Source organism: Carcharhinus amblyrhynchos, chromosome 4 (assembly GCF_965287045.1).
Source record: "Carcharhinus amblyrhynchos chromosome 4, sCarAmb.v2.hapA, whole genome shotgun sequence".
Taxonomy (NCBI): domain Eukaryota; kingdom Metazoa; phylum Chordata; class Chondrichthyes; order Carcharhiniformes; family Carcharhinidae; genus Carcharhinus; species Carcharhinus amblyrhynchos.
Genome location: NC_137327.1, coordinates 114,922,605 through 115,066,783, shown reverse-complemented (window position 1 = coordinate 115,066,783; position 144,179 = coordinate 114,922,605). Strand labels below are relative to the sequence as shown.

The window sequence follows — 144,179 nt, the reverse complement described above, 5'->3', positions numbered from 1 at the left end:
CCACTTCCACTTCAGGCAGTCTTGAGCCAGGGATTCCCAGGTGCCGGTGGGGATGTTGTACGTTTTCAAGTATGATTTGAGGATGTCCTTGAAGCATTTCCTCTGCCAACCCGTCAAAGCTCTGAGTGGAGCATTTGTTTCAGGAGTCTAATGTCAGGCATTTAGCCAGGATGGCTCACGCAGCAGAGCTGACCGATCATGGCCAATGTTTCGATGCTGGGGATGTTGGCTTGAGCAAGAACACTGACATTGGTACATCTATGCTGCCAATGGATTTGCAGGGTCTTATGGAGGCAGTGCTGCTGGCATTTCACCAGGCTTGTGAGGTGCCTGTTGCATATAGTCCACATCTCTATAGGATGGTAGGTTTCTCTATTGCTCTGTAGACCATGAGCTTGGTGCTGGTTCTAAGGCATTGGTCTTCAAACATTCACTTCTGTGGTGACTGAAGACTGTACTGACACACTGAAGGCAGTATTGAACCTCATTGTCAATGTCTGCCCTTGTTGACACTAAGCTCCCAAGGTATGGAAAGTCATCCATGGTGGAGACAGTGCTGTGTGGTGGGGGAAGGCTAGTAGAGTACCTTAGCCTTATGGATATTTAGTGTAAGGCCCATGCCTTCATACACCTCGGTAAAGGAGTTGACAATGGCTTGGAGCTCGGCCTCTGAGTGTGTGCAGATGCAAGCACCATCTGCATACTGTAGTTCAATGACAGAGGATGGGACAACCTTGGATCTGGTCTGCAGGTGGCATAGGTTGAACAGGTCCTGTATATTCTGTACTTTAGTTTTGTTGCAGTGGGGAGCTTGCTGAGGATGGGACGGAGCATTGCAGCATGAAAAATCAAGAAGATGCGATGATACAGTTTTACTTGATGTCAGTCCAAACGTGAACTGGATTGGTGATGGACATATTGGTCAGGATCTCGGCTTGCGTATTATTGTGGAACAAGTGAAGGAGAATGGTAACGAATTTTAGGGACAGCCAAAATGGTAGAGGATGCTCCATAATCGCTGGTGGTCAACAGTATCAAAGGCCTTTGTGAGGTCAAAGAAGGTCATGTACAAGGGTTGGTGCTGTTCCCTGCATTTCTCTTACAGTTGCCATGTGGTGAAGACCATGTTTGCTGTGCCCCTGAGTGGGGGCAACCTGCATTATGACTCTGTGAGAAGCTCTTCAGCTAGAGGAGAAGGCAATTAAGGAGGATCTTTGCGAAGACCTTCCCTGTGGATCACAGGACGGAAATCCCTCTGTAGTTAATACAGTTGGACTTGTCACCTTTCTTGAAGATGGTCATGATTGCAGTGTCTCTGAGATTTCCTGGAATGTTCCCCTCCTTCCAGATAAGAGCAATTAGTTCATATACCCACATCAATAGAGCTTCTCCACTATGATTGAGTGCTTTGGCAGGGATTCTATCTGCTCCAGATGCCTTGTTGTTCTTCAGTTGTTCCATGACTTTTTCTACTCTGTGCTGGGTTGGGGTTGGGCGGAGATGATAATGGGTAATGTGATGTGGTATAGAGTCAAGGACACTTGCATGGAGACCGGAGTATTTGAAATGCTCTTTCCTGAGACAGCATGGTAATACAGTGATTAGTACTGCTGCCTCACAGCACCAGGGACCCAGGTTCAATTTCTGGCTTGGGTCACTGTCTGTGCATGTTCTTCCTGTGTCAGAGTGGGTTTCCTCCCACAGTCTGAAAGACGTGCTGGTTAAGTGGTTAGGTGAATTGGCCGAAACAGGTGCTAGGCTGTGGTGACTAGGGGAATTTTACAGTAACTTCATTGCAGTGTTAATGTAAGCCTTATTTGTGATTAATAAATAAAGTTTAAATACTTTAAAGATGCTGACTGCCTCTGTGTTCTTGATTAGCACTTCTCCATTTTTGGCCAGGAGTGGGGTGGGGCCTTGGATGCTTGGGCTGTAGATGGCCTTGACTGAGCTGTAGAAACCTCACATCTCATGGTTGTTGACTAGTTGCTGGGTCTCCTGTGCTTTCTCCACCCACTATCTGTTCTCTGGCTCAGAATTTTTTGACTGGATCTCAGTCTCCAGCTGTCTGTAGACTTGCTTTCTTGCTCTTGAGTTGGGTTGCAGTTCCAGGTTCAGAAAAGTCTTGCGCTTGCGGCTTTTCCATTTTCCAGTAGATTCACAAGTACAGAATTATTTCTAAACTGACAGCCTTGCTGAGAATCATAGCTGGGAGCAATGGACAAGCCCAGACTGCTGATATTGGGATATGTTACAGAGTAGAATGGTTAACACTTTGTACAGACAGAATAAAGGGAGTTCTCAGTTGCTTCTGACCTATGTGCTTGGTCCTAAGACCGGATGCCTAAAACGGAAAAATGTTCCCTATAAGTATTGACACAACTCAGCTGAAGAAGCAGACATATTGTCAAAACTACAAATGGGATGCAAGGGTTTTAGATGAAAATTGTTAATGGCGTTCCTGGAAAAGAACTCAACTGATTAAATTCCTAAATTATAGAATGCAGGAAGCAGCTAGAATCAGTAAGATCAGATGAAACACATCTGTTTCAGTTATGCTGCACTGAAGGAATGAGACAGATATTAAGCAACCCTAAATTGAACTGAAGAACTATGCTGTCTTCCCTGGGATCTAATTATACTGGTGACCTGCATTTTCAGTAGAACTTGTTGTATTAACTTAGTTTTTTAAGGTCACGCTAGCTTCTAGTTTTGCACAAGCAGTTTCTTGGATGGAAGCAATGCTTCATGGGCAACGTGAATGGCACTCAGCCATGAAGAACTGCCCCATCAGTGAAGCAGCATCAATGGGGTATTTGCTGTGCTAAGCAAATATAACCTGAACTGAATGCAGTAAAGTGCTCTTGATTTGATTTGATTTAATTTATTATTGTCACAAGTATTAGGATACAGTGAAAAGTATTGTTTCTTGCGTGCTATACAAAGCATACCATTCATAGAAAAGGAAACAAGAGAGTGCAGAATGTAGTGTTATAGTCATAGCTAGGGTGTAGAGAAAAATCAACATAATGCAAGGTAGGTCAATTTAAAAGTCTGATGGCAGCAGAGAAGAAGCTGTTCTTGAGTCGGTTGGTATGTGATCTCAGATTTTTGTATCTTTTACCCAACAGAAGAAGGTGGAAGAGAAAATATCCAGAGTGCATGGAGCCCTTAATTGTGCTGGCTGCTTTTCTGAGGCAGTGGGAAGTGTAGACAGAGTCAATGGATGGGAGGCTGGTTTGTGTGATGGATTGGACTACATTCACAAACTTTTGTAGTTACTTGTGGTCTTGGGCAGAGCAGGTACCATACCAAGCTATGATACAACCAGAAAGAATGCTTTCTATGGTGCATCTGTAAAATTTGGTGAGAATCGTAACAGACGTGCCAAATTTGGTGGACATAATATAAGCCAAATGCTGGTTAATTTTGATCTGATGGTATAGTCACGGGTGATTCACCCAGTGCCAAAGCTGAACAAAATGATCAGTTCTGAAGGAATGCGGTTAGATAAAGCTGCATGTACCCACTCTGGGGTTAACCTCCCCTTCGCTGGTCTCAGTCCTGCATTTCAATCCCAATCTCAAACACTTCCCATTCTAGGATTGACCTGGAGTATCCAGGAATTGCACACTACAATGTGCAAACATAGACATTAAAAACAATTGCTTTTTCTTTGTCATTTTATTTGAACGTTTCCTTCTCTCCATCAGGTATAAAAACATTGGAAATCGGGTGGGGGGGGAAGCTATTTTGCTGTCAGATAAACATTATCAATCTGGTAATAAACCTTTTTGCGTTCGAATTGGAGCGAAGTGGCAGTGTGTCACAAGGATGGATATGTTGGCTGACTAATGGCTGGAATGTGGGAGCAAGTAACGCGATGAGATCTCCATCTTCTGTTTTATCATAGAATCCCTACAGTGCAGAAGGAGGCCATTCAGCCCATCGAACCTGCACCGACCACAATCCCATCCAGGTCCTAGCCCTGTAACATCACATACTTACCCTGCTAATCCCCCTGATATTAGGGTCAATTTAGCATAACCAGTCCACTAACCCACACATCTTTGAACTGTGGGAGGAAAAAGGAGCACCCGAAAGAAACCCACGCAGACATGGGGAGAACATGCAAACTCCACACAGACAGTGACCCGAAGCCGGAATTGAACCTGGGTCCCTGGCACTGTGAGGTAGCAGTGCTAACAACTGTGCCTCCGTGCCACCCACAGTTATTGAAGTTACTATCCCAATGTTGTCCTCATTCTCTCTTACTGTCTCTAAAAGACAATACATCATTAGTGATTAGTAGGTTAATAATGTTAAAACTATCATGTCCACTGAAAGGGTGGAAATGTATCTTGTGCTAAGAACTTTAGTTCTTTTGAAAAGTTACTTCAACTACCAATGCTATTTTATTCTGTTAACTGCTCAAAATGTTTTATCTCATGACTGGAACAAAGTTGTTGTACTAATGCTTTTTAATCCATCCATTTCATGGTCCTCCTCATCTATCTAATTTTAACACAAGCTAACTATGGGTAAAGGCAGCCATTGGGCTGATCTTAAACACATTCAGGAAGACACGAAAGGCTCCACTCAATGAATCCAGTGATGACTCCTAGGTTTGTGCGGAGGGTGTGGAGAGTCTGCAGAAGGATCTAGATAGGCTGGCCGAATGGGCCAGGAACTGGCAAATGGAATTTAATGTTGGCAAGTGCGAGGTGGTCCACTTTGGTAGGAATAATGGTAGGAAGGATTATTACTTACGTGGAGAAAAACTGCAGCAGGCGACGGTGCAGAGGGACCTCGGGGTCCTTGTGCATGAGTCGCAAAAACCCAGCTTGCAGGTGCAGCAGGTGGTCAGGAAGGCGAATGGGATGCTGGCCTTCATAGCGAGGGGGATTGAATATAAAAGTAGGGAGGTCTTGCTGCAGCTGTATAGGGCATTGGTGAGGCCGCAGCTGGAGTACTGTGTGCAGTTTTGGGCGCCGTACTTACGCAAGGATATTTTGGCCTTGGAGGGAGTGCAGAGGAGGTTTACTAGGCTGATGCCGGAGATGACGGGGTTGAGCTATGAGGAGAGGCTGAATAAACTAGGCTTGTACTCGTTAGAGTTTAGAAGAATGAGGGGAGATCTCATTGAGACGTATAAGATGATGAATGGGATGGATAGGATAGAGGTGGAGAGACTCTTCCTGCTCAGAAAGGACAATAGGACTAGGGGGCACAGCCTCAAGATAAAGGGGGGGCGGTTTAGAACGGAGTTGAGGAAGAACTTCTTCACTCAAAGGGTGGTGAATCTCTGGAATTCTCTGCCCGTTGAAGTGGTGGAGGCTACCTCGCTAAATATTTTTAAGACGCGGGTTGATGGGTTTTTGATAAGAGAGGGGATTAAGGGTTATGGGGAGAGGGCGGGAATGTGGAACTGAGCCACGACAGATCAGCCATGATCTCATTGAATGGCGGGGCAGGCTTGAAGGGCTGGATGGCCTACTCCTGCTCCTATTTCTTATGTGCTTATGTTCTTATGTTCTTATGTTTTAATTTCCAATACCCTAACCAACATCCATTCCAATTGATTATATTGGTCTGAAGAACATCCTGACATCAATCCTGAATTTATCTTCCGACAGTTTGAATTAGGGCCCTCAAGTTCTATTCTTGTAATTTGGCTCAAAGATAGGTTCCAGATTTACCTTTCGTTAAACCATTTACTATCCTGTATTATGCCTTGTAAAGATATCATATTCCTAAACTTCAAAATTAGGAATTCAGTTAACGTAGACAATTTAAAAAGTGGTCGAAATGCTGTCCAAGATGGTCGCTGAGGGCCCCTACATGACCTTTTGTATTTTCTTGGTGGATAAAAGTTTAACTCAAGCCCAAACATGCTTCTGGAAAGTTCTTAAAATGTAAGTAACTGTGGATGGAATGGTCTCTCCTACAGGCATTCACAACATGAAACTGCTTGTGAATTTACGCCTCCTATTGAACTGAATTCAAATCCCGATTTCATGGGCTGGATTGACACTAAGTTTGGATTACTTTTAAAAATGTCAGATGGGTCCCTGTTCTGGGATTCCAAACTGCATTCCTGGGCTGCCTGATTTTTTTGGAGGGCCTTTGAAGGGAGTGGGATGGTTCAGGTCAAAGGACCTCACTTGGCATTCCCGACCTCGCTGGTTCCATTGCGAGGATAAGCATGTTCTGCTCCTCCGCAATGTTAATGCAGATGGAACAAATTTTAAAAAGTTGTGGTTCACAGCCTTTAAGAGAAATCATTATCCCTAGTGTGCATTAGGGGCCCTTTTAAATGTGAATTCAAATGGTCCCCTTTATATCCCTCGCCCATGCCAATATAAGGCTCCCAACACAACTCCCATGGCTTTTCATACACTATGCTAAATTACAGCATTCCAGCCACCCCAAATGATCTCTCATGTCTCCTATGCCAAACTATACTCCACCTATCCTATATGGCAATATATGCCCCACATGCCAAGCTTGGGCACTCCATCCATGCTCCCATGGCCTTTTATGTCCCTGTGCAAAACTATGACACTGACGGCCTCGCTATGGCTCTCATGATCCAATGATTCCTGAAGCCAAGCTACAGCACTCCACCCAACTCCCCATGACCCCATGTGCTTAGCAGAACCGGAAGAATTTACCCCTCAGCAAAGAGAGTTGTGCAGAAACCAGTTAATCAGAAGCAAACTGCCCATCAAGTAGCCATAGCTTATAACTTTTAATCAGTTCATAGAATCATAGAATCCTACAGTGCAGAAGGAGGCCATTTGTCCCATCAAGTCTGCACTGACTATAATCCCACCCACGCTCTATCCCCATAACACCATGCATTTACCCTAGTTAGTCCCCCTGACACTAAGCAGCAATTTGGACTGTGACATGTGTGGACCACAGAGGTAAACCTGACCAAAACTGTCTTCAGCTAACCAATCTTAGCTACTCCAAGCACCAATAAGAAACATATTTACTCCTGGGAAAAACAAGTTCAGCTTGGAAACCATCAGGTCAAGAGACACAATTCTTCCAACAATTAGAACAATCAGTCAACTCAAACAATTAAATTCACTTTCATCTAGGAAGATCCGCCTCTATGGAAAGTCCATCACAACCTCATCTGGAAATCCCTAAACTTTCAACTTCCATTCATCTCCAAAGAACCGCATGAGAGAACACCTCTGGGTCTGCACCTTAAAGAACTCAATCTGAATTAGATCTGCTTCTAGTGTTCTGTTAATAATCTAGCTGCCTGCTTCATTCTCTAGAATCCATCTCTACTTATGTGTGTTTGTCTGTATGCAAGAGGAAATATGTGTACTTCATTGTGTTTGCATTCAGAATTCAGCGTGAATATGCTTCCCTGATTTAAACTTACCTGAAATCCTGTTTCGTATCTAAGACTAAAAGTCACAACACTAAAGAGGCATAACACTCTCCCTGAACACACATCTTGTTGCAGGTAGGCCTTGTGGGGAGGTAGTGGTGTAACGGTATAGTCACTGAGCTAGTAATCCAGAGACCCAGGGTAAAGCTCTGGAACCCGGGTTTGAATCCTGCCATAGCAGATGTTGAATTTTGAATTTCACATCTCTCTCCCTGTCCACAACACTGGGAGAACAGGATGATAGTAAACTTGTGGAGTGAAGGAAGGCAGGCTGAAATGGAGGTTAGAATCACCAAGGATAAGAAGCCACTGTGAAGAAGCTGAAGGAGGTCACACGGAGAATAATGTGGTGAGAAACTTACTTTGACACTTGGTTGGCTCGTGAAAGATTTTAAGGTAGAGGCAAGAGACAAAAAAGGGTGGCATGGCGGCACTGTGGTTAACGTTGCAACCCAACCTCACAGCTCCACAGACCCGGATTCGACTCCCAGCTTGGGTCACTATTTTGTGCGGAGTTTGCACATTCTCTCTGTGTCTGCATGGCTTTCCTCCAGGTGCTCCAGTTTCCTCCTACAGTGCAAAGGTGTGCGGATTAGTTGCATTGGCCATGCTAAATTACCCCTTAGTGTCCCAGGATGCATAGGTTAGAGGGATTAGCGGGATAAAATATATGGGGTTAGTGGGATCGGGTCCAGATGGGACTGTTGTCAGTGCAGATGGGCCAAATGGCCTCCGTCTGCACTGTAGGATTTCTATGATTCTATGATTTTCTTTGTCTCCCCCCTGACGAGGCTGAAATGTCCAAGTTTCTCCAGTTCTAGCTTAAAAAACAGACAATGAAACTTGTGACCACTCTCTGCTGCGAAAACCTCTGGGATGTCAGTATAACGGTGGAGATAGCAGATCAAAGTGTTAAAAGTACATAGGGAAGGGAGGGAAAGATAAATACTTCATGCTGTTGTCTGCTTTTGAGCAGATGTGTACAAGTACCTGACAAACTGTAGATTAATCTCACTGAATAGTAATCATTCCTGGGGTATGAAAACCTAACGATTCTGCTGCCAGAGTAAAAATCCAGACGATGTGAGCTCACAGGCCACCAGGACTGTTTAAGAATTTGAACCCCTTCCTTCTGAAAAATTATGGGAATGAAAATCATGTACCAGGGAAAGTGACCATGAACCTATCAGTTTCTTGTAAGGCACAACCGGTTCGTAATGTCCTTTTAAGATGAGCAAACCTCATGTGGTCTGAGCTGTCTGAGACTACTGTACCTAAGATGGGAGCTGAGAGTTAATTGGACTCGTTGGCATCCATTTTGTAGGTACTGTGACCCTCCCACCCCCGCTTTGGGTTCCAAAATGGCTTCCGTACAGGATATCAGGACTTGTAGTTGGAGTGGGTGGCAGGGGTTGTGGGGGGGGGGGGGGGGGGGCGGTGGGTGCGGCGGTGTTGGGGGGTGAGTGAGTGGGGGGAGGTGGGGGGTGGGGAGCGAGATTGCTGGGGTTGAGGGGGATGGTGGTGGAGATCGAGGAGGGCCGAGGGTGGTGGGGGTGGGGGTGAGTGGCGGTGGTGGGGTGGGTGTGGGGTGGGGCATGTTGAGACTGGTCCAGACATGTCTGGGGTCAGCGATTGGGCCATGCGGGGGGGAAATCAATGAGTCGGCGATGCAGGGGTCATGGGACTGGCCAGTGATTGAGCGGGGGGCTGTTGTGGGACATGCCAAGTACCACAAAATGGGGGCGATTCTCCCAAACAAATTCTAAGTGTTGAATTTGCGTAAAAACTGGAGTAAATCCCATTGGAGCTTTTCAGTAGGAGTTTCAAAATGAATCTCCCACACTCTGCACTGCAGAGGGCACTCGCATGATTCACACGAAAACCTGTGCTCGGGGCCTATTCCTGCTGGTGAGGCCATTGGCAGCAGAGCGCCGAGCGGGCCACTGCCCACGCACCAATCTGCCAGCGCTGAGATCGACGCACGCGCAGTGGCCTGCATTGCCGGCCTCCCGATCGCAGGTCAGCCCGACAGCTGGCCAGCCCCAGAACACTTGCATCACTGCCTCACTGACCGCCTCCCTTGCGGCCCAGTCACTGACCCCCCCCTCAGATGTGTCTGGGCCAGTCTCAACACACCTCCCACCCTCAGCCTCCCTCGATCTCCACCACTCCGCTCCCCCCACCACGGCAACCTCGATCCCCAATCCCGAGCCGCTCCAACCGCAGTCCCGACATCTTGTATAGCTGTACGTTAAGCAGCATAAAGAACTCCTCCCCTCCCCCATTGCACCCTATTTGAAGGGATCATCAACTACTTAACTGTTTAGTTGTCATTTTATTTTTTCTGGCTATGATTCTACAACTGTTGCTGCAACCTTGCATGTTTATTTTCTGCTTTGCATAGTTGTTGCAAGTTTTAAATATCTGCAGCGAATGGTGTGGCAGATAGTGACGGACAACTTGCTGATTCCAAGGCTTCTGTACCAATTGCTACCAGAAATAGGTGCACGTGTGAGCATTCTCCTTAGAACCAAAGATGACTGAGAAAATGAATGGTGGCGGTACCATGAAGGACAAGACTGTAACCTCAATTCCTCAGTCACCAAGAACTCCACACTCCCTATCTTCCCTCTGTCACTGGCCACCAGTGTCCAATCACCACAATGCAAAATTGCTGCAGAAGGCTATGGAGGCCAGGTCATTGAGCGTGTTTAAGACAGCGGTTCTTGATTAATTGGGGGTTCAGGGTTTATGGGGAAAAGGCAGGAGAAGGGGGATGAGAAAAATATCAGCCATGATTAAATGGCGGAGTGGCCTAATCCTGCTCCTATGTCTTATGGTCTAAAACGAAAAGCCAACACATAATACACATCTTTAATCAAATCTACAAATTAAATCAAGCACAAAATCAAAGCTATCGGCCTTGTCCATTCCTTCAGTGCTTTCTCCCATGCACCTTTGCCAGTCAGAATACCCTTATAGAGTGTCGTATAGTTTGAAGCAGGCCTGGCGGAAGGCTACTGACTGCACATGCTATTCCAGGATGACCTCCAATAGCTCGGAGGTCACCCTCAGGCTTGGAGAGCCCAGTTTCAGACTGCACGGTCATGGCTTCAATGCAGCAATGTTGGCTGGCTGGCATTGTCAGAGTTATGAGGGGGGGGTGCATGAATGCTATTAATCTGTTAGAGGACACCAGGTTCATTCTGTGGCTCTGCCTCAACACATGCAGCAACTGAATGGAGGACAGATTGAAGGACTGCTTTGACACCTTGGAAGCTCCTCTGTATATTGATACCCAGAGCTGGTGGGAGCAGACCTGACTTCCACTCCAGCATTCAGACACTGAGTGGCTGCTGCCTGTGTTGTGATTGAAGTTGAGATGCTTTGTTGTGGTTGAGTGGGTAAGTGTGTAAATGGAGCTGACCACCCAGTTTCAGGCTGGAGAGATTGGGCTCCAAGTTCTCTGTGAAGTTCGGTTTCAAATTGGTGCTGGCACTTTGACATTGAATCCTGGTTGTCTAGTAGGATTCCCATTGCACCAAACATTTTGATGTGTATATCTATCAGCCTTTTTCTCTAACCTGGTCTATCAAAGTCCTCATCAAAGCTGTCTGCAGGGATAGCGTGTATCCTCACCATTGGGTTATCTGTAAATCCTTTCCTGGATGCAGCACACTTGTGCCTAAAGTCTCACCACGTGCAGAGGCCGCCACCTCCATGCTAAACTCCAAGGTATTTACAGTGTCAGTGTCTGAGTGGCTGCACGTGTGAAATCAAGTCATCGTGTGTTCATCATCAAGCTCTTCTTGCTCTTCCTTTGCTTTAAAAAGTATCTGGATGAGCACTTGGAATATCATAACATTCAGGGCTATGGGCCCTGGCAGATGGGATTAGTTGGAGTTCAGGTGTTTCTAATCATACAAACCCTACAGTGGAGAAATGGGCCGTTCGGCCCATCGAGTCTGCACCGACAACAATCGCACAAAGGCCCTCCCCCTTATCCCTACATATTTACTTACACATCCCAAGACACTAAGGGGTGATCTAGTTTGGCCAATCAACCTAACCCGTACATTTTTGGACTGTGGGAGGAAGCCAGAGCAGCCGGAGGAAACTCAGGCAGTCACGGGGAGAATGTTCAAACTCCACTCAGACAGTGAGCCAAGCTGGGAATCAAACCTAGGTCCCTGGAGCTGTGAAGCAGTAGTGCTAACCACCGTGCTACCGTGCCATCCGTGTTGCTGCTGACTCAATGAGCCAAAGGGCCTCTTCTGCACTGTATGATTCTACATCTGAAAGGCAGTGCTTGTTGGTGAGAGGAGAATCCATGAGGTGCACTGTCAGGCTCTCTGAGGTTTTCCAGTTGGAAGAGAATGTGGGATGAGGGAGAAAGGAATATGAGAAGGAGGATTAAGGGAAGCTGGTGACCTCATAGTATTTTCACTAGACTATTAATCTAAAAACTCAGCTAATGTTCTGGGGGCCCAGATACAAATCCCACCACAGCAGATGGTGGAATTTAAATTCAATAAGAAGTATCTGGAATTAAGAATCTACTGATGACCATGACGCCATTGACGATTGTCGGAAAAATCCATCTTATTCACTAATGGCCTTTAGGGATAGAAGTCTGCCATCCTTACTTGGTCTGGTCTATGTGTGACTACAGAGCCACAGAATTGTGATTGACCGAATTGCACTTGGGCAACAAGGGATGCTGGCCTGCCAGCGTTGCCCATGTCCCACGAATGAATTAAAAGTATACCATCACCTCCAACAGCTTCAGCCATGCTTTTTACCAATGACTGTTTCAGCATTATGTCCTCCACTGGGGTTTAAAATATGGGTACAGCTGTCTCCTCACAGCGTGGTGTAATATGCTCGGGTGATGTGGCTGCCATGAACGTATGGCTGTTCATGCTTGCAAGCTATGAAATTGGGTTTGAGGTTTGCAAATGTGCGAGAATGAAGTGATGCATGTGAATGCCAGGTGCGAGAACTAGTTGATAGACTTTGTTAGTAGATGAGAACCGGGGGCTGTGGTGAATATGTGAGATTAGTAGTGCAGTTGGCCTGACCTTTATCATTCATGTAAGAGCACTGAACTTTTGATGAGACTGTAAACCCTCGGAACGTAATTCTGGCCACGCCTATCTGATCCCACACACATTTATTATAGCATCATGATTCTCACACCCATTCTCAGTGACTGTCCAATCCAAAACCTGTTGGATCTCAACTACTCTCCCTCACAGTATGTCAGCAGGAAAGAGGCGATTACAGGATGGGACAGATTGCCTTTTTGTCCACATACAATGCCTTAATTAAAGATTTTACTTCCCTCAAAAGCTTTGGCTTTGGTGTCTTTTTGTAGACAGCGTCAGGGCTTTACCATTTTTAACTGAATTTGGAGTCTGAAGGAGTGAACTCCATTTTAGCCAGTGATGGAAAATGGGCAATAATGAATGACTGGCTGATTTCCATGGCAAACAATATAATTTGGAGGAACAGAGGGGACCAAGAAATGAGAGAGTGGATTAGAGTGGATGCCAAGTTCAGCATTAGGTAAGTGAGTAGAGAGAGGTGGGGAAGGATGCAAGGATTAAATGGTTTGTACTGATAGGGGTAGAGATGAGGTTAAACCAGTGATAAGAAGGAAAGGAAATAGATGACTGGGTAAGAAGGTAATTGTGATAGAGTTGAGAAAGGTGTTGCTGAGACTAAGGGCCTGGGAGAGGACAGTGTACACGCTGCTAATCATCAGGATCAGAGTTCTAGGGTCATTAGCCAAGAAGTCTGTCAATCTGGATGGTCAGTGTCCAAAGCAGCCAGTCTGCTGTGTAGGCCATCCCAATTGACAGGCTACTGTTGAGAACAACAGCAATCATTGACTGGATGGGATGAACTGGATTTCCCCAGGCCCACCTTCCCTGCTTACCTTATGGACTGTCCTATTTCTGTTGGGCATGCCAAGTTTCCTCACTCTTCACTTCACAACTGTCTGGAGGACAAGGTAAGCACACAGTGAGCTTAATGCCATGTGTAGTTTATCCCCCAAAAGTTCCTTCTCACCTTCCTGCCTGTGATGATGTGTGGTCCTAGGCTAGGCCCTATCCAACCTGACCACCTGGGTGAATACTGACTTAAAGTTAATTTTAAAGTTTATTTATTAGTCACAAGTAAGACTTACATTAAAATTGCAATGAAGTTACTGTGAAATTCCCCTAGTCGCCACAGTCTGGAACACCATCCACCAGGTACACGGTATATATTCTTGCAACTTGGCCAACTTTGTCTACATGATACGCTGTAGGAAAGGATGTTGCGAGGCATGGTACACTGGGGAGACCACGCAGACGCTACGACAATGGATGAATGAACACCGCTCAACAATCACCAGGCATGAATGTTCCCTTCCAGTCGGGAAATACTTCAGCAGTCACGAGCATTCAGCCTCTGATCTTTGGGTAAGCGTTCTCCAAGGCGGCCTTCACGTCACACAACAACGCAGAATCCTTGAGCAGAAACTGATAGCCAAGTTTCACACACATGAGGACCGGTGCAACCAGGATCTGGGGTTCATGTCACACTATCTGTAACCCCCACAACTTAAGACATGATTACTTGTAAGACTCGCATTCCAACCATTATCTTGTAAATTGAGTTCGTATCTGTATATGCCCTGTTTGTGAACACAAGTTCTCACTCATCTGATGAAGGAGCAGTGCTCTGAAATCTTGTGCTGCCAAATAAACCTGTTGGACTTTGGTGTTGTGAGACTTCTTACTGTGCTTACACCAATCCAATGATGGCATCTCCATATCAAGTGGAATGCAGCCACCTTTCCAATGCAAATGTATTCCAAATCTCAAACACGGTGGCCAGCCTGGTTACAGAGTATTGTTTTTAAAGGGCACCCCAATCTCTGCATTCAGAGACAAACCACGCCCCCCCCCCCCATTCCTCCTACCCATTAATTGGCCAACCCACACAAAATCGCAGTCGGGGTGGGGGGGGGCGGTGGTGGATGGCAGCAACTGGAAGCACGTATAATATACATTCCTGGGCCCACTAGTCACGCACACCCAGCAAGAACAAGATTCAAGGCAAGGTGTTTTACTACAATTTACACAGAACATACTACCTGAATTAAATACAGTAGTAATCTTACTTTTAAACACAGGCTGTGATTAAACTAACTGCCTCCGAAAGATATGGGCTAGAATTCCACTATGTCCCACACCAACCCTTACCAGCGAGGATGGAGAATTTGACGCTCAGCCAAAACTTCATTCACTACAGCAGGACTGGAGAATCCCAGCCACGGGCGAGGTCGGAGAATTCCACCCATGATTTATTTTCATTTTACGAAGTTCACCTATTTTAGGGGGAGGGTTCAGTGTGTTTAAGGGGATGTGTTTAAATGTACATGATAAAATAGAAATAAATTTTATTGATCTATTTTTGATTTATAATTGGTCAGAAATATAAACAGAGCAAGTGCTCACTATCGAGGTTCTAAGAAGGTCTCAAAGATTCCATATTATAACTGTCCAATTATGATTAAGTTGCTTGCACAACCTTTCATTCCACTGTTATTAAATTTAGGAATATAGAGACAGGAGTAGGTTAATAAAGCCCTCAAGCTGACTGTGCCATTCAATTAGATCATGCCTGATCTCTATCTTAGATCAATTTATTTGTGTTGTTTCTGTAGCTCTTACCTAACAATAAGCTATCAATCACAGCTTTGAAATTTTCCATATCTCAGTAGTTCATTAGTGACAGAGAGTTCCAAATTTCCACTACTCTTTACATGAAGCACAATTTTCTGATGTCACCCCTGAATGCCCCGGCCCTAATTTTAAGTTAATGCCTTGTTGCTCTGGCTTCCCGCACAAGAGAAAATAGTATGCTATTTACCCAATCATCTCCTTTGACCATTGAAACCACCTCAATCAGTTTAGCCCAGCTCCTGCTCAAACACATTTTACAGCAAAATAAGAAAATTTTGTGGAAAGTTACAGTCAAAGAGAGTTGATTAAATAGAGAAAGTGGAAGCAAGCACCAAAGCAAGGACATGTCCGAAAACTCTGATTCAGCAATATAGGAACTGACTTGATTTAAGGTTTGCGGAAGGAACTAATGAATTGTTAAAGGATGGGGGTAGGTTTTAAATGTGTTCTTCTATCGGATTAATCTTGTATACATTTCCTACTTCCTCTCCTTTTCTCCTGTCGTGAGATCACAGTGACAAGCTGTGATATTGGTCTGGTGCTGGTTGCTGTTTTGGGTTGAAAGTGGCCCAGACGTTTTAGGTGATGGGGACCGTGGTGGTCAGCTCCCTGCCATTGGGACGGGAATTAATCCTACTGTGCCTATGCATGAGTATCCCAACCTCTGGAAATTTGCCAAGGAAGGAAAGATAAGAACATGATGTCAGTTGAATTAATCTTGTCGAAATAGTGCAATAAATGCTCAGAACTCAGCTGCTTTCTTATTTATCAATGGGAAAGGGTTTCTTCACAGTAGGTTACTGGAGGTTTCTTGAATCATAGTAGGCTGGCAGGCACTTATCTACCTATAGACTGGATCTTGTTAATCAGATTCACAGTGGTTTGCGAAGTTAAACCTAAGAGATAGCTGCTTTCTTTGCTGGGGAGAGTTTGTTGACTTAGTTCACAGTCAATCCTACTCCAACACCCCCAGAGTCCCAGCTATCCCCATTCACACAGATGTAGTAAACCTTAACAATGTAATTAACAAGACATTGAGAGATCTCACATCAGGACCAATGTACAAAGAACAAAGAACACAACAGCACAGGAACGGGCCCTTCAGCCCACCGAGCTTGCACCAATACGTGGTTTCTATCCCTCAGTTCACCTCCCTTTCACATGTCTATCAAGATACATCTTGAACATTACTAACATGCCACAACTTCTACTGGCAGTGCACCCACTACCCTCTGTGTAAAAAACTTTCCCTGCACGTCTCCCCTAAACTTACTACCTCTCACCTTAAACCTGTGCCCTCTTGGAGTCGACCCTCCCACTCTGAGGAAAAACCTTTGGCGAGTCGCCCTATCTGTGTCTCTCACAACCTTGTAGACTTCCTTCAGGTCACCCCTCAGTCTCCGCCTTTCCTGTGAAAACAGTCTGAGTATATCCAACCTCCCCTCACACCCAAAACCCTCCAGACCAGGCAACCTCCTGGCAAACCTTCTTCTCCAAAGAATCCACATCCTTTTGGTGGTGAGGTGACCAAAACTGCACACAATATTCCCAATGTGGCCTAACTGAGGTTATTTACAACTGTAATATAACTTGATAAAAGCAAATTACTGCAGATACTGGAATCTGAAACAAAATGAGAAAACACTGAAAAATCTCAGCAGGTCTGGCAGCATCTGTAAGGAGACAAAAGAGCTGATGTTTTAAGTCCAGATGGCCCTTTGTCAAAGCTGATAGCTAAAATCTTCCAGCACTGACAGCTTTGACAAGGGGTCATCTGGACTCAAATTGTCAGCTCTTTCCTGTTCTTGCAGATGCTGTGGACATGATGTGGAGATGCCAGCGTTGGACTGGGGTAAACACAGTAAAAAGTCTCACAACACCAGTTTAAAGTCCAACCAATTTATTTGATAGTAAACCCACAAACTTTCAGAAACACTTCCTTCATCAGGTGTGTGGAAGGTTCTGATCAGAGAAGGGCATGTAGAGGCACACATAGTTGACAGAATACTGATTAGAATGCGAGTCTTTACAGCTAACCTGCTATTCAAGTCTTAAAGATGCAGACAATGTGAGTGGAGATAGCATTAGACATAGGTTAAAGGGATGTGTATTGTCTCCAGACAGGACGGTAAGTGAGATGTTGCAATTTCAGGCAAGTCATGGGGGTTACAAATAATGTGACATGAACCCAAGATGCTGGTTGACGCTGTCCTCATGTGTGCGGAACTTGACTATCAGTCTCTGCTCAGTAACTTTGCGCTGTCGTGTGTCATTTAATTGGATAGTTACAGATGTTGCCAGACCTGCTGAAGTTTTCCAGCGTTTTCTCTTTTGGTGTGTTATAACTTGCCAATTTTTATACTTGATGCCCTGTCCGATGAAGATGTGCATGCTGTATGCCTTCCGGACCACTTTATCCATCCGTGGTGCCACTTTCAGGGATCCGTGGACCTGCATGCCCAATTTAATGCCTGTACTTAAGAAACCTGAAGAGAAATGAATTAACCAAAGGGAGAGCAGCAGAGGGAGTGCAACTTGAAGGAAGCACTATTAATGCCACATGGTCTATAGCCAGAGGCTGGCTTCCCTTAACATGTCAGGGCAGCAGTGTTTCAGAGACTCAGGTTGCTACGTTGAGTGTTGGCTGACATCTGCAGCCTCCTAGAAAAAGATTGCTCCCTGCTGGACCTCACGTCTGTGTGCTACCAATGGCTGTCAAAGTCACCACCATCTTCAATGTTTAAGCTTCAGGATTCTTCCAGAGCTCTGCCAGAGATGTATCAATGTTTTTCCAGTCAGAAAATGGCATTTAACAGCTTTTGAATAATCTGTTTGGTAAGGCCAGCCATAATTTCACCATCATCTGCCATGGTGACAATCAGAATCAGTGGCCAACTCAGGTTTGTGCCTGAGGCTAGCTGGCAAATGGAGGATGTCATCAACTGGACTTGTGAAAACTAAAATATTCTCTGATCACCCAGGAATTCTCATCAACAACCAGGGCTTCCACACCATCACTATGAAGCTGGTGTGCAGCCACAAACAAGGCTTTTCTTCACGTTGTGCAAGATTCCCAGGGAGCTGACTTGAGGTGATTATCCTGAGACAGTCCGAGCTCTCTCACATCCTCAGATCCACAAGCAAGCTGAACAGATATCCATTTCAAACCTGGATGATGACACATCCAAAACCTGACCAACTCATTAGCAGTGAATGTCAAATAACTATCAAATGTGTGATTGAGCAAGACATTGGCATATCGGAACTATGCCTGGATATTTCTGAAGCATCCTTCAATACATACCGAGACAGCCTGCCCAGAATGCTCATGTTGTGCTGTGCTCTGCATTGTGAGTCAGCAAGAGGAACAAAGTGTGGAACCTTCTCAAAGGAATCCAATGGAGAGGAGGAGCAGGAAAATGAGGAGGAAGTGCTCAGTCACTGTGAATGTTCTTTTCAATGCATGTTCACTTAGGTTGTGAAAGTTCACTGATATCAGAAGCATTTTAACTGGTTACTCTTCTATCTGAGAAGGTTTTGCTGGGGGAGATGGTGGCATTGCTGTAATGTCACTGGGTTAGTATTCCATCAGCCCAGGCTAATGCTCTGGGAGTGACAGCTGGTGGAATTTGCATTCAATTAATAAATCTGGAATTAAAAGCAATAGTGACCATGAAATTACACTGATTGCTGTGAAAACCCATCCGTTTAGGGAAGGATATCTGCCATCTTTACCTAGTCTGGCTGACACGTGACTCCAGATCCACAGCAATGTGGTTGACTCTTAACTATCCTCTGCAATGTGGTTGACTCTTAACTATCCTCTGCAATGTGGTTGACTCTTAACTATCCTCTGCAATGGCCTGGCAAGTTGTTCAGTTCAAGGTCAATTAGGCCTTGCCAGTGAAGTCCAAATCCCATGAAAAAAACAAATAACAACCACCCCTTTTATATCCCACACTGCTCACGGTCAATTTGCCTGTTCCCATCAAGTGAAAAAGTGGCATGTCACCAAGCAACCAAAAATACCAAAGAATAACATTTATGGACTTTAAATACAAACAACAGAAGTATAACAACATTGCATTTACTCTCACACCCATTCTTTCCTCTTTCTTTTCTTTCCACTCCTACACAGTGCATGGCTTATGCAGAGATGGAAATGGAGGCAAAGATAAATCACAGCTTTGATTGCTGAGATATTCTTATTCAGGAATCCGTTGGATTTTGGAGCTGGTGAGGCTCCAGTAATAGCTGCCCAACATTCCCCAGTATAGGGATGCACTCAGTCATTGAGAGGCAAGGCAGCATGTCAGGTATTGACTGAGAAAAGGGCTGTGGGTGAAAAGTGGAAGCACTCTGAATCGAGTTGCCACTTCCAGTTCCCTTTTCCCCTCATCTCATTGTTCATTTGTACTTCCCAGCTACCATTGCACTGAAGAATGATTGCTGCAGGTCAGTGGATTGCTACAAAACCAAGGTTAGCATATCATTCTTCTCGCTGAAGGTTTGTCATCCAGAATCTGAATGAACATGACCAAGATGTGCATGGTTTCCTCGCTCTTCTCAAGACCAATTAGGATGGGCAGTATATGTTGGGTTTATAAGTGATGGCCACATGCCATGAATGAATATTGTGTTTGATATTCAATTAAGCTGGTCACTTTGTTCACGTACAAAGGTGCCACCTCTTACGTCCAGCAAAACTGACGCATTCATGCTTGAGGCAGATTAATTCTTTGTCTCTGCATTCATGATCAGTGTGTTGGAAGGTCAATGTAGAGCACATTCTCTACTGATGGTTGTCCTCTTTATTGACATCCCTGTCAGCCAGAGCAGAGCTTGAGGAATGCTACGACTTTTGATGTGGATTCTCCACATGTACCCAAACTGGCATCTGCTCATGCTCACATGTGAAGTGTGAATCACCAGTACAGCATCTGTCTAACTGCTCTGACTGCTGTGTGAGTATTTGAGCTGGTAGATAATATGGCTAGTGCAGCATTAGAAACAATTCCTTTCAGGAATCGTCAACCACCAGGTCCATCGGCTTCTGCTCCACATATAAAGAACCTGTGGGGGAATAAAAACACAAATTAGCACTGGCAAACTAAAAGTGTTGCAACTTATCATTATTGAAATTGATTGCACACTGTAACCAGTCCAGTCTGGAATGCTTGGGACCAGGCCATTTCTGGATTCTGGAATCTTTTGGACTATAGAAACCATTAAGTATGTGATCTCAGAAAATACTGTATGCCTGAAGCATAAAGCAATGATAAAATTTTATGAAGCACTAATTAAAATTGTTCTACTTGTTCAAATACTGTTTCTTCCATGTTCCTGCTCCAATAGTACTGTACTAAAATGATGCCATGAGTTGATTGGGTTCACTCAAAGAATTTCCAGACAACTGGTATTTCTGAACAAAAGATTTCTGGACTAGAGAGGTTACAGTGTATTTTTATCATCATTGACATCAAATGACATAAGACACACAGCTCACTGATATTTAAATGTGTCACCAGGTAGCTGGGAACTTTCTATCTCCTCATTGATAATAGTTTAGCACGTTAATACTTTACTGACCTCAAGCATCTCCTCTTCTGCATTTGTGAGTTGTGAGATCCATGGAGGCCAACCTCTGGTTCTCTCCTTCATTTTTGTGATCTGTGCTCTCTGTGTGAAAAAGATCACACTGATGAATGATTGCAGTGCATGTATTGGCTCGATGAATGGGGTCCACTTTACTGCTTGAGGTATCTACACGTTAATTTTCAGTGATTCACATACCAGCACATCCAGATATCTCTGAATACCAACATTTCCCAATCTTTCTCTGTCTATAATAAACTTTACTTTTCAATTTTTCTGGAAAACTTCATAGTTCTCCACATTGTATTCCATCTGTGTTCTTGCCCACTTGTCAGTTAATTGATCTCAATCCTTTGCAGCCTTTTTGCACTCTCACTTTCCAACTAAATTTTGAATCATGAGCAAACTTGCATATGGTTGGAGTGGCCTTATCGTTCATGCCACACTTCTGCTGCAGCAATGCCAGCGAATTTGGTATCCAGCTAAATCTCCATTCACAACAGCGGGATGGGAAAATCCTAGCGGCAGTAACATTCTGACCATTACATTTGGACCCCTCATCGAAGTCACTATATTGTAAATAGTTGAGGCCCAAGCACTAATCCCTGCAGTACCCAACTAATTACAGCCTGCCCAAGGCAAAAATGACTCTTTTTTCTTACTTTCTGTTTCCTGTACATTAAACAATCCTCAATCCATGCCAATAAATATTACCCCTAAATTGCATGAGCCTTAATTTTCTGTAATAAATTGTTGCATGGTATCTTATCAAATGACTCTTGAAAATCTACTGTTTGCCCTTCCTATCCATCTTATTAGTTACATCCTTAAAAAAATCTCCGACAGATCATTCAGATATGATTTCCCTTTCTCTGTTGATTCATATTATGATGTTCTAAGTGCTCTGATATTGTTTCCTCAGAATGGATTCTAGCATTTTCGATATGACTGATATCAGGCTATAACTGGTCTTTGGTTCCTCATTCTTTTGCCATCCTTTCTTGAATAGTAGTGTTACGCTTATATCATCCAATTCACGGAGACAGTTCTAGAATTTAGAGGATCCTGGAAATCAAAACCAATACATCTATAATCTCTACAGCTACCTCTTTGTAAAGTTTCGGATGTCAGCTATCTGGGGATTTCTTGGCTTTTGGTCCACCTATTTCTAGAATTTTGGATCATCTGCCATGACAGATACAAAGATTTTATTTTACTATCTCTAATTTTCTGATTTCCTATTACATATTCTCCCATCTCTGCCTCCGAGGAACTTCACCTTCACTCTCTCTAATCTCTTCAGTGTTAGATACTCATAAAAGTTTTGGAATCCGTTTCTGAGAATTGCTGCGGGCAGGGGGTGGACCATACATATGTTCATTGACCTTGGGCAGGATTTTCTGGTTTTGGAGTGAGCATTGCTGGAAAATTCCACCCTTGGGGCCCTATTTTACCATTTTGCTTCAGTGCTGGGTGAGCTTGAAACTACAAATGTCGGTGGACCCCCCCTTCCTCACCACCGATCTCAGGCAGAGTGGCAGCTGACTCCCTCTCACCCCCACTGATCTCAGGCACAGTGGCAGCAGACCCCCCTTCCCCTCCAGTGATCTCAAGCAGAGTGGCAGTGGACCCCCTTTCCCTCCACTGATCTCAGACGGAGTGGCAGTGGACACCCCCCCTCCCCCTGCCAATCTCAAGCAGAGTGGCAGCGCACTCCCCTTCCCCTGTACTGATCTCGGGTATAGTGGCAGCAGACCCTCCTTCCCCCCTCCCACACACTCGCAGAGCCCCCGCTGACCCAAAAAAGAAAATGGCCATAATGAAAGGACCCCCGTAAGCAGCAGAGAGATGTTGGAAGTTAGGCATTTACCCCCTCACTGCTAAAGCACCGGAGCTGGATTTATATGGAGCATGCCTGTTTTGTGCTGATTCTGGATGGGTGAATGTGGTGGTAAAGGGTGAAGTTGAGCGTGCAGGCCATTAAGTCAATTCAAACGCATGCAAATACAGTTAAGTGGCTGTCGTGTCCATTTCAGGTGCGGTCCCAATCGGGGCCATTTTCGGGCCCTGGTAAAGTGGGAACCAGCGCGGAGGCAGGTGGACATGGATCGTTCTACTCGTCTCACGTCTGAACTTATTAAGTTTTCAATCCTTAAAACGGACACATGCAGTAGTAAAATCGGGGCCTAAGTGTCTGATATTTCTTGGGCTTGTTATATACCAGGGTTACACAGAAAATGGTAAAGAAATTCAGCTGCCATCATTCTTCTTCCATTATATCCTGACAAAATCAGAGCACATAATCAGCCCACTCAAGTTCAAAGGTCAGCGCAGGATTATAAATCTAAATATAAGAATGCATGAGCAAGGATCTTTAGCGCATCTTACGCTGACTCTTGGCACCACTGACCCAAGAAAGAAAATGGTCGTAATGAAAGGACCCCCGTAAGCAGCAGAGAGATGTGGGAAGTTAGGTTTTTATGGCCTTACTGATGGTACACGTTGGTCGGATTTATATGGAGCATGTCTTTTTTGCGCCGATCCTGGATGAGCGAATGTGGTGGTAAAGGGTGAAGTGCCAGTTAAGTTGGGCGCGCAGCCCAAATATCCTAAATTTTCCCTCATTTCAACACCGATTGTAGGTTATGTTATCTCTGTGATAACCCAACATGAATGATACTGCATCATTCGACACTGACTTTACTGGAAGGGAAAGACGGTAAATGGGAGAGTGAACCCATATTACTTGTATAATGCTGTTTTCAAATTTTGGTACTACTACAATGATTTTACAGTTTATTCTAACGCTCTTCCAATTTGTCCATTCAAAAGTTCCACCTAATAAAAGGATAAAGAAGTACTGGTGAAGGGACAAAAAAGATTTATAAGCTTGGCACCGTAACTGAAAATTTATAACTATCAGGAAATATTAAAAAGGCTGGGACTATACTCTCAGAAAAGAGAATGTTCAAGTGGTGATCTGATAGCGGTCTTTAAGATTATCAAGGGGTTCAGTAGGGTAGACATAAAAAACATGTTTCCAACTTTGGTGAATTGCCAAATCAGGGCCATAACTATAAATAAATTCAATAAGGAGTTCAGAAAAAACTTCTTTACCCAGAGAGAGGTTAGAATGTGGAATTCAATTCCACAAGAAATAGTTGAAGCAAATAGTATAGATGCCTTCAAGAAAACCTTCAAAGATATGAGGGAGAAAGAAACAGAACAAAATACTGATAGGGTGAGATGAAGTAGGGAGGAAGGTATTGTGTGTGCCTGCATGTCACCATATTGCAAAGGTACTTGACAGAGCTAAGTTTAACATGGGTCCGGAGAATAGCATCCAACACGGTATGATAAATCGAGTCACACGGTAATTGACTCAGAAAGAATACTCTGGAAATGAGCTGCACGAGAGAAGCAACAACAGGCATGGGATCTGTACATAGCTAAAGATTAACAATAAATTGTTTATGTTTAAACATGCAAGTCTCAACAAGACATCAAACAAACTCATGACATAATATGGTATTCAGTGGTGGTACCGTAATACAACAGGAGGAGGCATGGTGATGCACAAAGAAACCATAAAGTGTAAGGGCAAGCTGGAACTCACAGGGAGCTGTGTTGGATTGGATTTCTGGCCTGGTCCTATGGTCATGGAATTTTTCCATTGACGGGGTTAAGTGGCCCCTCTGATAGGGCCAGCAGCTCTAGGGGGAGTCCCACCATCCTTAGTGGAACGTCAGCCTGTGGCAGCCACTGAATCAGTCACCTTCTTGCAAGCTGTGCCCAGCATACCTTCAAATTCTACCTTTTACTCTCGTCCTATGCTTCTCAAACTTCATTCTGACTCTTATGACTGCAACACTACATTCTACACTCTCTTGTTTCCTTCTCTGTTAATGGTATGCTCTGTCTGCTCACAAGAAACAATACTTTTCACTGTATGCTAATACATGTGACAATAATAAATCAAATCAAATCATCCCCCATAAAATTCAAGGGGGAGACCCGCTGCCCACCGGGACATGCTGGCTGCACACTTTTCCCAGGACCTTCAACCTTTCAGGGCAGCCACTTTTGAAGATAACTTTTTTAAGACTTGCTGACCGAAAACATTAAGTCTGATTCCCTTTCCACAGACAGGGCGAGGCCTACTGAATATTTCCAGCATTTTCTGATTGTCATTTCAGGCATTCAGGGCTGTTAGGCCAATTTAACTTTCATAAAATTAAGTGCAACTGATCGACAGTCCTCCCCTGCCGCCCAGCAGCACTGTTCATGTGAGTGGCTGGAGGCCAGTCACTTCCCCCTGGCCTGGAAGAAATGTCTCCTTAAAATTACAGAGAAGGGTTTGCACTTGTGTCATTACTTCAGGACCTCAGTTTGCCCCACTTCCTTTTACAGCCAATGAATTAATACTGAAATGAAATCACTGTTGTAATGCAGGAAATGTGGCAGTCAATTTGTGCACAGCAAGCTCCCACAAACAGCAATGACCAGATAATCTGTTTTAGCAAATCTGCTTTAAGGGATAGGAGAACAGAGAGAACTCCTCAACTCTTAACTGCTTTTAACCAGCTGAAGGTGATAAAATTGGGTTAAAGCAGGGAATTTAAACTCCATCACCTCCTCCCATCATCCTGACACATTGCAGGGGCTGCACGCTGGCACAGTGGTTAGCACTGCTGCCTCACAGTGCCAGGGGCACGGGTTTGATTCTCAGCTTGGGTCACTGTCTGCATGGAGTTTGCACATTCTCCCAGTGTCTGTGTGGGTTTCCTTTGGTTTTGTTCCATAGTTCGAAAGACTTGCTGGTTAGGTGCAGTGGCAATGCTAAATTCTCCCTCAGTGTACCCAAACAGGTGCTGGAATGTGGTAACCAGGGGATTTTCACAGTAATTTCATTGCAGGGTTAATTCAAGCCTACTTGTGACACTAATAAATAAGCTTATTAAAAAAACTTTGACTTTACAAAACTGAAGGGTGGTTACAATTCCCAAGAGTCACTGACCAAAACTTTAACCTGAACTGAATGTGGAAAAATCCATCCCAGCCAATGGCCTGAAGTGTTTTAGGTCTGGGTACGGAGAAGGGCAGGCATGGAATTTTACTCACCCAACTTCATCCCTCTCCGAGCTTTTTCCCCAGACTCCCAAATGGTGAGGAGTGTTGGTGGGAGGGCAATCCACCTTCAAGTGGTGGATATCCAATTGATCTGATAAATGGCCACCTAATGCCGATAGGAATAGGCCAACTGGAACTTTCCAGCTCTTCGCAGAGTGTGGGGTACAGGGTAGCTGACTGGAGGTGGCACCTCAGTGCCAAGCTGGGATGGTCATGGGGGCAGCTGTCCAGACAGTTCTAGAGATCCTCTCAGCCCACCTGGCTTCAGTGACAGCCGCAAGCTGACAATGGAAGGGTTCCTACACACCCGCTGCCACCTCTCCCCCTATCCCCTACCACACCTCCTCCCCTGCACTCCCTCCCACCCCACCACACACCCAGCCCACCACCACAATGATGGCCTGGTAGGTCAGTTCAGGTTTTCCTTTAGATTTAAGATTAAAAACAGTTAACAAGGGAGAGCGTCACCAACTTGGGGTGCCCTCCTCCCTCCACCTGCCTTGGCTGGAGGACCTCCCGATGACCCTTCGAGCGCCCAATCACCATCTTTAATTGGGCAGTGAACCTGCCATCTGGCCACAAATTGGGAAGAATGGCAGACGAGTGTCTGTTTAGGCTTCTGACCCCCATTTGACCCAGACAGTGAGGTTCTGAAGCCCGTAGGCAAACGTTTACCCAATCAGCCTGGTGGCTAAATCTTCCAGAGGAAATTTCAGCCTTTAACGCAAAGTGACATCACTTTGTTAAGCAGCACACCCAGCGACATTTCACCCTGTGTGCTGGGGTTCAAAATTCACCATGTCCTGGTGGGTTGAGTTTCTGCTCTGACTCTCTCTCTTTCTCGCTCACTCTCTGTTAGTTGAAAAGCTTGTGTGAAACTCTGGTGACCACCATCTGCAGATCGGGAAGATATTTATTCCCCACCAGGCTGAGGTGAAGTTGAACCAGAGTCCTGGGAATAGGAGTGTAGCGTGTTTTTCTGTCTGCATTAAAGCTAGATACGTAAATCTGAGATCTCTCACTTAAACATGTTTCCCATTTAAATAAACAAAGAATTATGGTCTTATGGTTGAGCATTTCTGAGTTTAAAACGCAAGATCACGAGTTGCAGTTATTCAAACAATGAGTCAGTATTTACAGCAAAATAATTGCAGTGCCAGACTTCCGACAGCTGACAATCTACCACGTCTATCAGTGTTGCATTAAAATGTCAACATTTTCAATTAGATCTATATTTCTGTGGATAATAAAGCTAATGTTCCCAGCAAGTCTTGCGGTTCTTTCCTGTGGTGATGGTAAAAGGCTGGAGAGTCCGCCTGAGGGATAATTTGGAATATATAAGCTTAGTTCTATCCAGGACAAAGCAAATCACTTGTCTGACAGCGCATCCATCATCTTAATTACCCAGTCCCTCTGTCAAGGGTGTGTGCTGCCCACAGGATGCATTGAAGCAGCCTACCAATATCTCAACTTCCTGACCTCGACCACCCAGAAGGACAAGGGCAGCAGACAGATAGGAGCGCAGCTGCCTGTAAGTTCCCCTCCCGGTCACACTCCACCCTGATTTGGAAGAGTCATCCAGCCTCGAAACATTGGCTCTATTCTATCTCCGCAGAAGCTGTCGGAACTGCTGAGATTTTCCAGCCCTTTCTGTTTTTGCTTCAGGTTCCAGCATCCACGATAATTTACTTTTATCTGTGGAAATATATTGGGGGCGATTCTCCCAGTACGCTGCACTGCTCGAGGAACTCAGCCGGCCGGGAGACATCAGTGGCGGCCATTTTGTGGGTTTTCCGCTGGGCATCACGTCCTCCGCACATCTCCCAGGCAAAGATTTCTGATGCAATTAGCTCCGTGCCAGAAATCGGCGCAGAGCTGATTATCTTGTGGAAATGTCATGGTAATTCACATAAGCTGGTCTGGGACTGAAGTCTCCGGGCTTGCTAACGTCACACCACCCACTACCTCCCCCCCCCCCACCGCCGCCCCCCCACCCCCACCGACCCCCACCACCACCTCCCCCCCTCCGGCCCCCACCCCGCACCCCCACCAGAAGTGATTCCATTCAACAGGGACAGTACTGCTCCCCACTAACGGGGAACAGTTCATCTGACCCTGCTCGAGGGAAGAGAAGCCATTAAGCCCCCCCAGGGGGCTGGGGAGGGTCAGGGGTGAATGGGGGCAGTGCCCCTTGGTACCCTGTCACTGCCAAGGAGCAAACTGGCATTGCCCAAGGGGCACATCAGAGCCACCCAGCATGCATTGGGCAGTGCCCAGGGCCAGAAAGTGGTGGGACCTAATGGGGGCAGGGCCTATTGGGGGGGGGGGTCAAGGGTCAATCAGTGGAGGACAGGGACCCGCTGCCACTCTTTAATTGGGATCTGTGAGGGAGGAAGGGAGTGAGGGAGATCGGGGCTGCCAACTGGGCAGCGGCGACTGGGGGAGATATCGGGGCTGGCCATTGGAATCGGGGCAGGGAGGGGTTGGGTTGGACTGTTGGAGGGAGACCAGGGAGATTGAGGCTGGCCTGGGGGGTACATAGGGGCTGGCTCGGGGAAGTCCAGGAGGCCAGTGATCAGGAGTAGGGGGGTGTGGGGTCGTAAGGCCAGTGATGGGGGATAGTGGGTATGGCCAGCAATCAGGCTGGCCAGTCATCTGGAGATTGGCAGTGGGATTGGGGTTGGGGGGGCACTGCGCACGCACTGATCCCTGCTCTGATAGAGAATAGGTCCCGCCCCATACTTTTTAGAGGAAATCATGCTAGGGCTCTCTGTGATGCACAGACTGTCGGAGATTCATTCTGGAAATCATGCTGAAAAAATCAATGGGATTTACTCCCATTTTCCCACACACTGAGAACTTAGAATTTTTTGGGGAGAATCTGATACTTTGTTTTTGGTTCAAAATCCTGGAACTCCTTCCCTGACAGCATTGCTGGTATACGTATACAACATTGAACGCTTCAAGATGGTGACTTGCCACTACTTTCTCTTAAGGGCAATGGACAGAAAATGGTGTGTGAGTGTGCGTGTGTGTGTGTGCGCGCGTGTGTGTGCGTTTGTGTATGTGTGAGTGTGTATGCGTGTGTGTGTGCGTGTGTGTGTGTGCGTGCGCGCGCGTGTGTGTGCGTTTGTGTATGTGTGTGTGTGAGTGTGTGTGCGTGTGCGTGTGAGTGTGTGTGTGCGTTTGTGTGTATGTGTGTGTGTGCGTTTGTGTATGTGTGACTGTGTGTGCGTGTGTGTGTGCGTGAGTGTGTGCGTTTGTGTGTATGTGTGTGTGTGTGCGTTTGTGTATGTGTGAGTGTGTGTGCGTGTGTGTATGTGTGTGAGTGTGTGTGTGTGCGTTTGTGTATGTGTGAGTGTGTGTGCGTGTGTGTGTGCGTGAGTGTGTGCGTTTGTGTGTATGTGTGTGTGTGTGTGTGTGCGTTTGTGTATGTGTGAGTGTGTGTGTGTGTGTGTGTGCGTTTGTGTATGTGTGAGTGTGTGTGCGTGTGTGTGTGCGTGAGTGTGTGCGTTTGTGTGTATGTGTGTGTGTGTGTGTGCGTTTGTGTATGTGTGAGTGTGTGTGTGTGTGTGTGTGCGTTTGTGTATGTGTGAGTGTGTGTGTGTGTGTGTGTGCGTTTGTGTATGTGTGAGTGTGTGTGCGTGTGTGTGTGCGTGAGTGTGTGCGTTTGTGTGTATGTGTGTGTGTGTGTGTGCGTTTGTGTATGTGTGAGTGTGTGTGCGTGTGTGTGAGTGTGTGTGCGTGTGTGTGTGCGTGAGTGTGTGCGTTTGTGTGTATGTGTGTGAGTGTGTGTGTGCGTTTGTGTGTGTGTGCGTGTGTGTGTGTGCGTGTGCATGTGTGTGTGAGTGTGTGTGTGCATTTGTGTGTGTGTGCATGTGCATGGTGTGTGAGTGCGCGTGTGTGTGTGAGTGTGTGTGTGTGAGTGCGTGTGTGCATGTGTGTGTGTGTGCGTGTGTGCATGTGAGTGTGTGTGCGTGTGTGCGTGTGTGTGTGTGTGCATGTGTGCATGTGTGTGTGTGTGCGTGTGTGCATGTGGGTGCGCACGCGCATGTGTGTGTGTGTGTGTGTGTGTGTGTATGTGCGTGTGTGTCTGTGTCAGTGAATACCATTCACATGCAGCGCCAGGACAATGAAAACCCCACAAGTGAACATGTAGCTGACCTTACTGGTTTGTAAATGAATGTGTTGGTCTTTGTGGAATCTGTGATATATTTCTGAGTTAATAGATGTTGGAATTCAGATGGTATTTAGAGAGATTTCAAATCTGGAGCTGGAGCTAAGCTGCGAGACACAGTGTGACACTTGTGCTGTACACCATGAACCGACTCATGAGAAACACCACTCTGGAACATTATTCGATGCAATCTATTAAGTTAATTCACAGACTACATCTGATAGACATCAACAAATCTCTGGGAAAGAATCAGCTTTGATTTGGTTCAGTAAGTAACAGTCAGAATCTTAGCATGCATGGATATCTGCGTATTGACTTTTTAAAAACTTTCTCACTCACTGTTAGTGAAATAATTTCCTCACCCTCTCCACAATGCCTGCCAACACAACCACCACATACTAATTTTACAGCTCCCCCGTCAACCAAATACATTAAGAATGACAATCACAAGAGCTTGTTTACCTATTAGTTCCAGCAGACAATTGGATGGTAATTCTGTCCAAACGATGGATGAAATTCTCACAACATACTAGGTCGTCAGGAAAAATGGGCGCAAGGACTCTGAGATTCTTTGTACATGAAAAAGTCGTTGTTGTCTATGGTGTGAATGAAGTAATTTGGTCCCCATTTCCCATGTCCCTCTGGGAAATAGGGTCATTGACACCATCAGCTCAAGTCAGATATAATAATATTATATTTGCCAGATATAAATAATCTTGTTTATTTATGAGATAAGAGTCGCATAATCTGTTTCCAATAAGTTTGGAGCCAAGGAAAGATCTTTGTAGAGCTGGGAAAAATAAACTGGATTAAAGAGAAGCTGGACTGATTTATGCATGGACTGTCTATGGGGTCTAATTCATGCTGCTATCCTTCACTTCGTGGCAACCTCAAGCACAGGCTTGCTCCCCGGCAAGACCTTACCAGATTTCCCAGAAGGGAATTGCTTTGAAGAGCTAACTCGATGTGCTGGTTTCATATTTCTCTCCCAGTTCTGCCTCCAACCCTGCCAACGCTGCGTTGTTGAGATTCTGCCCAACATCTTACCATCGTTAGCACTACTGCTTCACAGTGCCAGGGAGCCAGGGTTCGATTCTAGGCTCGGGTCACTGTCTGTGTGGAGTTTGCATGTTCTCCCCGTGTCTGTGTGGGTTTCCTCCGGGTGCTCTGGTTTCCTCCCACATTCTGAAAGAAGTGCTAGTTAGGTGCATTGATCCGAACAGGTGCCAGACTGTGGCGACTGGGGGATTTTCACAGTAACTTCATTGCAGTGTTAATGTAAGCTTTACTTGTAACTAATAAATAAAGTTTAACTTTTCAAAAAAAAACTTTATGTTGAGAGCCAACAAGTGAAGAAAGATATGAAAGAACAAGAACTGATGTCATTGCATGATCAGTCCCTACATCCAAAAAGATTCATTTTGGCCAGAGCACAACATTCCCTCTATCACAGAACTGTCTTCTTGGCTTTGCTGCATTCAAGAAAACATTACTTGCAAGGCCTAAAGATGAAACAATTAACTAATGTAGATTTCAATCTCTAAACACTACGAAACCTTGATGGTTTAAGAACACAGGAATAAAAGCACGAGTAGGCCATTCAGCCCCTCAAGTCTGCTCCACCATTCAGTGATATTGTGGTTGAGCTAATTCTGAGCCTTTGTCACCCCAGCGAATGGGGGGCGGGGAATGTCCAACCGAGGGAAAGATCCTGCCTGCATCTACCCTGTCAAACATTGTAAAAATTTTGCATGCTTATGTGAGATCACTTCTTATTCTTAACTCCAGAGAGCAAAGGCCCAGTCTATTTAACCTTTCCTCATAGGACAATTCCAGGAATTAATTTAATGAACCTTTGTTGTACTGTCTCTATGACAAGTGTTACAACCGCAGCAGATAGTTGCTGAACAAGCCAAATCCTCGAGGGAAACCTGTCTTACAGATCATAACCTGTACTCTGTATTTTGAAAATGAGGAGAAAGAACTACGGAAGCATAGAACACCACAAGGAAAAAAAACTACAGCACACGAAATTAAAGTTACACAGTTAAGCAGTCTTACAAAATTTCCCAAAATTAACTGTTTGGTTAGAACATACAATTCTTGGCAACAATGCCCTTATAGGTTTTTAATTATTAAAAGTCAAGTAATATTCCCCAAGGCAAGGTATACTACATGATTTCTCAAATACTTCCACTCTACTGTGGAAGTTCAGAAAACAAACTGCTTTCTGAAACAAAGACTTTAGTCTGACTGGATGGCTATTTCAGATTTTGCATTTTCTCGCAACACAAAGGATGGCACGATGGCACAGTGGTTATCACTGCTGCCTCACAGCTCCAGGGTCCCAGGTTCAATCCTGACCTTGGGTTACCGTCTGTGTGGAATTTGCACATTCTCCCCGTGCCTGTGTGGGTTTCCTTTGGGTCCTCCAGTTTCCTCCCCAGTCCAAAGATGTGTGGGTTAGGTGGATTGGCTATGATAAATTGACCCTAGTGTCAGGGGTACTAGCAGGGTACATGTGTGGGGTTGTGGAAATAGGGCCTAGGTGGAATTGTGGTCAGTACAGACTCGATGGGCTGAATGGCCCATCATATTGTGGGGATTCTATGATTCTGAAGCTGGTCTCAGGACATTTCCTCACATAGGCACCACAGCTCAATGTTTCTCTTGTTGGGGCAGGGGATCCGTTTAACTTTAACACAGATTGGGAAAATCAGTGAAGCAGCTGTCAGAAACATAGTGAATTTCAGGAGTGTTTCTGAGAAATTTCCCATAGCAATATATCCTGGAAACAACAATGGGACATGCAATATTGGATTTAGTAATGTGTTATGAGCTGCATTTAATTAGTAACCTAATTGTGCAAGAACTTTTAACAAATGAATAAATAGAGAGATATGGTCCCAGGAAGGGTGGGGGGGGTTTCAGTTAAATCGGGCAGAAGGGTCAGTGCAGGCTTGGAGGGCTGAAGGCCCTGTTCCTGTACTGTAATTTCCTTTGTTCAAATAGTGATCATAACATGTTCAATGTAGAATTTGAAAGCAAAAGCATGAATCAGCTACTAGTATTTTAGATTTAGGTAAGGATGACTTTAATGAGATGAGACAGAGACTGCCCACAGTAAAGTGGGAAAATCTGCTGATGGTTAAAGCAACTGAAGAACAATGGAGGATATTTAAAGAGCCATTTAACGCAATACAGAATTAATTTATACTACTAAGGAGGAAAAGCCCCACTTCACAGAACAACAACTTAAGACAATGAAAGAAATAAGGGACAACATTAAACTAGGAGAAAGGACTTACAAAAATGCAGAAGCGAGCACAGATGTTACGAAATGGGAAAGATATGTAGTTAGACAAACAAAGTGCCACAAAGCAGCTTATAAGAGCTTTTCAAAGGGATTATGAAAAGAGACTTGCAAGGGTCATCATGATCAATCTTTCAGAGTTCCCTAGAGACAGCTGTTATTCCCCGGATTGGAACATTGCTCATGTCATTCCGTTTTTTAAGAAAGAGAATAGCCAGGAATTACCAGCCAACTAGCTTAACATCTGTGGTGGGGAATTTGTGGACTCTTTAATCGAGGACAGAGTAACTGAACACCTCAGAAATGTTCAGTTATTCAGGGAGAGCCAGCGTGGATTCATGACAGGTAGGTCATGCCTGACAAACCTCTCTGAACTTTTTGAAGAGGTGACTAAGGTAGCAGAGACAGGGGAATGTCTATGAATGTTTTTTTATCTGGACTTCCGGAAGGCATTTGATAAAGTCGCACGTAAGAGATCATTAACTAAGGTAGAAGCCCAGGGAAATGAGGGCAAATTACTGGCATGCCTGGGAAATTGGCTGAGTGGCAGATGACAGAAAGTAGGGATAATGGGTAGGTACTCAAATTGTCAGGGCATGACTAATGGGTCTCACAAGGATCTGTGTTGACGTTTCAATTGTTTACATTCATTAATGACTTTGATAACGGCATAGAAAGTCATATATTTAAATTTGCTGATGACACAAGTTAGGCAGCATTATGGACAGTGTAGACGATAGCATAACATTACAAAGGGTCATTTATAAACTAGGTGAATGGGCAAAACTGTGACGGATGGATTTCAATCTAAGCCAGTGTGAGGTTATCCATTTTGGACTGAAATAGGATAGATCAGAGTACTTTCTAGATGGAATGAAGTTAAATATAGTAGATGTCCAAAGAGACTTGGGAGTTCAGGTGAATAGATCTTTAAAATGCCACGAACAGGTGCAGAAAATAATCAAGAAGGCTAATGAAATGCTGGCCTTTATATCTAGAGGACTGGAGTACAAGGGTACAGAAGTTATTCTGCAGTTACACAAAACCCTCGTTGGATCCCACTTAGAGTACTGTGAGCAAATCTAGGGACGGCACCTTAAGAAGGATAAATGGGTTTCAGAGGGAGTACAACATAGGTTTACAAGAACGATACTTGGACTTCAAGATTTAATTATGAGGAGAGATTATACAAATTAGACCTGTTTTTTCTATAATTTAGAAAGTTATAGGCATCGTGATTGAAGTCTTCAAGATGCTAACAGGAAAAGATGTGTTAGATAAAGATAAACTAATTCCACTGGTTGGAGATTCTAGAACTAGAGGGCATAGTCTAAAAGTTAGGGCCAGACGATTCAGGAGAGATGTTCGGAAGCACTTCTGCACCCAAAGGGTAGTAGAACTTTGGAACTCTCTTCCACAAATGGCAGTTGATGCTAGATCAGATTTATCTAAATAGATTTTTTTTGTTAAGCAAAGGCATTAAGGGGTATTGACCAAAGGCAGATATGTGGAGGTAGGCCACAGATCAGCCATAATCTCACTAAACAGGCGCAATGGGCTGAATGGCCTACTCCTGTTCCCATGCTCTCTGTTTCTCTAGCATCACTTTGAACTCAACTTTTCTAAAATATAAAGATCTTTCATCTTTTCCTTGCTTCAACTTACAGACCAAATGAAATATTTCCTTTTTAACTTATTAAACTGTTGCAAGTGGTAAAAGTTCCTTAAATCTCCCTTTGAAATTTAACAACTGAAAGGCCAAGTCCCTATTTATCTCCATAAGTAACGTTTAAAACCTAACTTATTTACTTATAAATCCACTTCACCAGAGCTTCTCCTAACAAATGCATGTCTCCAACACTTTTGCCATTTTATCTCTCAACTCTTTCAGACAAGTTATCTCCAAAAACCATCCCCCAGCTTAATTAAATCAGGTACACACAGTAGCAGACACACAACCTTTTCTATAGGACACCTCTATATTCTCAAAAAAATTTGATAAAATAACACTAAACTTCACACAACAATGTATTTCCTTAGGTAAGGAGACCAAAAGTGTACACAAAACTCCAGGTGCAGTCTCACAAATGCTCTATATAATTGCAGTAAGGCATCTTTATTCCCATACTTAAACCTTCTTGTAATAAAGGCCAACAAAGCATTTGCTTTCATAATTGTTTGCTGTATTTACATGTTGGTTTTCAGTGAAACACAAACAAGGACACACAGGTTTCTTTCTGATTTTCCTAAATGTTGTGCCATTCTTTCAATACCCTCAATTATGCAAAATTCAACTGCAATAAAGCAGCAATTAGGAAATTTAAAGTAAAGCTCATTTATTAGTCGCAGGGTAAGGCTTACATTAACACTGTAATGAAGTAACTGTGAAATTCCCCTATTCGTCACACTTCGGGGCAATGCAGCTATCCAGCACATCTTTCAGACAGTGGGAGGAAACCCATGCATATACGGGGAGAACATGCAAAGTCCACACAGACAGTGACCCAAGCCGGGAATCAAACCCAGGTCCCTGATGCTGTGAAGCAGCAGTGCTAACCACTGTGCTATCATGAGCAACAAGTAGGTCTAGTGATGGGCTGTATTGTCAAGATCATTGCTTGGGCATTCATATCACACTTGGGATTGTACAGACCAATATCAAAGGGAACTATTGAGATTCCATTTGCATTTGATAAGTCAGTGGGTCTGCTAAGATAATGACTTCCCCAGTGACAGGTTCTCAACATAGATGGCATCTCTTTCAACAACTAATAGCTCAGGAATTATTTCTCCTGAAACCAAAGTCAATTCCAGATGATGGATAAACATCCCTTTTGAAACCATTGTGGAAAAGGAACTACATAACTCAAGCCTCTGATCTTTTTGGACAGTTTCACATTACAGCTTTGGCCTTCACAGCCAGACTGTTATTTCAGGATCAACTGGGCAGGACACCAATAGCTAGGCTGGGCAAGCAAACACAACACCACAAAGACTGCATGTTTCTAAAGGTCTCTGGTCAAGGGCTAAACACAGAAAAGCCCCTTGTGTAGCAGCATCATTGATTTCATGGATTTTCATGTTGTTTAGCCAGCCAGAAACATATTGGAACAGAATCCCACCTCAGGGGAAACATTTTTTAGACTCTGAATTTGGGCTGTGGACCTCACGTGAACGTGAACTAATATTTCTGTTTCTATGATCTCTATACTGTAAAACTCCCTTTCTCTATCCACTTTTACTCTGTGAGTGTGGACAATGTGAAGTAGAGGAAGTCCTTTTTTTCTGGGTTTTGAAATAAAATAACCCTCTGAGTTAGTCCTGACTCAGGTTTGCTATGGATTATTAGTAACAGGATCACAAAATATAAGGGGGTATTGGGAAAACATGCCATTTTTAAAAAATATTAAATCAAGACACTACCAGCTCAGGGACGGGTGGGAAGAGGAGATCAGTACAGTTTGAACTGTTCCTCTCCTGTCCATAATAATTAAATTGCACAAAATTCTTCAGTTGTAACTTTTGTCTCTCTGGACCAGTTTTAAGTGGTAAATATGAATCAAGTACATGGAGTCTACAGCCAAATTGCACTCATATTTTCTTTGAACAGGGAAAACCTGACTACTCCTGATCTATCCCAGTAGCATTATCCAGTGTAACAATATTTACAGCTTTATAGAACCTTAGTTAGGCCGCACTTGGAATATAGTGTTCAATTCTGGTTGTCATTCTACCAGAAGGATGTGGAGGCTTTGGAGAGGGTACAGAAAAGATTTACCAGGATGTTGCCTGGTATGGAGAGCATTAGCTATGAGGAGAGGTTGGGGAAACTTGGTTTGTACTCACTGGAGTGACAGAGGTTGAGGGGAGACCTGATAGAAGTCTGCAAGATTATGGGAGGCATGGACAGAGTGGATAGTCAGAAGCTTTTTCCCAGGGTGGAAGAGTTAATTACTAGGGGGCATAGGTTTAAGGCGCAAGGGGCAAAGTTTCAAGGAAATGTACGAGGCAGATTTTTTGCACAGAGAGTAGTGGGTGCCTGGAACTTGTTGCTGGGAGAGGTAGTGGAAGCAGATACAGTAGTGACTTTTTAAGGGGTGTCTTGACAAGTACATGAATAAGATAGGAATAGAGGGATATGGTCACCGGAAGGGTAGGGGGTTTTAGTTAAGTCAGGCAGCATGGTTGGTGCAGGCTTGGAGGGCCGAAGGGTCCTGTGCTGTAATTTTCTTTGTTCTTTGTTCCCCCCATGTACACACAGGTGGAAAAGTTCAAGGAATCTCTAATTACAAAACAAACAATGATAAAATGTACTTGAAGTGTTTTGCTCAAATAAACCACTTCAAAATGCTTCACTGAATCATTATCCCTGGAAAGATTCCAGGGATAAGGAGAGACTTGAGGGAATGAACCCACTGAAATGATGTGAGAGGTTTGATATTTTAAAATGACAAATGATTTTATTAGGGTGAGCAGATCAGGGGAGTTGGACATCAGGTCTGGAGTGGTCTGATGTCAGGTCTGGGGTGGTCAGACGTTAGGTCAGGAGTGATCAAGTCAGGAAGAGGTGGTCAGATATCAGGTCTGGGATGGTCAAATATCAGGTCCAGGGTAGTCAGATACCAGGTTCAGTGTGGTCAGATACCAGGTCTAGCGTGGTCAGATACCAGGCCCAGGGTGGTCAGATACCTGGTCCAGGGTGGTCAGAAACCAGGTTCAGTGTGGTCAGATACCAGGCCCAGGGTGGTCAGATACCAGGCCCAGGGTGGTCAGAAACCAGGCCCAGGGTGGTCAGAAACCAGGCCCAGGGCGGTCAGAAACCAGGTCTAGCGTGGTCAGATACCAGGCCCAGTGTGGTCAGAAACCAGGCCCAGGGCGGTCAGAAACCAGGCCCAGTGTGGTCAGATACCTGGTCCAGGGTGGTCAAATGTCAGGTCTAAGATGGTCAAGTATCAGGTCTGGGGAGGTCAGAAACCAGGTCCAGGGTGGTCAAATACCAGGTCCAGGGTGGTCAAATGTCAGGTCTGGGATGGTCAGATCTGGGGTGGTCCAGGCGTCAGGTCCAAGGTGGCTAGCCGCCTGTTTTGGAGTTATCTGCGATATCTCCACTAGTTGGGAAAGGATCACAGATTCAAATTGTCAGTAAGCAAGTGAGGAGATAGTATAGCAGGAACGACCTGATCTTTCGAGAGATTGTTAGCGTGTATGGAACAGTTTAGCAAAAGGAGAGATTTAGGCAGACAGCCTAAAGGGAAGAATTGAAGTAAAAGAAGACAAGGGTCCTGGATTGATAGAATGGCACTGGGATTGGTTTGTGATTGCTTGATTAAGAAGCTGAGTCAAAAATACACTTAGTGCTGCTGACTTTTCACAGATTCTAAATCGCAATTGGGCAAGGAAAAGCCACCAAAAATAGCAAAGGGAAAGTGCCATGAGAACAAATGGCCAGCAGAGGACAGAAGTGAGCTCTGCTTTTCAAATAGAACAAGAAATAATCCAAAGCCTGAGATTGAACGTGAGTTTGAGCAATGTATAATGTTACAGTATAGAAATAAGAACACTCAGTTACAGAGTAAAAAATTTATGGGAAGGTAACAGAGCCCCTGAAATATTAACACTGATGAACGATAAACTGCGCATCAAAAGAAATCACTGAAAATCAGATGTGTACACAGCCACAAATCTTCCAGGGTGATAGATGTAAAATGATTTTTTTTCATTTTTAACAAGGGGTTTTTACCTGAACTTTGAACATTTACATCTTTGTCAAATTACACTCCTAAGTTCTGCTGAATTGATTTCAGGAGCTTTGTCCTCACACTATCCTGTCTGAGTAATGCCTTTCAGCCATGCTAACACTAACCTGCTGACTCCTCTCTCTCTCTCCACCAATGGTGATCAATCCATCAGCCATTAAAGTTTATTTATTTATTAGTCACAAGTAAGGCTCACATTAACACTACAATGAAGTGACTGTGAAATTCCCCTAGTCGCCACACTCCAGCACCTGTTCAGGTCAATGCACCTAACCAGCACATCTGTCAGACTGTGGGAGGAAACCAGAGTACCCGGAGGAAATCCACACAAACACAGGGAGAATGTGCAAACTCCACACAGACAGTGTTCCAAGCTGGGAATCGAACCCGGGTCCCTGGTGCTGTGAGACAGCAGTGCTCACCACCGTGCCACTGTGCCACCCTCAAGCCTGTCTCTGGAACTCCCTCCCAGCCATACACACCTTTAGCAACCTGTGAAAAATAAGATCTTTAACCTGTGCATCTTTCCCCAAAGTTTCCCCACATGGAATTTTCACTCTGGTGGGAGTTGGTGGTGGGAGATGGGTTGCATGCTGAAATTGGGTCTGCCGCCCCCAAACACAGATCGGTGGAAGTCTCTCGCACCAGGCTGCCAAGTGCTGAAGCAGGCTGCTTAAAAGACCCACATCAATTCTCTGGAACTTTGTCTCTGTTTTGTTGTTCAATATTAGCCCTCTGTGCCTCATCCTCATCTCCTGACCCTCCCCCCCCCATAGTTCCCATGCCCGATCTATATCAACCTATGTACTCCACTGACCGCCAATGGCCCCCAGAGCCTCCATGTCTACCAATGTCCCCCCTCACTCAACCCTCATGACCAGTCTCATAGCCTCCATTCAACTCATGCCCTGTCATTCAGACAAATGTAAATGCTTGTAAAGGACACTTAATCTCTGTGGAGTCTGTTCAGCTGTCAGATTTTTAAATGTCCAGCCCTTTAAATTTAAAAAAACACAGCCTGCCTATGTCAGGAAGTTGTATAAAAACTGTGCTTGCAATTTCAGACCATGGCATCTTATAACCACTCTGCAAAATTAATGTCAATTTAGGCTCCCTCACTTACCATCCTTTGCCCTTATACCATCCATGCCAACTTAACTGGTATCCGCTATGTGTAGACCTCAGGAGCCAGGCTGAGATTAAATAATATAAAGTTTCAAGAATCTACTTAAAACTTCACTATCTCAAAAAAGCACTTTTATTCATATAAAGCCCATTTAATGAACTTAAATCTCCTCTAGTGTTCAATCCCTTATAAAAACAAATTTTCATAATCATCAAAGACAGCTAACCTTTAATAACCTCTTGGAACTGCCAATGAAACTGTAAATTTACATTCCCATACCATGACAATGCCAGGCTGTAGAGGAAGTTAAGCTGTATGACAACAAACATCTATTGAAATTGCAAGCACAGATTTTTTTATTAACTCTCCAACACAGACAGGCTTTTTGTTTTCTAAATTTAAAGGGCTGGCCATTTAAAAATTTGACAGCTTGACAGGTTACACACACTTAGCTGTCCTGTACAAGCATTCATATTTTGTCTAAAAAAAACCCCATAAAGTGGGATAATTCCATTCCAGTAAAATTGGAGTCTGTTTGAAATCAGCAATGAGTTCAAATGAACCTTCTGAGCTTAGGCTTCTCCTATGCGTGAATCACATGTTGCCTCATTCCTCCAACAGCGAAAATAGAATCTGTCAGAAATGAGGTTGGGACTTGTAGATCCAGGTCCCTTCTGTATTTTAGATAAGCTGTGGAATCTCCCTCACTCCATGAAAATCTGGGCCCTGAAATACCCAACTCCAGTTCAAAGCTTTTCTGAGGCTTAACCACATGATCATATGGCATTTGATCATATTATTGGATTGTAGAGTTTACGTCTCTGCAGTTGAACAACTTTTCTTGTAGTTTTGAACAGAGGAGAAACCAAAAAATGGTCAAAATTGAAATTAGATAATAGTAATATTGATGAACCTATCCTCTTAATCAGCAGGAATACATTGACCCTTGATTGTCTATGTGGAACAGGTAATCAAAGGTATAAAACTCCAATATTCTGCCTGTACCTGGTGATAATCATATATTTATATGGTATTTACCCTCACCTTTAACCTGGAACTGTAGCCCCAAATCCTCTCAGCTACATAAAGGACAGTTAGGCTCCTCACTCAATGCTATTATTAATAGGCCAAATCTCTCCTTAGCTCCTTTGACTCTAGCTTCTGTGAAAGTGAGAGCTCTGAATTGAGAGTCACCGCCAGACGGAACTGATCTTGGGTTTCACTGTCCACAAACCAAACCAAATCAAGCTGAGAATTTGGTCAAAGGACAGGGGGCTTGTGCCTCATGCATTTCTCATGAGGAACATTAACTTCAAATCATTTAAGATCAGGATCACTGATACTGACACTGCAATGTTTCTCTCTTCATGATGTGGAGATGCCGGCGTTAGACTGGGATAGGAACAGTAAGAAGTCTACAACACCAGGTTAAAATCCAACACGGTTATTTGATAGCATGAGCTTTCGGAGCGCTGCCCCTTCATCGGGGGAATGGAGAATTGGTTTCACAAACAGGGTATATATAGACACAGACTCAATTACAAGATAATGGTTGGAATGTGAGTCTTAAAAGGTAATCAGATCTTTACAAGTGCAGACAATGTGAGTAAAGAGAGGGTTAAGCACAGGTTAAAGAGGTATGAATTGCAAGACGGTAAGATTTTGCAAGCACAGTCAAATCATGGAGATTACAGATAGTGTGACATGAACCCAGGATCCAGGCTGAGGCCGTCCTTATGCGTGCAGAACTTGGCTATCAGTTTCTGCTTGGCAATTCTGCGTTATCGTGTGTCTTGAAGGCCACCCTGAAGAATGCTTACCCGAAGATCAGAGGCTGAATGCCCGTGACCGCTGAAGTATTCCCCGACAGGAAGAGAACAGTCTTGCCTGGGGATTGTCGAGCGGTGTCCGTTCATCCACTGTTGTAGCATCTGCACGGTCTCCCCAGTGTGCCATGCCTCGGAACATCCTTTCCTGCAGCGTATCAGGTAGATAATGTTGGTCGGGTCGCAAGAGTTTGTACCGAGTGCCTGCTGGATGGTGTTCTCATGTGTGATGATGGCATCGTGTTGATGATCCGGTATGTCTTGTAGAGGTTGCTGTGGCAGGGCTGTGTGATGTCGTGGTCACTTTCCCCTGAAGGCTGGATAGTTAGAGCTTGCCCATTCATTGTTAATCTTAGCTAAATGGCTTGCAGAATCTCATCAAAGGGCAATTAAAAGTCAATCAAGTTGATGTGAGACTGGAGTCAGTTGGAAGCCAGCCCACATAAGGGAAGCAGGTTTCCTTCCTTAAAGGACACAGTTGTTTTCTTTGCAAGAATCCAACAATTCTGCAGTAACTTCCATTGCTCCCAGCTTTTTATTTCCAAGTTCTTATGCTGCCATATTGAGATTTGAGCTTTCACCTTCTACATCATTATAATAACAAACCCTATGGCTGGGCCAGTCCTTGTCCGGACAAAGATTGTATCACCCAGACAGAAAGTGTGTTAACAAATAACAGTTAATTCACGTACACTTATCAGCTACGCAGTGGTGGGGCGGGTAGGGGGTGGGGGATGAGTTTGGATATAGCGGGTGCAAAATGGGTTGCCTCTTTGAAAACTTGACCAAGTTAAGACATATTGTCACCTACACCATCTCTCCCTTTGAACAGAAGGCTTTTGCAAATTGTTTCTCCAAAGGCATTCCCAATACATGGAGGCAACTCAAGGTTTCAGCACTCTGAGTTGTTCCACCATTTATGGTACCATACCTTATTTATACCTGGGCCAACCAGGAACATGGATTGTCACTGAGGAAGACCCAGCTGACTGTGTGAATGATAAATGAATGGTGCCTTATGGAGGATATAATTTCTGATGATGTACCAAGGGTATTCTTGGTCAACTCTTGGCTTTCACTGAAAGCATTGGGTCAGATTCTCCAACTCGCCTGCAGCTGGGATTCTCCAGTCCAGGGCTAAGCAACAAATTCTCCCTTCTCTCTGGAGGTGGCGGCAGGATGTGAATGTCTGGAGAATTCCAGCTATTGCCTTGCTCAGAAATAAAGTATTTATAATACAGATAGAAATGTTTTTGCCCTTCGATGCCCTCTACTTTCCTTTGTTCTTTTGCCACATGTAGGGAATTACATTGTAGGAGATGGAGTCAGGGAGGCTCCAGTCACGATTCTGCAGCCATCATGAGTATGGGGCTGACTTGATTTGCCAGCACGCTAACCGTCATTTTGGCTTTTCCACATAACCAATGAGCTACTGAAATCTGTAGTGTTTGGTTGCTTGCAGCAGCAACAACAGGAAGTGGAGGATCAAAGAATCTGAAGTGCAAGTTACGCTCAGCACAAATCGAGTTTCCATGCTCTGTTTTGCATTTATTTATCAAGCATCCCATGCAAATCTGGGCCATTTCTCAGATTGAATTAATCACCATTGCAGGTTTTCACTGATTCCAACAACTTACAGTCCTTTAAGCAAATTCAGGGAATTAAACTAGTCTTATTCTTAATTGTGAAGAGTTCTTAAAAACATATATATCTTTAATTGATTAATAAGCTGGCTAACATGTACCGATGAAATGAATAAATTGTTCCATGAAGATTTTGTAATGTTATTTTAAATTAAAATGAGGTTGCTCGCCAGTGAAGTAACCACAGATCAAAAATGCTAATTTGTAATAAACCCACATTCGGATGTAATAATTAAACTGCAATAGATTACCGTCTTCGATACATTTCTTCATGCAAAAGGGAAAAACCATTAGTGTTCTAAAATGCTGTGTGATTGCAAGCTTCATGGAAGTCTTAAGTTTGTGACTTGAGTTTCATATGGCAATTTCAGTCACAACTGACATAAGAACAGCATCACTAAATATCACAATATGCCAAGTGTGAATTGTAGCTTATCAAAAATACACCAAAATAAAGTCCAATTAAATTTCTACCTTTTACTGAATCTTGTTCACAATTGCCACATGATTGGCCAGAAGGAGCGGCAAATCAGTGAAATTAGTTGAAATGCATCCAAATAAAAAGTGGGAAAAAAGATATTCATGTTTGTGATTATCTGTAATTTCTTCTCTTGACATTCACCGGCATTACCATTGCTGGTGAACATCCTAGGTGTTACCATTGACCAGAAACTGTACTGGGCTAGCCTTATAATTATTGTGGCTACAAGAACAGGTCATAGGCTAGGACACCTGTGTTGTGAAACTCACTTCTTGACTCACCAAAGCTTCTTTACCACCTACAAGGCACAAGTCAGGAGTGTGATGGAATACTCTCCACTTACCTGGATAAGCGCATCTCCAACAATACCCAAGAAGCTAGAACAAAGCAGCCCACTTGATTGGCAGCATTTCCACCACCTTAAACATTGACTCCCTCCATCACCAACACATAGTATCATCATTATGTACCATCGACAAGATACACTGCAGCAACTCACTAAGGTTCCTTAGACGACATGTTCCAAACCCACAGCCTCTACTATCTAGAAAGACAAAGGCAGCAGATATCTGGGAACACCGCCACCTGGAAGCTCCGGTCCAAACCACACACCATCCTGATTTGGAAATATAGCACCGTTCCTTCACTTTTGCAAGATCAAAATCCTGGAACTCTCTCCCTAACAGCACTGTGGGTGTACTTACACCACATGGACTGCAGCGATTCAAGTGGGCAGCTTACTATCACCAAGGGTAATTAGGGATGGGCAATAAATGTTGATCTACTCAGTAATGCACACATTCTGTAAACGGATGAATGCATGACTGAATGAATGAATAAGAGAAAAACTTTTCTTTCAGTCTCTCTTACAGGCAGATTAGTTTGTTGTCTAATTGGTTCCTTGGTTGTTCTCTCCTTTTAACTTCTCTTGTCCCTTACTCCCACTATTATACTTATTCTTTTATAGTTTGTGTTGATCAAGGAGAGGAATATTCATGTTGGGAAATAGAGTATGTTCTTTTCTGGGCATCCACTGCTAGGTTAGGCAATGGGCTCAGGTCCATCAAACAATTTAGATCCAATTTTGAAAAAGCAACCCATATTCAATAACTATCCAGGCATAGCCCACATTTTCCATACTCGGGTTGCTTTATTTAGCAACATTGTAAAGTAACTGTAGAAAATAAGCTAATTGTGCTTTATTTCAGTGTATTTTTGGCAAGTTACTATGCATACTTGGCATATTGTGATGTTTAGTTCTGACATTATTTCATGATGTGTTGGACTGCTGGGAGGAAGGCCTTTGACCACTAATTGCATATCCATTTTCCCAAAGAACAATATGGACCATTTGCTTGTCATGGTCCTGGATGGTACAAGGAAGATCTAGCAAATCTCTACTGGGGTAGAGGTTTACATGCATTAGTTTTCCCAATAGCACAATTTCAGACAAAACCATGTTCTTGCTCCCAGCCAATCACAATCCAGTCATTGGAACTGAGAGCTGACTTTGCAGTACATGGAAGCAAAATAATTCTTGAGAGATCACCTTGTGTGGACCCAGTCAAGGCTCTTTAAATTCTAATAAGAGTTGTGCAAACCAAGACCCCTCTTCTCCCAAACAACTCTCTCCCTTTCTGTCTATTTCCCCGTCTGGCCTGATTTCTTTGCAAAGCCTTCACTCTCATTTCCGGTCTCAGCTCTCCCCACTTCTGTTTCCCAGCATGTGTCCAACAAAAATTTGTTTAGTGCACTTTATCACCAAAATTCACATGTATTTCATTTGGTCTTTCTTAAAGGTCAATGTGTGGGAGTGTGTGTGTGTGGATGGGCTCAGCTGTGTGCAAATCTATTTTCTGATGTAGCAATTGTTTTTGTATCTCAGGATAGGGGTGCGGTTGCTGAGACCGAATGCTGCAAGTGTATAGACCTTTTTTCATGTTATGGGTTTAATTTGTATTTATATTAGTGGTCTTACATGAGACATAGCTGAATGGATTGCAATGGTGGACATTGGTTTTCCATTGTCTATACTAGGCAGTCTGGCAAGCAAACCCCAATTCCTCTTTTCACAAACAGTTCTCTCCCTTTATGGTGCCATCTCTTCTCCATCGGGTGGTGAGGTGAGCTGGATGCCAATCACTCTACATGTGATAAATAACACAGTGGTTTTAGGTGATGTTGTCAAGTGATAACACAAAGGTGATAGATTGGATGGGCAAATGATAGACTCCTGGAGGGCACCAAAATTAATGGTATTGGAGTAGGAAGTGAAGCTGTTGCAAATGATACTCTTAAAGACAGATAGGAACAGAACCAGGTGACAGCAGCCCCAGCTAGTTGGACAACAATGAAGGGGTATTGGAGGAGGTTAGTGTGGTCAACCATGTGAATTACGTCAAGAAGAATAAAGAGAGACAGTTTATCTTTGCCACTGTCACACAGGATGTCATTTTGTGTCTTTGATTTACTTTCCAGCATTGTGACAAGGATATTAGAAATATCCATCATTGTGTTCTAGAAAAGGCAGGAATGGATTTGGGAAGTGCTAACGTGGCCAAGGACATTGAAGAGGTTGGACTTTGACTGATGCTTTGCAAGGATAGCAGGGTCAAGGGTTTTTTTTGAGGAAAGGGATGATGATGGCAGACTTGGAAGAGTGGAATGGTGGCTAAGGGGAGACAGAAGTGTTAGCAATTGCCTAACATGGGATCCAGGAGGCGAGGTTGGGTGATCCAACACTTTGATGGGAATAGAATCGAAGGAGCAGAGACTGGCTGTCATAGACAAGATGAGCTCAGAGAAGGAATAATGGAAAGAGAAGAAAAGCTGGGGAGAAAGTTCAGGGCTTGGCAGAGGAGAGCTGTATGAGGAAGTTTCTCCTGGTGGGCTAGTGGAAGGGAGATAAGGAGCTGAAACATCCAAAATGTCTTAACCTTTGTGAAATAAGTCAATGACCTCCTCCTTATTGTTAGGAGTGAGGGTGGAGGAGACAGGAAGAGGAATTTTAAAAAATGGTTGCCAGGGGTTACCTTTGCATTCCAGGATGATAAATGAAGAGCTTTAGCAGACAAGAGTAGGGTCCAACAGTGATCCAACCAGATTTAACAGTGATTTATTTTTTACTCTTTCATGGGAATATGAGCGCCTCAGCCAAGGCCAGCATTTGTTGCTTATCCCTAAATGCCCTTGAACTAAATGACTTACTCAACCATTTCCAAAGGCAGTTAAGAAACAAGCAGATTGCTGTGGGCCTGGAGTCAAAGAGGTACCATGAATTGTAAAGATATCTTGGGCAGTGCCAGGGAGCACAGACAGACACTATCAGGGTGGGAGATGCTATCGGGCCCAGAGAATTCCATACCAGGCTCATTAATTACATCAAATTACATGAAAAATAGATTAAAATCACTAACCTTGTCTTCCTGCCGGTTTTCAGCGCGGTTACAACTGTGCCTGCTCTCTGGCAGTGGGAGACGCGTATGCATCAGGAATGCATGCACAAATCCTACAAAATAGCCGATACCTGCATCTCCCAACCTGACCACATATCGCGATGGAGGAATCAGGCCCTTAGTGTTCCGAGGAGTTTTGATGAAATAGATGGGACAAACCTGTTTCTACTTATAGAAGAGTTGGTGTCAAAGAGCATGGATTTAATTGGCAAATAAAAGGAGAGAAATAAGGAAAATTTCTTTGACATGTTTATGATTTGGAATGCATGGTCTGAAAGGACGGTAGAAGCAGATTCAGTGAGGGAATTGGATAAATACTTATAAAGGAAGAAGTGCTGGGCTATGGGGAACGAGCAATGCCATGGGGCCACAGTATTCATTCATTCAAAGGGCAGTACAGACACAGCGGGCTGAGTGGCCTCCTCCTGTGCTGTAAGATTCAACATTCTCAGGCTTGATGCTATCCTGAATGTCTCCATACAGATATCCACTTCAGCAATGTTCCATATGTAATAAGGAGCTGGGTAGTGGCAATGCATTATCAAATACTGCAACTAGCTCATCGTAGCATTGGTGGAGAAAGCAGAGCGGAACAGAAACAAAAGTTATTTTAACTTTGTGCTTAGTTCCTTTTTTATTAACCAAAATGGAACAGTGTGTTCACAATCTTTGCTAAAATTGGACATACATGGCTGGAATTTTACCGTCCCACCCGCCATGGGAATTGGAGCGGGCAAGGGGAAGACCATGGGAAGGTCCGTTGACCTTGGGCAATTGCAATTTTGGGGTGTGCAGGGTCATAAAATCCCACCTATCTAACCATGGGGCATTGATTCTCCCATCCCGACGCGCACTTTTTTTGGCATGTCGGGTTGGGAGATGCGCATGTCAGCCATTTTGCGGGACTCGCGCACACGTTCCTGACGCATGTGTGTCTCAAAAAGCCGGAGAGCAGGCTGGACCACACTGGAAACCAGCAGGAAGGCAGGTAAGTGATTTAACAGACGCTTTGACATCTGGACTCAAAACATCGGCTCTTTTCTCAGGCCCACTGAGATTTTCCAGCGTTTTCTCTTTTGGTTTAAATGATTTAAATCTGTTTTTAATCTTATTTAAATGCCATTATCAGGCCCAGCACAAAGTTCTCTGGGCCCATTGAGCACAAGGCCTAGGAGACAATTGGTGGGGGCTCCCGCTGCCACTCTACAGATAGGATAGATGGGACTTGGAGGGCTGTCAGTAATCGGGGCGGGCTAGGGCGTGGTCTGCCGGGAGGGCTCTGCCTCCAGTAGGGGGCCCTGCCTGCCTCTGGAAGAGGAGGTCAGCGGAGGGAGGGGTGGGGAATTGTCACTGCTGGGAGGGGTAGTGGAGGGGGCTGGAGATTGCAGTGCTTCAGGATGGGAGGACTGTGGCTCACATAGGAATGCTTATGCAGTATGCGGGCCACAATTGGGCCATGGGGGGATGGCGAGGGCGGGTGGGTGCGTTAGAGGGGCAGCACTGTGGCGGTCCCAGGCTGGCCTTGATCGAGCTGGCCAGCAAACTGTAGTCTGGCAGTTCAGGGACATTGCGCATGGGCAGATTCTGGTGTTGTCAGCTTCTGGTGTGAATAGGCCCCGCACCCCCGAGCTTTTAATGGTATTCGCAATCACGACCTCTGCAGTGCACAGAATGTGGAAGATTCGAGTCTGAACTCCCACTAAAAAAAAAATCGTGAATTACACCATTTTTCTCAACAATTCAACACTCAGGATATTTTGGGAGAATCAAGCCTGATGTCTAAACCAAATTATTATTCCTGGTAATGTAACACATTAGTGTAGAAGGGTTTCTGCTATTTTGCTGGAGACATTTTAAATCAACCGGCACCACTATTAAAATTGTGTGGCAGGGAATTTTGGAATGACGTTAAAATTTCAGATAATAGCATGACTCATTTCAGCAGTCCAACATTGGCAAAATAAATCAACTGAAGAGTTGTTTGTGCACACTAAGAAGAATCAGCATTTATTAAAGCAATCAGCATTCACAAAGCACCGATACAGACAGATTTTCCCACTGAACAGTTACATGTCAGCTTCTCTTTGTACCAGTCCACATAATTAATTTTAAAACCATTAGCTTATTTTAAATAGAGTCAAGGAACTGTGCAACAGCATCGCTACATTGTTACTTTATAGACACTTGACATTGCTGAGTATCTACAACAAGAATATTACCCTCCCGAGTTTTGTCATTGAGAGTTGGCTGTTGTTCTGAGATCTGAGTCAGAAGTTTGCAGATTTAATTCACACTCCAGAGACTGGAGAACAGAAGCTAAATTGATATTTCCATTGTACGTGCCATTTTTTGGATGGGATGTGAATCCTAGGGCCTGTCTGCCCTCTCTGGTGGATGTTAAAGATCCCACTGCAGAAGAGCAGTGAAGTTCTCTTGGTCAATATTCAGTCTTCAACCAATACCATTACATCAAGTTATCTGTTTGCCATTACGTCGCTGTCTATGGGACAATTCAACTGCAGAATAGGCTTTTTAAAGTTAAAAGTTTATTTATTTATGTCACAAGTAGGCTTACATTAACACTGCAATGAAGTTACTGTGAAAATCCCCTCGAAGCCACACTCCAGCACCTGTTCACATACACTAAGGGAGAATTTAGCACGGCCAATGCATCTAACCTGCACATCTTTCAGACTGTGGGAGGAAACCGGAGCACCCAGAGGAATCCCACGTAGACATGTGGAGAACATGCAAACTCCACACAGACAGAGACCCAAGCCAGGAATCGAACCTGGGCCCCAAGTGCTGTGAGGCAGCAGTGCTAAGTACTGTGCCACCCTGCCACCCATAAGGGGCATTCCAATATCAGTATCCTCTATAGGGTCAACATCCCCTATCCCCAATATCAAGGCACAGGTTATGGTTAATCAGCTATATTGGGTGGGCTACACCACCCGCATGCCTCACACAAGACTCCCAATACAAGATCTCTATTCTGAGCTTGGTACTAGCAAGTGGTTACCGGGGGGGGGCCGAGGAAACGTTTCAAGGAATGTTCTCAAAGTTTGCCCTGAAAAATGCAACATCTCCACCGATCTATGCAAATCTCTTGCTTGAGATTGCCCAAACTGGGGAAGAAGCAGCTGCAAAGCTGCCAACCATCTCAACAGGCCCAGGTAGAAGCCAAGCGCAAACAGCTGAAAGGAGCGGATCAAAATCCGAACAGCCCACCCGCCCGCCTCATCAAACACTACCTACCCCACCTGCAGCAGAGTGTGAGGATCCAGCATGGGATTTCTCAGTCACCTGAAGACCCACAACCCCAGAGTGGAAGACATTCTCAGCCCTGAGGGACTGCCTAAGAAGCACGTAGGAGCTTGGCGCGTGAATATGGCTGCTGTGTTTTCTATTACACTTCAAGAGTATTTGATTGACTGAAAATAACATTGGGATGTCCCGAGCTCATAAAAGGTGCTATCTAAATGCATTCCAGAGAAACATTCCTCCTGATGGTTGGTTTGCTTAACAAAGTTTTAAATTTATTTATTAGTATCACATTAAAACTGCAATGAAGTTGCTGCAAAAAATCCCTGAGCCACCACACTCTGGTGCCTGTTCGGGTACACTGAGGGACAATTTAGCACGGCCAATGCACCTAACCAGCACATCTTTCAGATTGTGGGAGGAAATTGGAGCATCCGGAGGAAGTGCACACAGACACCAGGAGAATGTACAGACTCTACACAGACAGTGACTCAAACCGGGAATCGAACCCGGGTCCCTGGCACTGTGAGGCAGCAGTGCTAAGCACTGTGCTGCCCTTGGCAGTACAGGTTTAAAGTCATTGAGGAAATAACTAGAAAACAGATGATGGGAAATTATTTTATGCAGCATGTTGTTTGGTTCTGCAATGCTCGGAAGGGTGGCACACCAGAAGCTTTTGAAAGGGAATTAGGTGCATACTGAAAAAGAAAAACATCCAGGTATATCGGGGGCAGGAGACGGGAAGTAGCTGGGAAACAGCTCTTTCAAAGAGTTGGCACAAGCACAGTGGACTTTGTTGTTCAGATCTGTGGAAGAAATACCTCTATGCATATCACACTAATCAGGGCTTCACGTTGTCTCAATGTGTTTTGCAGACAGTTATTTTTGAAGTGTAATTGCTAATGCAGCAGCTAGCTTGCACTTAGCAAATCATGCTCGACATTGTGACAATGACCAGATTATCTGCTTTTATGGTGTGGTGAGAGGAGTAGATAGGATATTGGGGATAACTCCCCTGTTCTGTTTTGAAGAGTGCGAGCAGTACCATCGGCCTAATTTTCCCAGCAAATAAATCATGGTCCCCTATCTGCCCATTTCCACATCTGGATTCGCTGCAGCAGTGCCCTCAGCACTAACCACACATCTGCAGCAGTGTCCTCATCACACACCTGCATTGGTGTCCTTGGCCTTCACCACACACCTGCATTGGTATCCTTGGCCTTCACCACACACCTGCATTGGTGTCCTTGGCCCTCACCACACACCTGCACTGGTGTCCTTGGCCCTCACCACACACCTGCATTGGTGTCCTTGGCCCTCACCACACACCTGCATTGGTGTCCTTGGCCCTCACCACACACCTGCATTGATGTCCTTGGCCTTCACCACACACCTGCATTGGTGTCCTTGGCCCTCACCACACACCTGCACTGGTGTCCTTGGCCTTCACCACACACCTGCATTGATGTCCTTGGCCTTCACCACACACCTGCATTGGTGTCCTTGGCCTTCACCACACACCTGCATTGGTGTCCTTGGCCTTCACCACACACCTGCATTGGTGTCCTTGGCCTTCACCACACACCTGCACTGGTGTCCTTGGCCTTCACCACACACCTGCATTGATGTCCTTGGCCTTCACCACACACCTGCATTGGTGTCCTTGGCCCTCACCACACACCTGCACTGGTGTCCTTGGCCCTCACCACACACCTGCATTGGTGTCCTTGGCCCTCACCACACACCTGCATTGGTGTCCTTGGCCCTCACCACACACCTGCACTGATGTCCTTGGCCTTCACCACACACCTGCATTGGTGTCCTCAGTACTAACCATACACCTACATTAGTGCTCTCAGCACTAAGCACACACCTGCATTGGTTTCCTCAGCACTAACCATACACCTGCATTGGTGCACTCGGCCCTCGCCACAAGCCTGCAGCAGTGCCCTTGACACTCAATTGACTTGTATCCAAACCTGACATAAACGGGGGGCATGGTGGCACAGTGGTTAGCATTGTTGCTTCACATCGCCAGAGAACCAGGATCAATTCCCGGCTTGGGTCACTGTCTGTGTGGAGTCTGCATGTCCTTCCCGTGTGTGTGTGGGTTTCCTCTGGGTGCTCTGCTTTCCTCCCAAAGCCTGAAAGACGTGCTGGTTTGGTGCATTGACCCAAACAGGCTCTGGAATGTGGCAACTAGGGGAATTTCACAGTAACTTCATTGCAGTGTTAATGTAAGCCTTATTGTAACTAACAAATAAACCTTGACTTTATTTGGTCATCTACTGATGCCATTTCTTTGTACAGTTATTGTTTGCAGAATTTATGCATTGCAGCAGAAACCACAAAGTGTAAACAAGCGCTATCTTGATTTTCTGGTTCTGATCCCCGCCTTGGCAAATGTTTGCTTAAAGTTTGGTTGCTGGCCCTTTTCAATCCTGGAATACTGATCTCCACTGTTAAAACTCAAGGCTGTTTTATCGACGAATATCAAGATATTTCTTATTTTCACGCAGCTTCTACCACTTTCACCTCCAGTGATCCAGCCATTGAGACACCAGCAGGGGGCAAGCCTGAAATCTAACACTGGTCTTGCAATCATTGCACAGGCAGTTTCATTGCAGAGAACTGTAATGCACAGAATCAGTTGCATAGACACACTGCTAATATAGATCAGTAAAAATATCTCTCCTTACTGAAATAGTATCAAGACTCCAATGAAGCAAAGAAACAAACTAGAAGAAACAATAGGCCATTTGGCCCTTCGAGCCTGGTCCGCCCATTCATTATAATCATGGCTGATCATCAAATTCGATATCCTGACCCCTCCCCCCACTCACCTCCCCCCCCCACCAACTCACCTCCACCTCCCCCACCCCCGCCCCACCCCCCACTCCCCAAGCCGCAAAAATCAATTATCAGCCAAACCGCAGAAATCAATATTTAGGATCACAATGCAATAGAGCTGGATTGAAATAGCTTCTAGTTATTGCTACAGCTAGTCCACCCACAACTGTCTGGATTAAGGGTATCATCCCATTGATTGTACATCCAATTTATTACTGGCAGTTGTAGCTCTCCTTGAACATTTAGATGGAACTGCTTCTCCTGAAATGGCCATGAATTTGTTTCATTAATTTTCTCTGAATGTTTATTGGGCTAGTAATACAACAGGGGTGAATATTTGTTGCTATTCACAGAAGATTTATAAGGGTTGGAGCTGACCATTTAACATTTTGCCATGGCTATTCTGTGGTTATGTTGACAAGTACCTGTGAAATGGCAGGATACTGAGGTCAATCAGAAAATCATTTCTCTTGGAGAGGCTTCTTTCTAAACTGGAAGACTGCTTGTGAATCCCCAATTCCTTCCAAAGGTTAGAGTAAATCAGTAGGATATAAGGGGTGTCTTCTATTATTTTGAAGGTGGGACTGAAATTTGCAAATGTGTGTGTGTGAGACACCTGAAAGCTGATACCTGAACAGTGGAGGATGCAGACTAAATGTTGAACATTTTGAAGATAAATAACTCATAAAGAAACAAGAACTGAATCGCAAAGAGAAATGCAACTAGTATTTATTCTCCAGGGTTATGCTTTGTCAAAGGAAAAGTGTTTTATGGAATCCCATAGTGCTGAAGGAGGCCATGTGGCCCATTGAGTCTGCACCAACCACAATTCGACCCAGGCCCTAGCCCCATAACCCCAATGCCTTTACCCTACCTAGCCTCCTGATGCTAAGGAGCAACTTAGCATCGCCAATCCGCTGAACCCACACATCTTTGGACTGTGGGAGGAAACCCACACAGACACAGGGAGAATGTACAAATTCCACACAGTGACCCAAAGCCAGGAATCGAACCCTGGTCCTTAGTGCTATGAGACCACAGTGCTAACCACTGTGCCACCGTGCCACCCCAAGTGTGGTTCCTTGCAGAGGTCAGAGTGAAAGAATAGAATTTACCTGCCCTTCTCACATACCAAACCTCTGGAAAAGTCACTCTCAATAAGAAACTATGGGGCATTTAACTGGCACAATCAGTGTGAAGAAATTTGGCTGGGATCAGTGCCTGGATCCAGCAGCCTCTATAGTCCATACTGATTGTATTATATTGATTCAAGGAAGGGGGTTGTTTTTTCATAATCAGTCCTTTAATACTTTTGCCTCTTTCTTAATTTAAATAGTGCATCCAAAAATTACTCTAAATGTGGTGCAGAGATTTCTGCATGTTTAAAAGTCTGTTCTAATGAGCAAATTGTAAGGCCGTCTACCCAAGGCTGAATTTTTCAGCCCTCCCTGATGGCTGGATCTTCTGTACGTCCCTTCCAGCCTACCGCACCCCCATGGCGGGATCTCCTGGGCCTCTGCAGTGGGATGTTCAGCAGCCCACCACCTGCCCCCCTCCCCCCAACAAACTCACGGTGGGATCTTCTGGAGGGCAGTGTAGTTGGTGAACAATTCAAAATGATGTTGACAGCGGCGAGACTGGAAGATCCCACCACCGGCCACTGAGAAGTTGTCTCTGCCACTGGCAAACACGCTGTGGGTGGGGGCTAGGTTGGGGGGTCTGAAAATCCCACCCCTGGTCTAAAGATTATTTCATCTTTATTTTGGATATCATGGAAACCAAAGTTTCACCAAAGATGATTAATTCCCTCGGCAAAAGTATAATCTCATAATAATAACAGTTGCTTCATTTCCCTGCAAGCTGGAATCTGAATCATATCATATAATCCCATTTGGCCCATCAAGTCTGTGCTGACCACAATTCCACTCAGGCCCTATCCCCATAACCCCATGTATTTATACTAACTAGTCTCCGTGACATTAAGGAGCAATTGCAAATGGCCAATCCATCTAAACTGCATATCTTTGGATCGTGGGAGGAAACCGGAGCACCCGGAGGAAACCCACGCAGAAATGGGGCACAGTGGCACAGTGATTAGCACTGCTGCCCCACAGTGCCAGGTACTCGAGTTCAATTCCCGACTTGAGTCACTGTCTGTGTGGAGTTTGCACATTCTCCCTGCATCCGCATGGGTTTCCTCCAGGCGATCTGGTTCCTCCCACAGTCCAAAGATGTGCTGGTTAGATGCATTGGCCATGCTAAATTCTTCCTCAGTGTACCTGAACAGGTGCCAGAGTGTTGCGACTAGAGGATTTTCACAGTAACTTCATTGCAGTGTGAATGTAAGCCTACTTGTGACTAACAAACTTTAAAATTGCTTCAATAGCCCTGTCTGTGAACGGCCTGACAACATCCAGAGTGATTTGTCAGAGAATTGAATACAGATAGCTGAAACAGCAGACTAGATGTGAACTGCTAACAGTGAAGCAAATTCATTCGGTCCCACCCTGTCACTGCTGGACTATAACTTGCAGCTGCAGTCAAACCTTTTCCTTTCAAAGCACCAGGTCTCACCAATGTAAATTCTCAATTGGAGTGCAGTTATTTTTCACTAGATTAGCATCAGTAGGAAACACGTGTGGCTTTCCTTTCCAAAGTAAAAATGTATCATGTGCAATGCCCAAAACATAGCCGAATTAAACCTTTCTCTAATGAATAAAACATCAATGTTTATAATGTGACAAAACTCACAGCAAATCAGAAACTTGTCGTTTTATATTATTCAGCTGGAACATTACATCATTAGGTGCAATGCATTACTCTGCCGCTAAAGTCCATTTTAAGGCTGCCAGCCGTAATTATTCTGGATTCTTGAAATTATTGGTGGAGTCAATTTCTAATCATATTCTTAAGCAAACACAAGTCTTTTGCAGTTTATTGAATCGGGGGGGGGGCACAATTAGAACCATGTCACGTGTTCGTTCAAGCTGGAGGTGAGAGAGATGCATTATGGGTCAATTAAGGTAGAGTCAATGATCAGGCACTTCGATCTCCCCAGGCTAGGGGAGAGTCAATGATCAGGCACTTCCATCTCCCCAGGCTAGGGTAGAGTCAATGATCAGGCACTTCCATCTCCCCAGGCTAGGGTAGAGTCAATGATCAGGCACTTCCATCTCCCCAGGCTAGGGGAGAGTCAATGATCAGGGTAGCCGATGAGGTTCAGCAGAGGCTTTGCCTTATGAAATTTGGCCTTTGAGCTGAGATGAAGATGAGATCAAGCCCAGGATGGGGTACAGCGCCTCACCTTGTCAGCTTGGATTTTGTTTGTCCCTTTCGTGGGGACCATGAATTAGATTCAATTTGAATTTGTTTCTTTGGATGGAATAAAATTTTTAAAAAACATTACCAGGACAGTGATCGACAGATTTTTATCAGGTAAAAAATATCAAGGGAGATGGAGCAAAGTTCGAGAAATTGAAAGGAATGTTGGAACATGTCTGAGTGGCCTATTCTTATTAGTTCATGTTTATTTGTGGAATAACTGTCGCGTTTTGCAATGTAAATGGAGGAGCAGCTAGGGATGACCCCTTCTTTGTTTGTCAGCTTCTTGTCGATGAAACTCAACTGGAATCTTTCTACCTAAGTTTCGAAATAGCGTAAGCCAGTTTAATTGGTCAGACATCTTGGAGCTTATCTGCTCGGTGCAAAATGGCAATAGCAAGATAAGGCAGCAAACCAGAAATCTTTCCGTCAGCTTCAACAATTCACAATTACACAAACATTTACATTTCCGCAACTACGTGCCCTCAAGTTGGAGGGAAATTCCTTATGACTGCAGAGACACATTTAACCCCGAACACACGTGCATCGTGGGTGGAGCTCCAAGAAAGGAGAAAAACTCTCAATTTTTCAGGTTCTGATTTTCTGATTAGCATCCACAATTGTTTTGCTCTTGGAGTGAAACATACGACACTGCTTCAAGCATCAGAAAACTGGCTTGCAGCGGGTGTCACTATCACTGAATCAGTTCCAAGTTCTTATCAATGTCAGCCTGCACACTGCACATTGATATCCGGTTAAAATGACCAGTTTATTTGTTTTCCTGTAGAAATTATTCCCATTACTTACTATTATTTCAATCAAATACCAACCAGAATGAATGACTCCCTGTTCACTGACCTCGGTATGGGTAGTAGGCAGTAATATGTTGTTGAGAAAAGCATTGGTAATCCACTATTTTGCATCTGAATAACTGAGTACAATCGCTGTCCAGGTGTCTGATTGAAAGATACAATGCAAACGTTTGTCCTTGTGGGTAAATGTGGTAGAAAATGCATATTGAATCTGTACTGATCAGGCAGGTAGTACATAAAATACACAACTGCAGGAAAGTTTAAGAAATCATTCAAACACTACTAGCAACTTATACTGGTCTCTGGTTTTGCTGTTGCTCCCATATCTGATAGCTTGGAAGGAATGGATTAACAATTGTTGCGAGATGAATGATGCTCCAAACATCACTGGCCATTAGATGCACATTACACTGATTTCTGATCCAATGTCTAGAACACCCACCGGTGAGCAGTTGCAAGACAGATCAGTGGACAGAATAAATCCCAAACCATTCATCTGATACTATCTGAACTGTGTGGAGATTATCGACTTGTGGTGCTTTCTCTGCTCAAGTGGCGGCTCCGTACGAGGAAGCTGCTTGTCCGTGAAAGCTGCTCTCTGAACTCAGAGGTGACAAAGTAGTAGATGACAGGGTCCAAACAGGCATTCATGCTGGCTATGCATAATGATACTGAATGCAGGATATGGATATTCTTCCGCATGGTGCAGTCCGTAATGACATCTAACCACGTCAGCTGGTTCAATAGGAAGAATATGTGGTAGGGGGCGAAGCAGATCAGGAACACAATGGCACACATTAACACCAGCTTTAAGGCTCTCCTTCCACTTAGGTTGTTGGGCAGCGAGCTGTTCTCCCTTAATGACTGCGCAGTCTTCCAGGTACAAGTAAAAATGATGATGATGGGCCCCACAAAGCCCAGGAGCTCTGCTGCTGTGAGCATTACAATGGAAGACCCCAGCCTGACTTGTTTCACAGGAAGAGATGCAAAACAAAGTGAGCTGTTGAATGAGTCTGTGTTCCGCATGATGGGGAATGGAAGGCACATGAGGATGACCACCACCCAGCCAATAAAGCACAAGCCCACGTCGTACCTGCGTCTCCAGCTACTGTATTTGAAAGGGTGGATCAGGAATACACAGCGCTGGATGCTGATGCAGACCAAAAACAAGATGCTCGCATACATGTTGAGAAATTTAAGGTAGAAACAGAACAAGCACATGAATTTTCCAAAAGGCCAGCTGTTGGTTATGTAGTAAAAGATCCTCAGGGGCAAGGACAACATGTGTGCCAAGTCAGCAATGGCTAGGTTTGTCATGAAAATCACCGCCTTCTTCTCCCTTTTGATGTTTCCAAATAAAACCCACAGGGCCACGCTGTTGCCCAACAAGCCAGGAATAACGATTATTCCATAGACAATCGCGTACAGGTTCACCTCTTTCTCCCAATGTTTCTGTGGGCACAGACTGGATCCATTGGATGCATTCATGAGCATCTTTCCCTGGCGTCAGGCTTCTGTTCACTGAGGAGAAGGTCTTACCAACTGTACGAGCTGCTGAGAGAAAAAGAGAAAGCCTGTGAGGTAATCATTATTTCCCGCCTTCAGATAAATAACACTCATACACGATAACTGTTATATTTCTATCCACCAGCTTAGTACCGGCAATGTGAACAAAGAGAGATCTGGCCGGAATTCTCCAAACTCGCCCGCGGCTGGGATTTTCCAGTCCCGTTGCTCTGAATAGAGATTGGGCTGAGCGGAAAATACTATGTTCTCGCTGGCAGTGGGAGTGGGGCGTGCGAGGCCAGAGAATGCCAGCCTTTATCAATTGCTGTCGACTCTTAATCAACCTGATCACATCAGTCACCTTAATCTCTTTTATGATAAGTCACTTGGCATTTCTAAGGCTTGCTCTGTCTTTCTCAACTTCCTGTCCTTCGTCCCTCCATGTGCAGGGCCATGAACAATGCTTCCATTCTTGGGACGTGGCCTAACCATTGCACCTCCACTTATATAGAATCAAGGAGTGGTTCCGATATAGAAAAAAACCTTTCAGCCTTTGTGTCAATGCTGGCTCTCTGCAAAAACAGCTCCCCTACTCCCACGCCTCTTCCCTGTGGTCAAGCAAGTTATTTCTCACCGGGTAAAGCTCAATTATTTGTCAAAAGCATCGACTCGATCTGTTTGTATCCCAATCTCAGACAGTGCATTCCGGATCCTAACCGCTCACACATCCAACACGGCCCTGTCTGAAGGTGGCAATGAGCCCATTCCTTGCTTTCTGCCTTCTGTGGCTTATCACCCCTGAGTCAGTTTAATTTCTAACATCTCACTGCTGAAAAGTCCCTGACGTGATGCATGAACCTTCCCTTTCTTCCTCCACTTCCTGCATTTCCAACATCTGCTGAAGTTTACCTCCAGTTAATTAGAAGAACCTGTTGCTATTGTGGTTAGAAATAACTGCCAATAACACTTCTGTGACACGGGTTAGGACATTTTATGGTGTTAATGTCATCTGTTTATGGTGCAGTGCAAAGAGTCACAGCAATGGTGGCAAAAACTGGGCTTGGAAAAAGAAAATTACACAATTTACAAAGGTAGAACAGGGGGGTGAGACTGACTGCTCCACTGAAAGCTGACATGGATGTAACTGACTGAATGGCCTCTTTCTGTGTTGAGATGACTCTGTGACTCTATTGGACAGGAAGTCAGAGAGAAGGTTTGGTGGTACAGTGGTTAGCACTGCTGCCTCTCAGTGCCAGGGATCCAGGTTTGATTCCCGGCTTGAGTCACTGTCTGTGTGAAGTTTACACATTCTCCCCATGTCTCCATGGGTTTTCTTCCAGGTGCTCCGGTTTCCTCCCACGTTCTGAAAGACATGCTGGTTAGGTAAGTTGACCCAAACAGGTGCCGGACTGTGGTGACTAGGGGACTTTCATAGCAATTTCATTGCAGTGTTAATGTAAGCCTTTCTTGTGACTAATAAATAAACTTTAAAACTTAATAAAAAAAAGTTTGCTCAGGGAGGGTTTCAGGGGAATTCTGATTCAATTTCAATTTCAGAGGAAGGGAGGGTGGAACACAGTCACGGAGTGGGTACGATGACAAAAGGGGGGATTTGGAAACATAAAAACTAGAAGTAGGAGCAGTCATTTGGCCCTTTGAGCAGACTCTACCATTCATTTTGATCATGGCTGATCATCAAATTCAATATCATGATCCACCCTCCCCCATGCCCCCAACATTCCTTGATCCATTGATCCCTTTAGCTCCAAGAGCTATATCTAATTTTTTCTTGAAATCAGACAACGTTTTGCCTCAACCACGTTCTGTGGTACTGAATTCCACACATTCACCACTCTCTGGGTAAAGAAATTTCTCCTGTTTGAATTTTATAAGTTACAAGACATCCCCTCTCACTCTTCTAAATTCCAATGAATACAATCCTAACTGACTTAGACTCTCCTCATATGGCAACCATGCTATCCCACAAATCCGCCTGATAAACTTTTGCTGCACTCCCTCTATAGCAAGAACACCCTTCATTAGATAAGGACAACAGATCTGTACACAATACTTCAGGTGTGGCCTCACCAATACCCTATATAACTGCAGTAAAACGTCCCTATTCCTATACTCAAATCCTCTCGTGATGAAGGCCAACATACCATTTGCCTTCTTTATTGCCCGCTGTACCTGCATGCTAAGTTCAGCGACTGATCCATGAGGACACCACCTCTCTCAATTTAGACCCATTCAAGTAATAATCTGCCTTCCTACTATTGCTACCAAATGACACCATCACATTTAGCCACATTATGTCACATCTGTGATGCTTATGCCCACTCACTCAGCCTGTCCAAATTGTGCTGAAGCATCTTTGTATCCTCCTCCCTGCTCACCCTCCCACTCGACTTTGTATCACCTGCAAATGTGGAGATAATATATTTAGTTTCCTCTTCCAAATCATTAATATATAATGTGAACATCTGGGGTCCTAGCACATATCCCCCTTAATTGTCTCCTTATTCTGGTTTCCAATGGGGATACCATAAGCATAGACATGGGTCAAGGGTGGAGGACGAAAAGTACATTGTTAAAATGGCGGCATGGGCTCATTGGGCCGAAGGGACAGTTTCCCGTGCTGTGTTGTTCTTTGTTCTTTATCCCAGCAGAACCTCATTAGCCACTGCCTACCAATTGGAAAAATACCCATTTAGGCCAATTCTTTGCTTCCTATCTGATAATCAACTTTCTATCCATCTCAAAACATTTGGAATCAATGGGTGCTATTCTGGTTGGCGGTTGGTGACTAGTGGAGTGCCGCAGGGATCGGTGCTGGGGCCTCAACTGTTTACCATTTACATGGATGATCTGGAGGAGGGGGCTGACTGTAGGGTGACGAAATTTGCTGATGACATGAAGATGAGTGGAAAAGCAAATTGCGTGGAGGGTGTGGAAAGTCTGCAGAGAGATCTGGATAGGCTGAGCGAGTGGGCGAGGACCTGGCAGATGGAGTATAATGTTAGCAAATGTGAGGTTATCCACTTTGGTAGAAATAATAGTAGGAGGGATTATTATTTAAAAGGCGAAAAGCTGCAGCATGCTACGGTGCAGAGGGACCTGGGGGTCCTTGTGCACGAATCGCAAAAGCCCAGTCTGCAGATGCAGCAGGTGATCAAGAAGACGAATGGAATGCTGGCCTTTATAGCGAGGGGGATAGAATATAAAAGCAGGGAGGTCTTGCTGCAACTGTACAGGGTACTGGTGAGGCCGCAGCTGGAGTACTGTGTGCAGTTTTGGTTGCCGCACTTGTGGAAGGATATATTGGCCTTGGAGGGAGTGCAGAGGAGGTTCACTAGGCTGATACCGGAGATGAGGGGGTTAGCCTATGAAGAGAGACTGAATAGACTGTGTCTGTACTGGTTGGAGTTTAGAAGGCTAAGGGGGGATCTTATAGAGACGTATAAGATAATGAAAGGGATAGATAGGGTAGAGGTAGAGAGATTCTTCCCGCTTAGAAAGGATAGCAGGACTAGAGGGCACAGCCTCAAGATAAGGGGGGAGCTGTTTAGATCAAAGTTGAGGAGGAACTTCTTCACTCAAAGGGTGGTGAATCTTTGGAATTCTCTGCCCGTTGATGTGGTGGAGGCTACCTCGCTAAATATATTTAAGTCATGGGTGGATAGGTTTCTGATAGACAGGGGAATTAAGAGTTATGGGGAGAAAGCGGGAAAGTGGAACTGATCCACTTCAGATCAGCCATGATCTTATTGAATAGCAGGGCAGGCTCGAAGGGCTAGATGGCCTACTCCTGCTCCTACTTCTTATGTTCTTAAAACACACCTGCAGTCCCATGGGATCGTGTCAGGCTGGAAGTCAAGGTGGATTTCTGGATGGGCTGGGATTTAGGTGGAGGTGAGGAGCATCCAAAACAATCAAACCTGGAAGTGATGGAAAGGTAAATGAAGGCGCTTGTGAATTAGGGATTAAGGAAGGATCCCAAGCCCTCAGAATTTAATGGATAAGGTTTGGAATCTGAACCAATGGTTAACCCATGAACGGGGATGGTGCCTTTTTGGCTGAGCAAGCTGCCAGAGTATGTGATGGACAGAAAGAGAAACTTCAATGTGAAGTTTGAAATGGAAGCAGGACTGAACTGGATGCTTTCAGCTTTAATGCTGTAATATTCAGCTGGAGAATGTTCTGGCTTGCCCAGCGCTCCAACTGAAACAGAGATGTCATGGAGGTAATGGAACAAAAGCTGGAGCTAATGAGGTTGAATTCATGTCATCACGCAGAGAAATAAATTGATCATCAGGCCAGGGATGAAATGGAGGCATCCCCAACCATGTGTGCCTGATGCCCTTAGTATATATTAGTATATAGAGCTTATATTTTCAGCTTGCACACAATGGAAGTAAAAGTCCAATGAAAACTGTACAATACATTATAGACATTCCTGTCATGCAACTCGAGGATTTGAGCTATGTTCTAGTTTCTAAGCTCCAATGTGGAATGGGCTTTATTTTCCTCTTCTCCCATGTTTCCTGATGATATTAAATTTGGAGCAAAATAACTATTATGTATGAAAAATAAATTCTGACATTTGCCACCAACTAGTTTGCGTTAATTTAAGTGATTGTATTTACAAATTTTGTATTAATCCGCTAGAGTTTAATTCCTAAACACCATTCATAACCCAGAACTCGTTATTAGTTTTAAGAATACAAGGCAGACTGAGTTGGATTTTGTAACAGGATTTATTACTTTGTCCAAGTATTGAGAAAATTGGCATGGTTAGCACATGCTAACACATACTATGATGACTTGTGGATGAGTTAATGAAAAGGACAATTGATTATCCAAGGAAATGTTTTGAGATAATTGGGAATTGGAAGAAAGGGAGAAATCAACAGTTTCTTATCGGAGGACTGCTGGTGGATTGGGAAGATGACGTGAGTGTCCCAGGGATGTGTGCTAGGTTCACTGATTGGAAATCACTCGCATTTTGAATGGCAATATGAGCTGGTGATGATACTAACCTAGGAGGACAGCAGGGCATGAAGGTCTGGCACATCAGTAAAACTGTGGCACAAGTTCAATGGCATATTTAATGAATGGCATTAAATTAGATGGTGTAGAGGCTGAAAGAGATCTGGCAGTGATAGCAAACCAAGCAGTGCCACAATGGAACAACACTAAACAAACCACACGGAGTGCTGAGCTATATCGTCCAATCAATAGGATGTCATCTGCCCTTTTCAGGCCACGTCTTGAATACCAGATGCAGTCACAATCATTCATGTGAAACATAAAAGCCTTGAAACTTGATAGTGCATCAACCATATTTATCTCTGTGTAATGCTTCCAACATCTGGTTAGCAGCAGTTACCATTAGGTTTTTTTTCTTATCGACTCAGCTAAACAAATTTCAAAGTGTACACTTCCAATGAGGAGTTTGATGACTTGATATAATGACTCCATTTACACTGGCATCCCCCACATTTCACATTATGAGAAATATTCTATCTACTGATCAGTGAGAACCGATTCAAGGAAATCCAACTGAGTGACCCTGCAGTCCTGAAGTCAGGAGTGGCATTTATGTTTCATCCATTTACTGTGTTTCAGTCACTTGCAGAGAGTTGTATTAATTGGCAATAAAACAATCTGGGATAGAAATTGGTATGGTGCCCTTTTTCTGTGTGTGAAATAGGAGTGACGAATTCGGCAGAGGATTTAAATGGCAGTTGTCAGTCCTAAGCTAAAGTCATGGGCACTATTTTTAGCTATTCTTAGAGCTCTAATGCTGGTCGAAGGACCCCAGTGTAAGATTTTTTTCCTGATCAGCATGGGCCTGTTTTGGCAACCCCCAGCAGCCAGAGCACTCTTCCTGATTTCCCAGTCCTTGTAATGGCTGCTTCACATCGCATCACCCCACCTCTCCTCCCGCACCCTCCCTACCCTGCTTCTCCCCCCAGTCAAGGACACAAGTCCCCTTGCCAGAACTTACCAGAGAGCTGGAGTTCATTCTCTTCATGGGGAGTGTTACCTGGGCTATTCACTCAAAAGATGTTGACGAAGCTTGAATGAGGCCCAATTCCAGGCTAGACGTGACCTCTTTGGGCCTAAAAACGTGACCCAGATTAATTTCTATCCCTCTGAATATTTTCTACAAAGCAATAGGTGGATATCATTTACCTTGTTTCTGTCAGTTATAACCCTGACTCTGTAGGCACACTCACAGATTTGAGAAAACAACAATAGAATGAGCTATTTCTCCTTTTTTTCAACAGGAAAGCCCCTCTGTTTCCTTATATATAGGAATACCAAAACTGAAGTTGTGGTAAGAAGCTTAGCCAATGAACCTGGCCTAATTTTGATGCTGTTGGTGGTTTATCTGTGCTAAAGGGTGCAAGAGTTTGTCTGCTTTGCTTCCCAATTTGTTGAATTTTAACCAAGACAGAATTTGTGCTGAAGCAGAATTCCAACTGAAACGAGGACGACAAAAATCAAGTGATTGACCACACGTGCTGTGTTGTTCATCACGTGAAACAATTGAGTGGAAAAAGATAAACAGGGGATTTTTGATTTGGTGAAAAAACTGTGAGATTACATTGCCAGATTAGAGCACTAAAAACCTAACTTGATCACAACAGCATGATGCGTGGGACCTGCCTACTTAATTTACATGTGTTTAAAGATATGACAGGGAAAGTTGGTAATGTAGGTGGCTGCTGCGCCCTGCTTTTCCCATGTGAGTTGACACAACCAAAAAGTGAGAAAATTCTGCTCTCCGTTTGTCAGTCTCCTGTCTTATCTCTTTTGCCAAAGTCTTGCTGTCGTTTACGCCAATGGGATCCTACGGTCCTGTCAACAGCACATCCATGCCACAGGTTTCCCAGCGGTGAAGGGTGCATTCAACAGAAAACCGCGGGACCGTAAAATCCTGCCGTCAGCGAGCAGTGCACCACCTCCTGCCATCGTGAAGCAGGCCATGGAACAATCCCACCCATTATCTTTCTGGTTACTCTCTGTGTTCTTCTCTTTAACCCGATTTTCTGTTATTCGCAATTCTCTTTCCATTTCTGTGTTTTCCTTGGCCGGAATTTTCTGGCTGTTCTCGCTGGCCGGATCTCCTGGTCCCACTGAGGGTGCACCCCCGTCATGGTTTCTCTGGCAGCGTTCAACGGAAAACCCGTGATGACTGGCGGGGTTACATGGAAAATCCTGCCCTCTATCTAATGTAGGTCTGATTTTAACTCGGTACACTCGGTTTCAATTGAAGTAGAATCTCTGTTTTCTCTCTTTTCTCAGTCTTGTTGGTTAATGTTCCTTTCCTACCTCACCCTCGCAATTTTGTTATACGTTAGAATTTGCAATGCATTGTCTGATTATGTGGGTGTTACAGACAGAATAGCTTTCAAATAAGAATTAGATAAAGACCTCACAGAATCACAGAACTGTTACAGTGCAGAAGGAGGCCATTCGACCCACTGTGTCTACACCAGCTCTCCAACTCAGCACCATGACTTAAAGCCATTCTCCTATCTTTACTCAAACTCCTACGTTGTTTCCATTCAAATAAGCGTCTAATGGCCTCCTGAATGCCTCGAATGAACCTGCTTCCACCACACTTCCAGGCTGTGCATTCAGACCCAAACCACTCATTGTGTGAAAAAGTTTTTTTTTTCACATCACACTTACTTCTTTTGCAAATCACTTTAATCTGTGCCCTCTCATTCTTGGTTCTTTAAAGAGTGGGTACAGCTTCTCCCTATCTACTCTGTCCAGCTCCCTCACGATTTGAGCATCTCTATTAAATCAAATTGCTTCTTTGCCTTCTTCTCTCCAAGGAGAATAGATCCAACCTCTCTAATCTACCCTCATAAATGAAGTGTCTAATCCTGGAACTATTATTTTAAGCCTTTTTTGCACTTTCCCCCATGCATTTACATCCTTCCTATATAGTGCCCAGAACTGTACACAAAACTGAGGTCTAACTAGTGTCTTGTATAAATTCATTATAATCTTGCTCTATACTCCAGTCAATAAAGCCCAAGATATTATGCACTTTATTAACTGCTCTCTCCACTTGCCCTGCCACCTTCAATGATCTGCACCCCCCTCAGAATTTTACCCTTTACTTTATATTGTCTCTCCATGTTCTTTCTACCAAAATGCATCGCCTCACATTTCTCCACATTGAACTTCATCTGCCACCTACCTGCCCACTCCACCAACTTGTCTGTATCCTTTTGAAGTTCTATACCGTCCTCCTCAGTTTACAAAACTTCCAAGTCTGTACCATCTGCAAACTTTGAAATTGTCCCCACTACTCCAAGATTTAGATCATAAATATACATCAGGAAAAGCATGGGTCACAATACCGACCCCTGGGGAATACCACCACAAACCTTCCTCCAGCCGAAAAAATATCCCTTAAGCATTACTTTCTGATTTGTATTATTGATCCAATTTTGTCCTCGTGTCCCTTTTACTTCATGTAAATATAACTTTTCTGACAAGCCCGATATGTATTAAAGACTTCCTGAAAGTCCACGTACACCACATCAACAGCACTACCCAAATTGACACTATCTGTTACCACTTCAAAAGACTGCAACAAGTTAGTTAAATGCAGTTTTTCCCTTTAGAAATTTATTCTGGCTCTTCCTAATCCACCCACATTTTTCTAAGCGACTATCTAATTCCATCCCGATAACTTCTTCTAGAAACTTGCCCACCATTGATGTTAAACTTCCTGATCTGTAATTGCTCGGGCTATCATTACAACCTTTTCTGAACAGGGGTGTAATATATATAATTCTCCAGTCTTCTGGCACCTCTCCTGAGTGTAAAGACGGCTGGAACATTATGGCCATGCCATTCTCACTTCCTTCAATATCCTTGGACGCATCTCATCCAGTCCCAGTGCTTTGTCAACTTTCAATACTGACAGTCTATCAACACTTCTTCCTTATCAATTCTGAACCCTTCTCGGGGCACAATTTCTTCATCTGCCACCACGGCTTGTGTAGCGTCTACCTCCCTGGTAAAAACAGATGCAAAGTATTAATTTAACGCTTCAACTGTGCCCCCTGCCTCCATATATAAATTCCTTTTAGGTCCAAATCAGCCCTACTCCTCCTTTTACCTCCCTTTTACTATTTATATTCCTACAGAACACTTTAGGAAACACCATTATGTTGACTGCCAGTTATTTTCTCATAATCCTTCTTCATTTCTGGAATATGATTCTTCAATTCCCCTCTGAACCTTCTGTATTCCTCTTGGTTCTCAACTGTATTTTCTATCTGAAACCTATCAGAAGCACATTTTCTTTCTTATCTTAATTACTATTTCCTTTTTCATCCAGGGAGCTCTGGATTTGTTTGCTCTAACTTTCACTTATAAGGGAATGGGCAGCAGTGGTTAGCACTGCTGTTCCACAGCGCCAGGGGTCCAGGTTCAATTCCATCCTTGGATGACTGTCTGTGTGGAGTTTGCATGTTCTCCCAGTGTTTGCGTGAGTTTCCATGATGCTCCGGTTTCCTCCCACAAGTCCAAAGATGCGCAGATTACTTTGAATGGCCAGGCTAAAATTGCTCCTTAGTGTCAGGGAATTAGCAAGATAAATGCGTGGGGTTACGGAGATAGGGCCTGGTTGGAATTGTTGTCGGCGAGGGCTCGATGGGCCAAATGGCACTGTAGGGTTACTTTGACTGCATCTGGACCATTTCTGTTTTGAAGAAACCCACTGTTCAGCTACATTTTTCCAATCAACCTTTCCTTCCAGTCTAACCAGCCCAAGAAAGTGTGGGGGGAGGAGGGAGGTGGAATGCAGGGCATGAGTGAAGAGGTGGGGCAAGTTAGATTCCTCTTCAAAAAAGCTCGCGTAGAGTTGATGAGGGCAGAATGGCTTCATTTTGATTTGTAATCTTTTGTGATTCTAATATAGCTGTGTCAGCAGGAGCATGAAGAGGGAGGGTGAATCAGAGGTTTGTTGTGGCGGGGGGTGCATTCCTTCTAATTTGGAGGTTGTTTTGGAGAAGGGGGAATTTGTTCCCTGAGCATGTTGGGGCTTACAGGGGGAGGGAGGATAAATGGGTTTTTGATTGTGCACAGTGGTGGAGGGGGGTGCGGTTGGGATGGCAAAGGAAGATGGCAAACTCGGTGAGCTGAGAGAAACAGTCTTATCCTTTCCCGACCTCCAAGCAGTGCTGTGAAGGCACCCACCCGTCCTTCCATCCCCCTAACCCCCAACAATATAAGCCCTCACCCCAAAACACCCGCATCCTAAACTATTGGGTTTCCTGAGACCAGGGAGGCCCAGCCAGCCTGGGAAATAAGTTCAATGTGAGGCACGCAGTCTCATTATGATAGTTCTGATAGTTAAATGGCCAACCTTCCCCCAAGGTTGACTGCCTGCCTTCTTTTCAAACTCTGCTAACCCCAGAACCAGGTGGATTGGGGCCTAGTAAAAGACTTCTAAAGTTTTTACATCTCACTTGACCCGAACTGACTTATATTTTAGGAGTGACCCCCTATGATTCTATACTGACTCCCAGGTTAAAGTTTTTTTATTAGTCACAAGTAAGGCTTACATTAACACCGCAATGAAGTTACTGTGAAATTCCCCTCATCGCCACATTCCGGCGCCTGTTCAGGTCAATGCACCTAACCAGCGTATCTTTCAGACTGTGGGAGGAAACCAGAGTACCTGGAGGAAATCCACATAGACACGGGGAGAATGTGCAAACTCCGCACACACAGTGACCCAAGCCCGGGTCCCTGGCGCTGTGAGGCAGCAGTGCTAACCACAGTGCCACCATGCCGCCTAAACACCTCCTACTACACACCTCCTTCGAGCCTGAAGCGTATCTGTTCGTCAAGACTCCCTGCCTCCTATCCCAAATATGTATCCAAGATGTCATTGCCCCTTGAATATCAGGGGCTGCTATTTTCTGTATAAGTCTGTTGTGTGGCACTTTGTCAAGTATCTTTCGAAAGTCCATATATATATGGCATCTTCCAAAATCACCCCTTTAAACCACAAAACTAGAAGTCCATTTGGCCTCTCAATGAGATGTAAATGATTTCAAGGTGCTATTCGCGAGTCAGCAGGGATAATCCATCCCCCCGCACCCCCACCACCCAGCTCCCCAGTGTTCTGGGAAATATTTATCTCCCAACCAGCCACTTAAATACAATCTCACTGCTGAATCAATCACAATATTTCCATCATTACCACAATGACTATGCTTCAAGTGTCTGCTAGGTCAGCTGCAACATAGTTTGAGATGCCCTGAGGTCATGAGTGGCACAACATGATGCAGGTTATTTCTTTCACATTGGCAGGAGGAAATGATAAGGAGATTTTTAAGATATCTGGATAATGAGTCTCGACCTGGTTAGATCTATGCTTTCAGGATGAGTTTAAACAGGGTTGTGACAAAACATGGAGGATCCCATTTGCTCAGAAGTGCTTGAAAGGAGCCAATGTGGACAGGTTCTGGAGTGTACCAAAGCCGAGGTACGTTCACTGTTGGACTATATCAGTAAAAAGTCTGACAACACCAGGTTTTAGTCCAACCGATATTCTAATCAGTAATCTCTAAACTGTCTGTGCTTTATATGCTCTGTCTGAGGCCAGAACTCTCCATTCACCTGACGAAGGGACTAACCCCGAAAGCTTGTGAGTCTATTATCAAATAAATCGGTTGGACTAAAACCTGGTGTTGTCAGACTTTTTACTGTGTTTAAGCCAGTCCAACGCCGGCATACCCACATCAGGACTCTATCAGGTCAGGCACTGAGGGTCTCTTGATAGTCAACTAATCATCAGTCACTGTGATCTTGCCTTCAATGCCAGACTAAAGAAAACCCCAAAACACAGGGTGTTGCTGACGTGAACAGACTCTAAAGCTGTGGCCATCGTGGTTAAGATTGAAGATGAAACAGGTCTGCCTCAGACTCGACCACAGGCAAGAGCAGCAGCATGCAATCAACAGCAGGAACTGCAACTCCCAACAAATGTTGGGAGGAAGCAATCTCATGTTATAAATAGTTTGTTACATTTCCTTCTTCTCCTCAGCTCAGCACAGCTATGTGAAACATAGTGAAACTATAAATCCAATCGGCTTTATTCAGATTGATTGGCAGATATATGCCCAGGAATGTGGAGAGGGCAAAAACCCCTGGTGAATGCAGTGAACACAGTAAGACATCTCACAACACCAGGTTAAAGTTCAACACAAGCCGTGGATAACGAAGGAGGTGAAGGAAAGTGTTAAATTAAAAGCAGAGGCGTTTAGAGTAGCTAAGAGTAGTGGGCGAGAAGAGGATTGGGAGAGGTTTAAATGTCAACAAAGATTGACAAAGAAGTTGATAAAGAAGGGTAGGAGAAACTATGAAGCTGGGCTAGCGCTTAATATAAAAAAGGATAGCAAGAGTTTTTATAAATATATAAAAAGGAAGGGGCTGGCTAGGGTGAACGTTGGACCCTTAGAGGATGAGAGGGGGGACTTAGTGGTAGGGGATGGGGAAATGGCTGAGGTCTTGAATAACTTTGTTGTTTTGGTCTTCACGGAGGAGGACGTGAATAATTTGCCGGGTGTTAGCGATGGAAAGGTGGTAGGACTGGAGGGTCTCAATGACATTACTGTTACTAGAGAGGTGGTGCTCGACAGACTGGAGGGGCTGATTGTGGACAAGTCCCCAGGACCGGATGGAATGCATCCGAGGGTTCTGAAAGAAATGGCGGAGGTGATAGTGGATGCCTTGGTGGTTATTTTCCAAACGTCGCTGGATTCCGGGGAAGTGCTGGAAGATTGGAAAATGGCTAATGTTATGCCATTGTTTAAGAAGGGTGGCAGGCAAAAGGCAGGGAATTATAGGCCGGTTAGTTTAACGTCTGTTGTAGGTAAAATGTTAGAATCCGTCATCAAGGAGGAAATAGCGAGGCATCTTGAGGGGAATTGCTTGATAGAGCAGACGCACCACGGTTTTGTTAAGGGGAAGTCGTGTCTGACAAATTTATTGGAGTTCTATGAGGATGTGTCTAGGGCGGTGGATAGAGGAGAGCCGGTGGATGTGGTCTTTCTTGATTTTCAGAAGGCGTTTGACAAGGTACCTCACAAGAGGTTACTGCAGAAGGTAAGGGGGCATGGAGTTGGGGGTAGGGTGTTAGCGTGGATAGAGGATTGGTTGTCAAATAGGAGGCAGAGAGTGGGGGTTAATGGGTGCTATTCGGATTGGCGGTTGGTGACTAGTGGAGTGCCCCAGGGGTCGGTGCTGGGGCCTCAGCTATTTACCATTTATATAGATGATCTGGAGGAGGGAACCGAGTGTATGGTGTCGAAATTTGCTGATGACACCAAGATTGGTGGAACGGCAAATTGCACGGAGGGTGTGGAGAGTCTGCAGAAGGATCTAGATAGGCTGGGCGAGTGGGCCAGGAACTGGCAAATGGAATTTAATGTTGGCAAGTGCGAGGTGGTCCACTTTGGTAGGAATAATGGTAGGAAGGACTATTACTTACGGGGCGAAAAACTGCAGCAGGCGACGGTGCAGAGGGACCTCGGGGTCCTTGTGCATGAGTCGCAAAAACCCAGCCTGCAGGTGGTCAGGAAGGCTAATGGGATGCTGGCCTTCATAGCGAGGGGGATTGAATATAAAAGTAGGGAGGTCTTGCTGCAGCTGTATAGGGCATTGGTGAGGCCGCAGCTGGAGTACTGTGTGCAGTTTTGGTCGCTGCACTTACGCAAGGATATTTTGGCCTTGGAGGGAGTGCAGAGGAGATTTACTAGGCTGATACCGGAGTTGAGGGGGTTGAGCTATGAGGAGAGGCTGAATAAACTAGGCTTGTACTCGCTAGAGTTTAGAAGAATGAGGGGAGATCTCATTGAGACATATAAGATGATGAATGGGATGGATAGGATAGAGGTGGAGAGACTCTTCCCGCTCAGAAAGGACAGTAGGACTAGGGGGCACAGCCTCAAGATAAAGGGGGGGCGGTTTAGAACGGAGTTGAGGAGGAACTTCTTCACTCAAAGGGTGGTGAATCTCTGGAATTCTCTGCCCGTTGAGGTGGTGGAGGCTGCCTCGCTAAATATTTTTAAGACGCGGGTTGATGGGTTTTTGATAAGCGAGGGGATTAAGGGTTATGGGGAGAGGGCGGGAATGTGGAACTGAGTCACGACAGATCAGCCATGATCTTACTGAATGGTGGGGCAGGCTCGAAGGGCTAGATGGCCTACTCCAGCTCCTATTTCCTATTTCTTATGTTATAATTGAAATTCGATTTCCAACATAGTTCACTTCCATTCCAACATCAGAAATGTGTTGAATTTTAAGAAATCAATTTAATGGTTCACTCTTTGCAATATGATTGGCTAATCAAGACTAGGCTTCTTCAGATTTGTTCTCTATTATTAATACAAATTTTTGGAACGAACAATATCTAATGGAAAGATTGCGGAAACAGAAGCAAAGGCATCAGTGGCACTGCTTGGGACAGTTCTGCATAAATCCTGAAAACCCACTTGAGCGGTCTTTGTGATATCAAGAAGTTCAGTTGTAGATTCTGAGCTGATAAGCTGCAGAAACCTGCTTCTGGACATCTGGGGTTTCAGTTCATTTTGAAGTTCAAAACAGAAACAGGGGTCATTTTACATCCCCAGTCCCATTCTCCACACAAAACGGGGGGATCTGGGTCAGGTGGGAGATTAAAATGTTAATCTGGAATAGGAATGGGAGTGCAGTGGTTAGCACTGCTGCCTCACAGTGGTGGCGATCTCTGTTCGATTTTGGCCTTGGGTGACAGTGTGGAGTTTGTACATTGTCCCCATTACTGCATAGGTTTCCTCCAAGTGCTCCGGTTTCCTCCCACACTCCAAAAATGTGTAGGTTAGGTGAATTGGCCATGCAAAAAAAATTGTCCCTTAGTGTCCAAACACATGTCCGTTAGGTGGATTAGCCATGGTAAATGCACAGGGTTCTGGGGATAGGGCAGAGGGGAGGGCCTGGGTGGGATGCTCTGTCAGAGAGTTGGTGTAATCTCGATGGGCTGGATGGCCTCTTTCCGCACTGTATGGATTCTGTGGTTCTAAGGAATTAAACCTGTTTCGAACTTGCCATCTTTCAGTACTGAAGGAGGTGGGATGAGAAGCAGAAGACCAACCCACTCTCGAGAGAGAGGTCAGTCCTTGGAGCTTTTCAAAGGCCTGTACTTTAAGTGATTCTTTTATTAACCGATGTTGGTCATGTTTCATGAAGCTCAGGACATTCGGCAAATAGAAGCAGGCGGGATGAGGGGGATCTGTCAGGTGGGTGCACTTACACCACTGCTGAGGTGGAGGACAGGCCGCAGTGAAGTCCAGCTGATCTGTAAACACCCTGCCACCCTCACAATCTCCCCACTCTGCCTGAATCCCACCATTCTAAACCCCTACAATCTCCCTTTGACTCCCTCATCGGGATCATCTACCTCACAGTGTGCTGTTTAAATCCAGATTTTCCAAACGTGACTCCTCCCTGCCACTCCGAAACCCTGGCCCAGTGAATACCGGGGGCCAATCCTCTCAGTTATGTTCACGTCACCAATTCCTCTGGAACTGATTCTTGGGAGATGTGAAAGAGGAATTTGGGAGTGCTGCACCTGCTTTGTTGCAGTTTCTTCTTGTGCCAGCTGCATGATGCATACTTGACAGCTCCTGCTGATGACTCAGTGATCAGAAACTCTTCACATGTAATGTCATGTGCCTTCACTTTGCCCCAAATGTAGTGAACATAACCTTCTTGTGCTCAGGTTCGCAATGCTGCAAAGCCAGTCCAGACCGACTCACCAATTGGAAAATGAACAGGCCCTGGAGTGAGACTTTATGTCAGACTTGGGAGAAGGGATTTTCCCAATATCCTGCCAACTTTACATCCATTTTTGGTCACTTTTCCAGCCACAGCCAGGCGGATTGACAGGTGGGAGACCTGTTGGGTGGAAGGCCTATAGCCTGAGCCTCTAACTGAGCTGAACAGGGAGCTGGTACTGTGCAGAGGGCAGTGATGATAGATTACCATCTCAGGAGAGGGTCTCGATGGAGAGGCTTTGGGAGAAGGTTGGGTGGTGGGGGGGTGGTGGGGTGGGGGGAGGGGGTGGAGCAGAGGGTCTTGATGATAGGTGGAGCTGTTCAAATCACAGAGTGCCCTCAATTGCAGTGGAGGCGGTTGGGAACATGGGGAGATCTCCAAATAGAGGGTGAGTGGGGGCGCCCCATCACAGGGTCTCTGATCACCCCAATCATGGGACAGCAGGGTTTCTGACTGTGAGGAGCTCTGATTGTGATGCGACTCAGATACCAGGGACGGGGGAGCTTGTCCAACAATAGCCAGGGCAGGCAAAGGGGCAAATGGATTGTTCCAATGGTAGTGTAGGGAGCATGCATATTGAAATAGTGACTGGGGCAACTAAGTAACTTGAAGAGCCGGGAGGAAGCTCCTTTGGAGCTATAGGCAGTGCTATAAAGGCTGTCCAGACCTTCCCACCTCATTTCATCTGTTGGGTTTTCCTGAGGCCTAGGAAATAGTTTCCATCAAAAATCTAATAACTGTGAAACATCACTATATGATTTAAATGTCCAACCCTCCTCCTCCAAATGGATTGCTTGCCATCTCCTCATCTGACCTCCATTGAAAAAGGAGGTTCCACGCTGTCTTGGTTTTAAATGACTCGACTCTGACTCGACCCCACCCCATTTGTTCAGATTCGGAACACTGCTGTTGGATTAAAAGACCCTTAACAATAAACCAAATAGTTAAATTTCCCTCCTGTCGAATACTTTTAGAATTAATAATCAAAAGCATTCAAAGAAGAAACAAGACATTTGCATTTTCAATGGCCCCCAAGATATTTCTCCTGGACTGCTTTTAGCTTTCCCCTGGGGGATTAATCTTTAACTCTTGGAATGACCTGGACCATCTTGGAGGCAAGGCTACCGAGAAGTGGGAGGCAGTGGCATGGTGGTATTGTCACTGGACTAGCAATCCAGAGACCCAGAGTAATGCTCTGGGAACCAGGGTTCGAATCCCATCACAGCAGCTGGTGAAATTTGAATTCAATAAAACTCTGGAATTAAAAGTCTAATGGTGGTTATGGAACAAAGGTGGCATGGTAGCACAGTGGTTAGCACTGCTGCTTCACAGCTCCAGGGACCTGGGTTCTATTCCCGGCTTGGGTCACTGTCTGTGTGAGTTTGCACATTCTCCTCTTGTCTGCGTGGATTTCCTCCAGGTGCTCCGGTTTCCTCTCACAGTCCAAAGATGTGCGGGATAGGTGGATTGGACATGTTTAAAACAAATTGCCCTTAATGTCCTGAGATGCGTAGGTTAGAGAGATTAGTGGGTAGATACTTAGGGATATGGGAGTAGGGTCTGGGTGGTCGGTGCAGACTCAATGGGCAGAATAGCCTCTTTCTGTACTGTACGGTTTGTATAATTCTAAAAAAGAAGCCGTGACAGTTAGAAAACAAGAGAAGACAAAAGAAAGGGAAGATGCAAGAACGAAATTAGAAGTCAGGATGAAAGTGAAGAATAAAATACTGTCAACCAACAGTGATTCATTGTGATCTCAGTTGTCACTTTTTCTTAACCACAGTTGCTCTGCTGTCAGATGAACCTCAGGTACAAAAGTGATGACAAAGAGCATCACATACCAAGGCTGCCATAGGAGTACAGCCTTGATGCAAAAAAAATCATTTCACCAATTTGCATCAAGGTCCGCAATGTTAAAGAAAGTGGATATTCTGATGCTGTCTTCAGAAAACCCTGCATTGGAATCATTTCCTAAAAGATTAACATTACTTCAGAACAGTAAATGTCAAAGAAAGTGTTCGTCTGTGCAGCTCTGGCAATGATTGCGTGTGAGATGTTGGTTGCAGCACTATGGCACAGTGGTTAGCACTGCTGCCTCACAGCATTAGGGACTTGGTTCAATACCAGCTTCGGTGACTGACTGACTGTACGGAGTCTGCATAGTATCCCCGTGTCTGTGTGGGTTTCCTTTGGTTTCCTCCCATACTCCAAAGATGAGCGAGTTTCGGTGGATTGGCCATGCTAAATTGCCCCTTAGTGTCAAGGGGATTAGCAGGGTAAATATGTAGGTTATGGAGATAGGGCCTAGGTGGGATTGTTGTCAGTGCAGACTCAATGGGCTGAATGGCCTCCTTCTGCATTGTATAGATTCTATGAACTTCTAATATATCCAACCCTGTGTGGACTGCAAGGGCTTTCATTGTTGCCTTCGACTGGGCTTGAAAAATATCAGCTCTCAGTTCAGTTTAGTGCTACCAAACTGGTACTCCAGAGGCCTGCCCACTCAAATCTCACCATGGCAGCAGGGGAATTTGGATTAAATTATGTAAATTTGGAGTAAGAAATCTATTTCCATAATGATGACGATCATTAAAAACTTATTTTGTTCATTAATGTCCTAAAAGAAGGAAATCTGTCACCCTGACTGGTCTGGCCTACTTCTGACTCCAGATCCACAGTTGACATTTCACCCTCCCACAGTGCCCCCCTCACCACACCACACCACCCTTCAGAAATGGCCAAGTAAGCCTCTTGAGTTATATCCAACCTGTACAGAAAAGTTAAAAAGGAATAAAACCAGACAATCAAACTGGACATCAGAAAACCACAATGATGCACTCCACCCAATCAACAGGGCATGGCCCTCTTTGCTAACATCTGGGGGCTTGTGAAGTAATTGATGGAGCTGTCCCAAAGCCTGGCACACTCACAGAATTATCCCTTGCAGCCAGCATCCCACCCATCACCATTACCACCCTGGGCACGTCCTGTCCCATTGGCAGGTCAGGCCCATCAGAGGTGGTGGTACGGTAGTTTATAGTTTATAGATAGAGGTGGAAAGACTCTTCCCGCTCAAAAAAGACAATAGGACTAGGGGGCACAGCCTCAAGATAAAGGGGGGGCAGTTTAGAACGGAGTTGAGGAGGAACTTCTTCACTCAAAGGGTGGTGAATCTCTGGAATTCTCTGCCCGTTGAAGTGGTGGAGGCTGCCTCGCTAAATATTTTAAAGACGCGGGTTGATGGGTTTTTGATAGGAGAGGGGATTAAGGGTTATGGGGAGAGGGCGGGAAAGTGGAACTGAGCAGCGACAGATCAGCCATGATCTTATTGAATGGCGGGGCAGGCTCGAAGGGCTGGATGGCCTACTCCTGCTCCTATTTCTTATGTTCTTATGTTCTTATAGTCAGAAGGGAGAGCCCCAAGGAGCTCACAACATTGTCCTGCTGTGGTGAGGTCCAGTGCAGGGGGGTGGTGGGGGGTTGCAACCAAAGATCTACTGGCTTTCAGTGAGACTGGATAATCCTGGTGGCAGGTGGGGCCAGAAAATTCCATCAATTGTTTCCAAACCCCATGGAATCTAACAGATCAAGCAAGTGCAATTAAACAGCTAGCTGATCATCATCTCCCACCATCCCACAGCTGATGGATTTGTACCACTCCGTATTCACAGCACTTGTAAGAAGCACTGCAGGTGGCAAGGACACAGAATGTACTTTAATTGTGGAACTTCTATGCCCAGTTCCAAGAGTGGCTCAGTGGTACCACTATTATCACAGAATTCTTACAGTGCATTTGACCCATCGAATCTGCACCAACAACAATCCCACCCTTTCCCTGTAACCCCACTCTGACCATGGCCAATGAAGTTGGACTGGGGTGAGCACAATAAGAAGTCTCAAGACACCAGGTTAAAGTCCAATGGGCTTATTTGGTATCATGAGCTTTTGGAGCACTGCTTCTCCATCAAGTGAGTCATCGGTGGTAGCACTCACCTGATGAAGGGACAGCGCTCTGAAAGCTCGTGATACCAAATAAACCTGTTGGATTTTATTCTGGTGCGGTGACACATCTTACCATGGCCAATCAACCTAACCCACACATCTTATTGACCGAGCTGGCTGAATCCTGAGGAAATATCATCAGTTCACTTGGCCTTGTCCTCACCCATGTACCTGTCATGCATGCAGCTGTCCATGACAGTATTGACAAGACTGACTATTGCACTATCCTTCTGGAAATGAAGTCTAATATTCACGCTGAGGACACCTTCCATTATGTGTTCAACAGGTACCACCTTGCAAAACAGAATAGATTCAGAGTAGATTTAGCATGTTCAAAACAGCAACGGTGGGCCATCAGCTGCAACAGAATTAGAACATAGAACATAGAACACTACAGCACAAACAGGCCCTTCGGCCCACGAGTTGCGCCGATCACATCAACACCTACCAACCTACAGACCTATCTATAACCCTCAATCTCATTAAACCCCATATACTCATCCAGAAGTCTTTTAAAAGACCCCAGCGAGTTCGCCTCCACCACCACTGACGGCAGCCGATTCCATTCACTCACCACCCTGTGAGTGAAAAACTTACCCCTAACATCACTTCTGAACCTCCCTCCCCGCACCTTAAATCTGTGTCCTCTCGTAGCAACCATTTCAACCCGGGGAAATAGCCTCTGAGAGTCCACCCTATCTATTCCTCTCAACATTTTGTAAACCTCTATCAGGTCGCCTCTCAACCTTCGTCTCTCCAGGGAAAAGAGTCCCAGCTCCCTCAACCTAACTTCATAAGGCATGCCTCCCAGTCCAGGCAACATCCTTGTAAATCTCCTCTGTACCCTCTCAATAGCTTCTACATCTTTCCTATAGTGAGGCGACCAGAACTGCGCACAATACTCTAAATGAGGCCTGACAAGGGTCTTATAAAGTTGCAGCATTACCTCCCGACTCCTAAACTCAATCCCTCGATTAATGAAGGCCAGAATTGTATTCCAGACACACAGTTTAAGAACATAAACATAAGAACATAAGAAATAGGAGCAGGAGTAGGCCATCTAGCCCTTCAAACCTGCCCCGCCATTCAATAAGATCATGGCTGATCTGAAGTGGATCAGTTCCACTTTCCCGCTTTCTCCCCTTACCCCTTAATTCCCTTGTCTGTCAAAAACCTATCTACCCGTGACTTAAATATATTTAGCGAGGTAGCCTCCACCACTTCAATGGGCAGAGAATTCCAGAGATTCACCACCCTTTGAGTGAAGAAGTTCCTCCTCAACTCCGATCTAAACTGCCCCCCCTTATCTTGAGGCTGTGCCCTCTAGTCCTGCTATCCTTTCTCAGCGGGAAAAATCTCTCTACCTCTAACCTATCCATCCCTTTCATTATCTTATACGTCTCTATAAGATCCCCCCTCATCCTTCTGAACTCCAACGAGTACAGACCCAGTCTATTTAGTCTCTCTTCATAGTCCAACCCCCTCATCTCCGGTATCAGCCTAGTGAACCTCCTCTGCACCCCCTCCAAGGCCAATATATCCTTGCGCAAGTGCGGTGACCAAAACTGCACACAGTACTCCAGCTGCGGCCTCACCAGTGCCCTGTACAGTTGCAGCAAGAGGTTTGTAACCTCATAGCCTGACACATTCCTCACTCTCCCATTATCATCCTTGGTTCAACGAGGAGTGTAGGAGCTCCCTCCAAGTCAAACATCATCCTGACTTTAAGCTATATCACCATTCCTTCACTGCCAGTGGGTCAAAATCCGAGGGTGACCTCCCTCATAGCACTGTGGGTGTATCTACACAACATGGATTGCAGCAGTTCAAGAAGCTGGCTCAAAACCACCTTGTAAGAAGTCTCACAACACCAGGTTAAAGTCCAACAGCTTTATTTGATAGCAAACGCCACAAGCTTTCAGGGCTCTGCCCCTTCATCAGCTGAGTAGGGGGAGGGGATGGCCCAACCAGAGATCCATTGACTTTCAGTGGGACTGGACGATCCTGGGACACCCGTCCCCCAACTTACCTGACAAAGGGGCAGAACCCTGAAAGCTAGTGGTGTTTGCTACCAAATAAACCTGATGGACTTTAAGCTGGTGTTGTGAGATTTCTTACTGTGTTTACCCCAGTCCAATGCCGGCATCTCCACATCAAAACTATCATCTCAGGGGAAATTAGGGCTGGGCAGCAAATGTTGGCCTTGTCAGTGACGCATATAAACATAAATGAATGAGAAAGAAGACTGGATAACAATCAGCTTTCCAGCCATGAGTTGCACAATAACAATTTGTTAGTTTAGACCTCATGCGTAAGCCATGGCTTCATCTTCTTGGCACACCACAAAGAAAATGCATGAATGAGCAAGTTTCAAGATGTTTGTATGTCTTCTGATGTTCAGTTGGGCCAACGAGCTGCAGAGGATGCAGCTTTACCTGCTGTTAATATCTGTGCAATGCGTAAGTCTGAATTCTGTGCTGTGGTTACATCAACCAGCCTTCTGCGTCATAAGCCTGCGAGCAGCAGCTACTTGGTACAGCAACCACTTCGTATGTTACGCACATGATTCTTTAGTTTATGATTGTGCGGTGCTATCCAGACACCTGTGCGTACTGTGGATAAGAAAATCAGATTCTGGAGAAACTGACAGTTTCTTCTGCTGCTTTGATGTTCTCTCTCTAAGCCACTCTGCTTCTTTAACTCTCCTTCCAATTGTGACATGTCCCTTAAAAACGACCACTTAATGTGTCCTACTAAAAGTAAAATGGCTGTTATGTTTAAAAGCACTCAGTTAAAGCATCTGGAACATTTTGCCATATTCAAAGCATTACACAAATAAAAATGTTGTTGTATTACTAGTGTGGTATTTCTGCTGTTATAGCCTCAACAGAAGGCAGGCTTCTTGACAGAATGCCTGAGGGTGACTTTCAAAAGTGAGAGCAAGGACTAACTCCTTGTCGCTTACTCTTGGAGAAAGCAGAAAGCAGGCTAATATTTACAAAGGGGAGGATGTGGATCTCTGATGGTGAGCCAATGTTTGCGGTGGGTACGTGGGGCTCTGTGAGATTGTGCCATTATGTGTCTGAGGCTCCATGGAAAGTGGCAGGGCTAAAAACTGGATTGTGCCATACGTGCCACCTTTCATGATCTTCCCATGCCAGCCCTGGTGCTGGCAGGCAGATTATACATTTCATGCTGCTGTCTCATTTACATGATTGTGGCATACAGTCATGCATGACTTGTTCCATGCAAGGCTAGCACAAGGCTAGGAGAAGGCTAACCTTCTGTTCTTAAAGGCAGTCTGTCCATCTTAAAGGGAAGTTACACTGGTAAATTGCAAGCTGCACATCACTAAAATTGAAACAATCAAATTGAAAGAAAATGGAACGGAGAGAGAGCTTAAAGATTCTCAGGTCCTGCAATAGAGACTAGTGTCAGAGGTACATGCATGGAGAAAGACAATAACTCTGAGGGGAGTACTACATACGAACATATGGATTAGGAGCATGACTAGAGACTGCTCTGCATTTCAACAAGATCATGGTTGATCTCATTTTAATCCTCAATTTCACCTTCCCTCCCAATCCCAATAATCTTTACCACCTTGCTTATCAGGGATCTACTTACTTCTGCCTTAAAGATAGCCAAGGGCTCTGCCTCAACTGCCTTTTTGAGGAAGATAATTCCAAAGTCTCTCAATCGTTGACAGAAAAAAAATAATTCTGTCTTAAATGAGTGACCACTATATTTAAACATTGGATCTAGTTCTAGATTATCCCACAAGAGGAAACATTTTCTCCATATCCAACCTGTCAAGTCTCTTCAGGATCTTACGTGTTTTGATCAAGTCATCTCTTACTCTTCTAAGCTCCAGCAGCTGCAAGCCTAGCCTCTGCAGCTGTTCCTTATAAGTCAACCCGTCCACTCCAGGTATTAATTGAGTAAACTTTCTCTGACATGCTTCCAATACTTTTACCTCTTTCCTTAAATAAGGAGACCAATTCTGTACACAGTGGTCTCATCATTGCCCTCTATAACGGAATTATAACCTGTTTACTCTTGCAAAAAAAATCCTGTTTGGTTTGTTGCACCTGCATGCTGACCCTTTTGTGATTCATGCATTAGGGCAGCCAGGTCCTTCTGCACCTTGGTGCTCTGCAATCTCTCACCACTTAGATAATATGCTTCCTTTTTCATTCATTGTCTAAAACGAACAACATCACTTTTTCACATTTATATTCTATTTGCCATAGCTTTGCCCAGTATGATAAGTCATCAGAGGCAGAAGTCCCTTCACCAAAGTCCATTTGTTTACAAACTCTAACAACAGTACAGAGTGCTAGCAGTTAGCAGCCTACATCCAGGGGTGTCAGAGGAACTGACACTCCCGGCTAAATACAAGACAAATGCCCCCTGATTGGCCCTTCAATTCGATCCTTAATCAGGGACATCTTTTGGTGCCAACCAAATAAACAAAATCAAATTAACTTAGGGACAATTCAAAAGGGGCAGCTCCCAAAAGGAGGGGAACTGTCCAAAACAAAAGACAAAAGCATCAAATTAAAATGTGATTAAAGGGATCAATAATGCGCTCCCTGTCCCTGTGGTGTCCAGCAGGCGTGGAAGGCATTGACAATACTCTCGGACACCACATGCTTCCTTTCCAGGGACACCCAGCTGTAAATATAGTAGCGATAGAGGGGCAGACAGTCAGGTTGGATGACCCCCTTGGTCGCCCGCTGCCTGGACCAGCAGATGGCACACTTTTTCATCTCCAGGAACTGGTTCACAAGAATGTCCTCCTCCTTTCCCTCCACACCGGATGCCCATAGATCTGGAGAGTGAGACTGAAGTGCAAACAAAGCATCAACAAAAGGTATTTGAGGAAACTAAGGGGGTGCAGCCTATAAGACGAAACATGGTCCATGGACTCCACAGGGTTACAAAAAGGGCATGCTTGGAAGCCCATGAACCGGCATAGACTGTGGTTGTATGGGACTGCTGCATGCAGCACCCTCCACTCGAGGTCCCCAAGATAGTGGGGGGGAGATCCTTCCATTGAGGGTCTGATATAGAGGGTGTGGTCTGATATCACCCCACCGTATCCCCATGCAGCAGGCGGACTGCGGCCTTGCAAAGTCATCTGCAAAGTGGCCACCAAATCCATCCCGCGGGTATATCGCTCAGTATACACACCCTGTCCCGACGAAGATTGTGTGATTCTCCTTCAACACTAGGAGAAGCTAGTGACCCAGATGTAGCTGATCACTTGATGGAGTCCTTGGACTCTGCCTGTCGAACCAGATGTGAAGGGGCCAACAGAATCTTGAGTTTCACCCATTCCTGCCAAATATGCTGGAGGTTCCTACACCAGCTTGGAGCAGCCCAGCAACCAAGTCTATCACCTATAAATATCAACAAGGTAATGACTCATTGCCTCTTTATTGGAAAGGCACTCTGTGGAAGGAAGTGAAAAAAGAAATAAAGACTGTACAGAGAGCCTTTCAAAGCCATTTCAGTTTCAGATCACTGCCCTGAGCCCTTTGCTGCAGTGGAGTTGGAAGACATGCTACAAAAAATCAAATCTGTCACTGCTGTCGGCCATGACAACACTCTTCCTGATCATCAACCTCCCAAAATCAGGTAAAGACCAAGAAGCATTGCCACCACATTCCCAATATGGGGGTCCGGCATTCCTCAATCCACCTCTGACTTTCAAGGATCAGTACAACACAACACTTCCACAAGCTCAGCCTAAGCCTAAGTCATAAACACCTCACTGGCAACTTACTGACTGGCCCTTTAAATAATATTGGGAAAAGGCTCATCCTGAGGCTGAACGTTTGTTTTCTGTGAGAAATGCACAAATTTGTTGAATGGATCTGTGCTGTTCCAATTTGGAAAATGGCTGTTGCACAGCAAGTAGAGCCATGTGACCTCATGATCTCACCAATTCCATTGCCACTGAATTTGGAGGCATGTCCACGTGAGTGCCCTTTGCAAGTCAGCATGACATGTGGACCATGCCAGGAGTGGTACAGTCCCCATGAGGATGTTCAGAGCCTCAAGATGTGCTACTGTCGCACCTGCGATATTTGCATGGAAGCCCCTGGGAGTGTGCCAACGTTTTCAGGGAGTTTCCAATATTTGCATGGTGTCTCAAAGAGTATGGCAGTATTAATAAGGGCTCCCTGGCAGTAGTCAATAGTCATGATATGGAGATGCTGGCGTTGGACTGGGGTAAACACAGTAAGAAGTCTCACAGCACCAAGCCAAAAGCTAGTGGCATTTGCTACCAAATAAACATGTTGGGCTTTAACCTGGTGTTGTCAGACTTCTTACAGTAGTCAATAGTTACAGGGAATCTCCAGAGCTTGCTAATATTTACAGGGGATTTCTGCGGCTGTGCTAGCTTTTACCAGTATCTGACCCATATGGAGCGTTTTGTAATTATTCCTCGCAGTGGATGTTTCACGAAGTTGAAAATGTTAAGCTGAGATGTTTGGTAACTAAAAAAAATAAAAAGCATTTCTCGCTTCCTTAGGCAACCATGGAGAATTGATCACGTGTAATGGTGGTTAACTTGGTGAAACCTGCCTGCATTTGAGATTAACCATGAGTCGCAGTATGTGGTATGACATGTAAAGGATAGTGCTGAGATTAAATAAGGCAACTTCTTCAAAGTCCCACAGTTGTCACAAAAACCATCAAATCTATCAAACGGCACCCAATTACCGAGAAAATTCTGAATTTGTTTACACTTCATTGCCCTCACAAAGAGCACAATAGGGCAAACTGAAGTAAAAACAGGAAATGTTCAGGGGGTTTAGGGGCATTCATGATGGCACAATGGTTAGCACTACTGCCTCACAGTGCTAGGGTCCCAGGTTCGATTCCGGCCCTGGCCGACTGTTTGTGCAGAGTTTGCACATTCACCTTGTGTCTGCGTGGGTTTCTTCTTTCTGATTTCTGTCCCCAGTCCAAGGATGTGCAGGTTAAGTGAGCTGGTCATGCTGAATTGCCCCTTAGTATAAGTTCAGTATTCTAGCCATGGTAAATGTGCAGGGTTACAGAAATAGAGTGGAGGAAGAGGGGTGGGTATGGTGGGCCTTTGGCAAGATGCTCTATCGAAGAGTCACCATAGACTCCATGGGCTAAATGGATTCCTTCTGCATGTTAGGGATTCTATAGGTTCTCTGATTCTATGGTCTGGCAGTGTCTGTGGAAAGAGAAACAGACTTCATGTTTCGAGTCCGAATGACTCTTCTGCAGAACTGAAGAGGGACAGAAATGTAATGAATGATATAGTTGGTGAGGTGGGTAGAAGAGGTGAAGCAGAAAAGAAGGCCAGGGATAGGTCGGAGCTAGGAGGAGGGTGACAAAGGTATCATGGACACAAGACAAAGGGAGTGTTAATGGCACCATTAAAGACTAAAAAAGATACTGATAGTGACATAAAGGTAAGATAACAGAATGTGTTCGTAGGAGAACAAGGGTCAGTGCTCAGTAGAAGCAAAACTAAAGACCAGTGACAGATGACCCTGTGGGGGATGATGGGGAAGTTTGTGTTGCGACAAGCAAAGAAAACACAAAACAAAAAAGGGGTCAAGAATGAGGAGAAAGAACCCTGACTGATCATGTCAGAGTAGAGAAGGTTAAGGGAAGATTGAATGGACTTACTCAAAATTATGAAGGATTTTGACTGACTCGGTTGGGAGAAGCTGTTTCCATTAGCAGGACAGTCAGTAATGACAGACAACAGACTTCAGATAATTAACAAAAGAACTAGAGGCAAGAAGAGGAGATTTTTTTTCTCTATATGGATATGTTCTAATCTGGAATACATTGTCTGAAATGGAGGTGGAATAAGGTTCAGCAGTAATATTAAATAGGGAATTGGATAAATTCTGGTGGTGAAAAAAATTACTGAGCAATGGGGGTGAGCGGGACAGTGAGACTACTTTGAAAGCTCTTCCCAAGAGGTGGGGAGTAAACTTGAAGATTGTGTCCTTTCATTTGTATCTTTGAGATTGTATTTAGCAAGACTGATGGGACATGGAGTCCATTTCATCCCAATCAGTCAGTCAATATTAGCCACAGCTCAACAGATCTCCCTTTACTCTGGCCAGGCAATGTGGCGGTCTTACTCCATTCTGCTTTAATGTGGCATTTCCTCCCCAGCACCAACCATCCTTGGGGCCCAAACAAGCTTGCCGATTAGCAGTTGTGTGCTGTCAGTTGACACCCACTCACTTCTGGATTGGCTCTGCCTGATTTCGGGTCACATGGATAGAGAAAGTTTTTTAGGCTGATTTTGAATTGAATGGTAATTCAATTCACAATCAATGCATAATTCAGGCCCCCCTGCTATTTTCATGGAAACACTGACCCATTCATTTGAAAAGGGATAACAATCTATTACAATAATCTAGGAATTGTAGGTTGACTGTTTGCACAGTGGAAGCTCTGGCAATAACTTTTACCCTGTGTTTTTGATATATTTTATCTGTCAGTTCAGAACCTTGGGTAGTTGTGGGTTATGTACGTTCTTCTCTTTGCTAATGGTTTAGAATTTCCAGACTTAATAATCCTGGCCATTTCCCCCCCTCGACCCCCCAGTTTCAATAAAATCAGTAAAATATACCCTCGATAACTTTATTTTTAATATTTAGTAGTGGCAGTGTTGCCTGAGTTGATGACCCTTTAATATTTTTGTCTGTTGATAGAAATGAAGAGTGGGTGATAGGCTGTGACCGAGTAAAGTCCAATATTCTCACCAATATTTACGTTCCATTAAAAAAATTTTGTTATTTAAATGTTTGTGGAACCGTGCAGTGTGCAAATCGGCTGTTACGTTCCTACAAAATAACTGTGGTTTCACTTCAGAAAGTATTTCATTAGGTGTAAAGCCCTCTGTAACATTCTGAGGTCAGGCAAGATAAATTCAGTCTGTTTTTAACTGATAGCTCACGCCTTATCTGCCGGGAATCTGCTTATTAAACTTACATAGATCATGATCTTTCTGAGGTGATGTGTGAAATGCAATCCATTCTTCCAGCGGTGTAAAGGTCTTTTGAATTTGCTTCCAAATAATGATGAAAGATCAAGGACACGGAAAGAGAGAAGAGCATTGCTTTAACCTTTGTTTGACTTCCCCCTTCATTATGACCTGAATCAAGTATTTTGTTAGGTGCAAAAAAATTGTGCCTGTGACACAGAATGATCAACCTGAAATCATGTGGGTTTAGGTAGTTAGTATATACTCCAGTGAGCCATTTCTGTAGGTTAACCTCAAACATCTTGATTCTGAAGTATATGCCTTCCAGAGTAACACACCAGGCACACAATGTCAGTAACAAACAGCAGTCTAACCTGTGACGCGTGCCCACCCCCCACCCCCCCCCCCCCCCCCCCCCACACACACACACACACACACAATGTCAGTAACACTATACTAATTTAAACTGTGATACATAAAACAGACACACACATCCACATGTACAATGATTGTCAGTAACAGTCCACCAGTTTAAACTGTGACAAACACTGACACACAGACACACAATCGGTTTCAGTACCAGCACACTAGTTCAAACTGTAGCAAATATACACACACAAAGATTGTCAGTAACACGACAGTTTGAGCTGTGGCAAACACGCACACATGTATAGGAACACCCATGCACAATGGTACGGTCATATACATACACATGTTGATCCTATGACACTCTCTGCAAGAACAATTTAGCTAGTCCCACACACCCTGCTTAACAAGATCCATTAAAGAAGGTGACTTATGAAATAGAAGCTTAAACTGAAATGTTCCTGTCACAATGAATTCTCCTGTCACTCTTCCACTACACAAAATGACTCTCTACAGTCACCTGTGGAACAATGAACAGTGTTAGGCAATGACAGATTTTGCAATTTGGATAATGTAACCATATAATGTGCTATCGAATAGTGGCAATTGCGAACTTGATAGCTTTGGTAATGCATGAAATGGAGATTGAAATAGCTGAATGTTATTTACTGATCCTCTGGAAGATATACCTGTACATTGGTAAGAACCAGAAGAACAGTGAACCGCATGTCAGCCTCCCTAAGCACGGGGTGCAGAGACTGTCTGGACTTGTGCACTGGCTGTCCAAACTTGCACACAGAGGCAGCTGTTGGGAGGGTATTCTGAATGGCTGCTGTCAGTTTTCGTGAAAGTGACCCAAACTTCAGGAGAGGGGAACTGAACTTGGAGACAGCCAGCAGAGAATCATCCCTGCCCGCCTTCCTTTCACTTAACCCAAGCAAAAGTAAGACCATAAGACATAAAAGCGGAATTAGGCCACTCAGCCCATCGAGTCTTCTCCGCCATTCGATCATGGCTGATATTTTTCTTATCCCCATTCTCCTGCCTTTTTCCCATAACCCTTGATCCCCTCATTAATCAAGAGTAAGTGAGCTGCTAGCTCGGACGTTTGTGCTTTGTCCTGGTTTTTGACAGACACGAGAATGATCAATTTCAGACTGTGTTATTTCTTTATCGTCTAATTTGTTGTTAATTACTCAGTGAGCAACATATTACTGTACCAGTCAGTGCTCACTCAGCACTCTCAGCAAAGCTGGAAGTTTTAAACAGCTATCACTTCTAAACATGCAAAAACATGCGCTGTTGCCAGTTTACCCACAAACAGCACCCTTTCAAAACAAATAGGTAGAATTTGCATAGAGAGAAAAAGAAATTTCCCACAGTCAGAATTGGAATACAGAGTGATCAACATATTCTTAAAGATGCTTTAAACTCCCTATTTCAAGTTTAGTCACTTTAAAATGAACACTTCCTTTTAGCATCGGTTTATCTAATTAGCAGTTTGCAGAATGCATATCTCTTTGCGATCCTTGCGTCATTTGAACATTGCATAACATTTAACTGCTGCTGGCTGTTCAGGGCCATATTCAAAGAACAAAGAAGAACAAAATCCACACAGTATCAAAAATCATAAAGCCATTAAGTACATCATGTAAAGTAAAAGTAAAGTAAAATTTATTTATTAATCACAAGTAAGGCTTACATTAACTCTGCAATGAAGTTACTGTGAAATTCCCCTAGTCGCCACAGTCTGTCGCTTGTTCAGGTCAATGCACCTAACCAGCACGTCTTTTAGATTGTGGGAGGAAACCGGAGCATCCGGAGGAAACACACACAGACATGGGGAATGTGCAAACTCCACACAGTGATGACCCAAGCCGAGAATCGAACCCGGGCGCTGTGAAGCAGCAGAGCCAACCACTGTGCTAGCACACTGAGGCAAATAGGTAAAATGAGGGTTGTTTCAGTTCAGTTTATTTGCAAAGAACTTTCAGGAGCTGAATGAATTTGAAGCAGGTGTGAAAATAAAGTCAATCCTTCTTTTTATTCATCTATGGGCTGTGGGTATTGCTGGCTAGATAATAAGCCCATCCCTGATTGCTTGTGAGAAGGTGGTGGTTTGCCATCTTCTTGAGCCACTACAGTCCCTTTGGTGAACATCAATAGCTGAAAGAGAAAAACTGGCCAATATCTCAGCCATGGGTCCTTCCATCAGAACGCACAGTTTATAGCATTTTCATCCTGAACATGTTGACACTACATTTACAACAACAAGCTGTGATGTATCTCTAATACAACAAAACGTCCAAAGCCACTTCGCAGGTGTGCGATCGGATGCAAAATCCACATGGAGTCCATTAGGATTGAGGTGACCAAAAGCTTGGTCAAAGACGTGGACTTTAAGGAAACCAGAAAGGAAGAGTGGATGGTCTGGAAAATTCAAAGCAGTTCAGCGTGAATCTTTCGAAGTTTGGGTCCTTGAGAGCTCCAAGTGTCGCTATCAGTGGCAGGATGAGGAAAGGTAGAGGGGCAGGGCTAGGAGAATATAGGGTCTAGAACAGGATGAACCCAGAGTTCATCAGTCTTCCAAACAGTTGGTTTTAGCTAATCCAGACAAGTAGCTTGAGGCTGAGTGACCACCAGGAACCTTGGTGATTTCCATAAATGTAGGAGTTAGATTTAAAGTTACAGGCCAAATAAATATCTGAAAGATGACAGTGATTTAAAGCAACTGAAACATGTGATGCTTCAGCATGTGGCCAGTTAGATACACATGTCATCAAGGCGAAAGTCAGGCCAGGGTGAGGTAGAGATTTGCCAGGATCTGGAAGGCAAAGATATCACAGTTCCCATAACAATGGGCTGAATTTTGGGAATCCCAATGTTGGGGTCAAAAGCTGATCCCAAATCCAGCCTTGCTGGCAGCAGGACCCATGGAGCAGTTCTGGAGCAAGTCCCTAATTGGCTGAATGTTAGTCAGCCATCCAATTAAGGAGAGCATGCAGGCTCCTGATGCTGCCAAGCCAGTCACAGGGCTGGTACCTCTGAAGCCAAGCACCAGCAGAGGTGCCAGCTGTTGATATGGAATGCAGGGCACTCAGGACCACAGAGTGAAATGTAAAAATTCAAAGGGCGGAGGGGAAATCACAAACCAAGAGGCTATTGGGGCCACTGGTTCTGCTTTCTTCCCCAACCCCTTCTTTGATCCAAAATACCTTCCTCCAAGCTAGGTGCTGCACAGAAGGTTGCTTCAGAAGGTTAGGGGGCATGGAGTTGGGGGTAGGGTGTTAGCGTGGATAGAGGATTGGTTGTCTAATAGGAGGCAGAGAGTTGGTATCAATTAGTGCTATTCTGATTGGCGGTTGGTGACTAGTGGAGTGCCGCAGGGATCGGTGCTAGGGCCTCAGCTATTTACCATTTATATAGATGATCTGGAGGAGGGGGCTGAGTGTAGGGTGACAAAATTTGCTGATGACACAAAGATGAGTGGAAAGGCAAATTGTGCGGAGGGTGTAGAAAGTCTGCAGAGGGATCTAGATAGGCTGAGCGAGTGGGCGAGGACCTGGCAGATGAAGTATAATGTTAGCAAGTGTGAGGCTACCCACTTTGGCAGGAATAATAGTAGGAGGGATTACTATTTAAAGGGCGAAAAGCTGCAGCATGCTACGGTGCAGAGGGACCTGGGGGTCCTTGTGCATGAGTCGCAAAAACCCAGTCTGCAGGTGCAGCAGGTGATCAGGAAGGCGAATGGGATACTGGCCTTTATAGCGAGGGAGATAGAATATAAAAGTAGGGAGGTCTTGCTGCAACTGTACAGGGCATTGGTGAGGCTGCAGTTGGAGTACTGTGTGCAGTTTTGGTTGCCGCACTTGCGCAAGGATATTTTGGCCTTGGAGGGAGTGCAGAGGAGGTTCACTAGGCTGATACCGGAGATAAGGGCGTTAGACTATGAAGAGAGACTAAATAGACTGGGTCTGTACTCGTTGGAGTTTAGAAGGATGAGGAGGGATCTTATAAAGACTATAAGATAATGAAAGGGATGGATAGGGTAGAGGTAAAGAGATTCTTCCCGCTCAGAAAGGACAGCAGGACTAGAGGGCACAGCCTCAAGATAAGGGGGGAGCAGTTTAGATCGGAGTTGAGGAGGAACTTCTTCACTCAAAGGGTGGTGAATCTCTGGAATTCTCTGCCCATTGAAGTGGTGGAAGCTACCTCGCTAAATATATTTAAGACACGGGTAGATAGGTTTTTGATAGACAAGGGAATTAAGAGTTATGGGGAGAAAGTGGAACTGAGCCACTTCAGATCAGCCATGATCTTATTGAATGGCGGGGCAGGCCCGAAGGGCTAGACGGCCTACTCCTGCTCCTACTTCTTATGTTCTTATGTTCTTAAGCTGGCACTAGTAAAGTTTCTAATTTAAAGTTTATTTGATTAGTGTCACAAATAGGTTTACATTAACACAGCAATGAAGTTACTGTGAAAAACCAGCACGTGTTCGGCTACCCTAAGAGAGAATTTAGCATAGCCAATGCATCTAACCAGCACGTCTTTCAGTAACTGGAGCACCTGGAGGAAACCCATGCATTCATGGGGAGAACTTGCAGATCCGCACAGACAGTGACTCAAGTCAGGAATTGAACCTGGGTCCCTGGCTCTGTGAGGCAGCAGTACTAACCACTGTGCCACTGTGAACTGACAGCCTCCCCAAGTGGCATGAAATTGCCCTGTCATTGGCAGAATGCAGTGGCTCCAAAGGGCTTTCTTAGGTGTGAATTGGCTGTCAGACCTCCTTGGGATCCCTTGATACTTACTGGCTGAGCCGTTTCCCAGACGGTCTCCTGGGAGCTGGTAAATAATCAGCCCTACATTTCGGGCGCTTTCCTCATATTAACATTCTGAAGAATTGGTAAAGAATTACCACGAATGGGAGTTCAGTCTTAAATTTTCTGGGCAAAGATGTAGAAATGCTGTGATCCATCACACTGAGGGAATGTAGAAGGATCAGACTCATATTTGGTGGAAGCACAGTCACCACTAGCTAAATGTACGTTAGAATTATTACACCATCTATTTACATTCTAACATTCAAATCCCAATGCAACAAGTCTGTATCTGTCTATTGCAACATTCAAGCAAGGTTGCTGACACAGATTCCAATTAAAGTTAAGTTTTATTTATTATTTACTAGTCACAAGTAAGGCTTATATTAACACTGCAATGAAGTTATGTGTCACCTCTTAGCAAACTTTACTTTGAAACCCAAAGAGCAAAGCTTGGCAAAATGTTCCTGCAGAGGTTGAACTTGATCCTGATTCTCGTAGATTGCAATCTGGTCTTTCTATATCCAACCCCTAGTTTCTTCTTTAGAGAACTGCTGTACGGTACTTTTTATTTTTCACTCTTTGAATGAAGTGAATCATAATTTCCATCAGACCAAATCTCTACCACAAATCAGCTCAGCAACTCTACATTAAAACTGAATTCTTGTGAAATTAATACTGCTTACAGTTTTGAGGAAAAGGACTCCTTTTCCTCTTGATTCATATCGGGCAATGTGCGTGATGCTTGATCTGCACATCCGTCAGCATTATGCATGGCGGCACAACAGTTAGCACTGCTGCATTATAGCACCAGGGGCCCAGGTTTGATTCCAGCCTCGGGTCACTGTCTGTGTGGAGTTTGCACATTCTACCCGTGTCCGTGTGGGTTTCCTCCAAGTGCTCTGGTTTCCTCCCCAAGGTCCAAGGATGTGCAAGTTAGATGGATTGGCCAAGCTAAAAGAAATTGTCCCTGAGTGTCAAAAGAAGGGTTGGCTAGGTGGGCTAACCATGGTAAATGCACAGGGTTACGGGGATGGGGGGAGCCTGGGTAAGATGCTCTTTCAGTGCAGACTCAATGGGTCAAATGGCCTGCTTCTGCACTATAGGGATTCTATAATAGCCTCTTGTGCAAAACTCGCTTCAAAAAGGTATTTCTAGTTATTTTGATGCTATTTTGGTAATATTTCCAGTACTATTTCTGGTGCTATCTCTGATGCCCCCTTTTTGTCATTTCTGAGATTATTCACTATTTTCCCATAATATATCTATTTTTCCCCAATCTTTCAAATTCTAACTACTTCTGCATTCTGCGATTTAAATTTAGGGAACTGCACAACCATCTTACACACAGCATGAACAACGAGAGCAGGTTTGGGAGGCCTTGTTCTTAAAAGGCACTAAGTGAGGAGGAATCTTGTAGAAATGTATAAGGTATGAACCAGTACATTGAGGCAATACTTCAATGTCAGTGATGACAGTAGAATAAGGCATCATAGTGTGCACAGGGTAAGTTTAGGACACGATAACTTGTTGCATCTGGATAACAAATGGCAACAGCCAATAATTAGACTCACTGAGCACAGAGTAGAAACTGTTCCCTTTGCAAAAGGCTACAAGACCAGAGAATATAGATTTAAGTTGCTTGATAAAGAACCAAAGGCACTTGAGGAAAAAAATCTTTACATGAGTCATAATATTCGAGAATACTGCCTGCGATTATAGTGAAATCAAATTCAACTGAGGTTTTCAAAAGAGAATAGGAAGTTATGCAGATGAAGAGAAAACAAATGCAAGGTTACTGAAGAGGACAGGAAAGTTTAAAGTTTATTTATTAGTGTCACAAGTAGGCTTACATTAACACTGTAATGAAGTTATCATGAAAATCCCCTAGTTGCCATACTCGCCATGTTCAGGTACAGTGAGGGAGAATTTAGCATGGCCATTGCATCTAACCAGCTTGTCTTTTGGACTGTGGGCGGAAACCAGACTTCCCGGAGGAAACTTATGCACACATGGGGAGAATGTGCAAACTCCACACAGACAGCGACCCAAGCCAAGAATCGAACCTGGATCCCTGGCGCTGTTGGGCCGCAATGCTAACCACCGTGCCACTCTGAGAATGGGACCTGTGCATTGTTTTAGCAGAAAGACTGCCTCCTCCTGTGCTGTCACTGTTACTTCCTATTTCCCATTCTGTAGTAATAGCTTTGTCGTTAGATAACACCCAAATATTCTCCAATTGCAAACTCACTTTCTTCAGAAAGGTCTTGATAACTCTCGGTTTTCATTTGGGTCTCAAGTGCAAGCCTTTGAACTGGAAAGAACCCACCCAGCCAGAGAAGGTCATGTGCCCTGTCCAGTTAATGTCTCTCCTCCACAAGGCTAGTAGTAATGGTTGCATTGTCCTTTACAAACAAAGCAGTTATCACTCCCCTGAGGCAGACTTGTGCAGTGACTGGGAAGGATCCAATAGCATAGGAAAAAGCAAGGGAGCCCTCAACTGGATTTCTATACAATGAAATCTCGAAACAGCATAGCCAGTCTCCAACTCCAATCAGCCTGTTTATTGACCATGGCAGAGCTGTAATGTCAGAATGTATCTGACGTGTGTTTCTGGTGGGATTAGGGGTGGCTGCGGGAAAATGCCAATGGAAACAATTCAGATTCATGCCTGACGTGGCGATGTCTGCTCCATCTTTTTTTTTGCAGCTGGTACGGCACAAGATCACAATCTCCAGAAAACTGACACAACCAAGAGCCAGGAAATGAATTGCACGCTTGCTCTATAATTGGGGTGAGGTGGCTGTACAAGCTGAGGACTGGATGCTCAGGTAACCAAAGGCAGCAATGTGATAGCAAGATGATTGGAGGTGGGATGTCATGCTGCAGGAATGTGTCTCACCAGTGTAGGTAGTCCTAAATCAGGTCTACATATAATGGAAATCCAGGGTCAGGGGGTCATCTGCAGGCAAAAGTTACAAAGGGCAAAGTGAAAAGATTAAATTCCTATTATAAGGCTAATCCACTTCTACAAGGCTTTCTTTCCTTTGTCTGCTGATTCTGGTTTCTGGAGCCCAGGTTAAATAGCTCTGTGGCCTCTTTTTCCCAATGGTGGCCCCTCGGCCACCAGCATCTCAGCATTTTTAGGGGAGCAAAAGAGGGCAATTGTGCTGTGACCCGCTGACTTTTCATGTTGTTTTGAGAATCAAGCAGGCTCTGGCTACACCAGCAGCCGCTGTACCCATCCATAGGTGCACCAAGGTCCTTATGTGCAACCAGAGGTGTAATATCGCTCTCCAGCAGAGGATTAGCACACATTGAGGCCTCAACTTCCAAAAGAAACTGGGACAATGAATTCAATAGTGCAATAAGACATTGCCTGCTGCCACCTAATTGAGAAGGGAATCATGCTTGGAGTGGCATTCCATGAAAGAAGGCATGGCAGGATGATCAACAGTCAGTGTAACACAACTGGCTGCCAAGCCTCCAGCAATCAAATCTCTCAGCATTTGCACATTTTTCTGGTAAAGACAGTTTTTGTTTATTCATTTGCAGAATGCTGATATTGCTGTCATGGCCAACATTTTTTTCCCATTGCTATATGCTCTTGAGAAGATGGTGGTGAGCAACATTCTTGAATATGATATAATGCTGCCAGCTCAGTTCAGAGAGAACATTGCTGTGGATTTGGAGTCATGTTCAACCCAGACTGGAGTGGGAATGGTTTCCTTCCTTAAAGGCAGGAGGGAAATATGGCTAGGCAGTGATTTCATAATCACCGATTTGGATGCTGGCTTTTTATTCAATCTGAATTCTCCATCTGCCGTGGTGTGTTTTTACTTGATCTCTCCAAATGACTTGTCAATGCTTCTGGGTTACTAGTCCAGGAATAGAACCACTGCGCTACCAAATCAAACTGGGGGGACTGATTGTACAAGATCCAGTGGGTCAAAGACAGAGGCAGATGTAGAGTTGTGTCCACCACAACAGAGTAATGATACTGGGCAGCACAGAACTGACACAACCATCTTGACATTCAGTGGTATTACATCCTGAGAGGTTACCATTGACCAGAAACTGAATTGGGCCAGCCATATAATCACTGGGTGGAATCTTACCAAAAGATAGCACATTGTCAGGTTCTGACTGAAAACTGATGTTTCTCTCCAGATCGTATGACACTTTGTCAAAAAAGAATAGGTGTTTCATGTCCTCATTTTGAGGGAAGGAGCCCAAACATGCCAATAAAGATAGTTCCACAGAGATTGGACATCTTGATAAGAGCTCAAAGTAACCAGCCCCTGACCACGTCACAGAAGCCAAAACATTGTGTTTGAGGCCAAAACCTTGTGTGATTTCGAGAAGAAATTACAAAAAGCTCTTGGAGCTAAAGGGACCAAGGTACATGGGGAGGAAGAGGGATCAGGATATTGAATTTGTTGATCAGCCATGACCATAACGAATGATGGAGCAGGCTGAAAGGGCTGAATGGCCTACTTCTGCTTCTTGCTTCTGGTTTCTATATTTCTATGTATTTGGAGGTCCGGTGCAGTTCCCCAAACCGTCATTGCCGGCAGCTCTCTCTTCCCCATCTCTCTGATCAACACCAGCACTGCTCTCCAGCTCCACACCCATCAATGCCGGCATCTTTTTCTCTGACCCCCTGCCTATCCATCCCTACAGTCATCACTAGCATTTCCGCAACCCCCCCACCCCCCTTCACTGAATGCGCTCTCCATGTCCATGTCCCCTAGGAGGTGTGCCTCTGGCACTCCCAGCTTGGCACTGTCTGGCCATGTCTCTATTCATGATGTGGATATGCCGGCGTTGGCCTGGGGTAAACATCCAGCATGGTACATTGGGGAGACCATGCAGACGCTATGACAATGAATGAATGAACATCGCTCGACAATCACCAACCAAGACTGTTCCCTTCCTGTTGGCGAACACTTCAGTGGTCACGGGCATTCAGCCTCTGACCTTCAGGTAAGCATTCTCCAAGGCGGCCTTCACAACACACGACAGCGCAGAGTTGCTGAGCAGAGACTGATAGCCAAGTTCCGCACACATGAGGACGGTCTCAACAGGGATCTTGGGCTCATGTCGCACTATCTGTAACCCCCGTGACTTGCCTGGGTTTGCAAAACCTCACTTACTGTGCTATCTGGAGACAATACACATCTCTTTAACCTGTGATCAGTGCTCCTTCCACTCACATTGTCGGCCACTTCAGGACTTGAACAGCAGGTTAGGTGTAAAGATTTGCATTCTAATCAGTCATCTGTAAACTGTCTGTGCTTTATACGCTCTGTCTGAGGCCAGAACTCTCCATTCACCTGAGGAAGAGGGAAACCTCAAAAGCTTGTGAGTTTACTATCAAATAAATCAGTTGGACTTAAACCTGGTGTTGTCAGACTTTTTACCATGTCTCTATTCCCCAGGGCTATACACATCTTGTAGATACTTGAGGGTCCCCATGAAAGGTTCACCTCTGGGTTAACTTATTGTAAACTTCGCTGATGTGACACCACAGTGGCAAGTTTGAAAAGAAGGTGGAGGGGGTGGTTAATCATACTCAAATGTATTAAAATTAATGTAAATGGGATTCTCAGGGCATACATCTGATTATGTCCCTGACGAGGGGCAGTGAAAATCAGGAATTATGTGTTTCTCCAGATCGTGAACTCCCACCAGCATTCCCAGCATGGAGAATGCAGGCTCAAAACCACATCCTCTGTATCTACAATAGCAGTGAATTCTGTGATGATTAATTCACCCCCGGACTTCCCAAAGTCCAGCCACCATCTGAAAGGCGCAAGTCAGGAGAGTGATGAAATACTCTCCACTTGCCTGCATGGGTGCAGCTCCAAAAACAATCAAGAAACTCGACACCATCCAAGGCAAAGCAGTCCGTGTGATTGTCAGCCCATCCACCATTTTCAACATCTACTCCCTCAACTACCAATGCACAGTGGCTGCAGCATGTACCATCTATAAGATGCAACACAGGAACTCACCAAGGTTCCTCAGGCAACACTTTCCAAACCTGTGACCTCTCCCACCTACAAGGGCAAGAGTGACAGACACATGGGAACACTACCAGCTGCAGGTTCTCCTCCAAGTCATTCACCATCGGACTTGGAAATACACTGCGGTTCCGTCACTGCCCCTGGGTCAAAATCTTGGGATTCCCTCCCAAACAGCTCAAGGATTAAAACAGCTCAAGAGGGCAATTCACCGCCACCTTCTCAAGGGCAAATTGGGGATGGGCAATAAGTGCTGCCTTAACCAGCGATGCCCATTTTGCATGAAAGAATAAAAACAAGGCTTCCAAGTCTCTTCCAGATAGGATAGAGTACTGCTCTTTAGGATGGTACTGTGGAGTGGCAAATAGTGCTGCTCTCTTTCTAACCAACTCATCCAGCAGTGTCCCCTTCAGCAGGTACACAGGGAAGAATCAGGGACTGAACATGTCGTGTCACTTGCCATCAGCCACTGCACTCATTAGTTTTCAATTTATTTCACTTTTGTCTGTGACCTTTTAGTTCTTCTGACCTTCAACCTTAGGAAAGGCCACCAACGGTTTGAAATTTCCAGCCTTTTGAAAGCTTGGCAAAATCTTTGTTTCCCTTTAATTGTCATGAGCCCTTTAAATGGGCGGCGCGATGGCACAGTGGTTAGCACTGCTGCCTCACAGAGCCAGAGTCCCCCGCCAGGTTCGCTTCCTGGCTTGGGTCACTGTCTGTGTGGAATCTGCACATTCTCCCCGTGTTTGCGGGATTTCTTCTAGGTGCTCTGGTTTCTTCCCACAGTCTGAAAGACGTACTGGCTGGGTGCGTTGATCGGAAAAGGTGCCAGAGTGTGGCAACTAGGGGAATTTCATAGTAACTTCATTGCAGTGTTAATGTAAGTCTTACATAAGGACATAAGAAATAGGAGCAGGTGTAGGCCATCTAGCCCCTCAAGCCTGCCCTGCCATTCAATAAGATCATGGCTGATCTGAAGTAAATCAGTTCCACAGTTACTTGAGACTAATAAATAAACTTCCTTCTATTTAAATTTCACCACTATATAATATTATTGCTTCACCACCACTATGCTACCTCCACCCAAAAGAATCTGCTGTCCTCCCCCAGGTTGTGACTAATTATTCAAGTAGTCTGAAAGTTGACAGTTAATGACATATTACATTTCTGGTATAATTTGTACTAATGTTTAACCATTTATAACTGATTTTATAATAGATCAGTATCAGTCTCAAGTGTTATTTTTCTGTTCCTGACAGTAGCATAATTCTTCAGAGGAGAACGGGCAGGTGGAAGTGGGGGGAGGGGAGCGAGTGGGAGGTGGTTGATGACAGCTTTTCTTCAGAAGAATTAGTTGTCAGCATGAGATGGCCCAGCTGCATTGTGAGGCTGGGAGTGTTCTACTCATCTGATGTTTTATGCTGCCTATTTGCAGAATCAGACAGAAATAGGATCCAATGGCCAGACGTTACCACCACCACAAACCCACTCCCTCCCACCCCACCCCGCCCCGCCGCACCTTCCCCATCTCTGGAGCAAACCCTTGATACTTATTTGGACCTCTAGCTCCTGGGCAGCTCTGTGCAGCAGTGTCTCTTCCAGCCACTGCAGCGTGGTTGCTGGAGGGACTGGAGAGCTGTTGGCCAATCTGATAGCTCGGCAGCTCTCCAAGGTGAGATATCCTCCCAACTGAGGGGCAGAATCCCGCATTATGCCAGTCAATGATCATTAGAGCATAAAATGGCAGCAAGGCTCTCAGAGTCGAGGGGGATGTTTTTCTACATTGAGGAACAGGAGTAGGTCATTTAATCCTTCACGTTTGTTCTGCAATTCAATTAGAATATAAATTATCTATTTCTATTCCATCCAACTGCATTAGTTCTAAATCCTTTAATATAACAAAACAAATGTGATCAATCTCAACTTTGAAATTTTTAATTAAGCATCTTTTTGAGGGACAGGATCCCAGATCTCCACTAGCTTTTGTGTGAAGGTATGCTTTTTCAAATCACTTCTGCTGTGGCCCAGTTCAAATTGCTTGATTGCACCTCCAGATCTGGACTTCCCGACAGAGTAAACAGTTTGCCCTGTCAAATCCATCATTTATCTTTAACACTTCAATTAGCTCACAAGAGCACACAACACGAGGCAAGTACACAAGAAATAAAGCAGGAGTAGGCCACTGGGCCCTTTAGACCTGCCCCGTCATTGAATACTATCATCTCTGATTTCTGCCGGCCTCAACTCCTCTTCTGTGTCACCCCTTAATCTTCCATTCTCCAGGGAACACAAGGCAAATCTATGCAATTTGTCCCATCCTTACCTTCCCAATGTCATTCTGCACTGCATTTAGTCCAGGGTTTAATTTTTAGGAGCTGGGTTAATTCAAGCATTGGCAGATAATGGAAAAACAGGAATATGTATCTTACCTACAAGAATGGTTAGGTACTTACCAGCCACAGTAAACTCTGACCAACGACAAGGAAACCTGCACCTTGGCTCTGACCGATGGAAGAGGTTTTATTTCAGGAATGTGTATAATGAGGGCTGGCACAATGCTGAAAAAGCAAGGCAAAGTTTATTTATTACTGTAAGTCAGGCTTGCAGTTATTGTGAAATTCCCCATGTTGCCATGTTCCAACACCTGTTTGGGTCTATGCATCTAACCAGCACATCTTTCAGACTGTGGAAGGAAACCAGAGTACCCAGAGGAAATCCACACAGACATGAGGAAAACGTGCAAACTCGACACAGACACTGACCCAAGCTGGGAATTGAACCCAGGTCCCTGGCACTGTGCTACCATGCCACCCCCAGTTAACCAACCCACTTGTTACCATCACATTCCAATCTGACCACAACTGTGGCGGATCTATATAACGCAAGGGATTGATTTCATTTTTCTGAGGAAATTGTCACAGCTTCAGACACATATAATACAGGTCAGCACATCAACTTGTAGCAAGCCAACTTCCTTCCCCACTCTATAGCTGACTTATACCAGAGAGTGATTCTAATATCTCTGATCAGACATATCTCATAGCGTTGCTAGTGAACACTAGCTTACTATTCAGCCTCAGCGCATGGAGGAAAGCAAATGTGAGGTATATATGAGGAATAGTTAAATAGCAATTAGGAGATGGAATTCAGGAGTACTGAGGCTATTTACTGAGACACTCCATTTAGTTAACTCAGCAAAAAGCAACGGTCAAAAGTGAGATCTTTTGATGGGGATTACAAACTCCTGTGGTACATCACCTGTCAACCCCCAAAAGAAACAATTTTGGTTTGACTCTGACTGTCAGCAGATGCTAGATTAAAGCACATGGAATTGGAGGAAGTGTATTGAGATGGATAGAAAATTGGTTGGCAGACAGGAAACGAAGAGTAGGAATTAAGGGTGCTTTTCAAATTGGCAGGCAGTAACTAATGGGGTCCCACAGGGATCGGTGCTGGGACCCCAATATATTCGCAATATATAAACGATTTGGATGAGAGAACAAAATGTAACATCTCAAAGTTTGCAGATGATACCAAGTCGGGTGGGAGGGTGAACTGGGACGAGGATGCCGAGATCCTTCAGATTGATCTGGAAGGTTGGGTGAGTGAGTTAATCATTGGGCAGATCCAGTATAATTTGGATAAGTGTGAGGTTATTCACTTTGGAAGCAAAAACAAGAAGGCAGATTACTACCTGAATGGCTGTAAATTGGGAGAGAGGAGTATGCAGCGGGACCTGGGTGTCCTTGTGCACCAGTCACTAAAGATAAGCATTGCAGGTGCAGCAGGTGGTAAAGAAGGCAAATGGCATGTTGGCCTTCAATGCAAGAGATTTTGAGTATAGCAGCAGGGATATCTTGTTGTAATTATACAGAGCCTTGGTGAGGCCACACTTAGAGTACTGAGTTCAGTTTTGGTCTCCTTTTCTGAGGAAGAATGTTCTTACTCTCGAGGGAGTGCAGCAAAGGTTTACTAAGTTGATTCTGGGGATCGAAGGACTGCTATATGAAGAGAAATTGACCAGGTTTTTGCTGGAGTTCAGATATTTGAGGAGGGATCTCATTGAGGCTTATAAAATTCTAACAGGTCTAGACAGGATAGATGCAGGGAGGATATTCCTGATGGTGGGTGAGCCAGAATCAGGGGTCATAGTCTAAGAATTCGGGATAGACTATTTAGGACGGAGGTGAGGAGACATTTCTTCACTCAAAGCGTGATGAGCCTGTGGAATTCATTATCACAGGAAATGGTTGATGCCAAAACATCGAATACATTCAAGAGGCAGCTGGATATAGCACTTGGGGCAAATGGGAGCAAAGGTAATGGGGAGAAAGCAGGATTAGGTGATTGAGTTGGATGATCAACCATGAATGGTGGAGCAGGCTTGAAGGGTCAAATGGCCTCCTCCTGCTCCTATCTTCCATGTTTCTATAGTGACTAACTAGAGGCTTCTCTCGTGGTTGTGTGTGGAACGGTACTGCTTCAGAAACATTGCTGCATTTGCTAACATAACAGCCCCTGCACTCTGAAAATAGCACACTGCAACTGTTTTGCAACAGTGACTCAATCGAGGCTGGCACAGGAGGCAGCGCTGAAGGTAATGTTGCATTTTTGGAGGTGGCATCTTTCAGCTGAGGTGCTAAATTAAGGCGTGAATGTGAAAGATGTTCTATAACTACTAAAAGTAGAGTAGGTCTGTTCTCCCAGTAACCTGGTCGACAGTCAACACTTAACCTCTCAAGCAAAGTGGCTGAAAATGGATTAATTGGGTGTTTAGAACATTTAGAAAAGTGAAGTATGGCAGCTGCTGGAAATTTGAAATAAAATGCTGGAAATACTCAGCATGTCTGGCAGCAACTGTGAAAAAAGGAACAGTGTTGACATTTGAGATCTGTGACCCTTGGTCAAAAACAGGCCTCAAAGACCAGTTGAAGTTTCTTCGAAGTGGCAGGAGTCCTGCCACTGGGCCAAGTGCAGTGCCAACAGACGTGACTGTCCAAGGAAGGATGGCTGTCCACCCACAACAGCCAGATCAGAAGGCCAACATGCTCAATCCCCTCACCAGTGCCAATACTAATAGTGGCCACCTGAAGCCTGGAGGCACCAAGGCTTATCAGCCAGGCCTCAGCAGGTTAGTTCACTGAGGGAAGGTGGTGCCCTTGGTGAAGGGGTAGCCACTGCCAGGAAAGCTCCTCCGTGATCCAAAGATTATGTGGCTGGGTGGCACTGTGGTTAGCACTGCTGCCTCACAGCGCCAGCGACCCGGGTTCAATTCCTGGCTTGGGTCACTGTCTGTGTGGAGTCTGCACGTTCTCCCTCTGTCTGCGTGGGTTTCCTTCGGGTGCTCTGGTTTCCTCCCACAGTCCAAAGGTGTGTGAGTTAGGTGGATTGGCCTTGTTAAATTTTCCCTCAGTTTACCCAAACAGGTGCTGGAGTGTGCCGGCTAGGGGATTTTCACAGTAACTCATTGCAGTGTTAATGTAAATCTATTTGTAACTAATAAATATACTTTACTTTTACTTTGCTTTACCAGAGTTTACCTGGCATTATCTCCATGTGGCACCTGTCATTCACCAAATGCCAGGGAGATAGGTGGAAGCCTCCTAATTGGTGACGTCAGTGGCTCAGCTGGGCACCAAGTGGCAGGTTGTCTGCCACTTTTCTCACCTCTGGCAGGACAGTGTAGTAGAGAAAAAGCCATTCAATGACTTCCCATGCCACTGCCCAGCCTGCCCTCTAAGAAGCTGTAACATTTCAGCCATTAGCTCTGTTTCACTCTCCACAGATGCTGGTATATCTGCTGAGTCTATCCAGGATTTTTGTTTTTATTTTATGTTTACCTCATTTGTTGGCTGCTGGCCCTCATTATGGAATAAATAGCTGCTGCACGTGTCTACAGAACAATGATGCTTGCACTCCTAATCTATTTAATTAGCTGTGAAGCACTTTAGGAGATAATGGGGATGTGGAAGAAAATTATATCAGTGGAAGTTCTTCCCAAATTAGATATCAGTTAAACAATAAGACAAAGTATTCGTAGAATCCCTACAGTGCTGAAGGAGGCCATTTGGCCCATTGAGTCTGCGCTGACCGCAATCCCACCCATGCCCTATCCCCATAAGCCCATATATTTACCCTAGCGAGTTGCTATGATACTAAGAGGCAATTTAGCATGGCCAATCCACTTAACCCGCACACTTTGGACTGTGGGAGGAAACCAGAGCACCCATAGGAAACCCACACAGACACAGGGAGAACGTACAAACTCAATGCAGATAGTTTCCCAAGCCAGGAATCGAACTCAGGTCCCTGACGCTGTGAGACAGCAGTGCTAACCACCATGCTACCGTGCTGTCCCACCTCAGATGAGATCATGAAAGTATTTGATAAGAAATAGATGTGCGACTTTCAAACCTTATCCTTCGCACTACCACATTTTGTCTGTTATCCACTTTATTAAAGACAAGCCAATAATAATAGCAACTCACCAAACTAAAGCTGTAGTTTTCAAACTTTTCTATTTGGTGGTTCCGAGGCAAACACTAATGCGAGCTGCCAGGACTATCTTCTAATATTGATGCACATCTCAGATCCCTTGGCCTAATTTCCAAAACATTGTCATAGACTTGTACAGTGCAAAAAAGGTCCTTCGGCCCATCGAGACTGCACCGACAATAACTACTACTAAAGTCATGTTAATCCCATTTTCCAGCCCTTGTCCCATATCCTTGAATGTTATGATGTTTGAAGTGCTCATCCAAATACTTTTTAAAGGTTGTAAAGATGGCATCCAGTACTTTCCCAGGCACTGCATTCCAGATTCCCATCACCCTCTGAGTAAATGTTTGCTCTCACATCCCCTCTGAATCCCTGTCCCTCACCCTAGAAGTATTCACTCTCATGATTGACCCCTGAACCAAGGGGAACAGCTGCTTCCCATTCACCCTGTCCATACCTCTAATAATCTTATACATTACAATCATGCCCCCCGAGCCTTCTCTGCACTATAAGAAACAATCCAAGCTTATTTAGTCTCCCCTTATAGCTCAAATGCTCCATCCCAGACAACACCCTGGTAAATCTCCTCTGTACCCCCTCTAGTACAATCACATCCTTCCTATAATGAGGGGAAATAGAATGGAACATAGTACTCCAGCTGTGCTTAACCAACGATCTTTACTACCTCCTTGCTCTTATACTCTATGCCATGACTGATAAAAGCAAGTGTTCCATATGCCCTCTTAACTATCCTATTCACCTACTCTGCCAACTTCAGTGATTTGTGAATAAGTACCCCAAGATCCATCTGTTCCTCTGAGCTTCCTAATGTCTTGTCATTTGTCTTGTTATTTCTTCCAAAGTGCGTCACCTTGCAGTTATCAGGCCACTTCTCTGCCCATCTGATCAACCCATTTATATCTTCTTGTAACCTATGACTTTCTTCTTCTTCACTATTAACTGTTCTATCAATTTGGTGTCATCTGCAAACTTATTCATCATTCCATCCACATGATCACCTGTGTCAACTACACAAAAGAAAACCTACTTCTTATTGTGTTTATTAGCATGTGTAACAACAGAAATAATCTAATGTGGCAATGAAGTGACAAAAGTCTAGTAACTGATGGCAACCAGTTGGCCTTGTAGAATTGCTGCACTTCCACAACCTGGGGGTTGACAACTGATATGAAACCCATCAGCCTTTTGGCAGTTGTGAAAGTTTCGGTCTGTGTGTAACATGTTGATGTATTTCTTACTGTTTCATATCTAAAGATAGCATATATTATTCACTGCTTCAAAGAGCCAACACAGGAACAATGGATCATGTGGTCCTCATTTGTTTTATGTCAGTTGAGGAGGAACTTCTTCACTCAAAGGGTGGTGAATCTCTGGAATTCTCTGCCCGTTGAAGTGGTGGAGGCTGCCTTGCTAAATATTTTTAAGACGCGGGTTGATAGGTTTTTGATAGGCAAGGGGATTAAGGGTTATGGGGAGAGGGCGGGAATGTGGAACTGAGCCATGACAGATCAGCCATGATCTTATTGAATAGCGGGGCAGGCTCGAGGGGCTAAATGGCCTACTCCTGCTCCTATTTCTTATGTTCTTATGTCATTCTATGATCCTGTGATTATTAACTTGTAGTATTATTTTTGAAAGTAATCAATGTGCCAGGCCAAATGTTGTGCATTTGTCTCTTGCTGACAAAAAAGGTGGAGCTTTCTATACAACTCTGTTCAAACTCCAACTTATATTTTTTTAAATTTATTCTTTCTCTGGGTGTGGGCATTGCTGGCTAGACCAGCATTTATTGCCTACCTCTAATTGCTTTTGAGAAGGTGGTAGTGAACTGCCTTCTTGAACCACTGGAGTCCATGTGGTGTAGGGACACACACAGTGCTGTAAGGCAGGACGGCACTGTGACACCGTGGCTAGCGCTGCTGCCTCACAGCACAAGGGACCTAGGTTCGATTCCAGCCTCAGGCTACTGTCTGTGTGGAGCTTGCACACTCTCCCCATGTCTGCATGGGTTTCCTCCAGCTGGTGTGGTTTCTTCCCACAATCCAAAGATGTGCAGATTAGATGGATTGGCCGTGCTAAATTGTCCCTTAGCATCAGGGGGATTAGCAGGGTAAATATGTGGGATTGCGGGAATAGGGCCTGGATGGGATTGTGGTCAGTGCAGACTCAATGGGCCAAATGGCCTCCTTCTGCACTGTAGGGATTCTATGATTCTGAGTTCCAAGAATTTGATCCAGTGACACTGAAGATCACTGTTGTCTGTGACACTGACTGTAACATCACATCATCTTCACAATCTCACTTACTCCTTGCAGCCTTTGTAAATGTATATAATCATTTTTACAAGTAAACATGGGTCTGTGTTGGCAAATATGTCTCAGAATTTTACAGCACAAATCAGAGCCAGGAACACAGGAAGAGGAGCAGGTTATTCAGCCACTTGAGTCAGCTTTGTAACTCTGTTCAGTCACCATTAGTCTGCATGTCCATTTAACCGCCATGCTTCCCAATGTTAAATGCTGCAGTGTGGTTTAAATGGAACTATTTGGTTTTCTGTTCGTCAGTGTCTGCATCTTTTCAGGAATGTTTTGTACATATTTGTCACAGTGATCGTCCCAGCTGCGCAATGAATGGGGTTAATGATTCACTTACTCACCGCTCCATTAGCCAGAGGACAGAGGGAGACAAAATTACTACAAGGTGAGAAAGAAAAAGTGATCATGAAAATTTAGGAATACAATAAATTTAAAGCCAGTGGTTTCAATGTGGATCCTCTTATGTATTTGGTGTGGCCCCTGCTATTTTCTGTTGCCTGATTGAATGTGATCACTTCATTCAAGAACCACAGAGTCCCGGCAGTGCAAAGAAGGCACGATAGCACAGTGGTTAGCACTGCTGCCAGGAACCCGAGTTTGATTCCCAGCTTGGGTCACCATCTGTGTGGAATTTGCACATTGTCCCCGTGACTGCATGTGTTTCCTCCAAGTGCTCAGGTTTCCTCCCACAGTCTGAAAGACGTGCTGGTTAGGTGCATTGGCCCAAACAGGCGCCAGAGTGGGGTGACTAGGGAAATTTCAAAGTGACTTCATTGCGGTGCTAATGTAAGCCTTACTTGTGACTAATAATAAAGTAAATAAATAAGCTGGCCCATCAGATCTGCACTAACTCTCCGAATGAGTATCTGACCCAAAGGCAGAATCGAACCCAGGTCCCTAGAGCTGTGAAGCAGCAATGCTAACCACTGTGCCACCGTACCACCACTTGCAACTTGATTGCCTTGCAGTTTAATCATCAGGCATTTAAAATAACCGGGAGCAAAAGACAAGCTTGTCCATCACATCCACATCTTGTTCTTGATGGCTAGACACTCCCCAGCACCCACCTACTCCCATAATAGTGGCATTAGAGAGAAGAATCCACGCCCAACAAGGCGAAACCTAAAACTCTAAAGAACCTCCCTCACCATTCCCAGAGAAGATACGGACAATGGTGTGCATTAACTCACTTCCTTTCGACATGATGCAATGTTTGCCCCAGATACGAGCCTTGTGTTGGTCTGAAATTTCTCTCTCCACTCTTTGAGCAGAGGCATCAATCTATTTCAGATAAAATGCTTCTTGACTGTTAAAATAGCAAGCAGAGTAATTTCAGACTGACATTAAAGGCAGAATTTCAGGACCATAGCTTGCTCTGCCTCCTCAAACCATGAAATGTTAACTGTAGCCAGCAACAAAATAGTGCCCCTCTCAATCCCTCACAGAAAATAGATAAATGTGTTCTCCACACTGGAAATAAGTAATGGAGTTCCAATGATTCCGGGGGTAAAGGTTAGGCTTTCAGGACACAATGATGAGAATGCAATGAACTTTTAAATATCTTTTGTTTAAGTTTCCATTTTCCAGGCAGTATTCTAATTCACCATACAGGCATGTGTCAGTTACAAGAAACACTTGATAAACTATAGATCTCCAGGAAGTGCATAATAACTCTTGTATGAAGTATATGTTAGCAAAAGAAGCTGAATGTTTCTATGGAGGAAAACCATCTCAAATTTTGATTTGATTTGATTTGACTTATTATTGTCACATGTATTAGCATACAGTGAAAAGTATTGTTTCTTCCATGCTATACAGACAAGGCATACCGTTCCTAAAGAAGGAAGCGAAAGAGTAAAGAATGTAGTGTTACAGTCATAGCTAAAGTGTAGAGAAAGATCAGCTTAATCAAGATAGGTCCATTCAAAAGTCTGATGACTGCAGGGAAGAAGCTGTTTTTGAATCAGTTGGTAGGTGACTTCAGGCTTTGGTATCTTTTTCCTGACGAAAGAAGGTGGAAGAGAGAATGTCCGAGGTGTGTGGGATCTTTAATTATGCTGGCTGCTTTTTCGAGGCAGTGGGAAGTGAAATGGAATTTACTGTTGGCAAGTGCGAGGTGGTCCACTTTGGTAGGAATAATGGTAGGAAGGATTATTACTTACATGGAGAAAAACTGCAGCAGGCGATGGTGCAGAGGGACCTCGGGGTCCTTGTGCATGAGTCGCAAAAACCCAGCTTGCAGGTGCAGCAGGTGGTCAGGAAGGCGAATGGGATGCTGGCCTTCATCGCGAGGGGTATTGAATATAAAAGTAGGGAGGTCTTGCTGCAGCTGTATAGGGCATTGGTGAGGCTGCAGCTGGAGTACTGTGTGCAGTTTTGGGCGCCGTACTTACGCAAGGATATTTTGGCCTTGGAGCGAGTGCAGAGGAGGTTTACTAGGCTGATGCCAGAGTTGAGGGGGTTGAGCTATGAGGAGAGGCTGAATAAATTAGGCTTGTACTCGTTAGAGTTTAGAAGAATGAGGGGAGATCTCATTGAGACATATAAGATGATGAATGGGATGGATAGGATAGAGGTGGAGAGACTCTTCCCACTCAGAAAGGATAGTAGGACTAAGGGGCACAGCCTCAAGATAAAGGGTGGGGCGGTTTAGAACGGAGTTGAGGAGGAACTTCTTCACTCAAAGGGTGGTGAATCTCTGGAATTCTCTGCCCGTTGAAGTGGTGGAGGCTACCTCGCTAAGTATTTTTAAGACGCGGGTTGATGGGTTTTTGATAAGAGAGGGGATTAAGGGTTATGGGGAGAGGGCAGGAATGTGGAACTGAGCCACGACAGATCAGCCATGATCTTATTGAATGGCGGGGCAGGCTCGAAGGGCTGGATGGCCTACTCCTGCTCCTATTTCTTATGTTCTTATGTTCTTAAGACAGAGTCAATGGATGGGAGGCTGGTTTTAAATGTAAATCATAGAAGTGAAATCTCTATTCCAATTATTTCCAAAAATGTATTGGATGAAATATGGATCTGGGCTGATAAAGTGAATGATTTATATGTAAGACAGAGATGAGGAGAATTGTTCCTCTCAGAGGGTTGTGAGTCTCTGAAACTCTCTTTCTCAAAAGGTAGTGGAAGCAAAATCTTTGAATATTCTTTGACGCTATGATTTTTAAGTTTGAGCTAGCTAGATTCTCGATTAACACAGGGGTGAATAGTTATTGGAGGTAAGAAACAATAATCTGGGGTTGAGGTTACAATCAGACCAGCCATGATTGTACTAAATTGCAGGGCAGATTTGATGGACCGAGTGGCCTACTCTTACTTTGTGTGTTCACTTTCTACTATTTAAACAAGGGCCAGTTAATGAGAAGTTCATAAATAAACAAATTAATTAATAAATAACCGAGAGTAGATGATACCTGATCAGGTGTGACTCTGTAAATGTTCTCCCCATATGAGAATTACCATTAAGATATACAGTTATATAGTATCTGTGTTCTGCCTGAAGGCAGATGCTTGTTTCATTGTTTACTCCTGTTTCATTCAGAGCCATCTGGTTGGCAGTTTTTTGTCAGCGGTAGTTACCATTGTTTCCCAGCCTTGGGCACGGCAAGGAGGCAGGTTCCCAAGTCTACCTCAGCAGGAGCAGGAATTGAACTGGCCCTGCTGCTGTTACTCTGAGTGACAGACTAGTCATCTCAACTAACCTAGCCCAGATACTTGCATTGAGAAAGAGAAACAACAAACACTGAAGATCTTAATAAAAAGCGTAAATAAAAGCACCACAGATCAGTCAGCACCTGTGCAGAAAAGTCAACATCTGCTTCCAACTTCTCAGTCCATCAGGACTTTTTTTTTCTGTGTGTGTGTTTTGGCGGTTAAAAGTTGCATCCACCCCAAATGACATCAGTCGCGTCTACAATCTGATTTGGACAGCAGACGTACACATGGTGCCAACCAATTTGGACTGAACAATGAATGTGCCAACCTACAGAAGGTGGAAAATAAATTCATTTAGAATGTGGGAAAACATATAATTCATAAGGTATCCGAGCAGAATTAGGCCATACAGTCCATCGAGTCAATCAAGTCTGATATGCTCCTCATCCCCACTTTCCTGCCTTCTCCCCATAACCCTTCAACCCATTACCAATTAAAAATCTGTCCAACTCCTCCTTAAATTGACTCACTGTCCCAGTATCCGCATACAGAATGTGGAAAAATGTACAGAATTTGAAAAATAAATTCAGCAACGTTTGGCAGAAAGGTGTCACCTTAGACCGAGCCATTCACTGTACCAGTTCCAGTGGTATGTACACGGAGAATTCTTGCGCCCAACTAACTTTAATCCCTTGTTAGAAAATATTCATTTTGGAAACCAGACTCACAATTCTTCAGTCGCCCTTCATTAATGCACGATGAAGCAAGACGCGCGCAGCGCTAATTTTATTCCTTCTCATTTTTAGCCCGGCCCTTTGATGCATGTCCCGGCTCGAACCATACATGCAACCCTCAACAAAACTGACATTTCGAAATGGCCCTGTGGTACAATCATACTGAATTCACAGGCAAACATTGTACCCACTCTCCTTTTAAAACTACGACCTGATCCACTTTTTAAGACAGGTTCAACTGCCCTTCATTATTTTTTACACTCACACAGAAGCTCATGAGCAGATTTCTGCCGGTTGAATGTTGTGCTTTTCTGCAGGTTGTTCACTCACCCACGCTAGCGCAGAGCAAGAAGCGTCTCCGAGGCAGACAAACGAGTCAAACTGGACGAAGCTGTCTTCCGAGCCGCCAGGCACACTTTGGTGTGGACTGGCCACTGAGCACACCAACACTCGGGGATCACGCTCACAATTCAGAAGGGAAGTCGCCCAAGCTGAAGCAAACACAACAGAATTGGCTCTGTTAGTCTGAACTGTCATGAAGTGTTGAACACGTCTCCAGCAATTTTCACTTGTTATTTTGCGCTACAATGAATCGGTGCAAAACATCAGGGCGCAACCGCAACTTGTAAAGCGTCCCAGAAATGTTACGTGTGTCTCAAACCCTGTTTTCGCAAAGGGACTCGTTTTCCCCTTTTAACCAGATATTGTTTTGGCTTGAAACCGTAACTTTGTCACTTAGCCACCCTAATCATCATGCAAAAACCACCCCCACTTCTGTTCAAAAATAAGGCGTAGCCGAAACTGATTTCTACAAATCAAAAGAGAGTGAGTTCCTTCCACATTTAATAAATAAACATGTCCACTGGGCGAAAACAATTGGCGAAAAAACTTTTATTTGGATTTCTTTTTAAATTATGCCAACTTATCTTTGAACAGCAAAAAACACCTCTGCTCACTCAACAAGCCTGGCAAGATCCTGACTGATTTATTTGATAGTAAACTCACTAGCTTTCGAGGTTTCCCTCTTCGTCAGGTGAATGGAGAGTTCTGGCCTCAGACAAAGCATATAAAGCACAGACAAGCTTTATATGCTGTCTGAGGCCAGAACTCTCCATTCACCTGACCAAGAGGGAAACCTGGAAAGCTAGTGAGTTTACTATCAAATAAACCAGTTGGACTTAAACCTGGTGTTGTCAGACTTTTTACTGTGTTTACCCCAGTCCTGACTGGCCATTTCAACTCACCATCATGTCCACATGTCTGTCCATGGACTGCTGAAATGTCATGATGTAGAGATTACTGGCGTTGGACTGGGGTAAGCGCCAAGTTAAAGTCCAACAGGTTTATTTGAAGGGACAGCGCTCGGAAAGCTCGTGCTGCCAAATAAATCTGTTGGACTTTAACCTGGTGTTGTGAGTCTTCTTACTGCTGAAATGATCCATTGAAGCCCAAGACAAGCAGGAAGAACAGCACCTCATCTTCCCATTCTGCACCTTACAGCCTTCTTGACTTAACATTGAGTTCAACAAATTCAGACCATGAACTCTTTCCACTGTCTTCACCCTCTTAATCAATTTTTTTTTGTTCCAACCACCCCCACCCCTTCCCCCACAGGGCCATCTGTCACTTGCTCTTAAGTTTAAAGTTTATTTATTAGTCACAAGTAACACGTTAACACTGCAATGAAGTTACTGTGAAATTCCTCTCGTCGCCATGCTCTGGCATCTTTTCAGGTCAATGCAGCTAACCAGCACGTCTTTCAGACTGTAGGAGGAAACCAGTGCACCCAGAGGAAACCCGTGCAGACACAGGGAGAATGTGCAAACTCAGCAGTGACCTAAGCCGGGAGTTGAATCCAGGTCCCTGGTGCTGTGAGGCAGCAGTGCTAACCACTGTGCCACTGCGCCACCCAAGTTTTGCTTACACAGAGTGCTGACCCTTGTCCTGCTATTAACACATTCCAATCTCTTACCTTTATACCACTATCAGCACCTTCTTCAGCTACCATTAACACTCCCCTTGTCTTGTGCCCAAGACATTGTTGTCAAATCTTTCCTTAGCTCCAAAGTGACCTCCTATTTTGCTGCATCTGCTGCACACCCTCTTAAACAGTGTAAAATGAGTTTTTCAAACATTTTCTGTTTTTATATCAAAACTCATCTCTGAGTTAGGGTAGGGAAAAAAAAGAGGCTTATAAGAACAAAGAACAAAAATACATCACAGAAACAGGCCCTTTGGACCTCCAAGCCTGTGCCGATCATGATGTCCTAACCAAACTAAAGAAAAAAATCTTGCGCCCTTTCTTGGTCCATATTCCATTATTCCTCCCCTATTGTACCCATCCAGATGCCTCATACATGTTTCTAATGTGCCTGCTTCCACCACCTCCTCTGACAATGCTTTCCAGGCCCCCACCACTTTCTGCATGAAAAACTTGACCGCACATCTCCTTTAAACTTTTCACTTCTTACCTTGAACCTGTGTCCCCTTGTAATTGATACTTCCGACCTAGGAAAAAGCCTCTGACTATAATTTTGTAGCCTGCTATCAGGTGTCCCCTCAGCCTCCTTCTTTCCAGTGAAAACAATCCTAGTTTACTCAACCAACTCCTCATAGCCAACACCCTCAAGACCAGGCAACATCCTGGTGAACCTTCTATGTACTCTCTCCAAAGCTTCCACATCCTTCTGGTAGTGCCAGATGCTGGCAGTGGATGCTCTTCTGGACACCCAGTACCAGCATCACTGAAAGTGAATGCGGCACTTAATTTATGCACATTAATTGAGGGCTCCACAGGTGACCATTGCAGGATTTCACAAGCCTCCGCACAAAAAGGATGCAATCTTTGGGAGGTCACACAACTTTGTGCATTTTGACTGGGATCAGGCAAGGCAAGAAGAAAGAACAATGGGATTGGCACAGATATCTGGTTTTCCACAGAGTGCCATCAGCTGCACCCATGTGGCATGCAGAACTTGTGGCATCAAGCTGTCAGCTACATGAACTACAAATGCTTCAGTTCAGCTGTCCGCAACTACACGAGTTGTATCCTGCAGGCATATGCACAGTTCCCCCAGAGTGTGCACTACTCCTGCATTCTCAGCCACTCTCAGATCCCTGATGTCTTTCAGCGTATGCAGATGTTGCAGGGTAGGCTCCTTGTGGTCAATGGCTACCCACTGGCAGACAACGTCTGTGCAGAGACCACAGAGTGCAGCTGAGACAGGATATATCGAGGCTCATGCTGCAACATGTACTTTGGTCACACAAACCAGGCAAATGCTGAAGAAGAGGTTCCAGTGCCTGGGCCAGGCAGGTCGAGCCCTGCAATTCAATCCACAGAGGGTATCACGCATCACAGCCACCTGCTGTGCCCTACTCAACCTGGCACTATAATGGGGTGGGTGGAGCGGGGGGGGGGGGGGACTGACTGAGGAGGAGTTGGAAGAGTGGCACTTGAAGGGGATGAGGCTGTAGAAGCCCTCAAAGGCAAAAACATTGGCCATGAGGCCTTGGAAAGGTCCAGGGATGGCAAATGAGTCGGGTCGTGCTCATTGCTGTTAGATTCTTGCAGGATGAAGAGGACACCCAATTGAGGGCAGTCCATTATCTTCACGGCATCCGTGAGCATTGAACTCCCGTCTGTCTGATGGCAGCACACACACCCTCTGTGATAAGGTTCCTGTCACGAAAATGCAACAGATGATCATGATCCCTACATTCCAACATGGAAACGGGCTCTTCAGCCCAACTTGTCCATACCCGACCAGGCTTCCTAAGCTGAACTAGTCCCATTTGCCTGCATTTGGTCCAAATCCCTCTAAATCTTTCCTATCCATGAACCTGTCCAAATGTATTTTAAATGTTGTAATTGTACCCACATCTTCTGGCAGCTCATTCCATGTGCACAACACCCTCTGTGGGAAAAAGTCATTCATTAACTCTTTTTAAGTCCTGTTAAATCTCTCACTGCAAGGGGGTCCCGCGTTTCGGTAACAAGATATATATTCCTATTCATTCTGCTGTCTCGCAATGTCTGTGAATTCCCTATCCAGTCAGGGGGAATGACTCCCCTCCTGAAACCCATCACAACAAATGTAAGGTACACAAACTGCATAAAATACTCCAAATGATATTTGCTGTATGTGAGGTTTGAATGATTGGTTTTTGATGTATGATTTCATCTCCAGAAGACAGATACAGGACTTAAAGAAATTTTGTATAATTTCTATTGATTGGACCTTTAAATGAATGCCGAGCAATCCTTATCCTTTTCTACTTCTATTCTGTGTTCCATTGGGACATCTTTAACTCATCACATTTATCTCCCCATCATATATTTAGTGGTGTTAAGTTTTCCAAATAACCCTCTTAATTTCTTTAGATTCACTAAGATTTCTAATCTAACCATAGCTGCTTTATGTAAAAACCATAATTGGAGAAATTAAAATATAGAAAAAACATGTTGTCTGTTCCTTTATCCTTGCACTGCCTTTCCTTGAAATGCTTACACAACAGTTTGCAGAAACAGAATTTAGAAAATTGTTATGAATATGAAATTTATAAGTTTGTTCTGTTTTACAACTGTTTACTTTGAGATAAAATAGAGTAGTGAGTACTGACCTGTTCCAACTCCTGCTTGACATCAAGTCTGGACCCTTGGTTGCTATGGGGACAGAGTGGTACAAGTTGTTTTACTGGGAAGAAGGTGCAAAATGATAATGGGAAGAGAATTTGTCCCTCCTTTGGGTGGATTATTAGGGCGGGATTTTCCAATTGTGCTCATCTCAAAGCCAGAAAATCCTGCCTGAGGTCAACGGACCTTTGCATAGTCCATGCCTGGCCCACTATGATTGCCTTGGTGGGTGGGATGGTAAAGTTCCGCCCTTAGTCTCCAAATCTAATAAGGAGGTATCAGGAATGACAAGCTTTCTAAATGGTTATACTTTAAACTGTCTGCGTAATTACAAGATTGAATTGAGTTGGGGGTCTAAGGGATAGCTAATTAATACTTCTACCTTTATAAGAGGCCCATGTGATTCATTTTGCCATGAAGGTTGCTTTCGGAAGGGAGGAGTCCATAGGAAACTATAATACAATTGGTTACAAGATTTTTCATAAGTTATCCTTGAACCTGACACAGAGGTCAATCTGGAAGAATTTGAGATAGAGAGAGCGGAGAGATAGAGGCAGCTGGTTTTTATTGTTCACCATTCGGAAGATGTGTGGGAGCTCATGCTCAGATTGAAGAGGCCTTATTCATGAGGATTTAAATGAGCATGGAAGATTCACCTAGCTTTGATGAGAGGAATTAATCTTCAGGCTAACTGTTGCCATGTAACCAGTTTCAGGGGTTGCAAGTTTTCTGACCGGAAAGGGAAAAGGAAACCAGACATCTGGAACTGAGTATAGCTTTGGGCAGGTCCCTGAGGCTGAGAGCTCCACAGAGTAACTGTGGCGTGGGAATTTTGGTCACCTTAAAAGTTAAATGAGGTATACGTATCTGTTATTTCGGGTTTAGGTTGCCGGAAAAATGTAGTGTCTAGTCAACATTGTTTTGAATGTATTTGATACTGTAAAAGTCTTAACATGTGAAATCATGTGTGATCTTTCTAGTCAGTTGCTAAATAGAAATTATCTTTTTAAAAGTTATCGGTTTCTAGGGGATCACAAAAACAGTAAGGAAAAGCTACAGGAAAATGGAGAAGGAAATGTAACCCTACAGGGCAGCACAATGGCACAGTGGACAGCACTGCTGTCTTGCAGCTTCATAGTCCTGGGCTCGATTCCCAGCTTGGGTCACTGTCTGTGTGGAGTTTGCAGGTTCTCCCCATGTCAGCAGGGGGTTCCTCAGGGTGCTCCAATTTCCTCCCACAGTCCAAAGATGTGCGAGTTAGGTGCATTGGCCATGCTAAATTGCCCCTTAGTGTCCCGGGATGTGTAGGTTAGAGGGATTAACGAGGTAAATACGTAGGATTACTGGAGTTGGGCCTGTGTGGGATTGTTGTTGGTGCAGACTCGATGGGCTAAATGGCCTCCTTCTTTACTGTAGGGATTCTATGACCCACAAGAAACAGCACATTAGATAAGCGAAAACACTGAGTTAAAGGTTTATGCAATGGGATAGAAGTAAGGGCATGAATTTCTGGGTTATACAGCTTTCCAAGACAGCAACATACAATTAAGAATCTCTGTGCATATTCATTCTTATAGTTCTTGATTCACTGAGTCATAAAAGAGGTGTAAAATTGTTTTAGGGGAATCAGAAGTTGGTTGCTTGCTTATCCTTGATCTGGTGATTATCCCTCAGGTACTTGATGAGATTATCTATTCTTGAAAATCTTTACTACAATATCTATTCTTCTGGAGGGTTCAACATGTGGCCAAGCTAGTTCTTCATTTGCTTCAAAAATCTTCCAGCAGGGTCAGTTGCATGTAGGACTTGAATATTTCTTTGAATTTTAATAGCCTTGCTCAGTGATCACTAACTCTAATGAACAAAACATGAGACCTTGTATAGGGATAGAAGCATGGCAACTGGTCATGTATCTGTTTCAGGGTTTCTGAAACTTCCTTAAGGCTTGAAAAGTAACAATTTTCAACTGGAATTTACCTCTATGCAGCAAGGTGGAAGAAAAGTGTTTTGTTATGGCTGCCAACAGAAGTTCACTTGGCTTGGAGATGAACTAAATTAGGAAACACCATGGCTAAAATTTTATGCTCCCCTCTCACTGTGAGGTGGGGATTTTTAGAGTGGGGCGGACATGATATTAAGGGAAGAGGAGGTGAGGGGGTGGGAGGAAGAACGGCCTTGAATAAATTAATATCCTTATGTGGTCACTTAATGGTCACTTAAGGGCCTTTGCCCACCAGTCTTCAATTTATAGGTTGCTGGGCAGATGATAGCCTGGGGGGAGAAACACATAAATAAACATAGCTCATAGCTGGATCTTGGGTTGGTTTGGGGGTGATGCCTCTGCCAGAAGCCTCCTTCTGACAAGGGCAGCCCTCTGCTTAAAGCCTGGTGGCCTCCAGACCTCCATCCCCCACCCCCCGCTCCCCTAGCTTATTGATCCCCTGAGATTCCCACCTCCCCAACTACCTCCCAAGCATTCATTACGCCCCCCGTCATGGTGGAGCTCCTTAACCCCAATGTGGTGTGAGAAAAATCAATTCCTTTTGTCTTGTGCTTACTATGCTTCAAAATAGCCCTGGAAAATACAAGCATTCATTTGGTGGAATTCACTGGTAAGACCAGCATTTACTACTAGTGCCTAATTGCCCTGGAGAAAGTGGTGATACTCCATCTTGTTGAAGTGCTGCAGTCCCTCTGGCATAAACACGTCCACAGTGCTATTCGGAATTGAGTTTAAGGATTTTGTCCCAGTGACAGTGAAGGAGCTGCAATATACTTCCAAGTTGGAATGGCATGTGGCTTGGAGGAGAACTTGCAGATGGTGGTGCTCTCATGCGCCTGCTGTTCTTGTTCTTCCAAATGGTAGAGGTTGTAGGTTTGTGAGTGGTTAGCATTGCCACTCCACAGTGCTAGGGGCCGGGTTCGATTCCCGGCTTGGGTCACTGTCTGTGCGGAGTTTGCGCGTTCTCCACGTGTCCGTGGGGGTTTCGTCTGGGAGTTCCAGCTTCCTTCCACAATCTGCAAGGTGCATTGACCTGAATAGGTGCTGGAGTGAGGTGACTAGGGGAATTTCATAGTAACTTCATTGCAGTGTTAATGTAAGCCTTCCTTATGACACAAACAAATAAACTTTAACTTCTAAGTGCTGTTGAAGAAGCAAATATTGAAAGTGGAACCAGCCAGCTGTGTATTTAGTATGATTGCGTTTAATGTTCCTTGTTTGGTTGCAAGGTTAGTCCATGAATGGCCAAGCCATGAAACTGACTGCAATGTTAATAAAATTCATTCTAATTTCACACTGGGTGACTATCCTAAGAGTGCATTCATCAATGTCTGGGATGACCAAAAACACAGCCCATTGATCACTTCAGTGACAGCCTACATGGGATTATTTAACGTGAATTAATGTTACAGCTGCTGTTAGATTCGATTTTTTAAACTTGCTTTCAGGACTTCATTTATCATCTATCCCTAGCTGCTCTCAGAAGCTGGTAGGCTTTCTCTCAGGCTGTTGATCATGATGGTGGTAATAAATGTTTGGAAACTATTGAGGAGAAAAATGAGACACATATTGCAGATAATAATTAAATGAACGAAAACCCTGATTAACGCAGAAAATTTCACATTTGGAAGAGGAGTTTGCAGATGAAGAAAGGGAACTGATGAGAGTTGGTATATATGCTTCTATGGACTAAGGGCACAAAGTGTTATGAGATAGGCTTGGTAACTTGAACATTGAAAATTCTTTACTGATGTGTGCACTGATTCATAGTCAGGTCTAAGACTGTGTCCCACACTGGGAAGAGCTAATTGCCCTGGGATCACCTAACCAGCACTCATAAAGGGGCAGTCCACACCCCAAATCTAACATTTTTTAAAATTCATTTGTGAGACACGGGCCCACATTTATTGCCCATCCCTAGATGCCCAAGGGCAGTTGAGAGTCAACCACATTGCTGTGGCTCCGGAGTCACATACTGACCAGACTAGATAAAGACGGCAGATTTCCTTCCCCAAAGGAAATTAGTGAACATGATGGGTTTTTCCAAAAATTGACGATGGTTTCATGGTCATCAGTAGATTTTTAATTCCAGATTCTTTTTTACTGAATTCAAATTCCACCTTCTGCCATGGCAGGATTTAAACCCAGATTCCCAGAACATTAGCTGAGTTCCTGGATTAATAGTCCGGCGATAATATCACTAGGCCATCACCTCCCCATACAACACAAATATACATATATACATAGATATATATAAAACAGCTGAATATCAATCAATAAAAGTAGAACATTTGACTGAGAATTTGAACTGTCTAAAGGGTAAACTCGAAAAAGCAAACTTGGCATAGGTTGATGTTCAGTTGAAAACTTGGTGAACTTCAAGCATTAGAAGTATTTATGAAGTATTGTGGAAAAAGCCATGAACAAGAAGGTAATTCAAAATAATTGTTTAAATGCAGAGTTAAAGAGCAAAGCTCATAAACTGTTAGAACTTTGTCATGAGAAGGATAATGAGTTTTGTGAACTTCAAAGCAAAATGAAGAAGATTGAAGAAGAAGATGGATGATATGGAATGTCACAATTTGAAAGCTGTTCCTGAAATAAAAATTCACTGTTGAAAACTGATATAGTTGAACAAAGAGCTGATTCAGTTAATCAATGAATATATTAACGTATCAAAGTCAGTAATGGACAATAAGGAAACAACTGAAGTACTTTTGAGATTGGAAAATATGAATTATCAAGCAGAAGTGCTGACATTGCAAAACAATTGTTCTAATACTACATTAAATGTAATAGTTGGAAGAAAAGCAACTGAACAGTTTGTGAAAGGCCATTCAAACTGTATAATAGAATCATAGAATCCTACAGTGCAGAAGGAAGCCATTTGGCCCATCGAGTCTGCACTGACCACAATCCCACCCAGGCCCTATCTCCATTTACCCTAACTAATCCCCCGACCCTAAGAGGCAATTTAGCATTGCCAATTCACCTAACCTGTACATATTTGGAGTGTAGGAAGAAACCGGAGCACCCGGAGGAAACTCACGCAGACATGGGGAGAACACGCAAGCTCCACACAGGCAGTGACCCAAGCTGGGAATTGAACCCAGGTCGCTTGTGCTGCGAGGCAGCAGTGCCACTGAGCCACCCCCACTGTGCTGCCCACAGAACAGGGTCAGATAGCTCAGAACATTTGCAAAATCATTCAAGGAGTTGAACAAGATATGAAACTTCACGGGAAGCAATTAACATGGCTCAAACTGAATTGAAACAAACTCATTTGTAATGCAACTGGGAGAAATGTCAAGATCACAAAAAGTTGAAAGTACAAACAAGGAAAGAGTACAACACTATGAGTGAGAAGTATTTTTGGAACAGCTAAAAGATTTTCACAAGAGAAGAAAAAGGATGCTAATGCACAAAAATGACAGTTTGATTGTGTTAAATGACCACATGTGAACAGGAAAGTGGGCTTGAGAGTGGAACTGCACCTACGGATAGTGAAAAGGACAATTGCATTGTAGGCTTAAATGAAACATTATTTTCTGAGTTGAAAACTGAAAATCAGAAGAAAAAGAAACACAAGACTTGAGTTATGCTAATGTTACCATGTATAGATTCTGATGTTGCTATTGAAGTTATTATCTTTGATTTGGGTAAAAACTCTAATTATACAATATGATGTGTAAATGTGAATTAAGAAAATTGTACTTGCGTGAGATAATAACTTACATGGTTAGATATTTGTCATGTTCTGTTTGTGTAAAGTGGACGTTACGCCAGTGTAAATAAATCTTTCGTATTAGGAAACGAAGATAGTTTTAAATGACTTATGTTTGTATTGGTAAGCATTAGAAATAAGTTATAGTTTTAAATGGGTTTACTGTAATGCTGCTTGCACATAAGGGTAAAACTGTGATTCTACATAAGAACATAAGAAATAGGAGCAGGAGTAGGCCATCTGGCCCTTCGAGCCTGCCCCGCCATTCAATAAGATCATGGCTGATCTGTCGTGGCTCAGTTCCACATTCCCGCCCTCTCCCCATAACCCTTAATCCCCTCTCTTATCAAAAACCCATCAACCCGCGTCTTAAAAATATTTAGCGAGGCAGCCTCCACCACTTCAACGGGCAGAGAATTCCAGAGATTCACCACCCTTTGAGTGAAGAAGTTCTTCCTCAACTCCGTTCTAAACTGCCCCCCCCCTTTATCTTGAGGCTGTGCCCCCTAGTCCTACTGTCCTTTCTGAGTGGGAAGAGTCTCTCCACCTCTATCATATCCATCCCATTCATCATCTTATACGTCTCAATGAGATCTCCCCTCATTCTTCTAAACTCTAACGAGTACAAGCCTAGTTTATTCAGCCTCTCTTCATAGCTCAACCCCCTCAAAAGTGCTTAGAGAGGGCTACGGTGTGAAGAGCAAATAACACCCACATCAAGAGCAAATAACCCAGCAGATTATTATCCCACAGCCCTGCTAAAGGCAGTTAGTTTTAGAAAGCTAAAGAGAGCACCTCTCTTTCAGCCTTGCTAGAAGGAAAGCCATATTATGGAGTAATAAATAAGAAAACAGATGACAGAAATGTAAAGTACAGCTAGTTAAAGTAACTAAAGAAAGGAAGGGAAGTTACCAAGAAGTCTGGAGCTAACAGAACGGAGGAAACTGAGAACTAGAACAGATTACTGTTCAATAAAATCAAAGAGAATTGAAAAGATCATGAGAGGCCAGAAAGATATATGAAGTAGTCTGAGGTTTGTAAGAAATTACTACAGTTTGGGAGATATTATTTGAAATAATTGAGAAATCTGTGGCTGGACCTTAGAATTTGTGTAAAAGCCTTTAAGACAAAGGGAACATTAATGGAGAGGTATAAAAACTGAAAGCCAAACCTTGATGGGAGCAACGGAGGGAAAGCATAATTTAAAAGAAGATTTGGAAGTGTGACTTTTGAAAGAGAAAACTGAATTCACTTTTGTGAGCCAGAGTTCAATGAGACGAAATGACTCAGTGTCAAAATCATCTGGGATTTGAGGGGAAAGCCATAGACATTCACTTGGATTCAGACAGAATTATGTCCCCTGATAGTTATCTTTTGTGCTTAAAGGGGACTTTGTCTGTTAATGAGACCATTGTAGCATAAGATGTTCTTTGTAATCCATGTTAATCTTAAAACCTGTATGGAATTGTTAAAACAAAGGGGGAGGAAAGGAGTTTTGCAACATAACCAACATTTCATTTTTAATAGATCTTTTTCTTTCTTGCTGTTGAAACTAATTTGAGGTCTTGTGACTCTGTTCCTCCATGCTTTACAAAAAAAAGTAAATTTTTTTATAGCCAGTTTTCTATTTTGATATGTTCTCATTCAATTACAACATCAACTGGGATCGTAACATCTTGCCCTCCATTAATATTAAACTGGCATGCTTGTTGTTACTAGGAATGTTTTTGCACTCTTTCTTGACTAAGGGTGTCACATTTGCCACTCTCTAATCATCTGGCACCTCCCCCATATCTGGAGAAGATTGGAAGATTGTGGCAAGCCTTTCTGCCACCCCTATTCCACTTCCTTTATCAATATAGAATGCAAGCCATTCAGACCAAGTGACTTATTACCCATTTTAAGCATAGCCAGCCTTTCCATTACATCCTGCCTATTGACTTTCACTCCACCCATTTCCTCTACCATTTCCACTTCTACTGATAACACGCTCTTCATTAGTAAACACCAATACAAAGTACTCATTAAAAATTTTATCCTTCCTCTGAACATCTAAGTATATATATATAAGTATATATATATATATATATATATATATAAGTATATATATATATATAAGTATATATGTATATATATATAAGTATATATATATAAGTATATGGTGGCGTTACGGCAAATAGGGTCCAGGTGAAGGCTGGGATGAAAGCGCTTTATCTGAATGCACGAAGCATTCGGAATAAAGTGGATGAGCTGGTGGCGCAGATCGACACAAATGGATACGATCTGGTGGCCATTACAGAGACGTGGCTGCAAGGTGACAGGGACTGGGAGATGAATGTACAGGGCTATCAAGTGTTTAGGAAGGATAGGCGGGAGGAAAGAGGGGGTGGCGTAGCTCTGCTGATTAAGGATAGTATCAAGGTGGTAGCAAGGGATGATATCGGAGCCAAAGAGCAGAAAGTGGAATTGTTGTGGGTGGAGATTAGGAACAGCAAAGGGAGGAAGACGCTGGTGGGTGTCGTCTATAGGCCCCCAAATAATGGTCTGGAGGTGGGGCGGGCTGTTAATGCGCAAATAAGTGCGGCGTGCAGGAATGGGACGGCAGTAGTTATGGGAGATTTCAATCTGCATATTGATTGGTCAACCCATGTTGGACGAGGTGGGCTCGAGGAGGAGTTCTTGGAATGCTGCCGGGATAATTTCCTTGAACAGTGTGTGTTGGAGCCGACGAGGGAGCGAGCTATCTTGGATCTGGTGCTACGTAATGAGGCGGGTAGAATTAGGGACCTTGTGGTGAAGGATCCTCTTGGAGAGAGTGATCAATGTATGGTGGAGTTTCTGGTGCAGATGGAGGAGGAGAAAGTGGGTTCCCGGACACGCGTCCTTTGTTTGAATAGAGGGGAGTATGGTAGGATGAGAGAAGAATTGGCGAATGTGGACTGGGGGAGCGCGTTGGAAGGTAGGTCTGCTGAGGAGCAGTGGAGGATCTTTAAGGAGATCTTTCTTGGTGCTCAGCAGAAATTTATTCCGATGGTCAAAAAGGATAGTAGGAGGAGAGGTAATAAGCCGTGGATAACGAAGGAGGTGAAGGAAAGTGTTAAATTAAAAGCGGAGGAATTTAGAGTAGCTAAGAGCAGTGGGCGAGAAGAGGACTGGGAAAGGTTTAAATGTCAACAAAGATTGACAAAGAAGTTGATAAAGGAGGGTAGGAGAAGCTATGAAGCTGGGCTAGCACTTAATATAAAAAAGGATAGCAAGAGTTTTTATAAATATATAAAAAGGAAGAGGCTGGCTAGGGTGAACGTTGGTCCTTTAGAGGATGAGAAAGGGGAGCTAGTGGTAGGGGATGGGGATATGGCTAAGGTCTTGAATAACTTTTTTGTTTCTGTCTTCACGGAGGAGGACGTGAATAATTTGCCGGGTGTTAGCGATGGAAAGGTGGTAGGACTGGAGGGTCTTAATGACATTACTGTTACTAGAGAGGTGGTGCTCGACAGACTGGAGGGGCTGATTGTGGACAAGTCCCCAGGACCGGATGGAATGCATCCGAGGGTTCTGAAAGAAATGGTGGAGGTTATAGTGGATGCCTTGGTGGTTATTTTCCAGACGTCGCTGGATTCCGGGGAAGTGCCGGATGATTGGAAAACGGCTAATGTTACGCCGTTGTTTAAGAAGGGTGCCAGGCAAAAGGCGGGGAATTATAGGCCGGTTAGTTTAACGTCTGTGGTAGGTAAAATGTTAGAATCCGTCATTAAGGAGGAAATTGCAAGGCATCTTGAAGGGAATTGCTTGATAGGGCGGACGCAGCACGGTTTCATTAAAGGGAAGTCGTGTCTGACAAATTTACTGGAGTTCTATGAGGATGTGTCTAGGGCAGTGGATAGAGGAGAGCCGGTGGATGTGGTCTTTCTGGATTTTCAGAAGGCGTTTGACAAGGTACCTCACAAGAGGTTATTGCAGAAGGTCAGGGGACATGGAGTTGGGGGTAGGGTGTTAGCGTGGATAGAGGATTGGTTGTCAAATAGGAGGCAGAGAGTGGGGGTCAATGGGTGCTATTCGGATTGGCGGTTGGTGACTAGTGGTGTGCCCCAGGGGTCGGTGCTGGGGCCTCAGCTATTTACCATTTATATAGATGATCTGGAGGAGGGAACCGAGTGCAGGGTGTCGAAATTTGCTGATGACACCAAGATTGGGGGAAAGGCAAATTGTGCGGAGGGTGTGGAGAGTCTGCAGAAGGATCTAGATAGGCTGGGCGAATGGGCCAGGAAATGGCAAATGGAATTTAATGTTGGCAAGTGTGAGGTGGTCCACTTTGGTAGGAAGAATGGTAGGAAGGACTATTACTTACGTGGCGAAAAACTGCAGCAGGCGACGGTGCAGAGGGACCTCGGGGTCCTTGTGCATGAGTCGCAAAAACCCAGCTTGCAGGTGCAGCAGGTGGTCAGGAAGGCGAATGGGATGCTGGCCTTCATAGCGAGGGGGATTGAATATAAAAGTAGGGAGGTCTTGCTGCAGCTGTATAGGGCATTGGTGAGGCCGCAGCTGGAGTACTGTGTGCAGTTTTGGGCGCCGCATCTGCGCAAGGATATTTTGGCCCTGGAAGGAGTGCAGAGGAGGTTTACTAGGCTGATACCGGAGTTGAGGGGATTGAGCTATGAGGAGAGGCTGAATAAACTAGGCTTGTACTCGTTAGAGTTTAGAAGAATGAGGGGAGATCTCATTGAGACGTATAAGATGATGAATGGGATGGATAGGATAGAGGTGGAGAGACTCTTCCCGCTCAAAAAAGACAGTAGGACTAGGGGGCACAGCCTCAAGATAAAGGGGGGGCGGTTTAGAACGGAGTTGAGGAGGAACTTCTTCACTCAAAGGGTGGTGAATCTCTGGAATTCTCTGCCCGTTGAAGTGGTGGAGGCTGCCTCGCTAAATATTTTTAAGAAGCGGGTTGATGGGTTCTTGATAAGAGAGGGGATTAAGGGTTATGGGGAGAGGGCGGGAAAGTGGAACTGAGCAGCGACAGATCAGCCATGATCTTATTGAATGGCGGGGCAGGCTCGAAGGGCTAGATGGCCTACTCCTGCTCCTATTTCTTATGTTCTTATGTTCTTATATATCATCACCTTTGTCCTTGATGGGCCTCACCCATTATTCTATCACAATTAAAGATCACCATTGTTCCATTACCCTCCTAATGTTGTAGTTCTTGCATATGCATTGCTTGGCTTGTGGGATTGTTTCCACTAGCGGTGTGACAACAAAAGGCATCTGACAGTGCTTCAATACAGTGTAGCCTTTTTAATCACTGGTTAGCATAGGGTGGCAGAAATCTAGGGCAATGGTGAGGTAGGTTCTTCAAGCTCACTCTCACCACCAGTGAGCAGCAATATGTCTTTCCCATTTGCTCCACACAGTGACTTTTTATCCAACATGCCTGCTGTTTCCCAACAGTGACTGGCTAATAAACAGAGGGTTAGTTTACATCAGAACTTGAATCTTGCTGAGAACTAGCATCATTCCCAAATTTGGCTCAACGTCTTATAACACAGGAAGAGATTGGGCACAGCCTTTGCAAAAACCTGCAGAAACGTTGGACCACAATCTGATAAGGCCACATGAGCCTATTAGAATGCAGCGTTAATTCACTTTGTGCCAGTCAGCCTTAGGGGTGAAAGAGGAAAGAATTGATTTTCACTCAGTTGGCAGTGGGTGCAGATGCAACTTAAGTCAGTTAATGTTGCAATGCTTTCCTATTTTATTTAACCCTTTGTGTGGGGTATTGAATTACCTCTGATATTTTCAAAGAGAGAATACTTACCATAGTAGCTCTTTTGCGGGTAGGGTATCACTTAGCATCCTTGTTGAGCCCATTTGGAGATGTCAGATTTCTTCAAGACTGACCATCAAGTTAGGCCAAGAACTGTTGCAATGTTAAACATAAATTAGGGCAAATGCTTGTGCACATGGTGCATCTTCCTGTCAGCTCTTATTTTTGCATCAATATGTTTCCCCAAACCCTCAACAGCTGACAAACTTCCTCCAAAACTTGATTGACATAATTCTGAGCCATCCCACACCACCTCAATTTGAATCACAAGCAGCTAAGTATGCCATGGCCATGGAAGGCTGACCTAAATCAAAGAAAAGGGAAGCAAACATTGAAGAGACGCTGAACGTAATTGGAACGATCATAATGCAGGCTGACCTTTAGTGTCCCGGTCTAAAAAGGATCATTTAATAACAGGACTTAGTCCATTACACGGCTGTCTACTTCATCACAGATTCTGCTTAACTCCAGCCAAGATTTTTAAGAAAATGATCCGCTGTGTTTTCAAATTAACCCCTTCTGAAAACTTGCTCCTTCAGCAAATGGATTTTAAAGTTCTTCACTTAGTATCTTTTTCTTATTATTCATTCTCAGATCTGTGTGTTGCTGGCAAGGCGGCATTAATTGTTCATTCCTAATTGTCTTGATTTAATATTGAGGATCTTGTCAGGCAAAAGGCGGCTAAGTGTCAACCACGTTGATGTAGGAGTGGAGTTAAATCCAGATGGAGTGATGAGGGCAGGCTTCCTTTCACAAATTACATTAACAAAATAGCTATGGCTTTATGACAGTTAATGATTATTTTTATCGATGCCATCTTTTTCTTCCCATTGTGAATTTTGAAAATTTGAATTCCAGTTTCAAAAATATTGGGAGTTAGAAGAGTTCTGGGTGAGTCGCCCAGTAACATAATCACTTAACTGCTCCATTCCAAACTAACAAATTTGAATGCAACTCAGTGTGGAATGACAAGATAAGGTGAAAGGTAGGAGTTTCCGACTCCTGCCCAGAATGAGCACAATGTGACCGGAGTGGCAATGTTGGTGCTCCTCGCCTGAGGCCAGTGTCCATTTTTGGGATATATTCAAATGTACCTCATTGAGCTTCCACTGTAGGTGACCTGTTCTGGTGGAGGGGCAGAGTGGGGTGTGGGGGAACATGGTGGGGGAGGAATACAATAAACTGCCTGGCTACTGTGATGGCCTGGCTAGCAGATGCAACCTGGGAGGTGGGGTAGCCAATTCTGCACTGGTAACAAAGGTGGGCCAGCAGTAGGTGGCCAATTTGTTTTAGGCATCTGGCTGAGAACTCGTGCTCTGCTTTGTCCCGCAAGAGTTCTCCCTGAAAGGTTTTTGTACTTCTAGTGGAGTGCCAGAAAGGAGCATCAGTTCAGCCACTCCTCACGTCAATGGGCAGGATACAGAAAGTGTCTCATCTGTCCACTTATGACTGAAACTGCAAACAGGGCCGTATAACTGGCTTAGGATGTTGCACTGCAGCTTACATAATTATATGCAGCTCTTCATACAATTGACCACGTTCTTCGTCCATCAAAGGACCGGCTCTTGCTTTGTATGTCCATACAGTGTCTGAGTCGCCCCACTTGCCTCCCCTCAATTCTCAGCTGTTGACCACCCACAGATAAGGATCGGGTGACAACCACATGCGAATCAGCTCCTCGGTTGCTTCAGCTGACACAACATGTTGCATTCCAACCTATTGGGCTACACCAATGAACCCCAACTCCAAACCTGCCATCTAGAAGAACACCAGCATGTGCATTCCTCCATTTTCATTGCAGTGGAAATAATTCCAAACTGTAAACTTCTGTTTTGTTCCTTGTGCTAGTAAGGGAGTACTGCACTGTTGGAGGTGCTACAAGGACTCATGTGCACTCTCAGGTGAATATAAACGATCCTATGATGTCATGCAAAGAAGAGCCAATCAGTTCTTTCCACAATATTTAAAATGTTAATCTGTCCCTTAGCGTCAAAGGGGTAAGCAGGCTAAATAGGGTTATGGGGAGAAGCCAGAAAAATGGGGTAGAGGATCAAATGGTGGAGAAGATTGATGAGCTGAATGGCCTAATTGGGCTCCTTTATCTTATGAACTTATGAAATAAATACATAGGGTTATGGGGATAGGGCCTGGGTGGGATTGGTGTCAATGCAGACTTGATGGGCCAAATGGACTTCTACAGAGGTCACCTCTCTTGATAGTCAGTTTAAGGAGACAAACTTCACGACTGGGGGTGTAAAAGGAAATGCTGAAATGTTAACTGGATTCTACAACACCTCTGAATCGCAGAGTTCTAAGTGTGAAGAGCTGCAGCAGTGCCTTCAATTCATTAGCAAGACAAGGCCAAAGTACAATGCTGAAGAACGTCTATACTGTTCTGCCTGACTACCCACGTGAAGCTAAAGGTCCCATGTTACTGTTTAGAGCACGTTTCCCCAATCACCACCAAAAACTAACTGGCCATTTATTTTGTAGGGAATTTATTTTGTAGGGCCATTTATGTCGTAGGGAATTTATGATTCTATCATTTATCCTGCAGCTGACACCACTGAACTGAATTATCTGGACATGATCCCATTGCTGATGGTGGACTTACATGCACTTATGACATTTGCAACTATTGGTATGAAAACACTATGAAAGTGTGTAACTGCCCTCACCGCGCCCACTTTCGGAGAGCTGAACTGATAAAGTACAAACCATTGCATCACTCTTCTTTCAATCAATTGTCTTGCTAAGCTACTAAGATCCACCTCCCTTCACGTAGACAGGAAACCTAATTTTAAGTTGCCAAACTAATGTGCATCTTAAATGAAATGCGAATGAACTGTGAGTTTCATCACATCCTATGTAGCCATGTTTGTGGTTAAAAAGGTCCTAATTTTTTGGCCATTTATAGTAAGTAGAGTCTGCAGAAGCATATTGGAGAGCTTCCGGTTTTGGAATGAGACATTGGCTCAGTTTTGGTTGCCGCACTTGCGGAAGGATATGTTGGCCTTGGAGGGAGTGCAGGAGGAGGTTCACTAGGCTGATACCGGAGATGAGGGGGTTGGCCTATGAAGAGAGACTAAATAGACTGGGTCTGTACTCGTTGGAGTTTAGAAGGATGAGGGGGGATCTTATAGAGACGTATAAGATAATGAAAGGGATGGATAGGGTAGAGGTAGAGAGATTCTTTCCGCTTAGAAAGGATAGCAGGACTAGAGGGCACAGCCTCAAGATAAGGGGGGGGACAGTTTAGATCGGAGGTGAGGAGGAACTTCTTCACTCAAAGGGTGGTGAATCTCTGGAATTCTCTGCCCGTTGAAGTGGTGGAGGCTGCCTTGCTGAATATATTTAAGTCACGGGTAGATAGGTTTCTGATAGACAGGGGAATTAAGGGTTATGGGGAGAAAGTGGAACTGATCCACTTCAGATCAGCCATGATCTTATTGAATGGCAGGGCAGGCTCGAAGGGCTAGATGGCCTACTCCTGCTCCTATTTCTTATGTTCTTATGTTGTTATATGACTGCCCAAACGTGAAGAATCCTCCAGCCACTTTACAGAAAACCCAAATTTATTACAAGATGAACAACGGAAAGGGGAATTGGGGATTTGGTTAGCGCAGCACTACAGAGGTCACCTCTCTTGATAGTCAGTTTAAGGAGACAAACTTCATGACTGGGGGTGTAAAAGGAAATGCTGAAATGTTAACTGGATTCTACAACACTTCTGAATCGCAGAGTTCTAAGTGTGAAGAGCTGCAACAGTGCCTTCAATTCATTATCAAGACAAGGCCAAAGTACAATGCTGACAAACGTCTATACTGTTCTGTCTGACTACCCACGTGAAGCTAAAGGTCCCATGTTACTGTTTAGAGCACGTTTCCCCAATCACCACCAAAAACTAATTAACTGGCCATTTATTTTTGTGTGACCGTCATGAAAATGGATGTTATCATTTTTAATACTTTTGGGAATACAGTGGTACTCTGTAAAGAAGATTGTGTGTAGGTGCATGTGTACATGATTTAATGAAACTGGACGAATGTTAATAAAGACAGCTTGTCTGGGAGTGTTGAGAGAAAAAAGGTATCATTGAATAAAATAATGTCTACAGTGCAAAAGGAGGCCATTCAGCCCTATCCCCTTAACACCACATATTTACCCTGCTAATTCTCTGACACTTAAGAGCAATTTAGCATGGCCAATCAACCTAACCCATACATCTTTGGAGTGTAGGAGGAAACCAGAGCACCCAAAGGAAACCCACGCAGCCAAAGGGAGAATGGGAAACTCTACCCAGACAGTGACCTGAGGCTGGGATCGAACCCCAGTCCCTGGGCACTGTGAGGCAGCAGTGCTTATCACATATCACCATGTCACCCAAGGTACATGCATTTATAATGAGGTGTTATGATGAAGCAGGGTTTACAAGTAAACAGGTTGGATTTTAAAAGGTTGCATTAGGAGATAGGTAACGAGTTGACTTTTTAGCAGTTATATTTCAAAGGGGAGTTTAAGGGACTTTTACAACTTACAAAGATTTCATAAGTAAACAAGTGAAGGTTATTAAATTTTATTTCACCTGCAAGTGGGGGCAATATGAAAACATGAAAGATCTTTATATTTTGTAAAGGTTGAATTCAAAGAGGTGCTAGAGGACAATGGAATTGAAGATGAAAAAGGAAAAGGATACTTAAGGAAAGGTTTTGAGCTGAGTTGAGGTGGCTGAGTGGAGAAGATATTGTGAGACCAGCTGTGAGTTGAGAGAAAGTCATAGAGTCAATGGAAACAGGCTGTTTGGCCCAACTTGTCCAGCCGCCCTTTTCTTAAAATCTTTTCTGCACTCTTTCATAAGCGTGAAATTTGAAACAGCCATCCAGTGTGACCAGAAGTGTCTTTGGCTCAAATTTTACATCAAAAGTTCTGACGCGTATAGGACCCACAAGCATGAGGCCAAAACCCATTGAATACGCAAGATATTCACCACTTGTGAGCAAAGTAGTTACTTCACTTTATTGATGATGTTAACTGTGAACTATACGTGATGTTGAAAAAAAAATCCTTCCTACAAGTCAAGAGCCAGAAAGGTATGGAAAGTTATATTTTACACATTAATTGAAAGAACTGTGTGTTTAATTTTCCACATTGCAGGGAGGTTTATAAAAGTAAATTGCAAGGAAGTGAGATTTACTGCCACGCACAGATAAGCCAATTTGGTGATTTTCATTTGACCCGATCTCATTGAAGTTCTCATTGAGCCACCTTGTGGAAGAATGGAGAAATGCAGCATTTGGACCACATGTATGGCAGGTTATTGGTCATTAAAGATAATCTGATTGTAAGGGACATGTGGTACACTACGAAGAAATCATTGAATCCAAACATTAACCTCGTGCAATATATACCTCATTAAAAAAGATTAACTGTGGTGACCAATAAGATATAACTTGGAATGACATGCAATTTTAAGAATTAATAAATGCAATTGATTAGTACTGTTGACGCCGCCCCTTTGTTATTCCTTTCTAAGTTGTTTATCACATTTTTATGTGACGATGTTTCATTTATATTGGGTTAACTTTCACTTTCAACGGCTGACAGATCCAATCTGAGCCTTTATTGCACCCATTCATTTTCATTGCGTTTGTTTACACCAATGTGAAATTGTTTGGGAGATCCCCACTGCACTACGAAATATTACCCATGCAGTTAAAGAGAACATCACCGACGTTGTTTCTGAAGCTGCTACAGTGTTTTAGTTTTTAAACTGAACACACATTAACTGCAGTCCCTGTCACAGGAAAATAATGGAAAGCCCCAGTGTTGAAAATGTCATGTGTCTTCTCAATAGTTGCAGCTCACAGGACGTGGGAGCAGTACAAACATACCAGCTAATATTAAATCCAATAACATTCTCTTCAATCAATTCGTACAACTTAACGCGGATAATGCTGAAATGCTTTGAGTTTAATTACATCAGTCCTGGAGAGGCAGTGATGTAATGGTAGCCACTGGACTAATAATTCAGGGATCCAGGTTCAACTGCAGCAAATAATGAAATCTGAATTCAATAAAAATCTGGAATTAAAAGTTTAATGGTAACCATGCAACCATTGTCATAAGAACCCACCTAGTTCAGTAATGCATTTCAAGAAGGAATTCTACCATCCATACCTGGCCTACATATGACTCCAGATCCACAGCAACATGGCTGTGAAATGGCTGAACAAGATACTCAGTACAAGGGTCATTTAGGGATGGGCAATAAATGCTGGCCGTACTAGTGATTGAAGTACCTCCAGGATTGAATTTTTAAAAATCCTTTCCTCCACTTTGGTTCAGTTCGCTCCTTTAATTAAGATGGCACAGTGGTTAGCACTGCTGCCTATCAGTGCCAGAGACCCGGGTTTGATTCTCAGCTTGTGTCTCTGTGCGGAGTCTGCACAGTCAATGTGGATTTCCTCCCAGTGCTCCAGTTTCCTCCCACAGTCTGAAAGATGTGCTGGTTAGATCTATTGGCCATGCTAAATTCTCCCTCGGCGTACCCAAACAGGCGCCACAGTGTGTGACAAGGGGATTTTCACAGCAACTTCATTGCAGTGTTAATGTAAGCCTACCTGTGACACTAACAGATAAAATAAACTAAACATAAGAACATAAGAACATAAGAAATAGGAGCAGGAGTAGGCCATCTAGCCCTTCGAGCCTGCCCCGCCATTCAATAAGATCATGGCTGATCTGTCGCTGCTCAGTTCCACTTTCCCGCCCTCTCCCCATAACCCTTAATCCCCTCTTCTATCAAAAACCCATCAACCCGCATCTTAAAAATATTTAGAGAGGCAGCCTCCACCACTTCAACGGGCAGAGAATTCCAGAGATTCACCACCCTTTGAGTGAAGAAGTTCCTCCTCAACTCCGTTCTAAACCGCCCCCCCTTTTATCTTGAGGCTGTGCCCCCTAGTCCTACTGTCTTTTTTGAGCAGGAAGAGCCTCTCCACCTCTATCCTATCCATCCCATTCATCATCTTATACGTCTCAATGAGATCTCCCCTCATTCTTCTAAACTCTAACGAGTACAAGCCCAGTTTATTCAGCCTCTCCTCATAGCTCAACCCCCTCAACTCCGGTATCAGCCTAGTAATCCTCCTCTGCACTCCCTCCAAGGCCAAAATATCTTTTGTCTTAATGTTTTAAGTTTCCTTTGGCATTTGTTTTTGTTGGACACAGCATCCTGCTAAAGGCCCATTTTTTATTTTGTCCCCAAAATTTGTTAGCTTCCCCTCGATGTGATCCATACAGTACTGGAGGCTTGACTTCTATAATAATGAAAGAGAAAAGTGTGGGTAAAGCAGGTATTGCAATCACTGCAGAACTAGACCTCGCCTCTTGCTTCTGATGCTAACAAAGCACATGCTGCCCCTAGTTTAAATGATAGTAGCGTGAAGCCCAGTGTTAAATGCACTGGGTTCATGTTTGTCTGTAACGACTACCATCTCAAGCTAGCCTGCACTACTTTAAACTGATATGCATCTCTTAAAGAGGAGGTGCATTCTGGTTGTTGCAGGAAATAGCTAGAAATCTACTCAGGAAGAAAACTGACTCGTGGTACAACAGTACAGAGAGCATGCTCCAAGGTTCTCAGATACAGCATGGGACGCCTTGGTGCTGGAGGTGAACTGGAGGAGGGAAGTCTCTATTTAATGGAATGTAAAAGCCTTTCCAAACAGCTGCTGTGAAGGCAGTGGAGCAGAGGGCTATAGAGGTCAATGCCTGCAGTGAAGCCCAAAAGACTTAGAGGCAGTACAGCAAAATATTAATGACCTCACATGAGTGATCTAGGTCAGTGAACGCATCTTCAAATGGCATAAGCCACCAACTGCAACAGCAGCCTCCATTCCCTATCGTACTCACTTCACTCTGCATCTCCATCAGCTATGTAAAAGACAAATGCTGGGATCAAAGTGGAGCAGTATAAAAGAGAGGTCACTAGCAGAACAGAGCAGCGTAAGAGATCAGAGGGGAGAGGCCAGGAGCAGCTTCCCTGTGTGTGCTCCCAATGTGCTGTTAAAAATCGGCAAGGAGGAGGGAGCTGGCTCCTCTTTCGTTCAGCCTCCTACTTCAATTCAAATGAAGATTTTGAACACAACAGGGCAAAACAAAATATTCAAAACTTGAGTAATCCCAACAAAGGTTATGATAATTCCTTTTCTGACAGATAACTATTCAAATCTAAATGTGTGTACTTATTAAGAAGAAACCTGGTTTTCTTGAGTTAGAGAAAGAATATTGTGATTAGTTAGCAAAAACCAAGACAAATAACAAGAAATATGATAACACACAAACACTGGTACCAGAAGTAAGAAATATAGAGTTCAAATAAAATTTGAAAGAAGTTCTTTGCTTGCCTGTAAGGCATAAATTGTGGAATGTTACAGTGTTAAAGTTAAGCGGTTTTCAGTAGAATTCTGGAGTTAGCTTTGTTCAATCCTGCACACTGTTAAAGACACATTTTTTACTTCCCTGCTCTCATTCAGTAGAGTACTGAGATGATTGTCATGTTTCTTTCTGTTTGTCCCTCTCTTTAGGCAAAGCCAATTTTTATACTCATTTCTGCATCTTCCCAAAAAGGAATCCAGTTAATAGGTCTTGTGTCCATGCTGTAGTAATCCTAATTCTTTTCTTTCATCTTCAAAACTTTCAAGTCATTTTGAAATATTAATCAGCAGGAGACGAGGTTATTCTGTCCTCCATGGGGAGCTTTCAGTATCTGGTTGTATGTAAACAGCTGGGTAGCAAGTTCCATTGTCTTCATAGTGGATTAAAATTTAGCATTTTGCACTTCTAATGCCTTCCTTTCAAGGATCCCTCTTTGGACTGAGCCTTGACAGATCCTTGAGGTGTGAAATTCCATGCAATGTCCGTAGTGCAATCCATTAAGGAAATTTCTAAAGAAGTGGTCATTTACAATATCATGTGTCAGGTGACTGCTGGCATCCATCATTGGTGAGTGTCTATACTTGTATTTAAAATAATAACATGGTTTCTTTAAACGGCTCAATATGCCTGTGGATAGCTGTAAAGGTGTAGGTATATATCACTCAGTCGTCATGCCCATGATCATGACAATGAGGAGTAATGCCATACCCAAGATGGTGTCTGACATGGCCTGCACCCGAAGGGTGTGTAGGCAGTATTGATGCCATTTTGGAACAAGAATAGCATCCATTGACTGAAAAATGGGTGCAACAAGCAAACAAATTTTGTGCCAGAGGACACCTACTTTGTATAAAATGGAAACCAAGTTTGGACAAGACATGGAAAAGGAAAATATTCAATACTTAAGAATTGCTGAAAAAGAGACTTTCGATCAAAGTTATTCATTTTGCACCATCAAGAAACTTTGCAAGAATACCAATATAAGGGAAACAACAAATTTATATTGTATTAGAAGAAAGTGTTGATTGGTGGAGGAATTTCTTCAGCCAGAGAGTGGTGAATCTGTGGAACTCTTTGCCACAGGAGGCTGTGGGGGCCAGGTCATTAAGACAGAGATAGATAGGTTTTTGATAATAAGGGGATCAGGGATTGTGGAGAAAAGGCAGGTGAATGGGGATGAAAAAAATATCAGCCATAATTGAATGGCGGCGCAGACTCGATGGGCTGAGTGGCCTAATTCCGCTCCTATGACTTATGGCAAGCAGACTCTAATTGGTAGAGACTGCCATGAAGACTGAACCAGTTGATGGTGGCTGATAGTTAACTGCCAAGCATTGTTTGAAAATTTAAACCAGGCAGCTTGACTCTGATTGGCCAAGGCATTACTTTGAGGAGTAAACCATCAAATGATTGTCACTTGTTTTGTTTAGCTGAAACACATATATTCTGTCCACATGGTATCTTTGTCCACAAAGAACAAGGATGCAGTGTATTAACACATGTGGGGCTTGCAGTACATGCAAATGGACCTCTGTTAATCTTAAACTGGTTGTCAGCATAATTCTCAGCACCTGAAGATTATTCAGCAAATGTTGTCGAATTCCGGAATCACATCTAACGTTTTGAGTTATGCAAGCATGGGTTGGTTGTGCATGGTCTGTATCTTGTCCAATGTGAACAGCAGCTAGGATGTTCTGTATATCCACTAGTCTCTGGATGTACGATTTACATTCCCAGTATCACACTGGTACAGAAATTCATTCACCTCATTACACATTTGTGTGATCAGCTGACAGCAGCCTTTTTGGCTTCTCAGCAGCATCCTGTTGGTGACAAAGTATTCAAAATATTAGAATTGATCATGCTTTAGATTTCCTTCATTAATAGTGATTGAAAAGGTGTAAGAAAGAGAAGCTAAGTTAATGCTGTCCTGATGTAGTCCAGCCCATATGTGATTCTGGATCCACAGCAATGTGACTGCCTCTTAAATGCCTTCTGAAATGGGCCAGCAAACCCACTCTGTGCATCAGACCACGAGAAAGCCTGAACGGAATGAAACTGGATGGGCCAGCCTGTCTCGCCCTAGGCATTGGACATAACAACAGAAAATCCAACTCTGTCAGCAGATACCTGGGAACATCACCACCTGGAGGTTCCCCTCCAAAAGAGTCACCATCCTGACCTGGAAATATATCATCATTCCTTCTCTGTCACTGAGTCAAAATCCTGGAACTCCCTCCCGAACAGCACTGTGGGTGTAGTTATACCTCAGGCACTGCAGTGTTTCAAGAAGGTGGTTTACCACCACCTTCTCAAGGGCAAACATAGAACATAGAACAGTACAGCACAGCACAGGCCCTTCGGCCCACAATGTTGCGCCAAGCTTTGTCCAAAACCAAGATCAAGCTATCCCACTCCCTATCATTCTGGAGTGCTCCGTGTGCCTATCCAATAACCTCTTGAAAGTTCTTAAAGTGTCTGACTCCACTGTCACAGCAGACAGTCTATTCCACACCCCAACCGCTCTCTGAGTAAAGAACCTACTTCAGAAATCCCATTCTCTCCCACCATGAACCTTATAGTTATGCCCCCTAGTAACAGCTACATCCACCTGAAGAAATAATCTCTGAATGTCCACTCTATCTATCCCCCTCATCATCTTATAAACCTCTATTAAGTTGCCTCTCATCCTCCTCTGCTCTAAAGAGAAAAGCCCCAGCTCCTCAACCTTTCCTCAGAAGACCTACCCTCCAAATCAGGCAGCATTCTGGCGAATCTCCTCTACAGTCTCTCCAATGCTTCCACATCCTTCTTATAGTGAGGTGACTAGAACTGCACACAATATTCCAAATGTGGTCTCACCAAGGTCCTGTACAGTTGTAGCATAACCCCACGGTTCTTAAACTCAAACCCCCTGTTAATAAACCCTAACACACTATAGGCCTTCTTCACAGCTCTATCCACTTGAGTGGCAACCTTCAGAGATCTGTGGATATGAACCCCAAGATCTCTCTGTTCCTCCACATTCCTCAGAACCCTGCCGTGATCCTGTATTTCCGCATTCAAATTTGTCCTACCAAAACGATCACCTCGCATTTATCAGGGTTAAACTCCATCTGCCACTTTTTGGCCCAGCTCTGCATCCTATCAATGTCTCTTTGCAGCCTGCAACAGCCCTCCAACTCATCCACTACTCCACCAATCTTGGTATCATCAGCACCAAGCCCCCTCCTCCAAGTCATTGATAAAAATAGCAGCGGATCCAGCACAGATCCCTGTGGTACACCACTGGTAACTGGTCTCCAGTCTGAAAATTTTCCATCCACCATCACCCTCTGTCTCCTATGATACAGCCAGTTACTTAGCCAATCAGCCAAATTTCCCTCTATCCCACACCTCCTCACTTTCTTCATGAGCCTACCATGGGGAATCTTATCAAACGCCTTACTAAAATCCATGTATATGACATCAGCTGCTCTACCTTCAACCACACACTTAGTTACCTCCTCAAAGAATTCAATTAAATTTGTAAGGCAAGACTTGCCCTTCACGAATCTGTGCTGACTATCCTGGATTAAGCTGCATCTTTCCAAATGGTCATAAGTCCTATCCCTCAGGACCTTTTCCATTAACTTACTGACCACCGAAGTAAGACAAACCTACCTATAATTACCAGGGTCACTCCTATTTCCTTTCTTGAACAGAGAACAACATTTGCCACTCTCCAGTCCTTTGGCACTATCCCCGTGGACAGTGAGGACCCCAGATCAAAGCCAAAGGCTCCGCAATCTCATCCCTTGCTTCCTAAAGAATCCTAGGATATATCCCATCTAGCCAGGGGACTTATCGACACTCAGGTTTTTCAAAATTGCTAATACATCTTCCCTCAGAACATCTACCTCCTCCAGCCTATCAGCCTGTATCACACTCTCATCTTCAAAAACATGGCCCCTCTCCTTAGTGAACACTGAAGAAAAGTATTCATTCAACGCCTCACCTATCTTTTCTAACTCCATGCACAAGCTCCCACTCCTATCCTTGATTGGCCCTAACCTCACCCTGGTCATTCTTTTATTTCTCACATAAGGTAAAAAGCCTTGGGGATTTCCTGGATCCGACCCATCAAGGACTTCTCATGCCCCCTAAGCCCTTTTTTTAGCTCATTCCTTGCCACCTTGGAACCCTCAAGTGACCCAACTGAACCTTGTTTTCTCATCCTTACATACGCTTCCTCTTTCCTCTTGACAAGATATTCAACCTCTTCTGTGAACCATGGTTCCCTCACTTGGCCATTTCCTCCCTGCCTGACATGGACATACCTATGAAGGAAACGCAATATTTGTTCCTTGAACAAGCTCCACTTTTCATTTGTGCCTTTCCCTGAAAGTTTCTGTTCCCATCTTATGCTCCCTAATTCTTGCCTAATCGCATCATAATTACCCCTCCCCCAATTATAAACTTTGCCCTGCCGTATAGCCCTATCCCTCTCCATTGCAATAATGAAAGACACCAAATTGTGGTCACTATTTCCAAAGTGCTCTCCCATAAACAAATCTTACACTTGGCCCGGTTCATTACCCAGTACCAAGTCTAATGTGGCCCCACCTCTTGTCAGTCTATCCACAAATTGTGTCAGGAAACTCTCCAGCACACGCTGTACAAAAACCGCCACATCCGAACTTTTCGACCTACAAAGGTTCCAATCAATATTTGGAAGGTTAAAGTCACCCATGACAACTACCCTGTGACCTCCTCACCTATCCAAATTCTGCTTTGCAATTTCCCTCCTCCATATCTCCATTACTATTTGGGGGCCTATAGAAAACTCCTAACAACATGACCGCTCCTTTCCTATTTCTAAATTCAGCCCGTATTACCACAGTAGGCAGATCCCCTTTGAACTGCCTTTCAGCAGCCGTTAAACTATCCTAGGAACTAGGATAGGGCAATGAATGCTGGCCTAGCCGGCAACGTCCACATCTCACAATGAAAACAAAATCCAGTATCAGGCTTGCTTTCAGGTGCAGTGATTTTCAGCACAGTTACAATAATTAAATCAAACATACTGTAGCAGTGACAGGTTCATTAACAGGGCAGGGTCGATACCGAGGTGTCTCAGTTTCAGTTCTTCTTTGACTTGGTAAGAAGTCAGAATAAGGTGTCATTATGTGTTTCAGCGTAATTCAGAATCAAAACAGACATGGGGATTTTTTTTTCCAAATATGCTGGATTCTTTGGTGCCATCTAAAGTAAAAGCTTATTTATTGGCTTTCATTAGCACTGCAACGAAGTTACTGTGAAATTCCCCTATGATTCTCATCACAGAATCATAGGGGAATTTCATGGAAACCATAGAATCCCTACGGTGCAGAAGGAGGCTATTCAATCCGTTGAGTCTGCACTGACAACAATCCCCCTTTCCCCGTAATTCCACACATTTACCCCGCTAATTCCTCTAAGCTACGCATCCTGGGACACTAAGGGGCAATTTAGCAGGGCCAAAGCACGTAGCCCGCACAACTTTCGACTGTGGGAGAAAACCGGAGCACCTGGAGGAAACCCACACCGACACAGGGAGAACATGCAAACTCCACACAGACAGTGATCCAAGCCATGAATCAAACCCAGATCCCTGGGAGCTGTGAGGCAGCAGTGCTAACCACTGCCACCGTGCCTCCCCTTTATTCTTTTCTTCAAGCGATTTATTTTTGTTTAGGTTATTTGTCGACAGTATGTTTTTGGTTATGAGGAATAAATTGCAATCTACTATGCAGCTCCTGTAGGCTCCCACAATAGATCTTAAAATAAGAAACATAAGTTTTACAGAGCAATAGGGCTCTTTGCAAATTGTGTGAACTGCGTTTTAATTTTCTGCAGAGCAATTTAGACAGAAATGACCTGCGTTCATATAATGCCCTTCATCCTCTCAGGATGGCCCATTGCTCTTTACAGCCTGTTCCATATTTTGAGCAGCTGCTGCTGTAATACTGGAAACACCTCAGTCAGTTTGTGCACAGCAAGCTCCCACATTCAGTAATGAGATGATGACTAGGTGATCTGCCTTATGGATGTTCCAGATAAATGTCAGCCATGACAATGAAGGAACTTCCCTGTTTTTCCTTTCTTTCAAATGATCATAGAATATTATGGCACTGAAGGAGGCCATTTGGCCCATTGGGCATGTTTCTGTTCTTTCACAGTAACCCTTTTTAAGTATATCAAATTTCCTTTTTAAAATGAGCATTGAGTTTGACGCCATCTCTCTTTTTGGCTGTGAATTGCAGTTCGTGGCAACACGGCGTTTTTAAATATTAATCCCCCCCCTCCCCCCAATTATCTTTCCAAATATATTCTGATTGTTGACCATTCTGCCAATGGAGTCAGTTTCTCCTTCCTAACTGACCATGCCAGTCAGTCTAGCCCCCATAGCTGTTACATACGGGCACAATAACCTGCCAGTGAGACTTACACCCTGCACAAGGAGGAAGTCCTGCCCCAGCCCATCTGCGCCAAAAGAAGGTGCAGTTGTTCCCAGAACAAGGTAAATCTTGGTTATTGGGTGGAGAGGATTTGGGCAGTTTAGAGGGTAGAGTGGGTGGTTTGGGAACAGTGGGTTTTGGTGAGCAAGCTTACAGGAGGTTAGGGACTTTATGGAGATTGCCCCTCTCTTGTAGACAAAGGGCACCCCCAAAGTTAGTACCCAGCCCCCTTCCAAAATGTTAGGAGAAACAGCCTGCCCACTCCCAGTCAGTTGCCCATGCCAACCTTGTTACATCATAGGCAGTGTATTATCTGTGTCAATTCATTTCATAACAAGTTCAATTGACCCATGATTATTTGCA

The 144,179-nt window shown here is 44.3% G+C and overlaps 1 protein-coding gene across 2 annotated transcripts; it reads right to left on the bottom strand.

Moving 5' to 3' along the window:
• Window positions 1-53,825: 53,825 nt before the first annotated feature.
• LOC145342305 (putative P2Y purinoceptor 10) lies at window positions 53,826-113,439 on the bottom strand. 2 transcript variants are annotated; one of them, XM_080187771.1, is made up of 3 exons: window positions 113,043-113,439; window positions 101,941-102,045; window positions 53,826-59,456 (listed from the first exon to the last, which is right to left on the bottom strand). In XM_080187771.1, exon 3 carries the CDS (start codon window positions 59,394-59,396, stop codon window positions 58,425-58,427), a length of 972 nt encoding a protein of 323 aa, XP_080043897.1. In that variant the 5' UTR covers window positions 59,397-59,456; window positions 101,941-102,045; window positions 113,043-113,439; the 3' UTR covers window positions 53,826-58,424. The 2 variants fall into 2 exon arrangements, with proteins under 2 accessions (XP_080043897.1, XP_080043896.1); XM_080187770.1 differs by having other exon boundaries at window positions 53,826-59,453.
• Window positions 113,440-144,179: the final 30,740 nt, after the last annotated feature.

Bases quoted from the DNA above. Each gene is read 5' to 3' on its own strand.
- LOC145342305 (XM_080187771.1), bottom strand. From the start codon at position 59,396: ATGCTCATGAATGCATCCAATGGATCCAGTCTGTGCCCACAGAAACAT.